Below are 128,895 nucleotides of genomic sequence, written 5' to 3' on the forward strand. Positions count from 1 at the left end.
CAACTTTGAACTTGCACAGCACAGTGTCATTTTTTACCACGCCATACTGCACATGGACACTTTAAGGAAAATCACACTAGTAAAGTATTTTATTTTGTAGTTAATATCTGTCAATATCTGCCATATGCATCCATCCCCTTCTAGAATTCATGTATATACATGTATTTTTCTATACTTTATACTTTTTTATTTATTTACTTAATTTTTTATCCTTATATTCTATTTCTTATTTTCATGTTTAAATGTTGGACAGGCATATAAAGCATTTCACTGCTTGTTGTACTCTGTATGTATGTGTATGTGACAAATAAAATTTGAATTGAATTGAATTATTTTGGCTGCTCTCATTAGGGGTCGCCACAGTGGATCATCCGTCCCCATACCCCCCTGTCCTCTACGTCTGCCTCTTTCAAATCAACTGCCTGCATGTCTTCCCTCACCACATCCATAAACCTCCTCTTTGGTCTTCCTCTTTTCCTTCTCCCTGGACAGTCTCTGTCTGTCACTGATTGGACTTATCATTTGTATATTTAGATTTGACATATACAAGTTGGATCAGATGATTAAACTGAACAACAATTTAGAGGAAATTTAAAAATCCACTTTGATCATCCATCCAAAACAATGCACCAGTGACCATAATATTCTCTTTGCTAGAGTACAACATTTTGTTGGACTTACAGGAAAAGCTCTTTCCTGGTTTAGGTCTTATTTGCCTAAATAATATCAGTTTGTTGATGTGATTTTTCTACACTTGCTAAGGTAACATTTTGTGTAACATTTTGCAAGGACCTGTCTTATGCCCACTGCTGTTTTCTTTATATATGCTACAGTTGCTCTGGGTTATGCTAATGATATACCATTGAGCTACCATCATTATGCTGATGATACATAGATGTATGTTTCAACAAAGCCAGATGAGAGACGATAGATTCATGTTGACGAATGTGTGAAGGACATTAGACAGCAGATGCTTGTTAATTTCCTTTTGCTAAACTGGGATGGAAATTCTTTTCCTAGGAACATATGCAGTGGTAAATGTTTAGTCTTAGACTTTCTGTCTTATCATGTTCAATAGCATAATACCGTGGTGTGATTATTTACTATTCTTTCCTTTGACATTCATGTAGATAGTATTGCTAGGACAGCTTTTTTTAATTTCAGAAATATTGCAAAAATAAGAAATATGCCATTACATATTGCTGAAAAATCTAGTTAATTCTTTTGTTACATCTAGATTGGATTACTGAAATGCCTTTCTGTTTCAATGCTTTACTAAGTGCATAAATAAGTTCCAGTTGTGAATGCAGCAGCAAGAGCCCTTAACATAATAAGAAAATGTGTCCATATCACGCCTGTCTTATACACTTTACAAAATCCATAAAATCTTACATTGATTATAAGTATTACTTCTGCAAAAAAAAAAAAACCCTGACTGGTCTTGCACCGTGATACCTGACCAAACTACTGGTCGATTATGAGCCGCCTCGCCTACTTCAATTAAAAGGTGCAAGCTGTTTGTTGATAGTGAAAACTACAGCAGGGGCATGGCTTTCTCAAGGAGCAATTATAGAGGGATCCTGTTTAAATGGCTGTGTTATAGCCAATATATGCATGCCAGTATGAGTGATTTAATTTAAGGATAACATGCAGTTATCCCATAGATATGTCATTATGGCCTGTGTTGAATGCTGATTGGCCACCATTGCCCACTCACAGTGAGTATTTAAACAAAGACAGAAAACACTATTATGGCCTACAAATAAAAAGAAAGCTCTAAAAAATGATCATTTAAAATGTTACCATTGGAGACTTGACTCAAGTTTTAAATTATATAATGTGCGCACACCCATTCTCTGACTCTGACACTTAAGGACTGGTATATATATATTTTTTTTTGTCATTTATGTTAACCCTATGGAATTATTAGACTTTTCTTAATCTCTTTTCTCACAGAACTGTAATTGTAAATGCTTTAGATACAAATCACAGTAAGTCAAGTCAAGTCAAGTTTATTTCTATAGCGCTTTTCACAATGGACATTGTCTCAAAGCAGCTTTACAGAATTTAACATTTAAGGTAAGCGATGTGTATTTAGCTCTCATGAGCAGCCTGGGGTGACTGTGGCAAAGAAAAACTCCCTTAGATGTTATAAGGAAGAAACCTTGAGAGGAACGAGACTCAAAAGGGGAACCCATCCTCATTTGGGTGACATCAAGAGTGTGACTATAAATCTTTAAAACAATACAAAACACCGGAGAGTGAGAACTAACATGAGCACCGGTATGTAAGATTGTGATTAATGTCCTTTCTACAGTCTTTTACATTCATTTGAGGTTAAGGAACCAGGAGCAAATGAGCAACTCATAGAATAGCTCAACATTTGAGATCATTATAGATCCAACACCAGCTTCTCCATGCCAGAGCCTTTAAACATTTAAAGAGGTCCAATGTTTAAACTCTACATGAAGTGAAATCCAAATTGCGCTGGTACGTCTCTAGATGTTTTGGGATGTTTGCGGGGTTGGCATCTACTTCTTTGAAGGTCCATAATCTTCATGAGGTGTGACTTGACTGGAGCTGGAACAACCTCAGGATGCCTTAGGATGGGAGAAAGAGAAGCAGTGGAGAGAAATCAGTGTAGCTGCTGTTCATAATATTAATAAGCACAAGTTGATAATGTGCATTTGATCAGTAGTGTTTACTCTTGGAATAGGTAATGAGTAAAACTAAATTGTTACAGTGAAAGGGCAATGCATTGACAGGAGATTTACCCACTCTATAATTTTCCCTATCCATCAGATAAGGAAGTTGTTCTGACACTGTATGTGACCAAAAAATGTTTCCTCACAGTTAATCTCACTTCCAGCTGACCACAGGACTCTCTCAGTCACTGTCTCACTGTACAAATCTCATCAAAGGTTACAAGGACTATAATTAAAATTAAAGCGGCATATGACACATAAAAGGTTAGAAAGCAAAGTTTAATGTTAAAGGCCAATGGTAAGAAATTACAGAATTGGCATGTGACAATTAAAAAACACAAGTGGATTTTAAAAGCCTGAGAAGTTTGGGCAAAAGATAAAACTAATACAATTATTTATACTGCAGCATTGTGTGACAATCTCACGTTACTACCAGACTTGAATTAAAATCCCCACCAGACACCAAAGCCTACAAAAATGGCCTACCTGGGCTCCAATTACACTAACACTTACACTCACTCACACACACATTAAATGCGCACACATATGTGTGTGTTTGGTAGCAGGGTTTGTGTTATGTTTGAGGTAAGTGGAAACTCTCTGTTCCTCTGTCGTTCTCACCTTGACATGTAGATTCATCCCAGCATAATGTACTATGTATCAACAGTTTTATCATTATTTACCATTACTTGTGACCATAACATGCTAGTTCATGCTAGTCATTCATCTGCTTCAGTCCTGTTCTTCATAGCTTTGCTCCAAAATACACTAACACTCAAAGTCTGTTTTAAAAAACTGTGAACCATTTCAGTGTTGTGAACTTTATCGAAAATATTTTTTAAAGCTAATTTTAAAATTTTTTAATATTTTTGCTGCAAATGAAATCATATGAAAGATCCGACAATTGGACATTTATTTTTCATATTTTGTTAAGATTATTTATACCTAACAACCTGAAATAATAGTGTTTTAACATGAATTTTCTGTGTTAATATAAAAAAAATCTATTTTAATACCCGAGGTACATGCACACTACTTAAAGGAACTTCATTTAGGAGAACAAAATGAAGTAATACATTCTCTGTTACTCTTATTCCTTGATGTGATTTATTATTTTTTTTGCCTAAACTGTTTTTATTTCTCTAGTATGTTTAAAAGAGCTCTGCCTGTTTTGGACCATAAATTTGAATGACTGTTTAGGATTTGTCTACCTTGGTATTTATTAAATCTCTCTTAACCTGTATTTGTATCTGTCTTTTCTTAACATTCTTAACATTGCAGAGAAAAATATACAACACAAGAGATTAATAGACCATAGACTATAAAAGATTACTTTAATGGACAGATATCAGGCACACAAATATGTTAATTATGTTAACAAAAATATAGCACAGCTGAATAGACTGAGCTGAATAGACTGAGCTGAATAGACTGAGGACAAATTTAAACATTATATTTGTTATTCCCTCGTATTTGTTAAAAAGATGAAAAAATATATATCTATAGCATTTATATTTCTTGCATCTGATCTTGGATCATCATCTAGAACAGAGTTAGAATAGAACCCAAATAACTACATATTAAGTGGGCCAAGTTTTAGAAGCATAGAATTTCCTTTAAAAGGCTTTCACATAGATAAACTGTACAGTTTATTATTGAATTTTTTTTTTCTGTCAGTGGGAGGCACGAAAAGGACAAGCTAACAGCACAATCATGAATCAACTGCCTGAAATGGATAAAACATTTAAAATAGTTTAGGATTACATCTGGCTTTTAGAGGCAACCAGAAAATTTTACATGATTTACATGATTGGTGAGGGGCTAAAGACATATTAATATTTCTGCAATTAAGCCTTTAAGAAGTAAGTGAGCACAGGGTGAGGAACATGTAAACTTAATCAGCAGCAACAAGTCTGCAGTCCACACCTCAAGAATACCTAAGAAATTATCTAAAATGGGAACAAAATGGGATAACACTAAGGGACATAACTCACATTAATGCCCTGCAAGAAAGACAATATGCAAGCATTGTCACAAACAGGGACATTATGAAAGAATGTGTACAACAAAGTAGATGAGGTAGGAATGCAATAGAGAAATTTACAGCAACCATCAGTAATAACAGTAAATCTACCTTATGGGTCATTCATGTTGTAGAAGGATTACACATGGGATCGCTAGCTCGACCAACAGTCACTGCTCTATAGCTGGTCGCCTGACTTGATGTCATCTTGGTCTCAAACATGATCAAGAGTGAAATAGAAATTTCCGAAACTCTTTAGAGGCTTTGGAAACATTAAGGGTCAGTACACCATTGTATTGAAGCCAAGAGCAAAAGCCCATGCACATTTCAAATTCAAAGTGTCAGGGTCTACTGGGCTCTCAGCGTTCCCTTCCGGTTTCTTGGCGCACACTTTCAGGTTTGTGGTGTACACTTCCAGGTTGGCGGCCATCTTGCTGTTTTTCCCGCCACCAATTATTTAAGGACTCCTTGAACATTTACTGAGGGATAGATTATTTTACCGGCTCTCTAAATCCTTGAGATTATTCTTGCCACCCTGCCGTTTCTGTCCTGTTTTTTGGTTTGGACTTTAGACTTGTTTTTGGTTTGTGTTTTTGATCTTCCCTACATTGCTTAGTTTGCCTGTGTTCTTACCCTGGACTGTTTATTGAACTGTTTTCATACTTTTCCCTGTTTGCTACCTTTTATTAAAAACTGTTAAACTCTTTTTTGCGTCCTGCATCTGGGTCCTTCCAGTCACTTCTCTGACACAAAGTCTTTCTAAGATTGAAGCGAAAGCAGGCTTCTGACAGATTTAGCTTTTAAAATAATCTTTGTTAGTCACCACCTTCATAACTACATTTGAGGGTCAAAGCCAATGTTTTGTATTGATTTTGCACTAAAGTACTTAAAAAAATTTTGGCCAAGGTTGTTTGTGGGACTAGAAAGCATCCTTTGTCAGATAGACAATATGCTCATTAGAAAGACTAAAAAATTTGAACATTATAAGAGGCTGCAAAAGGTACTCTTATGACTTCAGGAGGCTAGGTTTATACTTAATGATAAATGTAAGTTTTCCTAAGGGAAATCAAGTTCCTAGGACAAACCACTTACTCAGGGTGAGTGCTGACCCAAACAAGGAGTCAGATCCATGGAAGAACACTGTAATATCTACCACACTTAGCAGAGAAAACACACCCACTTACAGACTGAAAAGACTGAAAAGTGGCATTAACTGATATTACCTTACTAAGTTAGAAGGAAGGGAAAACAGAGAAGGACCCAAGCTTTGACAAGAGTCTTGTGAAACACTAAAGTGTACCATGGAGCAGACCTGGATTCCTTGTTCCTTTGTGACTGATATGACTTCCTGTGTGCAGGGAGACGCTGTCATTCTAAAACAGGTTTTGAAAATGTTACTACTACAACATACAAATACAAAGTGGCAAAGTTGGACTGGTGTCCTCATACTTTTTCCCATGTAGTGTATGTATGTACGTATGTATGTATGTACGTACGTATGTATGTATGTTCTGTATGTATGTATGTATGTATGTATGTATGTATGTATGTATGTATGTATGTATGATTTTGTTGTATGTAGTGGATGAGTGGTGACAAATGAAAACCTCTTTGTGCCCTGGGTGTCTTTATGAGGTAAGACAGGCTTGCCACCTGTAGACAACAGTACCTCATTCTCAAGTATCTTTGACCCATATATGTGCTCTCCTGGTGTTTGTCATGCTTTGTGTCTTCTATTGTAATTTTGTTGCTGTTGTTGTCTGTATGTCCACTTTATCTCTTTCAGACTTTCCAAATCCTCACACCTATGACTGAGTTGTGATTAGATAAGAGGATCAAGTGTAATTGTCCTTCCCATTAGGAGCTCAGCAGGGCTGAGTATTAAGTATTTTAGTAGTGGGAGTATGTATACCAGCTATTATGTATGTAGATGCAGATAACTCCACCCTTGTTTTACCAGAGTTCTTTGTCCAATGTTTATGCATTAAACTTGCTAGTTAAATGGCTGCATTCAGAGCCTTAAGTCTCTTAAGAATTATTGCACAGCAATCTTGTTTATTCAATCCAATTCTTATCATTTTTTTGTGTGTAGCACTTTGAACAATGGACATGGTCCCAAAGCAGCTTTACACAGATAATGTGGTATGCAATAATGAATAAAATTGTTCTTAATAAGTTTAAGTTTGTCCCTAATGAGCAAGCTGGTGGCAACAAGCCGGTGGCCATCTTAATCTGGGTGGCACCGAAGGTCCATTTATTACAGTTAAACAATGTTGAGGTGTGCAATGATGTTGAGCAAATGCAGACTTAAATGAGTTCTGTCCTTTTAAGAAAGTACTCCTAATATCAACTTATGTGTATAAACAACACCTGTAGCAGAATCAACCTCTTCCATTCAAACCTCTCCACCACCATTGGCAAGAGCAAAGAGCTGTCAAAGGACATCAGGGACAAGATTGTAGACCTTCACAGGGCTGGAATGAGCCACAAGGCCATCAGATTGTTGCCTTGGCCATATGTTTTTGGTCATTGTCATGTTGGAGGCCCATCCACAACCCATCTTCAATGGTCTTGGCGGTTCCTGAAGGTTTTCATTCAAGATTCTACAGTGCATGGCCCCGTTCATGTGGTGAAGTCTTCCTATACCCTTAGCAGAGAAACAGCCCCAAAGCAGAACATTTCCTCGTCCATGTTTGACAGTGGGGATGGTGTTCTTGGGGTCATATTCAACATTTCTAAAAAGTAACAGGGATCAACAACGAACCAAATCTAACATTTAACATAATGTAACAAAACTGTAACTTTGCAACATTAAACATGCTCACATTTTCAAGGTAACATAGATGTCATTGACATATTTAAAAAGGATATTTTTAGCAAAGTGTAATGAACGTTATGGCAACCAATGCAATAATTTGCTTAAATATGATGCATGTACTAGGAAATGAATAAAGGAACACATGGCTTGGTGATACCACTATCGAGCCGGAGGTCAGCTGGTGGAAGTCATCGGTATTTACAACTTTGCTGGTGCCGGCCCCCCAGCAGGTGGAATGGGTGGAATCTGGGTTGAGGCACTCTGTAACTGACGTCAAAAATGGAAAAATTACAATCACGAACAGTAAGATTCAGTAGCCATCACAGACAGTGGGAGTTTTTTATAGTGATAGAACAATCTTCAATCGAATGATATTGTCTGTTGATATGGTCTTGTCTTCACCGAACCAGCAGGAAGTGCTGGTTGTTGCTCTGTTCTTCTTGCATCATTCTTGTCACTGGAAAGGCCATTTTTACCATTTGTTCAGCCATCTTGGTTATAAAACTCAGGGAAACAGAAAGAATTGCCCCCCTCCCTTTTTCACACATAAAAGTTATCAGGGTATCTGGAGTTTCCTCTGAAAACACTGGACATCAACAATAAATAAACACTGAATGGAATAAAAGCTTATTATCAAGGCATCACTTAAGTTTTTACTTAAGAGATTGGTTCAACATAGTTGATACATACACATTGAATAATCTAATGACTAAATAATTGTTGGTTTGGCTCAGCGGTTTCTATAGACATGCAAGCTTATACCTTTCCTCTTATCTAAGATTGTCAGCAGTCACTTTAAAACATGTCTAATGGGACAAAACTTTAGCTAGATCAATATTAAATTGTAGTTTAAATCTCCAACATAAGATTACGGATTATGGTTAAAATTAAATCCTGATAGGCCTAAATGTAACAATTCTACCCAAATCAAGTCTTATGAGACAATTTTAAACTACTTTGGTATATATGTTTTACAGTGCATTAACATCTACAACATCACAATGCCTGCAATAGTCTTAATGAATACACAACAGTAGCCACTTTAGCTACATTAGCCTAAATGCACTCAAGTGTTATTATAGCATATGTTTTCAAAAGAACAACTGAAGGAACTGTAATTTTAACAGTATAGGCTTAATTTCAAAGTTGCTTTACAGGATGAGATATCTGTGTACTGGAATTACTACTGTAAAACTGTATCATCTTAGTAATAATGTCATACAGATAAATGTGTCACATGCATTGCTACAGCAAAGTGGGTGAGGGGATCACACATCTTAATGAAGGCAGATTTGAAACTGACATCATTCTGAGTCATATCAGCATTGTCACTGAAAGTTTTAAAGGCCTCAAATCTCTCAGAAAATGACACTGGGTGCTCCCCTGAATGTCAGCGATTTTATCCCAGTTAACTGACATCAGCCCTAACACTTCAAGCAATGCCTGTTTTCTCTCTAATTTATTTGCAGTTCTGTCCCTTACTTTCAAAATTAAGGCTCCAGACAAGGTGTGAGGCAAACACAGTCATCAAAATGCTTGTGTCACAAACAGTACATTTGTAAATGCCGGCATATCATTCCAGGTTTTTCAAAAAACCTAATGGATCCTGTTTTACAGGATGCAATTTAGCAATATTTGTAATCATTGGGCTAAACCCTCGCTCCTCCCCTGCTTTATTAGCTCTCACAGTCATAGTGACGTGAATTGGTGAAATGGGAAATCTAACTGTATAGTCAGAGCATTCACTATTGAGTCACTGAGACTCTCTCTCCAAACCCACAACAGTGTCTTTCTGCAAATCTAATGTTCCTGGAACTCGGTTATACAATACAACATCTACCAACCTTTTACTGGGATTTACCTCAGTTGTACCATTCTTTATCAGAAACTGACAGGCAGTCTTAGATTCCTCCAAATCGTTAAACAATGTTTCAACAGATGATTTGAGCATTTTGTCCTTTTCTTCTTTCCATAGTGTTTCACTGACTTGGTAATTTTTTTATAAACGTCTCCGATACTGACTCTAGAATAAAGCTGCTTATTTTCAGCCTCTAGCTCATGTAGCCTCCTCCTAGTTATTTTATTGGAGGCAAAAACTTCCTTAAGTGATTTAAAATTTTTCCTTGTTTGTTCCTAGGAATTTTGTGATAACTTTCAAACTTAAAAACAGCCCATTTATACGGCTTATCACCAACCTTCTCTATTCCGTCAAACATTCCTTGTGAGCCGTGGTTAGCGATGTACTAAATAATCAGCTCTTCCATTTCCAAAATACTAAGTTACAATTGCACACTATGTAGTTACTTTCAGATATCCGTTAGTCTATTTATTCACTGTATCAGTACTCTTATTTCAAAATTAATAAACCTCCGCAATATTACACACAAACGTTTTTAAATGTAACAGTCACAATACTTCAGACAAAACCACACTACTTCTGGTTACTGCATTATATCCTAAACAAGAGTACTTAACCACAGTACTTTGGGCTTAAATCATGAGTTTAAAACAGTGTCACAGTCCAAAACCATACTTCTTTGGGTTTTAAACTGTTTAAACTTTACAGAGTTGTGCTCTTTACATTATACCCAGTTTCATTTACTTTAGAAACTTTTTAATAATCCCACAAGAAGTTTCAGTTACTTTAGAAACTTAAACACTTTGCTTCAGGTACTTTAGAAATAATACAATTCCAATACAACCCTGCCGCCATACTACATTTATTAAATGTACAAAATAGGCTTAAGGATTTAGGTTTAGGGTATTGTTCAAATGATAATCATGGTATTGGACACCTTTCGGTTAGAGATCCTTGGTTGGAGATCCTTGATCCTTTGTTAGTCCTTGATGGCTTGCTGCCTCTCCCAGACTGATTAAATTAAGACTATGATTAAGATTGATCCAACTGAAAATCTACATCAAACTACATAACTACTTTTGTGAAATTTAAGCTGTTTTGCAAATGAGCTCATTTTCATATACCGTGGGGTGGAATCTGTATAAAATCAGTCTGTAAATTCTTACAGTACCCCATGGATACTCTCATATGTGGTACATTCTACTCGATTGGGGGCTGCCTGTGCCTCGTCAGGGATCCAAACCACTCCCCCCTGCCACCTCCATCAATTGGAAATGTCTGGGTTCCCTGCAGCGACAACAGCCCATCCCAAGCATCCCTCCCATAACTGTGATGTCAGGATCATCCACCTTTGGAAAAAATAACACAGACATTGGAAGAATCGAAGGAGGTGGGGGAAGAGCCAGCTAATGGGCAATCATTTTTAGGGGGGATTGGCCCCCTTTTCTGAGGGATGGGGATGGGAGAGGATTTGGCAAGGAACAAGGGGGAAAGCATGAAAGAGGGCTTGGATATGCCACCATAAAAGAAGAATGCCCAAGAATAAGCCAGGGACAAAAGGTGAAACACAAGGAAAAGAAAAAAGCTATAGTAGTAGCAGGAGTCCTCAGATCCTGAAAGTTTCTATGCAAGTATGATCACAATTGCTGTTCTACAACATGTTATAGAATCTGGAAATGGAGATAAAGTGAACATTTGATACTGGCCTTTAGACAATTTAAATGGGTCATGGTCAGGTTTTTTTTATTATTAATTTTTTTTACGATCTTGATAACTACCAGCTTGAATGATTTAGGTACAACCCATGGCAAGGGAAAAATATTATTTGTAGAACAGGCTTTATTGCTCCGGGAAAACTCTTTTTAAAGAAACAAATATGAGAACACAAGTTGATGGTTTTAATTCTGAAATAAGTGTGGGGAGCTGGCTGGTTTAGAGTGGAATAAAAAAGAGACAGGTGTTCACAATCAACAACAAAACTGTCTTTATTTTGCTGCAATCACGTTTTTGTGAATTACTTTCAGTTTTTAGTGTTTGAAGCCCATAAACACAAACACAGTCAGCTTAACGATACAAAAATCAGATTTATGGTCATATATGAACATATATATAAAATTATTGTTAACCCCCTGTCTTTTAGTCAATAGCATTGTCTCTAAACCATACAACATAGCAGGTCTCATCACAGTCCTATAAACTTTCCCTTTCACTCTTGCAGATACTCTTATATCACAAATCACTCCTGCCACTCTTCTCCACCCACTTTACCCTGCCTGCACTCTTTTCTTTACTTCTCCACCTCTTCTTTCTGCAAATGAAACCATACTGTTTTGTCCTCTTGTACTCCCGCCTACTTTTCTTATCGCTCTGCTGATCCCAATCCTGTTTCACCAACCTCTTTCTCCTTACGCTTTGCTGCACTTCCTCATTCCACCACCACATCTCTTTGTCTTCCTTTCTATTTCCAGATGTAACACTAAGTGCCTTTCGTCTCCCTTATCACTTCTGCAGTAGTTGCCGAATCATCCAGCACCTCCTCACCACCACTGAGTCCCTGTCTGACCTCTTCCCTAAATCTCACACTACAGTCTTCCTCCTTCAGTTTCTACCATCCAATGCTTTTTTCAGTCCTCACTCTCCTCCTCTTCTACTAGCTACACTGTCCCCTGTCAACACCTTACAGTCTCCAATTTCTTTCAGGTTGCAACTCCTGCATAAAATATATTCCACCTGTGAGCACCTTCCTCCACTCTTTTATGTCACCCTATGCTCCTCCTTTTTCTTAAATTATTTACCACTGACATCACAATTCTTTTAGCAAAATCTACCACCATCTGCCCTTCCAAATTCCTCTTCTTAATGCCACACCTACCAATCACCTCCATTACCTTCACCAACATGGCCATTAAAGTCTGCCCCAATCACTAATTTTTCTTTCCTATGTACACTCTCCACCACTTCATCTAACTCACCCCAGAATTTTTCCTTCTCCTTCATCTCATAACCCACTTGTTGAGCATAAGCACTGATGACATTCATCATCACCCCTTCAGCTTCCAGCTTCATGTTAATCAGAAACTCTTTACCTCCACTACACTCTTACTGTACTCTTCCTTCAGAATCACCCCTACACCATTTCTTTTTCCATCCACACCATGGTAGAACAGTTAAAACCCACCTCCAATGTTCCTGGCTTTACTCCCTTTCCACTTGTTCTACTGAACATACATGTATACTTTTCTCTGCTCCATCATATCAGCTAACTCTCTCCCTTTACTAGTCATATTACCAACATTCACCCACCCTAACCTTCACTATCCTACACTCCTCCTTTCCCTGCTGTCTCTGTAGACTTCTTCCCCCCTCTCCCTCTCCTCCTTTGTCCAGCAGTAGCCCAATTAGTCATCCCATGAGCACATTCTACATTAACATATATGTGACACTGTTGTTTCACATGGTAACTAATTCCATAACTCAACATCAGGTATCTCGTGTGATTCTCACCACTTGTTTCCTCCAGCTCCAAACTCCATCAACAAACTAGTGCTCTGCCACAGCCCCACTGCATGACTCACTTATATTACAAAACAGTTATATTACAACCACAAAACTAGCTAAAAACAATGACATAATAATTATGGCAAAGTAAAGTGTGTGTCTAACTATGTAATTCTAATCAGCAGAAATGCAACGACAGAAATAAGTGGGGTTTTTTGTTTGTTTTTCATTATTATTATTATTATTATTATTATTATTAATATTATTATTATTATTATTTGAAAAAGTGCATCAATATTCTGATCTTTCTGTCTATGACTTAGGTAGGTAAAAAATTTATTCAAATTCTTGCATATTCTAGTCAATTTTTAAGGACACCAAAGACACTTACTCTGAGCCAGATTATCTCACCAGCTCTTCCTGGCAGTATTATTATTGCCAGCCCACCTGCTCTGGTTCCTGTTCCTGACCCTGACCCTGTTCCTGACCCTGGTCCCTTTTTCTGTCCTGTTACTGGTTTGGATTTATTTTTTGGTTAGTTGTTTTGCCCTGTTAGCCTTTTGTTTTACTGATCTGTTCCCAAACCGAGGACTGGTTTGTCAAGATAGATCTAAGGGATGCCTATTTCCACATAGCCGTCTTTCCTCCTCACAGGAGGGTCCGGAGGTCTGCTTTCAGGGCAAAGTTTACCAATATCGGGTCCTCCCATTCGGCCTAGCACTCTCACCCCGCACTTTCACCAAGTGCATGAATTTAGGCTTTAGGGCATCTGCATTCTAAATTATATCGATGATTGGTTGGTATTAGCTTGATCAGCACATTAAGCGGTCCAGCATCGAAATGCCATTCTCACCCACATGAAGGAATTGGGGTTAAGAGTAAACGTAAAGAAGAGTGTGCTTTCTTCAGTACAGAGAACCACCTTCTTGGGCGTAGTGTGGGACTAGACTGTGTTGCGGGCACAATTGTCTCCTGCCCGGATCGAAGTCATCCTCACTGCAGTCAAGAGAGTAATAGCAGGCCAGTCACTTACTGTGAAGCAGTTCCAGAGGCTGCTCGGTCTCATGGCAGCACGTGTGAAGTGGCCACTTGGCCTCCCTCATTTGAGACCCCTCCAGTGGTGGCTCGGAGACAGAGGGTTCTCCCAAAAGGGCAATCCGTTCCGTACTATCAAGGTCTCACAGGGAGCCCTTTGAGTCATAGAAGTAAGACGCTGCATCAACGGACCATGCTCCCTGCATCCCTGCAGTGCTTACATTCTCCTTTTTCAGAAGCTGATGTCGCTGCCTTCACGCTCCCATTTTGTAGCTTCCTGGTTTGTGCGACGTCGCCCGCCAATGATGTCACAACTGCCTATTGGCTGGATTTTACACATGATTCAATATGTGAACAATGCGAGGCGTTCCCAAAGAGTTGGGACGCAGCGCTCATTCCCTCAACTAGTAACCTAGTTACATTTGCTAGCTTTTGGAAAAAGGACTGTTTTGGATTTATATTTTGGTTCTTATTGCATTGCTGTGTCTGCTGGCTCTTGGATTTAGGACCAGGAGGTTTTTTTTTCCTTTTATGTTTAATTTATTATTTATTATTATTTTCATCATGTTGCATCCTGCATTTGGGTCCTTCCAGTAAACCATCACTGACAGAATAATCTGGCCTTGTGTTCTGTTTCTGACAAAAATTATTTTAAAATATGTTACTTTAGATAATTATTTATTTGTTGTTTTTTCCAAAACCCCACAAGTTCAAGGAGAGATACCTGCACACACCCCAAAACCCTACTATACAGTCCACCTCCTAATGTGTGTGTGTGTGTGTGTGTGTGTGTGTGTGTGTGTGTCTATACACTTTGTGAATGCAAAGGTGTACAGAAAAAGATGGAATAAAAAAAAAGAAATAAAGAAACAAAAAAATGTAAATTAATCTGAATTTTGAAAAGGTTCATATAAAATAGATATGTTTGGTTTTCATTCAAATTTCATTTCACATTTTGTTTAACTGCAATGGGACACTAGAGGGCCTCAGACATTTATGTACACATAAATGCCTTAATCTACTGGTCTGAACACTTGCGTGTGTGTGTGTGTGTGTGTGTGTGTGTGTGTGTGTGTGTGTGTGTGTGTGTGTGTGTGTGTGTGTGTTTATATTAACACAGAGCAGTCATGTTAACACACTATTATTTCAACTTGTTAGGTAAAAGTAATCTTAACAAAATATGAAAAATAAATCCTTTAATATGTTGTATATTTCGTTTGTGGCAAAAATTGTATTTCAAATTTTTAAATTAGCTTTAAAATATTATATATATATATATATATATATATACACACACACACTGGCGATAAAAATTAGAGAACAATTTATAAACAATTGAACAATTCTGAAATAATGTCATCTTCACTGCTCAACAGTTGAAGGAGTTTTTGTCCTGTCTATACCATGCTACCAGAACACCTTTTCCACAAATTAACTAAGGCATTTCCAAAAAAAACATTATTTTGCAGAAAACACACTGATCAAAATTAGAGAACAACAATGACTGTAGCATGGAAAAAGATTACAACAAAATTTTCTGAAGGTTACAACAGTCAGCAATTAGTAGGAAGTGTACAGGCTTCTGCTCTGAATGACTTCAGCACATCTGCGGCCACAGGACAGCACTAGTCTCTCACACTGCTCTGGTGTGATTTTGGTCCACTCTTATTCCAGTCTCCTCCACAGTTCGGTGACTGTAGTGGGTTTCTTGGCCATAACTTTGTCGCCAAGGATTTTCCAGAGGTTCTCTATTGGGTTGAGATCAGGACTCTGGGCAGGCCATGCCATTATTTCAATGTTTTCAGTTTCAAAGGAACTGCTTTACCCGTTTTGCTGTGTGACATGGAGCGTTGTCCTGCATGAACACTGCGGGCTGATTGGGTGATGAATGCAGGGAAGGAACCATATGTTGTTGAAGAAGGTTCTGATAAACATTTGCATTCACTCTACCAGGTAGCTGTATAAGAGGCCCAACTCCTGCTGCAGAAAACATGCCCCAAACCATGACACTTCCTCCTCCACTTTTCACTGACTTCTTTACACACTTTGGGTTCAGTCTTTCTCCAGTTTGTTGCCGAACATAATGTTTCCCATCGGACCCAAATAAATTAAACTTGCTTTCATCACTGAAGTATACTTTGGACCAGTTCTCCTCTGTCCACACAACATGCTCTTTAGCAAAGCTTAGTTTAGCCTTTTGATTCTTTCTGCTAATTAGAGGTTTGGTCACTGCAGAGTGGGTTTTCAGTCCAAATGCTCCTAAACGTCGAGACACTGTATGACGAGACAGATCCTTACCCTGTTCAGCACTGAACTGGTGGAAACGATTGCCCATTGAGATCATCCGCAGTATCCTGTCCTCTCTTGTATTTGTCTTCTGTGGACGACCAGCCTTCTTGGCGGACTTGAATGAGTTTGTGATGTTGTAAAGATTCAATATTCTTGAAATCACAGGCTGATAGGGTCATCCCTTTGGCCTTCATCTGGACAACCTGCTGCCAGAGGCTTTCAGTCACTTCAGAACGACCCACCATCGTGCAGATTCAGTGAAACTGGAATTTAGGCTGCCAGTTAAATAGGGGTTGACAGATAATCAAGGAAATTAGCACCAGGTACCAGATTAACACCAATAACTGGGAGGTTTTTGAAAGTGTTCTCTAATTTTGATCAGTGTGTTTTCTGGAAAATATTGGTTTTTTTTGGAAATGCCTTAGTTAATTTGTGGAAAAGGTGTTCTGGTAGCATGGTATATATATATATATATATATATATATATATATATATATATATATATATATATATATATATATATATATATATATATATATATAATAACACTGAAATGGTTCAGAATTATTTATTAAGTCTATAAAACATACTTTAAGGGTTAGTGTATTCTAAAGCCAAACTAATGGGACTGAAGCAGATGAATGACTAGCATGAACTCACATGTTATGGTCACATGTGACGTAAGTAATGATAAAAAATCAGACTGGAAGTTAATCAGTATGACTGCTGATACCAGTCTGCATTCTGGATATATCATAGTCTTTTATATTCCATGTTGTGCCAGACCCACCAAGTGTGAAAATATATTTAAGGCTGAAACAGAGATACGAAGTTAATAAACACATTTCTAATATCCCCATTCACATACAATGGGCAGTTTTAAGGCGTACAATAACTCCAACACATGCTTAGTGAATAAAAGTTGTTGAGCATGGCACTGGTTTAATACACGGCCACCTCTGATAAGAAAAGGAGCCTTGCTGGTCAAAACACCCACCTGCACAAAGCTGTTTAATATATTAAGCAGCCATAAGAAACTATTCAAAAGAAAAAACTGTCTACAAACTGTGGTACAATGTCAAAACAATGTTCCCGAACATAAAATGTAAAAGAAAATCTGAGAAGGGTGTGCAAGGGTCAAGGTTGAAAAATCAGTGTTGGATGTTTATGATTGTTGGGTGGAACTCAGGTAGAAATTCATCAAAACCAGCCAAGATGAGCCAAAGTGGAAAACTGTTCTGTGATCAGATAAATAAAAGTTTTTAATTCTTTTTTGGAAACCATGGCTACTGCATCCTCCAGATTAAAGAGCAGAGGGACCATACCCCTTATTATCGGTGCTCAGTTCAAAAGCCTGTATCACTGATGGTGTGTGGGAGCATTAGAGTATATGGAATAAGCAGCTTGTACTTCTGGAAAAGCACCATCAATACTGAAAGGTAGTGTCCATACTGTCTTTTTCACAGAGGTCCTTGCATATTTCATCAAGACAGTGCTAACCTACATACTACTATACTATACTACCTGCATACATCTATTACAACAGCATGCAGGCCTTCCTGCAGTCCAGACCTTTCACAATTTGCAAACATTTCATGCATTGTAAAAAAAAAAAAAAAAAAAAATGGACAAAGAAGACCCAGCACTGTTGAGCAGATAGAATTCTGTAACAGACACAAATGGGTCAACATTCCTAGTATATAAATTGACAAATTTAGTATAACTAAAGAATAGATTTTATTGTTAATGAATAAAAAGTAATTGGAAATGGCAGGTATTACATTTAAATATCCAGTAATCAGGATGCCAAACATGAATTAAAAAAAAAAAAAAAAAGATATAATGCATCATAATGCAGTGAAAGGCAACTCATTGGTTCTATTCAGCTATGATGTCATCACAGAACATTATAAGGGTGCACTGCTAATAGCCTAGCAGCCACATTCAACAGAGCACAACCTACCAGCGGGACCTACCAGAGTTGTGAGAGGGAGTGGAAAAGATCGAGCAGGACTAAAAAAGCATCTGAATGAGTTAAAGAGAGCGTACATAGAAAAAAATTCATGTAGGGAGAAATCCAAGGAGTTATCAAAATATACTTTTTTTCATGGAAGGAGATAGACTTGGACATTGTTCTCATGAAGGTTTGTAAATGATCAACTTACAGTTTAGCCTTAATTATACACATTTTTGTTAGATTTTTGTAATGTATTTCTCTCTCTCTCTCTCTCTCTCTCTCTCTCTCGCTCTCTTTCTCTCTCTCTCTCTTTCTCTCTCTCTCTCTTTCTTTACCTCTCACTTACTGTCTTAGATTATGGGAATCCAACAGCCCCCTGTCTCATTGAACTATTCTGAAACCCTGAACAATAAGACTACCTCCACTATTTATACAGAGCTACAAACGGTGCTGCTTGGATTAACTATGTCCCTACTGGTGCTGGCTATTGTCCTTGGCAACATGCTAGTGATCACAGCCATTGCACGGTTCCAGAGGCTCCAGAATGTCACTAACTGCTTTATCATGTCCTTAGCCTGTGCTGACTTGGTCATGGGACTGGTGGTGGTACCCTTTGGGGCTGCCTACATCATCCTCAATACGTGGCATTTCGGAAGGTTCTGGTGTGAGTTCTGGACAGCCACTGATGTGCTTTGTGTAACAGCTAGCATTGAGACTCTTTGTGTCATTGCCCTGGATCGCTACATTGCCATCACCTCTCCATTCCGGTACCATTCCATGCTGACCAAATGCAAAGCTTGTATTGTGGTTCTGGTTGTGTGGATCATTGGTGGCCTGATCTCCTATTTGCCCATACATTTGAAGTGGTGGATTTCCGGCACTAAAGAAGCCATTCAATGCATGAATAACACCCTTTGTTGTGAGTTTCACACCAACCAAAGCTATGCGATTATCTCTTCTATCATCTCATTCTACATCCCTTTGGTGATCATGGTGTTTGTCTACAGTCGTGTCTTTCAAGAGGCTCGGAAACAGCTGAAAAAAATAGTCAAGAGTGAAGGCCGTTTCCATCAAAGTGAAGCTAAGCAAGAATTCAATGACACAGGAGTCGGGAGAGAAACTAGGGCCTTCAGAAAGTCTAGGTTGTGCCTGAAGGAGCACAAAGCTCTTAAAACCCTTGGCATTATTATGGGCATTTTTACACTGTGTTGGCTTCCTTTTTTTGTCCTTAATGTGGTGGTGAGTGTTCTGGAAGTGGACAACATCAATGTACCATTTAGAATATTAAACTGGATTGGGTATGCAAACTCAGCCTTTAACCCACTAATCTACTGCAGGAGTCCAGAGTTCCGATATGCCTTTAGGCAGATCCTGTGCATGAAGAGTTCTCATTATCCCAACCTGCGACCATCCAGTGGGTACAAATATAGTGGACAGAGCTGGCAGAGTGAGCACCAAGGAAGGAGTAAGTGTAGCTCAGAGAACAGTGACCCAGTTGGAGGAGAGAAAGAGGATAGATAGATAGATAGATAGATAGATAGATAGATAGATAGATAGATAGATAGATAGATAGATAGATAGATATTTGAAAGTTTTTTTTCTACTACTGTCTACCTCGCTGTGCATCTCACTTGAAATGTGAAATGTGAAGAAATGTGAAAAACAAGGCTAATTCATAACTAATACTAATAATTATAATTTGTTTAGCAGGACATTTACAAATGATTTTCTTATAAATTTTTCTGATGTTATTTAGTCACGGGGTAATTGCAATTACACAGTCCCTTTTTATTTCAGATAAACACATAACACTTCGACAGTTCACTTTTTCTTTATGTCATTTTTAAATTAACATTTATTTCAAAAGGGACCATGTACAATGTTAACAAAAATCCTTCCATTTCATTGTACCCAATGGTTTATAGCTATACAGTTGCTCCAGCACCCACAAAAAGTTCATATTACATTTAAACCTAAATAACAGGTTGTCTAATAATTTATAACCTTCAACAATTAATTATGCAAAAGCAGTGTCAATTCCTGTATAGATGATCTGATCTATAAGTGAATGTTTTCAAATTAAAGCCAACTTTAACCTCATAGTAAGATCTAAAACAAAACAACAAAACTGTCACTGTTTAATTAGTTGGACAGTACTGTATGTATTGTTCCTAGTTAGTACTACATGAAACAGATATGACAGCTGAGGCACTGATAATGGTGATAATGGATATTTAATGCATGCCTGACAGGGCATGTTCAACTGAGAAAAGAGAGAGAGAGAGAGAGAGAGAGAGAGAGAGAGAGAGAGAGAGGGTGAGTGTGTGTGTGTGTGTGTGTGTGTGTGTGTGTGTGTGTGTGTGTGTGTGTGTGTGTGTGAAAGCGAGAGAGTAAGTGAGTATTTTGAGCCATTTAAAACTTTATTTTTTGAACTCACTGTGCACATTTTTATATCTCTGAATGCAAAGTCAGTACAGTAGGTGGTGTTAAAACTGTGAATTTCTGTTCTTTTTAAATATATTGTGTACTGTATTATGGCTTGTTTGTGGTCTCAGGCTGTTTTTTTATTTACATTTTTTGGGATAATGATTCATATTTGAATATTAAGCCTTATGTTATGCATTTCTAAAAAGTGCCAAAATGATTTGCAATCAATTTTTTAATGGAATGTATTATACATACGGAGCATAATACGCACATGAACATTTTTAATTTCCCATGACTGTTGTGACTGCACTGTACAACTGAGATGTAATACACAGTGTGATAAATAATAAATGAGAAAACGTTCTTATAAAGTTAAGCTGGTGGTATACTTCAGATGAAAAACATTCTGAAGCAAAACATCTTTTGAATGGTAAAGACATGGTGGTTTAATTTCATATATTGTTGTTTGTGCAGGATTTCTCCTAACTCCTAACCACCATGCCTTTTTTTCTAAGATTGCCCCTGGACTAGTTTTGGTTTAAATATCACATGCTTGCACAAAGTAGTAGTTTGATTCCTGGAACTGCTGATTGTGAGTAGGATTATGTTTATACTTTAGCAGAGCTAACACATTTAAGGGAAACTTATAAATGCTAATTTCTTAATTGTCTTATTTCTTGTCACTTTGAATGAGTTGTTCTTCTTTTGCTTTCATTACACAATTTAATTACCAGAATGTCTGAACTATCGATCAAGGTTTCCTAAATGACTATTATGTGTTTATTTCTGTTGTAAAGAATAATTTTGTTTTGTCATTATTTAAGAACATTGTTTGAAGATCAAGAACTTGCTGTGCTCATTAGTTACATGGACACATAGTCACTGATATTGATATCTTAATTATTCTCCTTTTTTTCTATTGACACTAGGAATTAGTCTTAACTCTGTAATGTTATAAAGTTATAAAACACTGAATATCTTGAAAATGTTTAAATGTCTGCCTGAATGCTAAAATACAGAGATATTTACAATTATAACCAGTGACAGAGTTAGCTCTAAACTCTTGCTCAACACAATTTCAAGATTGGTTGGCAGATCTGTTGGCATTCATATGGATTGTGTATGGTTGTCTTATGTTTATTTCTTTTGACACTGTTTCATTAAGCTAATGATGTTCTAAGATATTTTATTAGATAAAAGTGTTATGAAATTTGCAGTCAGTAATAAATTATATTTAATGTATTCAATGTAGTTATTTTGTGGATGGAAAAGCTGTTTAGTTTGCAAATCAATTGCAAAGAATGTACTGCTTGTTACAGCACTAAAACCAAAATGAAGCTTTTGGAACCTAATCATTGAGGGGTATTTCTTAGTTCCCCCTAAAACCTTCTTCAAATATAAATAAAATATAAAAATGTAATTCTCTAGATTAAAGTAATTTTTGTGCAATAGTCTATTGCTGCTGATAAGTTATTCACTAGTATAGCCTTATATTATTAGTTGCCAAAAAAGACAGGTTCAACAAGAGAATTTACATCATCAAGAATTTACTCAATATAATCATTTGTTATCTGGATAAATAAAAAAGTATATATTTAGTAATTGACTAAAACAGCTTAAGTTGTATGGGACATAAATGACACAATATATAGAAAGAAAAACAGTAAAAAAAAAACAACAATACAAAAAAAATTACTAAGAACTAGTAGTAAAAAAGTTGTATCAGAAGTAAGACAATTCAACATACATTCCAGTGCCTGTTCAAAAATTCTCTTGGCATTTGCTGACTTTTTTGTAGCAGACAATTATTGGAGACTTCATTATTCATTAAACAAAGCATGGCAGCCCACAAGAGCATTTGTGGCTATTTACATTTACATTTGCAGCACTTAGCAGATGCCCTTATCCAGAGTGACATACAAAGTGCTTTGAGTCTCAAGCAATGAATAAATCTACACTGGTACGCAAGATTACAAACTTAATATAAATATAACTCTTGTATTCTACAAAGCAAACTTGGAAAGTGCTAATTTAAATGTTTCAAGAAGAGGTAGGTCTTCAATCGTCGCTTGAAGATAGCCGGGACTCCACTCTATGGACATCTTGGGGAAGTTCATTTCACCACCTCTGGGCCAGAACAGAGAAGAGCCTTAAAGTATACTTACCTCTCATTTTGAGAGAAGGTGGTACCAGTCGAGCAGTGCTGGAGGATCTCAGACAGCATGGTGCAGTGCGAGATGTGATGAGGTCTCTGATTTATAAACTCCAGAGTAGTCAGAATATAAAAGGAACCACTCATTAATACTTGATTTGACTTGATAAATTTGGTATATATACTGACAATCACCAAATCTTAATTTATCATTGCATTTTAATTTAAATGCACCTATTCACTTCCACCTCCTACCACATTAAGCATACAACACAAAAGCATGTGAACACTATTGTATTCAGTTTTGTTTATAATCTTCCATATCTAATTAACATTTTTCCCAGCTAAAATTCACATTCAAATTTAATGTCAAATCGATCCCCACAAAACTTTATCAAAGAGACAATTTTTACCGATGACACCGATGTTGGCATTTTACAGTGAAATAATATGAAAAATTGGTACCCTGGGGAAAATGGCATCAAACTAACTAGTATGTATTCCAAATTTCATAGAAGGAAGGTCTTCCACCCTAGAGGAAAACAATCCAAATAATCCTAGAGTCACACTAGCAAAGTTGACTAGGAATAATACACAATTTACAAAACACAAAAAAAATGTGTAGTGTACTAAAAAGTACTGGGACACCTGACTTTTCCAGCAACATGTGGTACTTACCCAAACTCCTACCACAAAGATGGAGGCACACAATTGTATTGATGTTTTTGGATGCAGTAGCATTAAAATTTACTTTTACTTGAATTAGCAGACCCAAACCTTTGTTTAGCATAGTAATGACTCATGCATGCCTCATTAAGATATGGTTTACATATTTTGGAGTTGAAGATTTTGATTGACCTGCTATAAAGATCTGGCCTCAACCATACTGAACACCTTTGGGATAAACTGGAATGCTGACTGCACCCCAGGCACTTTTCACTCTACATATTTACATGATTTAAATAACGCCTTTGTTGCTGAATGAGCACATATCTCCACAACCACACACCAAAATCTAGTGAAACATACACTTATTGTTATAGCTTTTTTATGTTTAACGAGTGCATATCATATATGAAGATAATTTATGTATACAATATTACAGTAATGTGCAAAATGTAAAGAAATGCTATAAAGCTAATGTCTTTAAACATAATAACATTCTCTAGATTACAAAAGCAATAAACAACAGTAATTTGTGTCATTGGTAACTGTAAATGTATTTGGAGAACCTGCCACAGTTGTGAACACACTTGACACACATTCATTTGTTGATTTAGATAATCCATAACAACATGCATATTATTTTGGATGCTAATTTACAACCATTTAAGTTTGTTAAAAAAGTTATTAATTTTATTAATTAATTTGTTTTGAATTATAATTTTTTTTTTTAATTTTGCAGTAAGAACAGAAGAATGATTAAAAATATTTGTTTAAATATAACTCACTATTTGTATATATAGTATATATTGTATTTAAATGACATATCTGAATACAATTTTACTTATTTTCTCATTTAAATACTTTCTAACTTACTTACTTATTTATTTACTTACTTACATAACATCAAGTTGTGTATTAGATTTGATCTATTTTCCAAAACAAATATTAGAACAAACAAATGCTTAAATAGTGCTGGTTTAAGTTGTCAATGGCTTACTATGTAGCTCTAAGCTCTAAGGAATACTTGATGACAGTGCAGCATTTGTTTTGACTTAAATAAACAAGTCTTTCTCTCAGGTATTATCCGAATAATATGAGTTTCACAAGGCTGTGGTTTTTCTTTTGCAACTCTGACTATTTTTTTTTTTTTTTTTTTATACAATATATTCTAACTCTGAATACAATTATTTATTTGATGTTTTAGCATAATTTCATGCCTGTGTTTTCTTCTGGCGCTCTCTGTCATAGTAGGACCTGTCACAGTCTCTGTTTGTATTCTGACCACTTCAGGGTAAGCACATGTCTAATAATCTCTTGTTTTTGTGGAGCTGACCTGCCCAGGATGTAGTTGTAGCTAAATATAAATGAATGAATGAATGAACGATCAACAAAGGAGTGCATGAACAAAACATTTAAATTAAAGAATAAATGAATAAATAAATTAATGAATGAAGCTGTGGTAGAAGACCTGGGTCTATCGGACTATCATTAAATACAATATGATATAATCTCTAACACGTCAATTCATGGATTGTTACATTTAAAATGAAGAATAGTGTAAAGTGGACTATTAACAAAAGCAGTTTAGATGCTTTAGAAGAGCATCTAGAAATGATAGAAATTATAGAACCCTAGGACAGTCTGGCTTATGCCTTTTATAAATTCCAAGCTATAAACTGTAGCCAGACATCAGGCTCTGAATTCTTAAAGCAAACAAAAGTTTTAAAACAAGGAACACAAAATACCTTTAAGCTTGAGGTAGATACTTAAAAGCCCTTTTCAGCTGTTTTTATTCTGTGGTTTATTTGGTCATATGATAATAATCAAGTAACACCCACTTAATAAGTAAATGGGTGTATGTTTGTGTGCATGTGTGTAACCAATCCATTTACCTGTGTTCAGTTCTAAGTCATTAAGTAAACACAGCTCAGCCATAGCTCCCACTCTAATTCTCTCATGGCTCCCACCCTAATGGTTTAAATAAGGAGCTCCTTATTTCTTCTTACTGCTGCATATAGATGAGCTGAGAAGGAATAAGGTGCTCAAATTGCACACAAAAATACTTATATCTAAGACCTTATTTAAACTTCAGTCAAATTATCATGGCACTTCCTACAGTTAACAAAATACTTTAAATTGCTGTGTTAACTCTATAAGCACTAGATGTGCAATGTCCATCATAATAAATTAACTATAAATTATTTTTACCACATAATAAAAAAAAATTGAATACTCTTGATGTCAAAGCTCTAGCATACTCGACTGCACAATAAGAAAATAATATATGCATATATTTAAATATGTTTACATTTATGGTACATTAGTTTTACATCTTGCCAATACTTTATCTCTGGTAATGTCAATAATGTTTTTTATTTTTCAAAATAAAATTTTGCTCTAAATTAGAGCTGCAACCCATCCACTAGGGAAAAGATAGGGACATACCAGGCACCACACTGTCTGCTAGCAGGCCTAAGCCCACAGGGACTATCTAATGCCAAAATAGTAAAAACTGTTCCCCCGCCCTAAGGTTAAAACAGCAGGGCATTAGAGCTAGCTTGTGTTCAGACTGAAAATCCCCCAAAAATTATATATTTAAAATCCTCTTTGAACAACTCACTGTGTTCTTTTCCCATGTTAGTTACAAATGTCTCCTGTTTTTTGTGTTAGAAAAACAGTATGTTGTTTGCTCTACACAAGTTATGCATCCACTTTTTTCAACAATTTCAGTAATTATTTTGTCAGAATTACTGTGGATGTGTAGCTTATCTCAAAGGCACTGAACATGTGCATGCAGTCTATTAATAAGAAACATTGCATTTAAAAGATTTTCACAAAGTAGCACAAGAACATGCTTTGGAAAGAATTTGGAGGAGACGACATAGTAACCAAATAATTCTTAATTAAGCAAGCTTCTTGATGAACACGCCAATCAAAGTGAACACTGCAAAAATCAAAAATCAAAATACATAGTTGCAATAAATATTTCTTCGGGAAGGAATCTTAAAGGAGTGCAAATAGTGTTGACATTAGCGTAATTTTAAATTTTGCCTTTGGAACATTCTATGTGCCATGTGATTTTTACAACATTTTACAACATAATTTTCAAACATTTGAGGCAGAGCAGTTATCATTTTCATTGATTTCAGGAGCCATGCAGCATTCAAGAGAAATCAGTAAAGCCCCCTAGCTGCATCTGCTGGTATAATAATGAATGATGTGCAATAACTTTGGCCATTTTTTGTTTGAGGTTTTCAGATTAGTAACATAATATTAAATTATTCACATATTTTTTGTTGCTGTATCAGTGATAGAAAACGTCTCTAGGTTACGTATGTAACCCTAGTTCCCTGAGGAAATGAGATGCTGCGTCAAAACACTATGGGGAACACCTACGCGTTGCTCATGCTCTGAATCACGTGTGAAATTTGGCCAACAGCAAGTCGTGATGTTACCTGGCGGGGCGACGTTGCGAACCAGGAAGCTACAAAATACGCAAGCAGTGGTGCGACGCAGGGATGCAGGAAATGTGTTGCATGTCGACGCAGGGTCTTGTTCCTTCAGGGAACTAAGGTTACATAAGTTACCTAGAGACATTACCCTTCGGGAAACTTGAGCTGCATCACAACGCTTTGGGAACGAGTATCCAATCATGCCATACTGACCAGTCCCTGCTTAGCCTCTGAGCACAACCAGAATGCAGTACATAGGAGCCGGGAGTGGCTCTAGTGTCAAGGTCATAAAATCTGACAAAGGTCAGCGGGGTGGACCAGCCTGCAGCGTTGCAGATGTCCTGTAGTGGTACTCCAGTGAACCAGGCCGTAGAGGCCACCATAATCTGGGTAGGGTGAGCCTTGACTCCGAACAGAGTGGGAAGACCTGAGGACTCATAAGATGAGGAAATGGCATCCACTATCCACCTGCTGAGAGTCTGCTTATTGGCAGGAAAACCTTTCCTATGAGGGCCATAGCAGAAAAACAGCTGCTCCGACTTTCTCCAGGGATTCGTCATGTGGATATACGTGTCCAGTGCTCGCACACAGCTGATATTCCTTCTTCTGGTTCGGGGCTTGAAAAGGAGGAGGGCAGACTGCCTGATGCTCTGATCAAGCTAATATCAACCAGTCATCGATATAGTTCAGAATGCAGATGCCCTGAAGCTTTAGCGGGGCTGGAGCTGCATTCATACAGTTTGTGAAGGTGCGGGGTATCCGATATTGGTAAGCTTCGCCCGGAAAGCAAACCTCAGGAACCAGTCCGAGCTGCCAGGAAATCTCTTAGGGGGAACCAGCCGCTCGAGGCTGGTCTCTGACCCTTCCAGTGCGGCTGGAGCAATGCCCAGCAGCCGTTAGAGCCTCCTGAGAGGCGGCGGGTCTCCTCCATCCGCAGTGATCTTTCGAGCAGAGGTGGAGGGAGACTGCGCTCTGAAGTACATCTTGTGGCAGGACTAACACTGACTCAGGACTTTTTTTCACTTCTGATCATCTTCAATGTACCCTACAATATCATATATCTGCTATAAATGGACATTCTGTGCAACCCAGATGAGGATGGGTTCCCTCTTGAGTCTGGTTCCTTTCAAGGTTTCTTCCTTATGACATCTCAGTGAGTTTTTACCTTGCCACAGTCGCCACCGGCTTGCTCATCAGGGACAAATTCACTTATAAAGAACATATTCACTTTTACTCACCACATTTTCTGTGTAAAGCTGCTTTGAGACATGTTCATTGTTAAACGCGGTATACAAATAAAAATGAATTGAATGTTTGGGCTTCGTGATGCCCGGCCGTGCCCGCCAGGCAGCCCCATTAGATCGGCGAAGAAGTTGGTGCTGGAACGCCGCCGATTGCTTTGTCGACTCCTGAAACTTGTGGACGACCGCACTGACCGCGTCGCCAACCAGGCCTGAAGTAGATATTCACCAGGAAAGCCCTGTCCCTGTCAGGAATCTTCAACAGGGTGAGCCACAGATGCCTTAACTCCTTAATATCGTCAGCCCGAGAGCTGAAACCCTCGTCCATCTCCCGCAGTAGGTCGGCCTGGTATGCCTGCAACAAACTCATTGTGTGGAGTCTTGCCTACTAACGGCGATGTGGCTCTCAACAGCTTAGTAAGCAATTCCAGGGCCTTAAGCTATGTAGCACCTGGGGAAAGATACCCGGCTAGTGTCTTTTCAACCCTGGGCATCGTCCCATAGCTGCACTACTTAAACCCTACTACATACACGTACAGCGAGGTTCGCGGGGAGAAGGCACAGGCCACATTTGGTGTCTCACAGGACCTGGACACCTCGGTGTGCAGGTCAGGGAAAAATGGCTGTGATGCAGGGCTGTGATGCAGGGCGCAGGAAACGCTCATCCAACTTACTGGGAGTGTGTTGCTTCCGCTTCTCATCTGGCCAAGCTATTTCTAGTTTGGACACGGCCCGCGTTACTACCCCCAGGAGTGCCTCGTACAGCACAGGCTGTGAGGAGTCCGTGTGCTTGCTAGCTTCTAAAGGAGTGACACACATGCAGACGTTTTGTTTTCTTTGAGCCATTGCTTGCACAGATTCACACACAAAGTGCTTACCTGAACAAACAGAAACTAGAGTCACTCCAATTATTGCACATTTTGTGGCTTCTGGTTCACGACGTTGCCCTGCTGGTGATGTCACAACTTTCTGTTGGCCAGATTTCACACATGATTTAGAGCGAAAGCAACACGGAGGCGTTCCGAAAGCATTGTGACGCAGCTCGAGTTCCCGAAGGGGAACATAAAATCTTGCATTGTTAAAAACTCCTACCAACAAGGTTTTTACAAGGCATTGAAATACAACTGAATGAATAGAAGTCATTGTTATATGTAAATTACATACTGTGATTTACTTACTAATTAAGGTCTACATATACAAACATACCTGCTGTAGATTATGATGGGCCATTCAATCACATCAAATGTTATTTTTTAATAATATATTATTTATATTTGTGAAAGGAGCATTTTTGGTTTGTTAGATAATTAGGTTTTTCTCCATTATATATTGGGCACATTATCCATTATAAATCTTCAAAAGAACAGCTTGGTATGTAAATGTTTGTAGATGTAAATGTAGTATGATTTACAAGTATGATAGTACAAGATAATATTGGTTTTATCTGTTTATCTGTTTTTACATTCATGTTTCTTGAATGTAGACTTTTGACAGTGATGCACCTTACTTCTGGGGTCTTCTTGTCTTGTGAAGGAGTTTTTCTTCAACAAGTAAATAAATACTGTAATGCAAACTCTGCCAGGCCTTTTGGTGTTGCTAAACTCACCCTTACATTTCTTCTTTTTAAGAATGTTCCAAATGTTGATTTGTTCACTCCTTATGTTTCTGCTAACTCTCAAATGAGTCTGTTTTAATTTTTCAACCTAATGATGGCTTAATTCAAATTCTCTACACCTCTTTATTCTGCATAATGAGAATCCAGATAAACAGCTACCAAATGTAAATTCAACACCTTAAGACATGTCCCTGTCTTATTCTGATTTTATGTAATAATAAACAAACAAATCAATAAATAAAATTAATCATTAATGATTACATATTTTGTTATTCAGATGACAGATTAAAATTTTTAAAAAGGACAAGGGAAAACCAGGGAAACAAGGAGCTGTTTGTCATTACATTTATTAGCATTTTAAGAGTGGCTAAACTAGTTGGTGGATGCTCAGCATCACTTTCCAGTGTACATGGCTCACTGCACAGAAAACCAATACATCTCTAACAAGTTGGCTGTTTTTCTTCTCTCCTTTAAAATACAGACTTAAACCATTAAGTCTAGTTTTCTCTTAAGTTTATTCATTCATTCTTAAAAGACTTCACCACATAAAAGCATTATTTCATGTGGAAACTATAGCACATAATTATAATGAATAAACAAGTAAACAAGCAAACAAATATATAAATTCTCACTCTATTCTCGAACCGTTTACTACTTTAGCTTAGCTTACTCGAAGAAAGTTAATGTTTAGGAACAGATTTTCAAATAAACTGTTACAGTCTTAATTTCAAAGAAACACGTTGGAAAAATGTTAAACAGTTTAAAAAGTAATTATTTTTTTTACATTTACAGGACTTGTCTTGGCTTCTCTAACAGAAATGTATAATCAATACTGCTCTCTGGTGGCAGTTCCTGGAAGTAAACTACTTTAGTGGGCTACACATTAGGGTTGGTAAGATTAACCGAGTCGCATTGGTGCACCAGCATAAAAGTTACCGATGTGATGCATCGATTTACAATTGTGCATCTGATACAAGTTGGCATTTAAATCAGGATGCATTTGTAAAACGATTTGTTTATATATTATTATTAGTAGATGTATTTTTACTATACTTTTACTATTTAGAAACTGACCAATAATATGTGACAAAGATTTTATATGTCGATATGTAGATTTTTTCTTAGTAAATTGATTCTCGAGGACGTTCTCTCAGCACTACTGCTGTTTCGTGAATACAACGCATTACAAAACAAGAGATTCACAAAAAAAATAGATTAACACGGCAGATGTAGAGATGCATCTTCCGGGGGACAGAACAGGAAAAGAAGAACTGATTGTATTTAATTTTATTTTTAATTTTTTTTTTGCACTACAAAGGCCTGTTTGTGAAAGGGCCATGCATTAGATGGCAGAAGTAAATATATGATTTGCTGTTTGTCTGAACCAACGAAAATAAAAGCAATCTACTGTATCTGTGCCATATTTAATTGCTTTACACAATATTTGTACCATTACATCGTATTGCATTGAATCGCATTCTGTTGAATCAAATTGAAATCGGATCGCACTGCATCGTACTGGAGTGAATCTTTTGCATCACATTGCAAGCTGCACCATATGTATCTTTAATGTATCATATCAATGGCTATGCATCGATATCTAGGGTTATGCACCCTAATGCACCCTCATACCATCAGGGATGCAAGCTTTTGGACTGACTGCTGATAACAAGCTAGATTGTCCCTCTCTTCTTTAGTCTGGAGGACACAGTATCCATGGTTTCCCAAAAGAACTTATAATTTCGGTTCATCTGACTACAAAAAAGTTTTCCACTCTCACTTCATTTTAAAGAAAATGGTTCAGAGAATATGGCATGATCTTTCAGGATAATTATTCTTTAAGGCAAAGTAATGGCAAAAGATAAAAATAGGAGAGACAAAATCTACCCAAATACTAGTGAGAAAACATCAGTTAATTAGTTATTTATATATCAAAATCTTACTTTTAATTATTAATGCAATTAAAATGAATGAAGTAAGGTGGTAACTACAGCTAACTAAATTCTATAAGTTTGGGATGTTGCTGTTCACTCAGCTCTAATACAATGTCTTTTAACTAAACGTTTAACTTTTGACAAAAATCACCCCACTTTCCCCTTGTTGAAGTCAGGTTGTGTTGGCAGCGTACTATAGATTATTGTCTTGCTGTATGATTCCTCATGGTTCCTCCCAGTTACACTGGATACTTTTCTTTGTAAACTGGCAAAATGATTCTGTAGACTGTTTTTCTAGTTTTTTCTATGTAGAACATTTCAGATAGTTTATGGGCTATGCACAATGCTTATTCAAATGATAATTCTTTTCCTTTTTTCTCAGCTTCAGAATGGCATGTTGGTTTGTCCATTAACTAATAACAAATGTAGTCTTCACAAGCGAAACCCAGGTCTTAAACCAGCAATAGATATTCAGATTTTTTTTTCCTGCTAGTTAACTGCTGTCCTGCCTGCTTTGTGGTTGATTGGGATATATTGCCATGACACATTTTCGAATACAATGATTTAAAGCATACATACGTACATACATACATACATACATACATACATACATACATACATACATACATAAATATGGTAGTATGGCCTTAAAGATGGGAGCTTTCAAGTACTGTGAAAATATAGAGACATATCGTAGGCCAAATTTGTTATTTAAATACTGTACAAGAAAATGAAGAAAAAGATTTTTATGTTTTTTTCAATTGAGGCAGAAAATATGGAGGTGTAGAAGTAGCCCAACACAGCACTCTCCTAAATCTGCAATTGGCCATGATATTACTATTTATTTCAACAAAGAAGGAACACTTTTATCAATTTTGGTGTGGCATCAATCATATGTTGTACAATAATAGAAAGCAAAAAACTTTGAATTAAAGATTGACTAGACTTTAATCAGTCATCTTCAAGTGAGTTTTATAGTAGAAAAAAAACATATTTCTTTAAAGATTTTGATTTCAATAGTAGTAAGTATACATACAAAAATGAATAAAATATTTACATATATTATAATACAAGTTACCTTGATAAAAGTCAAAAGCATTATGAACATATCCACAATATTTGGAGAGAAGTAAAGTATATTAACAAGATGTATATAGATGAATAAAATTTTTTAAATAACAAAGTGCCTTGGGGTGAGAGTGGGATGATCAAAATTCTGTACATAGTAAGCCAGAATCTGTGTGACTGGTATGAAGTCTTTGATTTGTGTGCCTTATTTCAGAATTTGTAGGTTGTCCAAGCCCACTGTTAGTCCCATCTGGGTTACAGATGTCCATATCCTCTCCACACATGCAATCAGCTGGAACAGCCTCTGCTTCCTTTATAGAAGTTATTGAATGGCTTTTGTCCCTCACATAGGATCCTACAAGAGTATTGCTTCTACTTCTGAAGTTCTTCGGCTCTTCATTTGAACAACTGATAGGTTCAGCGTTAGCATACTCTGCAGCACCATGGTTCATATAGTCATCCTTTGCATCAACGGAGTCTGTGGGCCCTGCCAGTTCCATCTTTAAGTTCCGTGCGCTGTCCATATAAGTCTGACTCAGCTTCACATCAGGTAAGTAGTTAGCATGGATCTCTGCCAGTTTCATGTAAATTATGTACCTGGAATGAATGCTCCCTCCATCTTCCAGAGCTGCTGCCAGGGCTAAATGGAAATATCCCATGGCATCATAAGCATCCTATGGCATAAAAAAGTGATTTGTAATATGCAAGGTAAAGTAAAACCATTTTAAATAAATATGAAAGATTACATTTAAATTTACATCTGTCTGTCTGTGTGTGTGTGTGTGTGTGTGTATACAATGTATTTAGAAAGTATCCAGACCCCCTTAAATTTATTCAATTTTGCTATGTTGCACCCTGATACTACAGTTGTTCGATTTTTCTCATTAATCTACACTTAGTACACATAATGACAAAGTGAAAACTTAATTCTAGAATTATTTTTAATTAAAAAACTTGAATATCACAAGTACAAAAATATTTATATGGTTTACTCAGTACTTAGTTGAAAATTCTTTTTTTATTTTCCCCCAACAATTACAGCCTCGTATCTTTTTGGTTAAGGTGCAACAAACTTTGCACACCTGTATTGGGGGATATTTTTGCCATTTTTCATGATAAATTCTCTTAAACTGTTCAGGTTGGATGGAGACTGTTGGTGGACAACCACTTTTAGGTTTCTCCAGAGATGTTCAATAGGTTTCAAATCAGCGCTCTGGCTGAGCCACTCTAGGACATTCACAGAGTTGTCCTCAAGTCACTCCTTTGTTGTTTTGCCTGTGTGTATGTGTGTAGGGTTGTGCTCATGTATGAAGGTAAACCTTCAACCCAGACTGAGTCTGTGGAACAGGTTTTAATTGAGGATATCTCTGTACTTTGCTCCATTCAGCTTTCTACCAACCCTGATCAATTCCCTGCTTCAGAAAAACACCCCCACAGCATGATGCTGTCACAATCATGCTTCACTTTTGCGATGGTTTTGGGCAGGTGATGAGCAGTGCCTGAAGAGTATCAGAACCAATGAGTCTTGTTTCATACAGTCCAGAAGTCCATCAGGTGCCTGTTTGGAAACTCAAAGCGGGCTTGCATGTGTTTCTGTGTAGGCTTCCATGTAGGTACATTGCCTTAATGCTCAGTGTTGGAGGGCTTCAGTGATGGTTGTCATTCTGGAACTTTGTCCAAATCTCAACACAGGATCTCTGGAGCTCAGTCAGAGTGACCATCAGGTCCTTGGTTGCATCTCCTACTAAGGTACTTCTTTTCCGATTGCTCAGTTTGGCTGGGTGACCAGCTCTTAGAAGAGTCCTGCATGTGAGAATTATGGAAGCCACTGTGCTCTTAGGGGAATTTTCAGTGCAGCAGCCATTTTTTGTAGCCTTCCCCAGATCTGTGCTTTGAAACAATACTGTCTTTGACATCTGCAGACAGTTTCTTTGTTCTCATGGTTTGGTGTTTGCTTTAATATGCATTCTCCGCTGTGAAGCCCTTTATAGAGAGGTGTGTGCCTGAGCTAAAGTGTTGCTGCAAAGGGTTTTTTTCCTACTTCAGTCTCCTTATGCTAGTCATACATCATGTGTTTAAGCTCAAATTCTATGATATGTAGTTTATGTATATGTATATATATATATATATATATATATATATATATATATATATATATATATATATATATATATATATATATATATATGTGTGTGTGTGTGTGTGAGGAAAATAAGTATTTGAACACCCTGCTATTTTGCAAGTTCTCCCACTTAGAAATCATGCAGGGGTCTGAAATTGTCATCGTAGGTTCATGTCCATTGTGAGAGACATAATCTAAAAAAAAATATCCAGAAATCTCAATATATGATTTTTAAACTATTTATTTGTATGATACAGCTGCAAATAAGTATTTGAACACCTGTCTATCAGCTAGAATTCTGACCCTCAAAGACCTGTTAGTCTGCCTTTAAAATGTCCACCTCCACTACATTAATTATCCTTAATTAGATGCACCTGTTTGAGGTCTTTAGCTGCATAAAGACACCTGTCCACCCCATACAATCAGTAAGGATCCAACTACTAACATGGCCAAGACCAAAGAGCTGTCCAAAGACACTAGAGACAAAATTGTACACCTCCACAAGGCTGGAAAGGGCTATGGGGAAATTGCCAAGCAGCTTGGAGAAAAAAGGTCCACTGTTGGAGCAATCATTAGAAAATGGAAGAAGCTAAACATGACTGTCAATCTCCCTCGGACTGGGGCTCCATGCAAGATCTCACCTCGTGGGGTCTCAATGATCCTAAGGAAGGTGAGAAATCAGCCCAGAACTACACGGGAGGAGCTGGTCAATGACCTGAAAAGAGCTGGGACCACCGTTTCCAAGGTTACTGTTGGTAAAACACTAAGACGTCATGGTTTGAAATCATGCATGGCACGGAAGGTTCCCCTGCTTAAACCAGCACATGTCCAGGCACGTCTTACGTTTGCCAATGACCATTTGGATGATCCAGAGGAGTCATGGAAGAAAGTCATGTGGTCAGATGAGACCAAAATAGAACTTTTTGGTCATAATTCCACTAAACGTGTTTGGAGGAAGAAGAATGATGAGTACCATCCCAAGAACACCATCCCTACTGTGAAGCATGGGGGTGGTAGCATCATGCTTTGGCGATGTTTTTCTGCACATGGGACAGGGTGACTGCACTAAATTAAGGAGAGGATGACCGGGGCCATGTATTGCGAGATTTTGGGGAACAACCTCCTTCCCTCAGTTAGAGCATTGAAGATGGGTCGAGGCTGGGTCTTCCAACATGACAATGACCCAAAGCACACAGCCAGGATAACCAAGGAGTGGCTCTGTAAGAAGCATATCAAGGTTCTGGCGTGGCCTAGCCAGTCTCCAGACCTAAACCCAATAGAGAATCTTTGGAGAGAGCTCAAAGTCCGTGTTTCTCAGCGACAGGCCAGAAACCTGACTGATCTAGAGAGGATCTGTGTGGAGGAGTGGGCCAAAATCCCTCCTACAGTGTGTGCAAACCTGGTGAAAAACTACAGGAAACATTTTGACCTCTGTAATTGCAAACAAAGGCTACTGTACCAAATATTAACATTGACTTTCTCAGGTGTTAAAATACTTATTTGCAGCTGTATCATACAAATAAATAGTTAAAAAAATCATACATTGTGATTTCTGGATATTTTTTTTTAGATTATGTCTCTCACAGTGGTCCTGCACCTACGATGACAATTTCAGACCCCTCCATGATTTCTAAGTGGGAGAACTTGCAAAATAGCAGGGTGTTCAAATACTTATTTTCCTCACTGTATATATATATATATATATATATATATATATATATATATATATATATATATATATATATATATATATATATTTACACTGATAATAATAAAGGCATCTCAACATGAGTGAATATCAAACCTTTATCTTGTGGAGGGTTAGATCAGCTAGTCTGCAGTAAACTTTAACATAGTAGCGAGCCTCTTCTGCATGCTCCAGTGCAGTGGGAGAGAGGGAAAGTGCCTTCAAATAGTAATTCTCTGCCAGCTCATACTGCTTCAGAGTGAAGTAGATTGAGGCCAGGCGATGGTAGGACACCTTCTCATTCAGGCGAACACCTCAAGAAGCAAACAAGAGTAACATGATAGTTTACAATCATGTTAAATGCTGTTTAAAAATCATGTCTGCTATGTACGGAAGTGCATTGCATTTACAAAGAGGAAAAAAAAACACAGAAAGGATCTCATAATTATGACTTATTATCTCATAATTATGAGATCATGATCTCATAATAATGACTTACTATTGCATAATTATGACTTAATATCTCATAATGATCTCATAGATAAGGGGCATTAAATATTATTATTATTATATTTTAACATTGACTACTAATATATGTTACACATTCTGACTGAAAAAGTTGGCATTCAGAAAGTGTAACATATATTGGAGGTCAATGTTAAAATATAAAATAATAATAATAATAATAATAATAATAATAATAATAATAATAATAATTGACAACTTAGAGCCAGACACTCGCACAGTAGTATACTCATGCAAAAAACCAACTCACAAAAGGAAAATTAGCTTTATTACCAGTTGAAGTGCTAATTTGCACTGAAAGTGTAGCGTACTGCAGGGCTTCCTGGTGCTGACCTTCCTTCAGCAACAATTCGGAGAGCTTACACAAAAGCCTGAACTCTGAATGCACATTGTTAAGATATCTTGCAAATGGCAGACCCCCATCCTGCACACAAAGTACACGTTTCACAAACAAACAAAAAAATCTAGTTAAAAACTATGAACTCTATACTAAAAAATTTGCTAATGCTAGAATATATTGAACACATTATTACACATGCTGTGATGATGCTGAAGTGCATACTCTAAAAAATGAAATAGCAGCAAGTCGGTTTCTGTGTCCTTTGAAGAAGACATCTCCGGCCTCTTCATAGATGTTCATAGCAAAGCATGGATCATTAATCCTTAGAGCTGTCTTTACAGCTGCCTGCAGAAGATGGATTATACAGACTGTTATTATAACAGATTCTCCATTATGTTTGATATTATAATACAAACCTTTTACAATGTATTGCAAGAACTCATTTAAATAGCACTCATGCTAGTGTCATAGAAATACCACTACCTATTAACTTATATCTTACTACCTTTCTCTCACCTGAAGATACATGTCTGCCAATTCATCCTCCCCAATCAAGTAGTAGATACGGCCCACTTGCAGCCAGGTCTCAGACTCCTCCTGTTTCTTTCCTAAGTCTATGGAAATCCTTAGACTTTGCTTTGTGTAGTCCAGAGACTTCAGTGAGGACCTAAAATTATTTTTACAAAAACTTTTTTTTAATCAGTAAAATCATTTCCATCAGTGAGATACATTCAGCTTGATTGTTTTAATTTGAAGCACCTGTAAAGAGAAGTAGTAACATTAGTAGTATATTAGGAGAAGTATACAAAACACAAACAGAACTTTCACTATGTTACACACTTTCACTATGTTACGCTCTCGCCAACGCGAAGCACCGGCGAAGGTCGCGGGGCTCGCAGGCCGACCTAGCAGAAGGCATGGAGATGGATGAGTTCTCTCCAGCCTCTCCTGCTGGGCCGAGCTCCCGTTCTCTGGGGAACGCACTCGCTTCGGCAGTTCCTTCTTCCGGCGCACGTAACGCAGAACTCTGTATTTCTTCCTCTGAGAAGGGAGAATTTTCAGATGCTAGCGAGCCCATAGACTCCTCACAGCCTGGGCTGTTCGAGGAGCTCTGGGAGGTAGTGATGAGGGCCGTCGCTAAGCTAGAGATAGCTTGGCCCGATGAGAAGTGGAAGCAACGCATTCCCAGAAAGCTGGATGAGTGTTTCCTGCATCCTGCGGCACAGCCTCCACCATTCTTTACCGTTCTTTCCCTACCTACACACTGAGGTGTCTAGGTCCTAGGAGACCCCATATGCATTTGCTCTACACAAATATAGTAGGGTTTATAGAGTGCGCATATGGGGAGATGCCCAGGGTAGTAGGTAGGGCTTACGCGGCGACAGGGCCACCAAGGTATGACGCAGGCCGTAGTTCGGTCCATGTCAGCTCTAGAAATGACAGAAAGGTTTCTGTTGCTCACCCTTTAAGCAGAGATCCCGACAGGGACAAGGCTTTCCTTCTAAACACCCCAGTGGCTTCCCCTGGCCTGTTCAGGTGAAGCTGTAGGTAAGGGCGATCACCGACAGGTTCAGAAGACTACGGCGACATTTCAGTGGTACTTCCCCACCGCTCTCATGGGCTGCTTGGCGGCCGGGCAGCGCAAAGCACAAAAGCAGACGCTCAAGGCCCAAATCGAAGGAGTCAGCCAACCTAAGGGTGGTCCTCTCCTTGAACAAATTTGCAGTGGTGAAGCGGCCCTGACAACCAGAGTGCCTTACATCAAAAAGGGCGGTGTACACCTTGCACGGTGCCTGTACCTCCTCGTCACCACCAGGAGGCCAGACTGTTAGCCCTGCCACAGGTCATGCTTTGGGGCACAACCTCCCTCCAGCAGGTGTCTCCCTCCATCTCTGCCCGAGAGAACGCTGCAGATGGAGGAGACCCGCCGCCTTTTAGGAGGCCTCAACGGCTGCAAGGCACCGCTCCAGCTGCTCTGAGACTGTCAGAGGCCAGCCTCGAGAAGCTGGTTGCCCCAAAAGATTTCCTGGCAGATTTGGGAAAATCTGCCAGACATATCTCAGTGGGTCCTGCATATAATAGAGAGGGGTTACTCGATTCAATTCAGGTCCCCCCGGTTCAACAGGATGTGCTCTGGTCCTGGAGAAAGAAGTACGCACCCTCCTGAGGAAAGGGGCCATCGATTTGGTTCCTTCCTTGGTCAGAGAGTCAGGCTAATATAGCCAGTACTTTCTTGTTCCAAAGAAGGACGATGGATTGCGGCCGATCCTAGATCTACGCTCCTTCGACTGCTCACTTCATGAGGCTCAAGTTCAGGATGCTCACCCTCAAAGAGGTCGTGTCTCAGATAAAGTCCAAGGACTGGTTTGTCATGATAGATCTAAGGAACACCTATTTCCACATAGCCATCCTTACTGCTGATGGGAGGTTCCTGAGGTTTGCTTTCGGGGATGAAGCTTCTCTCACCCCGCACCTTTACAAAGTGCATGAATGCGGCCAGGAGTGGCTCTAATGTCGAGGTCATAAAACCTGACAAAGGTCAAAGGGGTGGACCAGCCCGCAGTGTTGCATATGTCCTGCAAGGAAACTCCCGCGGACCAGGCCGTAGAGGCCACCATACTCCAGGTGGAATGAGCCTTGACTCTGGAAGGAGTGGGAAGACCAGAGGACTCATAAGATGGGGTAATGGCATCCACTATCCATCTGCTGAGAGTCTGCTTATTGGCAGGAAAACCTTTCCTGTTCAAGCCATAGCAGACATACAGCCACTCCGACTTTCTTCGCGGACTCGTCCTGTGGAGATATGTATCCAGTACTCGCACTGGACACAGTGGACTTTGCTTCTCCTGGTCTGGGCTTGGAAAGGAGGAGGGCAGAATGCCTGCAGTACAACAGGTCATGAGGGAGATGTAGGCACCCTAGGCACATACCCAGGTTTAGGGTAAAGAAAGGCACTGGCCATGCCAGGGGTAAACTCCAGGAGAGATGGGGCCACAGACAGAGCCTGTAGGTCCCTGACCCTCTTAAGGGAGAATATCGTTAAAAGAAAGGCGGTCCTACAGACAGGTACTTATGGGCCACCTTGGCCAAGGGCTCTAAGGGGGCTCAGATAGAGCCGCCAACACAACGGCCAAATCGAGTTTGTAGACGAGATAGTGACAAATAGATGAGTCCGTGGAGAAAGTCAGAGCGGCTGTTTGTCTGCTATGGCCTGAATAGGAAAGGTTTTCCTGCCAATAAGCAGACTCTCAGCAAATGGATAGATTACCCCATCTTATGAGTCCTCTAGTCTTCCCACTCCTTTCGGAGTAAGTCTCATGGAGTTTCCCTGCGGGACATATGCAACGTTGCAGGCTGGTCCCCCCCTTCGTCCTTTGTCAGGTTTTACGACCTCAACATCAGAGCCACTCCTGGCTCCTCTGTCCCGCATGCTGGTGGTGCTCAGACACACAATGCAGGGACTGGTCAGTATGGTGTGATTGGACACTCGTTCCCAAAGCATTTCGACGTTTGAATTCATGAAAGGGAACATCTCTAGGTTATGTATGTAACCCTAGTTCCCTGAGTGAACAAGACACTGCGTGAACAGGCCATACTCCCTGCATCCCTGATTACCATCTCTTTTTCAGAAGCTAATGTCTCTACCATCGTTTAGCCATTTTGTAGCTTCCTGCTTTGTGTGACGTCACCTGCCGATGATGTCACGACTTGCCTATTGGCCGGATTTTACACGTGATTCAGAGTGTGGACAACGCGAGGCGTTCCCAAAGGGTTTTGATGCAGCGTCTTGTTCCCTCAGGGAACTAGGGTTACATACGTAACCTAGAGACGTTTGTCATTTCACTTGTTAGTGGGTGGGGTATATTAGGCCGCAAGTGAACATTTGCCATCAAAGTTGATGTATTAGAAGCAGGAAAAATGTAGAAGCATATGGATTTGATTAAGTTTGACATAAGCCAAATTGTGATGGCTAGATGAATGGGTCAGAGCATCTCCAAAGCTGAAGCTTTTGTGGGATGTTCTGTAGTGGTCAGCATCTATTAAAAGTGGTCCAAGGAAGGAACAGTGATGAACTGGCAACAGGGTAATGGGTGGCCAAGGCTCATTGATGCAAGTTGAGAGCGAAAGCTGGCCCGTGTTGACTAGCTTCTGTAGCTTCAATAGCTGAAGAGGTTAATGCTGTTAATACTGAACAGGTCAGGGGAACCAACACAATATTAGGCAGGTGGTCATAATGTTATTCCTGATTGGTGACCATAAATGCTTAGTTGGCATATTATATTTATATATATATATATATATATATATATATGTATATATATATACACATTCAAAGAGTTTTCTTTATTTTCATGACTATGAAAATTGTAGAGTCACACTGAAGGCATCAAGGGCTATTTGACCAAGAAGGAGAGTGATGGGGTGCTGCGCCAGATGACCTGGCCTCCACAGTCACCGGACCTGAACCCAATCGAGATGGTTTTGGGGTGAGCTGGACCGCAGAGTGAAGGCAAAAGGGCCAACAAGTGGCAAGCATCTCTCGGGGAACTCCTTCAAGACTGTTGGAAGACCATTTCAGGTGACTTTCTCTTGAAGCTCATCAAGAGAATGCCAAGAGTGTGCAAAGCAGTAATCAAAGCAAAAGGTGGCTACTTTGAAGAACCTAGAATATGACATTTTTCAGTTGTTTAACACTTTTTTGTTATGTATATAATTCCATATATAATTCCACATGTGTTAATTCATAGTTTTTGATGCCTTCAGTGTGAATCTACAATTTTCATAGTCATGAAAATAAAGAAAACTCTTTGAATGAGAAGGTGTGTCCAAACTTTTGGTCTGTACTGTATATATACATACACAAACACACACACACACACACACACACACTGGAGATTAAAATTAGAGAACAATTTATGAACAATTCTGAAATAATGTCATCTTCACTGCTCAACAGTTGAAGGAGTTTTTGCCCTGTCTATACCATGCTACCAGAACACCTTTTCCACAAAATAACTAAGGCATTTCCAAAAAAACCATCATTTTGCAGAAAACACACAAAATTTTCTAAAGGTTACAACAGTCAGCAATTAGTAGGAAGTGTACAGGCCTCTGCTATGAATGACTTCAGCACATCTGCGGCCACAGGACAGCACTAGTCTCTCACACCTCTCTGGTGTGATTTTGGTCCACTCTTTTTCCAGTCTCCTCCACAGTTCGGTGACTGTAGTGGGTTTCTTGGCCATAACTTTGTCGCCAAGGATTTTCCAGAGGTTCTCTATTGGGTTGAGATCAGGACTCTGGGCAGGCCATGTCATTATTTCAATGTTTTCAGTTTCAAGGAACTGCTTTACCCGTCTTGCTGTGTGACATGGAGCGTTGTCCTGCATAAACACTGCAGGCTGATTGGGTGATGAATGCAGGGAAGGAACCATATGTTGTTGAAGAAGGTTCTGATAAACATTTGCATTTACTCTGCCATGTAGCTGAGGCCCAACTCCTGCTGCAGAAAACATGCCCCAAACCATGACACATCCTCCTCCACTTTTCACTGACTCCTTTACAAACTTTGGTTTCAGTCTTTCTCCAGTTTGTCGCCGAACATAATGTTTCCCGTCGGACCCAAATAAATTAAACTTGCTTTCATCACTGAAGTGAACTTTGGACCAGTTCTCCTCTGTCCACACAACATGCTCCTCAGCAAAGCTTAGTCTAGCCTTTCGATTCTTTCTGCTAATGAGAGGTTTAGTCACTGCAGAGTGGGCTTTCAGTCCAAATGCTCTTAAACGTCGAGACACTGTATGACGAGACAGATACTTACCCTGTACAGTGCTGAACTGGTGAGCAATTCCAGCTGCAGTGTGGAAATGATTGCCCATTGAGATCCTCTGCAGTATCCTGTCCTCTATTGCATTTGTATGGATGACCAGCTTTCTTGGCGGACTTGAATGAGTTTGTGATGTTGTAAAGATTCAATACTCTTTAAATCACAGATTTGGCTGACCAACTTGTCTTGCTATGGCTGATAGGGTCAACCCTTTGGCCTTCATCTGGACAACCTGCTGCCAGAGGCTTTCAGTCACTTCAGAACGGCCCACCATCTTGCAGAGTCTTTGAAGCTGGAAGTCAGGCTGCCAGTTAAATAGGGGTTGACAGATAATCAAGAAAATTAGCACCAGGTGCCAGATTAACACCAATAACTGGGAGGTATCTGAAAGTGTTCTCTAATTTTGATCAGTGTTTTTTTTTTTAAATGCCTTAGTTATTTTGTGTAAAAGGTGTTCTGGTAGTATGGTATAGACAGGACAAAAACTCCTTTAACTGTTGAGCAGTAAAGATGACATTATTTCAGAATTCTTTAATTGTTTATAAATTGTTCTCTAATTTTGATATTCAGTGTATATATATATATATATATATATATATATATATATATATATATATATATATATATATATACAGTGGAACCCCGTTGTACGAGCAACCTACTGTACGAGCAAACGGAGATACGAGCAACCTCGCTCGCAAAATTTTACCCTGTTTCACGAGCAAATTTCGAAGGAACGAGCAAACTCACGCTGCCGGTTCCCCGTTTTCGGCGGAGGGTCGCATCAGTCGCTTAGTTGATGACGTATCACTCGGTCGCTCTCGTTGTTCAGTGCAGCAAAAACGTAACTGTGGCAGCGGGGGCGTGGCCGAGCGGCGGTTTGTGAATGGAGGGCGGGTCCGGGAGCAAATAGGCAGGGGATTGCTTTACCTGAAGTTAATGTGACCTAATGATTGTTCTTTCTTTTCAAGTGATCGGAGTGTACATTTAAGGAGGAGAGCGTGTGTGTGTGTGTGTGTGTGTGTGTGTGTGTGTGTGTGTGTGTGTGTGTGTGCGTGGGTGTGCCAGAGACGTGCTGCGTGGGGCACTAAGCAGACCGACACAAGAAAAACAAATAAAAGGATGTAAAGCCTTTGCACCTGACCTGTTGTGGCGTTCCTTATTCCCGTATTCATACGCTCTCCCACAGTAACTTTTTTTAGTTTGATATTTTTATTTCACTAGAAATCTTGAAAAATGTCTCCCAAGAAAATCCGTGATGGTGCTGTGAAAATGAAAATAGAATTACCATGGAAACCGAGGAGCTTATGAGCGTTTTGTGCGTCTCATACTCGCAATCAACCACAATCACACGAGTAAGTGTTAAATTATGTTTATATTATGGTCATTTGCTGTGTATTTGTTTTTAAAAATAGACTACAAATACTTTTTAAGTGCAGAAATAAGCGATCGGATGAGATCTCGGAACGGATTAAATCACTTTTACATTCATTCCTATGGGGAAAATCAGTTCGAACATACGAGCAAATGGACACACGAGCAATTTTCAAGAACGAATTATGCTCATACAACGGGGTTCCACTGTGTATATATATATATATATATATATATATATATATATATATATATATATATTACATACACACAGTGGAACCCGGTTATGTCGATGTCCTAGGGGGTTGGCGAAAAGCATCGAGATAACCGATGATCGAGATAAACGAAAATCAATATGGCGGCAATATATTAACGTGCTTGAAATTTCTTTATATACATGATGTGCGTTATTAAATGAGAATGTGCATGCATGTATTTTTGGAGGGTTTTTTTTACACAACAGCGTTGCCGCGATTTGTTTGATGAAGGCATGCTATAAAAATACATACAGTACGTTTGTTAACTGTCAGGAATCCACCTGCCACGCCCCCTTCGGCGCCCCCTTCAGCGTGGCAGGGCTTTCTCGGCCGCTTTCTTTGAAGCTCCCGGCTTCAATCGCGCACATATGGTGCTCGTTTAGCATCATCACCATCTCCTATTTAAACTTCCACACTCTCACCGTTCGTTATTGTTGGTATATGTTGGTTCACGGCGGTCTTTGTTATCGCGCATGCGTATCCCGGTACGTACCTTCCCACCGGCACTCTCTCAACGGCTGCTCTTTTCTTCCCAAATCGCATCGCGGATTCCCCCGATCCTGCCGTTGTTCATTCTATGCTTTTGCTGCTCATCCCACGTTCTCCCGTGTGCTGTTCAGCGCCGCGCTTCTACTTTTGCCTCCCGTTCATCGCATAACATTTAACAACAAAAGGCATATGTGCACTAACTAACAGCAGAGATAGACCAGTATACAATATAACACCTGTAGCATCTGTAAGGCTTGATTTTTCAGCCACTTTCGCGAGTTCTTCTGCGGCTGCACAGTGCCGATCGAGATAACCGACGTTAAATGGCAAATTTTTCACCCCCCTTGTGCTCGAGATATCAGGGTTCGGCGACATAAAAAAATTGACATAATCGATAAAAAATGCTTAGACAAAGTGAGAATTTGGCGGTTCCACTTCAAAAACGTCGACTTAATAGGGTTGTCGAGTTAACCGAGGTCGAGATAAGTGGGTTCCACTGTGTGTATATATATATATATATATATATATATATATATATATATATATATATATATATATATGTGTGTGTGTGTGTGTGTATTTATATCGAGCAAAACATCAGTAGCAAAATAATGCATTATATGAGTCAAAGCCTTCTGTCTTACTTTTCAGTGTTAAGTGATAAGTAGAGATTACTGAGAATCTCCAGGTACTCTCCTTCCAGACGTTTATCCTTCAGTTCCCTGGCGAGCCCCACACAGTGTTCATAGTAAATTATACATTGCCCATATAACATTAAGTCGGCATAAAGGCGACTGAGCACCTTTGATACAACCATCTGACCTGTAATAAAAAACATGAAAGTAATAAAGTTTTATTTAATGAAATACATAATTAATTTTTATGTAGTTTGGAGAAAAATATAAAATGATAATTAAGAACTTCTATAAATGCAAAATATTTCTTTACTCACTGTGCAAGTTCTTGGCACTAATGGCAATCAGAAGACCCATTTCATAGGACAGCCTAACCTTTTGACATTCTCCCCTATCTTTGTAGCTTCTACCTAGCCACAGCAGAGTCTGAACATGCTCTTCATCTGAGGGGCTCTCAGAGAGAAACTGGAAAAGGTACAGAGATCTGAGCAAAAAACTCTCTGCCAGTCCTGGAGCCCCAACTGATAAGGCTAGGCACCCTAGGTTAGCCAGAGCCAGAGCTTCATTATGCTTGTTCCCATTATCCTGTGAAATCTTGAGAGCACAGTGAAAGTACTTTGCTGCTTCTGTTATCTTCCCCTGTTTGCGAAGACATAGTGCAAGTAGATTGTGGACCACTCCATGCTGTGCTGACCTGGCTGTACTATTCAGAGAGTTAAGGAGAGGTTGCAAAGTAGATTGGGCTCTGTCTGGTTCCTCTGTAATCACTAAGAGCCAGGCCAGCAGCACTGATGCCTCAAAGCACTCCTCCTCATTAATGCATCTTCCTGCCTGCACTGCTTGTTGTGCACAGAGAACTGCTTTTTCCAAAGATCCATACTGCTGGTAGACACTGGCCAAACATAGACAAAGGTCTCTCTGGGTCTTCAGGTGTTCTTCACAGTTGGCTATTGACAGTGCCTGCTGAAGGTAAACCACCATCTGAGCTGGAAGCAAAGCAGAGCCATCCTTCCAACAAGGATTCAGTCTGACTGAGTTTTTTAGGAAAAGTTCAATCTTTTGAAAAGCAGTATCCAAAGAATGACCTTGACCTGAATCTAGACTGAGAGAGGCTAACGCAAGATACGGCAGATACTTTTTGTGGTAGAGCCTGCACAGTATCCAATTGAGATCAACTGGCCTTATAGGCCGTCCTTCTTCTGCTGAGAGCGTTAGAGTGAGGAACTGAAGTCTTTCCACAAAAGGCAAGGCCTCCTCAATCCTTTTGTTTTGCAAAAATAGACAGAGGATTAGATAGCAAGCCCGTGCCTCGAGGTGCATATCATTGTCAACAATAGCTTTGCGTAGAATGGGTTTGAGCAGTTCAAACTCGTCAAGAGAGCAGAAGTTATGCATTGGTAGGCACAGTATAAGGGCACTCGCTTTCTCTAATGTATGAATCAGTTTGTCTGTCATCTTTTGCTTCAGGTACACAGCTGTAAGATTGGTATACAGGGCAATCAATAGAGGTATGTCATTAAAGCCAGCTACAGGGACATTTAGTGCCTCTTCAAAGTAGACTCGAGCCTGTGAGAACTTAAGTTTTTTGGCACACAACCTGCCCAACAGGAAGCAGGCTCTCCGATGGGCCCACACCATCCTTCCTTTCTTTGCTCCTTCCCGCAAGCTCTCTAGATGCAGAAGCACCTCATCCACTGGAAGACCACCAAAAACTGTCTCCAAGAAGGAGTAGGACAGGTCATAAAGTGCATGAAAAGAGTCCTGGAAGTGGTCCAGGTTGAGGAGGGTTAAGATGGGATCAACAATCTCAGCTTCTTCATTGTCCCACATGCCTTCATCCATAAAGGGGGGATCTTCCTGATACTTGTCCATTTCTTTGAAAGTGTCCTCCAGGCTGAAGGAGAATGGCTCATTTTCCCTGTCTAGGCAACTTTGAGAAGCATAAAAGGAAGGTTGAGGAGAAGAGTGATAGGATGGTGTATGACTGTGTTCCATTATAATGCTCTTCCTGGCATCTTCTGCGTTTTTCTGTTCTGAGGGATAATGCAAACATAGTTCATATTTTAAAATGATAGAAAATATTCAGATGTACACGTAGTATGTATTCATAATTTAAGTAAAACATATTACCTTGCTTTGGTTGGTTTTTGATATAGGTGAAATCAGAGTCATCAAGTCTGTCTGTAAACAAGTAAAATTCAAGTTCCATTAAAATGAAAACCATGTCTACCTAAACAATATTAATTATATTACAGACAAATGGTATTTATGTTTTCTACCTAATCTGTAAACAGTGCTGATGTCAGTGAAGAAGAGTTTGTCCAATAAACCAGTGTGGCACTGTTCAACGCAGGGGTTAAACTGGGAGAGGGCCACTGTCTCCTCCTCAGTCAGAAAGACCAATTGTCCACTGCTATAAGGACCGAACAAAGGCAGCATTATCAGCCACATGATTCCCATTCTGACTGTTTCATCACCTCATCGCATAACTACACTCCCCCTTCCAAAAGCCAGCAATACAAACAAAAATCTGAAAAATATAATAATTGTATTTTTTGTGCTTTGATGAGTGAATTTTAGGGAGGATTGACAATTAGAAATAATATAAAATGCACACATTGCCCACTTTATTGTTAACAACTGTACATTCATGCAGCTATCTAATCAGCCAATCAATCAGCCATTTGGCACCAACAACCATGCTGTGATTAGTTAGAAAAAAATCACACTATTTGCCCCCTTCTGATGCTTGATGTGAACATTTTTCTGATGCTCTTGACCTGTATCTGTTTGACTTATGCATTGTGATGCTGCCCTAATTGGCAGATTAGATAAATGCATGAATGTGTAAGTGTACAGCTGGCCCTGCCCTAACAACGTGTATGTTGATTGTATGTTTAAATGTATTATATTTTACAGTCTTACAGTGATTTGACATTTTCAGGTCTCACATGAGCAATGTCAACAAATCCTATTTGTCCACCCGAGGTGTGTCTCCCAATGAATGTATTCAGTGATCTAATAAGCAAGCCTTCAACCTCTATCAGATCTCCTTGACTGAAGTGCAGTTCATCTTCAGCCATTGAGTAATGGTCTACTACTGCTACGTAGGTTCCTGTTACTGGGGAGAGACATAAAAAAAGCACATTTAAAAGTCTTTGTGTGTTCACAGAAAAAAAAAAAAGAAATATGACAATTTTAGTAGTAGATCTAAAACACACTTACCTATAGGTTGGTCACATTGGGCTTTAGTGGATGAAAACCCTCCTGCATTGCCATGGTACTTCCTAAGAAACCACCTTTAAAACACAATAGGTTTATTCTGATGGACCAATATGAAAACTGTAAACTAAATAATAAATAAAACCTAATTCAGAATTTGAAATATATAAATGTCTCTAGAGGTTTGTGGTTCATTACTGATTTAATGTAACTATACCATGTCTAAGATGAGATTGTCAATGTCACTCACTGATAAAAAGGGTAGGGCAGAGGCTGCATTGCTTTAACAGGCACTAGGCCATGCTGACCAGTAGACAGCAGTGTTCCCTCCCACATGGACTGCTGTCCAATATCCTTCACAATAACAAGGTCATTCTTCTTGTAGATAAGTTTGTCTTCATCCTCTATATACTGCTCACTGTTAACCAGAGCTTTAGCAAAGAATGAACCTACAAGCAAGCACAATACAACTAGCACAATACAACTCCACAGATTCCATCATACTTTAGACTCTTGTCTATAACCTATCTATATGTTTTTTACTTTCACTATCATTTTTTTATCATTATATTAGCTATTAGTCATGCTGACTACTTAAAATCACAGGTAAATTAAACAAACTATTATTTACATCTATTCTTATTTGTTTAATTTTTTTGTTTATCATGATGAGTAGTATTTTTATTAGCATACTATTATCTTTCTAAAACAATTGCCTTAGAAAATAAAGCAAGCACCTATTAGTACAAATTATATAAATGATTAGGGTAAATAATTTACATGTATACATGATCACACTCTTCAGCAAAAAAATTACTTAGTTTTAAACCTGTGTAACACCCTGTGTTTCTAATTCTCTTACAATTCTACTTTAAGTTAAACAGTGCTTTTATCATGAGAAATGGATCAATTGCTTAAACATAGTTCAAGGATTTCAGGAGACACAACAGTTATGTTTGCTCACAATTACATACAGCAGAGCAACATGTTGTGACTACCAACAGGACAAAGAGATTGCATCTCTGCCAGAAAACCTTCATCCGTCCTTTATTGTGATTGTTTTGAGCGATAAATACATTTGCATTCATTGGTTTTGAAAAATCTTTAAATAAAATATTTCAATATACCTGTAGTACAATAGTGCAGTATTGATCAGTCACTTACCTTCTTGAAGTAGGAGACCCAGATAAAGGGTGGCAAGGTGTTCCTCATCTACCGTCACACAAATCTCTACATCACTTAGCAACAGAGGGTCCAGCCACAAAGACTGGTCACACAAGAAGTTTTCCAAGCATCTTGCCACATATCCTGAGGCACAAACACACATATATTGCAAATTGTGCTAGATTCCACTGTGTGTGGGTAGCATTTAAGCATATTATGGGGCATCTTTGTGTAGTTGTTATGGCTGACCTAGAGCCAGGTATGTAGAAAACTTCCAGATTTCCTCCACAGTCTTAAATGTAATAACAAAGTAGTCTTTTTCAGCATGCACTGAAACCAAGCGTGCAGAGAGATCCTGGAAATAGAGGACCAAGAATCATTGGGAATGATTAAGTAACGTGAATAGGGTAAACACATTAATTTGACTATATTTAACATAAATACTTTAAAAAGCTTACTTTAAAAAGCTGAATTACATCTTGGCTGTTGCTCTCTACAACCCTTAGTCTAGTGCGCAGTGCTTCCTGAAGCACGCTGTCTGGTTCCAAATTGGAGCGCCTTCTCCCACTGAACAGCAGTATCACATCTGAATAAAATTAAAGTAAATAAAGCAGATTTTTAGAATTCAAAAGCCTACTGTTAATTAACATAGGTGGTCAAAACAGGTAAAGCATTTCAAGGAACACAAATATAACATTAAATTATGGAACTGTACATTTCCTATATACTGTATAATTTTTTTTTGCACTGACAGCAGAGTTGTCTTTGTGGGTGAAAAATTCTAGTATGCTAGCCTACATCTAGCAGGATATGATTAGGCTGAGTGCAGATATTAGGGTTGTCTGAAAGAGCATTAGCTCTGACAGTTTGCTGAATCAGGCCTGCCATTACTGTCCATTATCGAAGCTTTTTCACTCTGTTCTATATGGCAGTGGAAATCTTGATGCAAATACCTGAAGAGAAGTGATCTCCTACAGCCAAGGAGACAGTGCTGAGAGCTTCCTTCCTCTTCCAGTAACTCTCACCAGTAATGCTCTCACCCTCCACCTCTGCCTCTGTTTCCACTTCCTCATCTCCTGTGCAAAACAAAGTACAAGAAAGAAAAATACTTCATGTTTTTTGCACTGATTAACATCTTGACAGGAACTGTAACATGATTTGGCAATCACGATAACTTGATGCTGTTGAATAAAGGAATAGTTCCAACATTATCCAACTAATCAACAACAATGTGTCTTTACACACTTTGGTACATTTTAAAATTAGCTTAAAATATTAATTAAACAGGTTTATATTTAAACAAAACCTAACCTTGTTTTTCTTACCAGAGGCCATGACATCATTTCCTGGAAAGAGCTCATTGGTTCTTGTTAGAACATATGGGGGCTCTTCCCATAATGTATTGAGCTCAGGAGTTGATATATCTATGGAAAGTGCAGTGGAGGCTTTTGTCAGAGGTTAAAGCAGATTAAATGTGTGAAAACTGAAGGGACCATTTAGAAACAAACAAAAATTAATCCAAATAATTTCATAAGCTATCTCGCAGCAACATAGCATCTTGACACTTTCAACGGGTTGATGCACTTTAGACATTACTGGGAAGATGCATGCATGCTCTTGTCAATCAAATTTAGATCTCATCATAATCAGTGCAATCTTAACCTGCACTGCAAATCTGTGAAATTCTGGGTTTTGAAAATAACTCAATGACTCGGTTGTACAACATGGAATATATTATTCGGATTACTGATCATGCAGGAGTAAATAGCAAACATGTTATTATTATATTAATGACACTAACAAGATTAATATTAGCGTTAATCACAAAGCAGAATCACAATAAAATCTTAAGAGATACAATACACATACAGTCTAAGCAGAGTTGTGTATTACCTTCATGGGTTGATCTATTACCCATGTTTCATGGAAAAGTACTGACAGCTGCCTGTGTAAGTTCCATTTCATAGCAAAATTTTATAGGACCAACCTGAAAGCAAGAAGCACTTTCTCAGACACGGAGCTGGACAGCAGCAGCATGCCATGATGTGCACAACAAACTCGCGTACTCCTCTCACTGATAAATGGCTTCCATTCAAAGAAAAATCCACTTACACTGGACTGTGTAAGTCCGATCTTTTTTAGAATCTTATTTTAAAAAGACTTCTATTCTGTGTATTCTTGTTTTCCTGTGCTTAATCTTACTCTACTTATATCCATCAAGCATTTAGTTTACTCTGTAAATTGAGCTCTGCATTTGTTTCATTCTCTTTCTCTTTCTCTCTTTCTCTCTTTCTCTCTCTCTCTCTCTCTCTCTCTCTCTCTCTCTCTCTCTCTCTCTCCTTAGCTGGTCTGCAAATGTAATATACAAAGAGTGTGTTGCTGCTGGTATGCTGGTGTGGGTTGGTCAGTGGCTCTTTATGCCAGAGGGGGCTTTGTAAATTAAGTATTCTGGCCCTGAATGTCCTACAAACATGAACAACAAAAGGCCACTGACAGGCAATGTCTGTATACATATAACCCTGCAGGCATGACAGATTTTTTTTTATTGTATTTCTCCTTGTTTCTAAGTTTCTTTTTTTGTGTTTTTCCTGCAGGGTTATATGGTATACAGTTTTGCAAATTTTGCATCGGCCATGCCAGGAATTCTGGCTGCCAAAAGATCCATATTATTTTCACCCAATTTCCTTTTTAAACTTCCAGCAGGAAGGGTGAGAAGAAGAAGCTCGTTTGCATCACCTAGTGGCTTTAGTACCCCACATTGAAATTGGAGGTTTTATTGTCCAATGTAAGAGCATCTGCACAACACAGATGTTATTTTAGAATCCTAAGCAATATCCATATACACAAAAATCATCTGGAGCTTCAATATTCTGTTTATGCCATTTAAAAAATCTGGAGTTCCCGGTAATCTTTTCCTCAGTCATTTGCTCAAATGAACTTCTAAATAAACAATGCTGCCTATGAACAATCCATCTCTATTTATGAAAAAGCTAATTATGATGGCTCCTAATCAAATTTATGTTGTGACTGGCTAGCTGTAATCATATGACAGGCATATTGCATATGATGACTTTACATAAGATTAAAACTGCATCAAACATATTATGTATAATAATGTTTTACTGTCACCAACTAATAATACACAAGTAAATTATAAGTTGTTAGTTGTTAGTCATTTTAATGTCATGGTTATGCTTTATTTTTTTGAGTATAAAATTCCTTAAAGGTTTGTCATAAGTCATATGTCCATTTGTTAGAGTGGGGGTGTGTGTCAATGTCCATGAATAGAAAAGGAAAAGCCTGTAACTTGAGTATCGGGCATGGACACTAAGTTTAGAATATCTCACATGCTGGCTGCAAAGACCAGCAAACAAGCTATGAGAGGCAGTAACAGAGTGACAGAAAATGCATGTCAGAAAGTATACAAAATATTATATTAAAATAAAAGAAGTAAGTTAAAAAAGGAAAAACATGGCATTTAAAACAAAAAAAAGTAAATGCAGCATAACCTCAACACTATTATGTTTAACCAAACAAAAGTACAAAAATGTAGATAGAAAAGAACATTCACATACACCAGCCCCAATGATCATCCTGCAATCCTATTGATAAGTCGACCTTGTCACTCTGTACCTCTGTCCTTCTGGTTCCTGCCAGCATGTTCGTCCTTCATAGCAGTTCGAGTTTTTAGCACAGGGAGTAAGGGTTCTCCCCTCAGTCACACAATTGTAAAATTGAAATTCTCATGGTTCTCTAAAAATCCCGCTGTAGCACAGTTGGTATGTGTCCTTGCTGCATGTATCAGAATAGAAGACAGACACTACATGGAGGAAGTATATAAACTCCACCTCTCAATCCTTTCTCTCTCTCTCTCTCTTTCTCTCTCTCTCTCTCTCTCTCTCTCTCTCTCTCTCTCTCTCTCTCTCTCTCTCTCTCCTTCTGTCTCTCTCTTGTTTCTGTCTGTTTCACTCGCCTTCTGCCTCTGTCATTATCTTACTTAGCAACTCTGAGGTGTGTGTGTGTGTGTGTGTGTGTGTGTGTGTGTGTGTATGTGTGGGTGGGTGGGTGGGTGGCTGAGTGTGTATTTGAACTCTTTCGGAGTTCTCAGGAAGTGAAAGTCGAAGACAACAAACCTAATGACCACATTTTAGAACAATTACAACAGATTTTTAAGAATAGAATAAAATCTTTTCCTCGTTCCCTCATTATAACCTCTACTATTCAACAATTCAATGCCTGTAAATAAGGAATGTGAGAGGAAATGGCACAGCTTTTCTACAGCTTTTAGTAAAGTAATCCGTCTGGTTTGACTTGTTCTTTGTGCATAATAACCAAATAACCTTTTGGACTTAGTCATACTTCTTCTTCTAGTACTCACATTCAACTCACATTCCTTATCTCCCTACTCCTTACTTAGATAGCATTTCAAATTTGCTTTTAAGTCACTTTGTACTTTTTAAAATTATTTTAATTATTTATTAATTCTTTTTTCCATAATCTCCTTTTCGAAAGGAGAGTGAGTTTCCTTCTCATGCTCCTTGGACTATACAGGTTTTGCAAACTGACCTCTGGCTGCAAAATACCTGTGCTTTATGACTCTATATCTTTGTGGGGTAGATAATATGTTCTGACTCTGCTTTATTCATTTCCTGTAGTTCCCTGCTGGTTAAAAGTAAACCACAGAACAGGTTATATATTTTGTGGTTTCTTGGTAAGCCAATAGAAATGTCCCCTTTAGCAGAGAGGACCAAATCATGTGACAGGTCACTTGGCCCCAGAAATCATGCTCTATTATAAATTAAAAAACACAACTGGATAAGTCAGTATTCCAAATTAATCATCATACTTCTCATCAAGAAAATTATTCAGATTTAAGCCTTCAAACTTTTTTTGTGTCTTATTGGTTTTATGTAGCTACTGAAACCATGTTTCACAAAAGCATGCATGGTGTCTCTAATGTTGAAAGGTACTGATCGGGAGAGGACAATAAAAAACAAGAATTTGAGCAGCTCTTCAAATTTATAAAAGAATAAAACAAAACTTACCAGGGAAGCGGCTAAGAGACATACATTAAATGATGCAAATATCTGACAAACACTGATTATTGTTTGCATGCGACAACAATCTTATAATTATTCGCATGTCTGGGCTCTGGGTCTGGCTCTACACAGATATCCTAGACTATGTGACAAAATGTGTCTGATACAGCCAATTACAAAAGTTGTAGAAAAGGAACCGGCAAGAATGAGCTACATTAGCAACATTTCAGGAAAAGGACAGTTGATTGTCCATAGTTACCCCAAGGTTGTGAGCAGTAGCTGAAGGGGATAGCAGAGAGTTATGAAGAGTTTTTGTGAGATCCTGACCAGGAGATGAATCACCTGGGATGACCAGCAGTTTGGTTTTGCTGGGGTTGTGTTTTAGTTAATGAGCACTCATTTACGAAGATACATCCGCCAAGCAGGTGGGATCTGAGCGGAAACTGTGGTATCTGAGGGAGGAAAGGAGAAGATAAGTTAAGTGTCATCAGCATAGCAGTGGTAAGAAAACCCATGTGAGGAAATTACTTCACCAAGAGTGGTGAGTGAGAGGGTATAGAGGGAGAAAAGGAGGGGACCAAGTACTGAGCCTTGTGGGACAAAAGTGAAGAGTCTGCCTGGGGCCTGGACCCCCACCATGTTACCTGGTATGAGCAAACTTCCAGGTAGGAAGGAAACCATCCACGGATACAGAGGCGTTCCAGGCCATGCTGAGAGACTCTTAGCCCAAAAGACTGAGTGGTGTAATATAATCAAAGGTGATTCAACAAAGTTTAAGTTTAGAGGTGTTCACATTTAATACAGGTTATTGTAACAATATTGTAAAATGTATTACTAAAATGTTTAGTTGATGTACACTTTTCAAATTTTATACATTTTAAGGATGACAAATGTTTTAACAGAGTGTCTTTTTAAACATCCTTAGTCATGAAAAATATTAGTGTGATAGTGTTAGTGTGCATAAGACTTTGGCACAGTATTGTGCAGTTTTCCATATACGTACATAACTCTTTATATTACAACTAAACTATCCAGGCATGGCTAAACAGTAGCATGATCCTTTAGGAATGGAAAACTGCAAAGCTGCAAAAGAATTCTCACTATAAATAAAGTTCAATAACAGGCCAGTTTAGGAGTTTGCCTCAGAGCTGGAAATGAGAAGGGAGTTCAGGATTGTACAGTACCATCCCATTGCTTATGTGTTCTAACACCCGGAAGACAAGTTTCCTGTTGTTGATCATGTGCCCTGCAAAAACACTTAGCCTACTCTGTCTTTCCAATAAAAACAGACATTGTACATGCTGGATACATCTTTTTTTAAACCATTAAATAAAACTAAATCTAAGTTAATTTTTTTTAAATCAGTTTGCTGATGAACTACATCTGTTCATATTATGGAATGTTATGGGTGAACCAGCAAATAGGGCAACACCCAAGGATCATGTGTTTGGGTTGTAAAGACTAGCCTGTCAAGTTTGATTCCACAAAACAGGTTCTATAGTTCTATAATTGCTGAAATGGATAATGCTGGCTGTGATAGAAAGGTGTAAAAACTCCATTGCAGTTTGCAATGGGCCAACATAACTGCAGACTAGTCAGATTGCTAATGCTGGTACCTGTCCACTGCCAACAGCACATACAATGTGCATATGAGCATCAGATCTGGGCCATCATGTTTTCTTTCACATCATATCACATGGTTGGCTAGTGATATAACATTATGTATAACATTAAAACCAAAACAGAAACTGAATTCATAATTTTGTCTTGAGTACAGCTGAGGTAGAAAAAGTTTTATGGGTTGTTGACTTGAAAAAGCAGATACATAAGTACAACTCGGGGTTAAGTATAGCCTATGCATAGTCTGTCAAACACTAACTTTTGGCCCTGTAAAAATATAAAAGTGGAGATGGAGTATGCATAGTCAGGCAGTGAATAAAGCAGTGTGAAAGAGTGGCAGCAGCTCCCATATCCCTCCATTGTCCTGTTTCCTCTCTTCCTGACATCCTTTGTTTTCTTCAAGATTGGACAGCCTCAGAACAGAGCCACAGAAATATACACTACAATATACTATATATACTACAAGCTATAATATAGCTGCAATGTGTGACAAAAGGTTGCTGAGCTTTACAAAATGCAAAAGCGTCGAAAATGCCTATTTACACCATTTAGGCAATAAGAGGTTAAAGTGTAGAGGAAATGTTATGAATCATCCTGTAACAGGGGCATGAGCTAATTTTGCTTAAATGCACTTTGAAGAGGATGGGTCAAGTAGCCAAAAAATATAATAGTAAGAAGATTGCTATGATAAAAAAAAAAATCCTCTATTCTTGTAAAAAAAAAAAAATAAAAAAAAAATAAAAAAAAAAAATAAATAAATCATCTTAAACCAGTGTTTGTCAGACACTGTTGGAACTTTAAATGGCTCTATGGTCAGATAAAACCAAAATAAATCTTTTTGACAATAAACACCAGAGGTGTGTTTGGTGCACACACAGAGATAACCTTAACCATATAGCCAAAGTACCTAATTTCCACAGTTAAATATGGTGGTGGTTTTGTGGCTGATTTTCTGCTACAGGACCTGTAAATTTTGTTATGATCCATGGCATCATGCACTCACACAACAAATGTTAACAATTGTTTAAAATATTTTAAATGAACACCTGACTGCCTCTGCCAGAAAACTTAAAATGGTCCATGGTTGGATCTTACAGAAGAACAATTACCCAAAGCATACAGGCTCTGTCATGGCCATCCCAGTACCCTGACCCCTAAAAAATACCTGTGGGCTGAACTGAAGAGGAGATTCCACCAGCATAGATGTCAATATTTGAAGGATCTGGATAAACTCTAAATGGAGGAATAATTTCAGAACCATTAACATTAACAGAGCATTACCACCTTTAACATCTTCAGCAATTTGAGCTACAGTAGCATACAGTAACATGCATCAATTAGCCTTGGCCGCCCATGACCCCATCACCGGTTCACAACTGTTCCTTTCTTGGAACACTTTTGATAGCTACTTTTGATAGATTTATATAAGTGCTGTTACCTTGGCAAACAGAGGCAGCACTAAGTATCGACTAAAATGATGGTCATAATTTTTGCACGCATAATTGTAACAAAGATATTTATATATATATTTGGGTTGAATAGTCAGAACAGCCGCTTCCTGTTTAAGATATCACAATAGACGGAATAAACAGCAGAATAAATACTAGGTTATACCGTGCAAACCATAAATTTAAATGTGATAAAACACTGCCCTCCCGAGTATATACTGGGCATAACAGAGTTTGTAGCAGTGGTTATTTGAATTCTTCTAAGTTATTCGAACCAGAATGATTAGTTCAGAATCATTCATTGATTCGTGACTTTTGTAATTGTAATTTTCCGTAAATTACATGAGTGCAGGATGGTTTGGGGAGAGTGATCATAAATGAAGATGCCAGGAAGAAGCAGTTTTCAGTGTTACAGTATTAATTTTAAAAACTATGTCATAGGCAATTAAGGCTTGTCTTTAGTTTTCAGCTTTGTCTTTTCACTTTTGCACTTTTTTCCACTTTCAAATGCTCGTTCGTAATGTACCAAGACTTGAAAAACAGTGGCCAATAATTATTTTTATGCCATTCAAATGTTTATCAGCTGCAGCTTTTGAAATGTTTTTTTTAATGTTTTCAAATTATTATTACTATTTAATAATATTAACAATAAATAAATAAATAAATAAATAAATAAATAAATAAATAAACATAACAGCTAGAATTACCAAGCATTTTTATTGTAGCTCCCTTTTCAAAGCAAAAACAAGTCAATATCAATGACATTCATATAGGCTTGTTTAAAGGATGTGCTTGGGTTTCAGAAACATTTTACTTATCAAGAGCAACTTAACATCTAATACTGTGCTTGTTACAGCAGAAAGCATATGTTTTAAGCGTGCAGACATGCCAAAAGTTAGCCTTTAGCTTTTGCCCATTTGGCCATTCAACTGCTTGAAAGTCATTAAGGTAAGTAATTAGTAAGTAATAGGTAAATATTGTTGGTAATTAATAAGCTTAGATTATCTTATCTTTGCAGGCCATAAGAACCCTGAGACAGGGAAAGTGAACAGGAGCAGCAGATATTTTGAAGCTAAAGTGGAGTAGTAGGGGAGGATGGGTGCAGCTGTTTATATGGTGGTAATGTGTGATTAATTATATTTAGTAAAGACAGCTGGAGAACCAGTGACAAACTGGTTAAATAATTAATTCAATTTATAAGCTGATTCTGTACTCGGGTGCAGATTGAACACCCAGCAGTAACACTCACTGCTTCATTCAATCTATGCAGAAAGGGTTATTTACACACAAGCAACAGTGTTGTGTAGGAATTTTCTAGAATGATAGTAAGATATGCAAAACCATGGCTTGTACTGTAGCACTATAAACATGCAGAATCTGGCTCATACTAATCTATTAACAAGACTCAATACTTATTGTGTCACAGTTTTGTTTTTGGGAATCCAAAGTGAAAAGGGCAGGTGTGTTGATAGTTGTGTATGTGTGTGAGTGAAGTTCACTGTACTGTACTGAACTGTACTGAGTTTAACTGAGCCCATGGAGCTGACAATTTTTGGATAAATCCAAAATTAGCAGTCTATGTATATAGAGTATTTCACAAAAGTGAGTACACCCCTCACATTTCCAGCAACCATTTTAATATATCTTCTCAGGGGACAATAATATAGAAATGAAATGTATTTTATAGTCACTGTGCAGCAGTTATATACCAGTATAGATTTACTGTCCTCTAAAAATAACTCAACATACAACAATTATGGTCAAAATAACTGGCAACAAAAGTGAGTCCACCCTAAGTGATAATAGCTGTACATGGTTTAACCATGCAAAGCCACATCTATTTTCATCATGTTCATGTTATTGTCTGTTTGACAGGACCATACAAATTTGTGTATCTTGTATTAGAGCAGTTAAAATTTAGAACTTTAAGTACAATTCTCTCATACTGACCACTGGATGTTCAACATGGCTAAGAATTGTCTGAGGATTTAAGAATTGGAATTTTTGCTCTCCACAGAGATGGTCTGTGCTATAAGAAAATTGGTAACAATTAAATTCAATAAATTGTTATTTGTATAGCGCTTTTAACAATGAACATTGTCTCAAAGCACCTTTACACAGATAATGTGGTGATAAAGAATAAATAGGATGTTCTTTATGTGTAAGTTTGTCCCTTATAAACAAGCCAGTCTTGACTGTGGCAAGGAAAAACTCCCCAATATGGTATAAGAAAGAAACCTTGAGAGAAACCAGACTCAAAAAGGAACCCATCCTCATCTTGGTGGCACAGAATGTCCATTTATTACAGATACAGTGATGGTGATCAGATGCAAACTGTTGTAGTGAGTCTTTGTAGCAGACTGTTGACATTAACAACAGTACAAATCCAAATCTAAATCCTCAAAGCTAATGTTCCTACTCCATAATTTCTTAGATCCCCAGTTGCACAGTGTGGCCTCCAATCGAAGAGAACACCATCCAGAGGCAGGCCGGGATGAAGTGGGCATATCTGAGGAGAGGGGCAGGAACAGTGGTCACTGGAACCTCAGGAGCATGATTAACTTGACCGAGAGAGAGGGAAAGATAGAGAGATAGAAGAGGGGTGACAGGGAGAGAAGGATATGGATTATTATCTTGTATAAAAGTTGCAGTTGGGGACTCTGGCAACCTCGCTATGGCGACATAACTAAAAGGGAGAACCAGACGGTAACACAGACATGAGGGATCTCTGGGATGAGAGACAGCCCACCACACCACCGTCAACAAACCAGAGTGAATGTTTGAGAGTGAGGGGACGACAGAATACAAATATCCCAGTTCACAAAACACTCTATATCAGGGGTGGCCAACCAGTCAAGAGACCAAGAGCCACATTTTTTACTGTGTTACCGCAAAGAGCCACATCATACACATGGGCACACAAGAACATCACCCATTCCTTCCTCTCACACACACACAAACCTCTGCTCAGCCAGATTTATTGTAAATGTCACACACCAACATGATAATGACAGAAATTGACTCCTACAGTACTAAAACCACAGGCCAGTCATTTTCAACAATGAACATTGTGTGCACTGTCTCACACACACAAACTCTCAGTTCAACCAAGTCCACAAACAAAAATATAATCATTTACAATACCTTTTTTCTTTTACTATGCATGTTGCTTAGTGGGACTTCTGCCATTCCAGGTCAGAGTGCAACTGTGATTCAATAGCCATGTTAATGTCCCATATTCTGTGTTCAACAGTGTGGTGGGACAGTTGCACGTCTGATACCATGCGGTTTAGTTTGTTAGCTTTCGTCATTTTCAGAAGATTTCAACAATGTCAATTAGGCATTTTTTAATGAACTCCCCTTCATTGTATAGCTTTTTAGCTTGTGTAATGTTCCAAAGCAGTTAAAACTGTATCTGCTTTTCTGCCTGACTTTTCAAAGTGACCAACTTGTGCTTGTGAAGTTCAGTCCCTTTTGGAAATTCCTGCCATTTTGAGAGCGAACGTGACACAAATTGTTTACTTAAAATTTAAGTAAACAATTTGCATATCGAAGTTTGTGTTTGTGTGTTTTTTTAATGTGCGTTTTCGCTTCGCTTGAGTTCATTACGGTATTTTCGTCAAATGCGCATGTGCCGCAAAGTACCGCAAAGTTTCCTAGTAGGGCAAGATCATTTAAGTCTTTAAAATACCGTATTAATCTCAAGCGAAGCGGACACGCACAATAAAAAAAAACACAAACACAAATTTCGATATAAACGTTAGAGCCACATGAAACCAGGCAAAGAGTCACATTGCGGCTCGAGAGCCGCAGGTTGGCCACCCCTGCTCTATATCCATGACCCCTCAAGATCTGCTTCTTTACCTAAGAAAATCTACTGATAAAAGGCTCAACTAAATAAATGTTTTCAGCCTCAACTTGAACACTGAGACTGTTTCTGAGTCCTGAACACTGATTGGAAGACCGTTTCATAACTGTGGGGCTTTATCAGAGAAAGATCTGCCCCCTGCTGTAGTCTTCGTTATTTGAGGTACCAACAAAAAGAAAGATCATATTGGTAGAGAGGTTCACTCAGATACTGTGGCACGAGACCGTTAAGTGCTTTATACGTCAGTAGTAGTATTTTATAATCAATGCAAGATTCAAATGGGAGCCAGTGTATACTAATTAAAACAGCTGTGATGTGGTCATATTTTCTAGCTTTAGTAAGGATGATTGCTGCTGCATTCTGAAGTAACTGAAGCTTATTTATGCACTTACTTGAACACCCAGACAGTAAATCATTACAGTAGTCTAATCTAGATGAAACAATAGCATTAACTAATTTTTCTGCATCCTGTAACGACATCATATTTATAATTTTAGCAATATTTCTAAGGTGAAAGAAGGTGATCCTGGTAATATTATTTACATGAGCCTCAAAGGAAAGACTAGGGTCAATAATCACACCAAGGTCATTCACTCCTGTACACACTGAGACAGAAACACCATCCAGAGATACTACTTAATCGGAAAGTTTACTTCTAGCTGCGTGTGGTCCTAAAAAATGTACTTTCGTCTTAACTGAGTGAAGCAGAAGAAATTTATCAAGCATCTACTGTCTGATGTCCTTTACACACTCCTTAACATTGTTAAGCTGATCTCTCTCATCTGGCTTTTCTGAAATATACAGCTGTGTATCATCAGCATAGCAATGGAAGCGAATACCATGTTTATGTATAATTTCACCCAGAGGCAGCATATATAAAGAGAAAAGCAGTGGGCCTAAGACAGATCCTTGCGGAACACCAAACGTTACCTCAGAGAGTGTGGAAAACTCACATTACATTACATCAACAAACTGATAGCGATAGCGATTTACCACTTTAACTAGTGCTGTCTCTGTGCTATGATGAGGCCTAAATCCTGACTGATACATTTAAAAAATGTTATTCCTAAGTAGATGTGAGCATAACTGAACGGAAAAGCAGAAAGTTAGGTAACACCCTGAAACTGAGTTACAGTGGCCAGGGTCATACAGAGGTTTCCCAAGAAGGTTTCCACTGAGAAAAGGCCTTGTAAGGGTTGATCAAAGAGGTTGAGTCTTCCATGCTGTAAGTCAGGTGCAGAAGCTGGCTTCAAAAAACAGAAACAAAGAAAAATGTGTCTTGCCTACAGTCAAATATGGTGGTGTTAGCATAATGGTCTAGGGGTGTATGATTGCTGCTTGTAATGGGGAGCTGCGGATCATTGAAGGAAACATGGATTCCAACATGTTCTGTGACATTCTGAATCAGAACATGATGCCCTTCTTTCAGAAACAGTTTTCCAAAATAAAAACAACCCAAAACACACTGCCAAGATGACAACTGCCTTGTGGCCAAGTATGTCTCCAGACCTGAACCCTATTGAGCGCCTGTGGGGCATCCTCAAGAGGAATGTGGTGAAGTGCCATGTGTCTAACATCTGGCAGCTTCATGATGTCATTATGGAGTAGTGGAAGAGGATCCCAGCAACAACGTGTGCAGCTCTGGTGAATTCCATGCCCAGGAGGATTAAGGAAGTGCTAGATAACAATGGTGCTCACACAAAATATTGACATTTTGGACATAGTTTTGACATGTTAACTTAGGGTGTACTCACTTTTGTTGACAGTTATTTTGACAATAATGGCTATATGTTGAGTTATTTTTAGAGGACAGTAAATCTGTACTACTATACAAGCTGTACATTGGCTACTCTAAATATGTCTAAGTTTCATTTCTATATTATTCTCCCTTGAGAAGATATACTAAAGTGGTTGCCAAAATGTGAAGGTGTACTTACTTTTGTGAGTTACTGTTTACACACTGTGTGTGTGTGTGTGTGTGTGTGTGTGTGTGTGTGTGTGTGTGTGTGTGTGTAGTATATGTATACGTCTCACTTAATCCAGTGTATCATTAAACATGCTACTTTGACAATTAGACTTTTACATAACTTAGACTAGGTGTTGGTTTGCATCGTATCAGTCACTTTATGGAGCAAAATTGTGTATGACGCCACATATTAGCTTAAGACTGTTTTTTTTTTCTTTTTTTTTCTTGCTTGGTAGAGTTTATAGATTAAGCATAGGTATATCCAGCGATCTCGATTAATCCCAATCTGACAATAACATCATATGAGCATGCATGTACATATACACACATTACATACAGTTGTCTTGAAATGCATTAATGTATTTATTCGGGCATTGCAGGAGGGGGCGCTGGATATCTAAACGATGCTTGGGAGTGGTGAGCAAAAAAAAAAGAAAAAAAAAAAACACCCAACCCTTCTTTACATTGGTCTGCTCTTTCTGCACCATACACAGTCCGTGAATTCTGCACACACACACTGCCGTGGAAATACGCTGCACGCTCGCACGCCACAGCTCCGAGGTGCTGTGTGACGTCACCCGGGCCGAGATGAAGGCGAGCACTCCCAGCAGCATCTCCGACCAATGCGCTCCGTGCGAGGACTTTACTACGGCATGCGACCAGTGTGAATAACAGCATCATCCATTATTGGCGTGGAACGCAACCGGGTGTCATTGTATCTTAATTGTAGCCCTTTTGTTGCCTTTAAGTTCCAACTCAAGGCTGTCACTGGGAGAAGTGGCGAGCTGAGATCGCTTTAGTCAGCGCGGGGACAGCCCGGTGTTTCCGTTTCTTAAGGATTTGATGTCAGTTCACGGAGGCAATATCGATTGTCTTTTTTTAACCCTTAATCGAGGTTAATCCTATTTCGGGTGCTTTTGTCGAACTTCGACAGCAATATTGCTGAAACACTGCCTCGAATTTGTTGGATGTGAATTCTCTGTGCACAATGAGTGGTGAGTAGACGCCGGGTTCGTTCTGCAGTGTGATGGTTTACTGCAGTGTGATGAACTTTCTCTAAATTGAAACAAATACAGTTTATAAGCAGAGCCGAAAAAAAACCCTAATAATTATATGGGAAAAAAATAAGCACAGGCCATTAGTTGCTGTGGTTCACTCGATGACTTTTCCTCTCCGGTTTCATTCCCAGCATGTAATAGAACCCATACTTTTTCAGTTTAGTCTTTCTATTTTAGGGTCACGTGTGCTATATATGGGAGCCACCTATACTCAAAAAACTTCTGTAAAATTAATTATTGTCAGGTTAATAATCAGCTTACATCCTCTTATTGTTTAACTCAGTTTCACGAGTTAGTAATTATTGTGATACATTCAGCCAATATCAGTCGAGGTTTCCCTATTGAGTGTAATTTGTTTTATGTAAGATTTGTTTAAACAATATCACGTTATTTTTAAGGCTATTAAAATGTATATAGTGACTAATAATGTGGAAAAACCAAAGCATAAGCAGTTGAATGTTAAAGCACCAAGGAGTTGGTCATTTGAACATTTGAACCTGGATTTGCGACTTGTGAATTGTTATAATGACTTTTTCCTCATTAAAAAACTATGCTTCTTTTAGAGACATTCCAATTTAGTTGTCAGTTGCCTAAATGTAAGAACAAATTTGCCTTGAAATCCTGAAATTAGCTTTTTTTGTGTGTCTGCACTAAAGGAAGGTGTCGTCTCAAAAAAATGAATGACGCTGTTTTTAGCTTTCGCCTACATTGGCTGAAACTCGGTTTGCTTATGCACACATGTCACATGTCTGGCATTTCTATTATGAGCTGCTGAAGTCCATTCTTAGCTGATTAGGGCATTGCCTGACCTTTCACTTTCATAAGAGAATATGGTTTCTGGTTAAGCAGCAGCATATTTTAGCAAACCTGCCAAATTCAATCTGTTTAAGACATTTCACCTCTTAGCTAAAGTTGAGCCTGTCAGCAGCAAGCAGCTAAAAGAAAAGCCACTGTTCTCAGCATAAGATGGATAGCACAGGGGTGATATGTGAATCCTCTTGTTTGTGGCAAAAAGAGAAAAGAGAAATTCTAATAATTGAACAGCTTTGGTCCAGTGAACAGTAGACTGGTATATTGCTATTACTTTGAGGAACAAAAACTCGACTTATTAATTTCTGAGAACTGATCGTGATCACTGATTTTCTTACTAGCTAGTGTTATATAGAAAAACACAAATTAGTTTTTTAAAATGTACAGGACATGCAGACATCAAGGTTTCCACACTTAAAGCTAACAGCTTTTCTGTTTAACACTGATAATATAAAATTATTTTCTCTTTTTGACTGAGACATAATCGAAACATTAGGCAGTGCAGGTTAGTATTTATATTTTTTTCAGAGTTGCCTTAAAACCACAATTTCTTGGAGATACATTAAACTATGCTAAAATACTGCATAGTCTGTGCAAGGATTTATATATATATATATATATATATATATATATATATATATATATATATATATATATATATATATATATGCTGAGTGTCTGCTTGTTGGCAGGGACAGCCCTCCTCGCAGGGCCACAGCAAACGAACAGCACAGTTTTGTTCCTTCACAGACTCCTGGTCTGAGGCCTAAAAGGGAGGAGGAAAGAAATGCCTGGAGCATAACAGGTCGTGGGACGACCAAGGGTACCATGGGAACATACCCCGATTTGGGGTAGAGGAAGGCACTGGCCATGCCTGGAGTAAATTCCAGGAATGGGGGAGGGCCTGAAGATCCCATAATCTCTTGAGAGAGGAGATGGCCAAGAGGAACACAGTCTTGTGAGGAACCTTAAAGGTACCATGGTGTCATGTCTTACGCGCAATTCGCTAACCACTTCACAGAGGTTTTCTGCACTGCCACTGGGGCCCTCACCACAACAGATGTTTAGTCTGCGCCAAGGGTCTTCTCAGCTGATGGATTACAGCCTCCGCTTCCGCACCCTAGCAGCCACCAGCAGTTGGAACGAAACCTGCTCTCCTCAGGGCATACCGCCAAGGGTTAAACCCGGACATTAGGTTGGCCATGGCCATCTATGTCGACGCACTTGGATTAGAGGCTTTCATTCAGCGGTGCATCCACATTTCCCAGCAGCTGGTGGCTTGTCGGTCTCCAGAGACAGAACCTGCTCCTTCCCCCTCCATCTCTTCCATTTCGGAGCCCGAACCCATGCAGGTCAGATCCCATCAGCTGTTGAAGAGAGAGAGAGAGAGAGCGTCGCCTCGTGGCCGGAGCATGCCTGCATTGTGGTGATCATGGCCACTTCATTTCCCAGTGTCCAGCCAGACCCCCACGCCCTGCGGTGAGTACGGTCGACTTCACCTCTGAAATCTCCCATCTCTTTAAACTCCCAGTCACACTGGTAACCCCCACACTCTCCATTCTGGTCTCTGCCCTTGTTAATTCCGGCTCCGCGGGCAACTTCATCTCCTAGGATTGCCTAGACCAGCTCCAGCCGGGAGGAAGGGACGCAAGAGCTGGCCATCCAAACCATCCAAGGGAGACCCTTAGAGCGTGGCTGGGTGAAGTACTGTGCCCCGGTAGTCATCTTCCACGTTGGCCTGTTCCATCGCAAAGAGATCCGGTTTCTCGTTCTGGAGAATTCTACAGCAAGCATCATAAACACTCACCCAAGTGCTCAACAAACCCCTGTGACATCCTCGAGTGGAGCCCCCGGTGCAGAGAGCAGTGTGTGCATCACCTACCCCGTGCCCGGAAGGAAGGACATTCGTCCACGGGCCATGCCATCAGTCCCTGCTAAATTCGATTCATGAAGCCCCAGGTTCCAGCCACCCGGGGAGAAGACAAACTCTCCTCCTAACCGAAGCACCCAAGCATGCTACTGGTGGCCATTTCAAAGGACATTTACCCGATGTAAAGTTAGTCCCCCTGCCTATCCTGCAACGGCCGTGGTCACACCTGGGGATTGACTTTATTAACGATCTGCCCCGTTCGGACGGTAACACCAGTGTCTTAATAACCGTGGACCGCTACTCTATGGCCTGCAAGCTGGTCCCCCTCCGTGGCCTGCCCACAGCTCTAGAGACTGCCGAGGCATTGTTCCATCACGTCTTTTGGAACTTCGGCCTTCCCGAGGAAATCGTTTCCGACCGGGGACCCCAGTTCACATCCCATGAGTCACAGTCAATCTGTCCTTGGGATATCACCCTCAGACCAATGGACAGATGTAACGCAAAATACAGGAGCTCGGACGCTGCCTCCGGTTGTACTGCAACCAGGACAAAAAGAGCTGGAACCGTTTTCTCCCTTTTGCCGAGTACGCACAGAACTCCCTGTAGGACGCAACCGGCCTAAACTTTGTTCCAGTGCGTGCTGGGCTTCCAGCCACCTTTGTTTCCCTGGACGGACGAGCCCTCCAACGTTCCCATGGTGGACTACTGGTTCCGGGAAAGCGTGCGTGTGTGCACACTCTTATTCATTATTAATAAATCAGCACTGCACTTGCCAGAATAATTTTGAAAGGTAGACTGTATACAGTCAACCCCCGATAGTTCACAGTTCGGAGCTCGTGGGTTCTCATTTTGAACCTATCTAACAGCAAGTTGCAGACAGAATGTTCAGGAACGTTAGGAATTACATTTTAAACACTGTTTTCACTAACAAATTTTATAACAATTTTTAAAATACATTATTGTATCACAGTGACATAATGTCTAGATGAATTCACTAAGGTACCATAGGAAACCTGGTGGTAGAAACTATGTGGTGACCTGCACAGTACCCTGACCACATCCTCGCTGACCGTCTATGGGCTGAAGGGGAGTGCAGATTGAACCCCAGACGCTTCAGCTGACACCTCATAAAGACCTCATTATAAATGACAATAATACCTTCACACATTACTTTACATAAGACCTAGTGCCTGTTCTAGTTTACACATGCTCTAAATTAATGTTATTTTAGCCAATTAGGGAAAATGGATATAATATTGTAACTTGAATGTGCATTAAGATTAGTACTTTTAACCCTAATATTCTTATGATAAATGCTAAATCCTTTCTAGTGTTTTTGGAATATGTTTTTTCTATGAGAGAATTATATATCTGAACAAAAATGTTCTGTAGTTATACGTTTATTGTTCAACTTCCAGCCTTGTGCTTCCATTATATAGGTGAAACCAAACTGAAGTACTTGCTTCATCCTACTTTTATAATGTCCTTATGCTGCAGGGTCATTACTCATACAGGTGAATATATTTGGTTTTGAGATCAAAAGCTGAATATAAGGTGCTAGATCAGAGCCATAAGTTTCACATGTGAAAAATGCTAAGCTACTTAAAGAGCAGAGAGCTGTCAAGGTAAGTAAAGCGAGCCCTTTTTAGGTTAAAAAATAAGGGAATACATCAGAGACATTGCATAAGCATTGGACATATACCACAATTTGGAAAATCCTGAAAAATAAAGAAACCATAGTTATACTAACAGTTAGACGGCAAACAGGAAGACCAGTGAAACAACAGCAGTTGATGGCAGAACCATTATGAGAGCTCAAGAAAAACCTCAACAAGGCATGGCTAAGGGTATAACAAACCACTGTTAAATGAAGGTTTTTCAGAGCAGAAATATAGAGGCCATACCACAAAATGCAAGCCAGTCATTGAAAACAAGATTTGAATTTATAATTGTATAAAGTGTGGAATGTAGAAATACAGAAATGAGCCACAAATGTTCTGAAAGTAAGATAAACCTACCAAAGGACCTGCTAATGATCCAAAAATACAGGCTCATCAGTTAAGCATAAATGAGGTATAATTTTCATCTATAAAAGCATAAACAATATTACAAAGAATTTCTTGTACTTTAACTTGATCATGTAGCAAGAACTACCAACAGAACAAAGGACTTCAATGTGGGCCAAGTCAAGGGTTAGTGTGTGGGCCATGGTCTGGTCAAGTCAGTCATCAACGCTTTACCCAGTTGAGCTCCTTGTGAAAATAATTTGTAATTTGGAAAAACATTAAAAAGATTTTTTTACAGTTGGGTATGTCACTGGGTTGCAGGATTTTTTTTAGTTATTGCGGGTTGGAGGCAATAAAAATGTTTATTTTCATTTACTTTAAGATTACTTTAAATATTTAGATCTGTTTCTATACTTTGGCTCACTTAAAATTGGGTGGTCTGCCACCAAAATGCAATGTTCAGATATATTTTAACTCATCTAGATGTATGTGTGTGTGTGTGTGTGTGTGTGTGTGTGTGTGTGTGTATGTATGTATGTATGTATGTGTGTATGTATGTATATATATATATATATATATATATATATATATATATATATATATATATATATATATATATATATATATATATATATATATATATATATATATATATATATATACAGTATATATACAGTGAGGAAAATAAGTATTTGAACACCCTGCTATTTTAAAGTTTTCCAAATTAGAAATCATGGAGGGGTCTGAAATTGTCATCGTAGGTGCATGTCTACTGTGAGAGACATAATCCCAAAAAAACATCCAGAAATCTCAATATATGATTTTTAAACTATTTATTTGTATGATACAGCTGCAAATAAGTATTTGAACACCTGTCTATCAGCTAGAATTCTGACCCTCAAAGACCTGTTAGTCTGCCTTTAAAATGTCCACCTCCACTACATTTATTATCCTAAATTAGATGCACTTGTTTGAGGTCGTTAGCTGCATAAAGACACCTGTCCACCCCATACAATCAGTAGGAATCCAACTACTAACATGGCCAAGACCAAAGAGCTGTCCAAAGACACTAGATACAAAATTGTACACCTCCACAAGGCTGGAAAGGGCTACGGGGAAATTGCCAAGCAGCTTGGTGAAAAAAGGTCCACTGTTGGAGCAATCATTAGAAAATGGAAGAAGCTAAACATGACTGTCAATCTCCCTCGGACTGGGGCTCCATGCAAGATCTCACCGTGGGGTCTCAATGATCCTTAGGAAGGTGAGAAATCAGCCCAGAACTACACGGGAGGAGCTGGTCAATGACCTGAAAAGAGCTGGGACCACCGTTTCCAAAGTTACTGTTGGTAATACACTAAGACGTCATGGTTTGAAATCATGCATGGCACGGAAGGTTCCCCTGCTTAAACCAGCACATGTCCAGGCACGTCTTAAGTTTGCCAATGACCATTTGGATGATCCAGAGGAGTCATGGGAGAAAGTCATGTGGTCAGATGAGACCAAAATAGAACTTTTGGGTCATAATTCCACTAAACGTGTTTGGAGGAAGAAGAATGATGAGTACCATCCCAAGAACACCATCCCTACTGTGAAGCATGGGGGTGGTAGCATCATGCTTTGGGGGTGTTTTTCTGCACATGGGACAGGGTGACTGCACTGTATTAAGGAAAGGATGACCGGGGCCATGTATTGCGAGATCTTGGGGAACAACCTCCTTCCCTCAGTTAGAGCATTGAAGATGGGTCGAGGCTGGGTCTTCCAAAATGACAATGACCCGAATCACACAGCCAGGATAACCAAGGAGTGGCTCTGTAAGAAGCATATCAAGGTTCTGGTGTGGCCTAGCCAGTCTCCAGACCTAAACCCAATAGAGAATCTTTGGAGGGAGCTCAAACTCCGTGTTTCTCAGAGACAGGCCAGAAACCTGACTGATCTAGAGAAGATCTGTGTGGAGAAGTGGGACAAAATCCCTCCTGCTGTGTGTGCAAACCTGGTGAAAAACTACAGAAAACGTTTGACCTCTGTAATTGCAAACAAAGGCTACTGTACCAAATATTAACATTGACTTTCTCAGGTGTTCAAATACTTATTTGCAGCTGTATCATACAAAAAAATCATACATTGTGATTTCTGGATTTTTTTTTTTTTAGATTATGTCTCTCACAGTGGACATGCATCTACGATGACAATTTCAGACCCCTCCATAATTTCTAAGTGGGAGAACTTGCAATATAGCAGGGTGTTCAAATACTTATTTTCCTCACTGTATATATATATTCTAATTCTAATCAACACATTGTCTACTCTACATCTTTTAATCGAAAAACCTTCAGAGGGGACTGAATTTAACATAAATTATAAAAAGATTTTTAAATTTTCTAAATCATGTTTAGACTACAATGCCCAGAAGTCTATACTTTCTCAGGATTATTATGCAATAGGAAATGAGTATAGGAATTTGACTAGTACAGTATATGACTAATTGTACAAAATTATAATACATCACATTAGCTGTTGGGCAGCAAATAATATATTCATTTTAATCATTCTAGAACATATGCAAAAATAGTGAGAGGTATGTATATCAAATGTCTTCAAAATTAGGATAGCAAACATCTATGTATATTGCCAGTTTTTTGTTTAAAACTTTGTAATTTGCAAATTATTTAGAAGACACTGTAATGTGCATAGTTCTTTGATGAGACTGTGTTATGCACACACACTTAACTCTGCCTTGTTTACCAATCGCCCTCTTATAACTGGCTCTGTGTCTCTTCCACTCTCACACAATCCTCTGTGACTGTAATCTTCTTGGAGTCTTCTTAGTACAGAAATAGCCACAGTCGTTAAACCCAGTGGTTATCACCTTACACTTTGGGTCAGTAGTCAGTGGCCCTTTGCTAAATATTGCTCTTCATTGCTAAGGTTTTAAGCAAGCTGATCTGAAGTTTCATCATTTATAATTTCTTGAGTTCATGCTGAGGCTGCACATCTGAAAGAAGTGATCATAACTTGTCATACATTTCTTTCTATAGTATATATTTGTGATTCAAATTAACATTTTTATTGCATTTAGAATCTGCTTTTGTAATGGATAGCATTGGCAATACGACATCCCATTATTTAAACATACACATTAGATTAGATTAGTTTAGATTAGATCAGATTGAACTTTATTGTCATTGTGCAAGGTACATGTACAGAGCCAATGAAATGCAGTTAGCATCTAATCAGAAGTGCATAAGTGACCTATTTATAATAAACAACAGTAAGACAAATAGGGTATGAGGTCCATATATACAGGGATGAGGGTGATTAATGTACCTTCTGTACATTAATCACCCTCATCCCTGTATATATGTAAATATGTATATATGTATTCAAGTTATATATATATATATATATATATATATATATATGCAAGTATTGCAATAGTTTATACATTTTTATTATAATAATTTAGTAATTATTATTGCTGTTGCTTTGTGTGAGAAAGTAGGGGAGAGCTGGGAGAAGTGTTTTAAGCATAAGTAAAGTGTAAATTTTATTTAGCACATATTAATCATTGTGAAATGTTAATACTATTTGCAAACATGCAAGATAAGGTTTCAAACAATATAATATAGTAGAGCATGTTGGGTGGAGCAATACATTTTTGTGTCAAATCCATGTGATAGTAAGAATTACACACCCACATCGTCAGAGGTATTGCACTTAGCTTTAGTACTGTCACACTCTGGAAACATACCCAATAATGTAGGGTACATGATGGTGTATCATGTTCTCTGGGGCTGTCTCTAACATGATTTATTTTACTGTAGGATTTTAAGACCACTGTTTACACATAAACAGTGAAAAAGTGTTAATTAAGTCATTATTGACAGCAGAATAGAAATCTGATGTTATTATATATGTTATATGCCATCTTTAAAATAATTAACATAAACAGTAAAATTCTTTTGATAGGTTCCCCAGGTTCGATCCCCGGTCAGGGAACCAACCCCAGCCACTCTTAGTGCTGGTCCCAAGCCTGGATAAATGGAAAGGGTTGCGTTAGGAAGGACATCCAGTGTAAAAACATGTGCCAAATCAAACATGCGGATGGTCCGCTGTGGCGACCCCTAATGGGAGAAGCCGAAAAGAAAGTTTTTTAGTGAAATTCTTTTGATAAAAAATGTTGGAAATGATTGGCAGTGCAATCCCTAAAATGCAATTGGATATTGGTCTGATCACTTTGATTATAAGTGTGGCATTAGTACTTTTACTGTATCTCTTTTATGTTACAGAAAATGTATATAACATTTAGAGATAGAGAATGGCTCATTCCCGCTTCTGTTAATGCATGCAGTGTTTGTATGTATTTGACAAAAACATTGTCACAGTTGGGCCACATACAGAATGCAGAAAACAATGTGGGAAGGAATCCAGGTCCAGAGCCTGCCAGATAAATATTGCTAGTGTGGGCAGGAGTCTCTGTGGGAGCATAACCACATTAATGGGTCATTGTTCAGTGGCTTTTAACAGAGTCAGTGGAATGTAGTGTTTTTCAATAGGTGGAAAATGATCATAGCACATGTTTTGTTTTAGTAATGTCCTTTAGAGGTGTCTTGAGGACTGTGTGGTTCTTTATTTGATCACAGTGAATGTTATTTACCTAAAGTTGAACAGAAACATGCTGTATCAGTTTAGCATTTAGTGTGCTTCTGAAATTAGCACTTATTCCATGTTTGATTTGTATTCACATACAGCGGCTTATCAACAACTTTAATAAAAAATGTATGTACTTTTTTAACATAGTGAGTTCACAATAATTTATTCACCTGTTGGCAAAAGGTTCATGTTCATGTGTTGCATTTTAATAGAGTAGATGAAAAATAATCAGAAAGAAAGAGAGAGATTAGAGTTTTAACCTCAGGCTTAAAATCCCACATGCCATGTACAACCCAAGGTCTCAAAGACACATATGGATTTTTTTTTTAGTACCTGTGTTTCTTTAACCTTAACTACTGCTAGAAGTTACTAAGTGTGGCATCTCTTTTGTTCCCAACAGTACCTCATCAGCAAAGCTGTTATGGCAGCGAGTGCAGCCCTGGACCAATTCGCTGCATTCGCTGCAGAGAGGTGTGTAAAGGGGAGGTTGTGCGAGTGCAGAGCATCCACTTCCATGTCAAATGTTTCACCTGCCAAGGTAAGGAGTTGCTTTGCTATGCTAAGTGATGCAAAGAACTGATTTATTAAAACTGGTTTAGTTTAATACATGCAACTGCTGTCCTATTAACCTTTAACATGGTTTATCACCACATTATCTGTGTAAAGCTACTTTGAGACAATGTTCATTGTTAAGCACTATACAAATAAAAATTAATCGAATTGAATTAATAGTAATACATGGTGAAATTATTACTAAAAAATAATAATATGGAAGAAGTCATTTTCAACACAAATAAAATATAAATATCTATTTAAGAATACTCAAGGGTCCAGCTGATGGAAGGTTTGCTTTTAAACAGGATGTAAGGGAACATAACACAGCAACTAAAAACTAAAACAAACAAGTTTCATCTATTTTTTTTTTTTTTTACAGTGTTTGTTTATTTGTTTAATTTTAATAAAACTTAAAGGGCAAGTTTTGTTAGCTACAGGTATAACAGGTTATAATGTACTTGAACAGTATTCATTTTGCTATTACTGTCAATATGTTTAATCACTAGCTGTCTGTATTGGTATAAGAAAATACTATGCTTTAAATTGATCTGTTTACCTTTAGTGAGTGGAGGTTTAAATGCCCATTTATTCCTTGGCTGTGCTCTTGGGACTTCCTTAGTGTTTGTTTGTGTCTGTCTCCCAGGCTCTGAACCAGAGACCTGTTGAATGATGAGATCATCTGCTTTTGCATATTCCATGAATCATCATAGTGGTAGTTTTAGCCACTGCTTTATTTATTTATTTATTTATTTATTTATTTATTTATTTATTTATTTGTAAATATTGAAAACTGAATAATATGACCTGCAAATTACAGCACACTGACATTTTTGCAGTCTTTAAATTATCTAAAATAATTTCCAGTATAACTTATAGTTCATCTTAAATTTGATTAGGTAATAAACTGTCAAATTATAGTTGGGAGATTATAGATACTTTTATTGCATCTTTGTTAGATGTTTTGTATAGCTGGCATATAATCCAGTGTCGGTCTCCAAACTGCTTTTTCCACGCTGACATTGCATTTGAATGGTTGCTGTGGTAACTGTGTGAAGGGGCACCCTGGTTGTCAATTATTCTCAACAACATCAAACCAATAGGAACAACCAATAGGAACGTTCTATATCGAAACTTAGAAAAGAAGTGCAGAGATAGAGAGGAGGTTCATTGAGCAAAAGCAACAAAGGGGTGGAGGTTATATCACCTGTTTTTTTTTTTTTTTTTTTCATGAGATGTTGCCTTGGTTAATTTTACTCAGCAGTATTGTTCATCCTGTAGTTCTCTCCTACATTCTGTCCACCATTCCATTAACACTTAATACATAAAAAAAAATGTTTTCATAAACTGTATTTAATGAAACATATTTAATCTTTCTTGTATCAGATCCCAATCATTTACTAGTGAAACATATGACCATTTTCGAGCAGCGTTCACACAAACATTTACACTCTCATTCACACTTAGGGGCAATTTAGCAAATCCACCTATCTGTATGTTTTGGTAAAGAGGAAGGCTGAATGAATACATGGATGAAACTCCAAATAGACAGTAGGGCCTTTGGTGCTGTACATAAGCAATATTACACAAATGCATGACCTGGGCTTATATTATTGCAGTATTTATTACCATATTACATTTATTAATTGAATGTTGTATAGATCAGGATCAAGATGTACTAATGCTATTATTTATTTTCTAGGTGTTTGTTGCAATGTAATAAAATGTTGATGTGAAAATAAAGTGGATCTTCCACAGTTTTTTTAGAGCAGGGAGGGTGGCCTTGGGTGGATGCATGTCCCCTACACAATAGACTTTCAACAGGCAGATCTCTATGGACAGATTGTTCATGTCTCCCACTTTCAGTCATTCTTTGGTTATTCATTCATTTTGATGTGACTGATATTTCTTAATGTTGGTTGTCTTGTTCAGACTGAGCTTTTTTAACTAAGTGTGTGGGAGTCAACAGAACACACGAGAGTACATGAGCATAGCAAGTTTGTTTTTGTTGTTACTCATAGTAGACTTTGGTTAAGTGAGATCAGGTCCACAATGTCTGAGTACATTATTTTTTATTTGCATACAGACTAATTTCCAAAGAATAATAGGATTTTATGTATTACTGTTTCCAAAGACAAGCTAATAACATAATATATATAGATGAAGAAAGTGAGTCGACAATAATATAGCAAAAGGGCAGAAACTATATAGAAACTATATATATATATATATATATATATATATATATATATATATATATATATATATATATATATATATATATATATAAAAACTTTATGATGTTTGAGGTCAGAGGCTCCAACTGGTGAAAGCTGAAAGGAAGCCAACAGTAATTTAAATAACCGCTTACAACTCGGGTAAATACAACCAAACCATATACATAACATATCAAACATTGTGGTGGATGCACTTCAACAGCAGAAAACCATTGGCTTACTTTTTAGTCAGGCAATTTTAGGCAGAAGATACCTCAGTAATCTAGGCAATTGATGTTTTGAAAAATGCTCTATCTTCCAATGTCTGTGAGGTTTTCTTGTAACAAACACGAGGACATATAAGGCAGTTAGTATAGTGTCTGGGCAAAAAACCTGGACCACCACCTGGAATTAACTAAGCAAAACTGTGTAATACTGCAGTGGTTAATACATTTCAGCAGCAACAACTTATTTACCCTTAACTGATCCAGTGCGAAACCTCTCATTTCTTCAACAACCATGTCAGAAAACATATTCTTTACAGGCTTTAATTTCCTAGAAAGCATAAAAATTGGACTCTGGAGCAGTGTGAAAAAAAGTCATGTGGCCTGATTAATCCAGATTTATCCTGTTCCAGAGTGATTCAAACATCAGAGTAAGAAGAGACACAAATGAAGTACCCATCATGCCTTTGTGAATATCATACAAGCCTGTCTGAAAAGTGTTATGATCTGGGGTTGCTTCATTTAGACGAGTCTAGTTTCACTAATGTTATGTGCCCACAACTATAAGTTCAGCTGACTACCTGAATAGACTGAATGACCAGGTTTTTCCATCAATGTATTTATATTCTCTTCTGATGGCACAGGCATATTCCAAGATGACAATGTCAGGGTTCATAGGGCTCAAATTGTGAAAAAGAGCATGACACAACAGGGAGCACAAGACCATTTTCACACATGGATTGGCCACCACAGAGTTCAGCCCTTAACAGCATTGAGAATCCTTAGGACGTGCTGGAGAAGACTTTATACAGTGGACTGGCTCTTCCATCATCAACATAAAATCTTCCATAAGCTTATCAGAACCATGTCATCATGGTGAATGTGTGCTATTATCAAAACAAAAGGCAGTCCAATTAAATATTAGAGTGTGTGAGTTTTTATTTTTATTTAATTTTTTATTTACAGGCAGTGCATGTATATTGAAAAAAGTACATGTTAAAGGTGTGTGATAACAAGTTGTTTAGTCAAATTGGTGATCAGGTGCAGACATGGAGACCATGCCACAAGTTAATGTTTTATATACCTGTACTGTATATATAATTGATAACATCTTTTTACTTCCTTTATCATGGAACTGTTTTTAAAGTTTTATGCAATGTATCATGTATTTTCAGTACTTGTACAGGCTTGTACAGTGGGCACAATTAACCTCACTCATATAGGGCTTTATTGTGGCCAAACATCTGTTTAGTTAAAATTTATTTCTCATTGCATTGTGAAATGTTATAACTTTCACTGCATAGCCAGGTGTTCCACTGAGTGTTCAATGATGTATCTTCACAAATATTTTTTAAGATCTTTCTTAGATTTGCTCTTATATGTTTTATGCTTGATGTCAATAGATTGCTACACACTGCTAATTCACACCTTTATTTACACCAGGCACAAAGCAGCTAGTCAAAATTTTAGGAACGTTTAAATAATAATAGCAAGAATTCAAGCAGAATTTTAATTCATTTTTGTGCACCTTGTTGCATCTATTTTGTATTCTTCAGCATTAGAAGAATCCTGTGAGTTCATATTTATTTCTTATTTATTTTTTCATGAAAAGACAGTGATTATAAAAGTTTCACAAGCATGGCTGAATAAACCTACTCACTAGTTTAACCCCCCTCCATTTTCCCCCAACAATATAGTTATGCAGTGGTACAGTAATTAAGTAATGCTGTTGCCTTATATGTCCTGTCCTACACTGCATTTTGCATGTTCTCACAATGTCAGAATGGTTTTCACCAGGTTCTGATGTTTCATTTGTGTAATTCTACAAACTAGGAACGTAATAGGCCCAACATTATTCAGCTGTCCTACACTTTTGTGCTTTTATTCTGGAATTTTCAGCAGGAAGCATTTGTGCGTAACTAAGTTTGACAAATTGTGATGTTTAATTCATTAAAATGGAATAATATGTTTGTCAAGCAGTTGATTTTCCTGTTGGACTGACTGCAATATGAGTAGGCATTATCTTTAGGGCAGAGAGTATGAGCACATGAATATATGAGGGAATGCAAATAGGATTTCGAGATGTTAAAAAATTATGTTTTCATTAGACTTCTGCTCTTTCTGTTCTTTTCTTCCTTATCTCTCTAATCCACCATTTATTCCCCTAATTATCTATGCTTCTTTATTCTTTACATTAAAAGCACTGTATTAAAAGCAATTACCCTTCCATGAATTAGAATTTTAATCAGATGGGTATTAATCACTGTGATTTGCTTCTTATTTAAAACCATTAAGGTAGTTAGAAGTGTAAAAGACTTTTAAACGTGTGGTTACAGTAGTAATGTATTAGCCCACTGTTGTATTTGGAATCAAAAATGAAAAGAGGGATATAAAAAAGTAGCTTTATAAACTAATTTAAGGAAAAATTGACTAAAAACACTGAGTGGAAAATGCTGCATTAACATTCTCTTTCTGTGTCCTATCCAGACCCTGTATTTTATCATTTATCACTAACCTCTCTTTAAACCACCAGCAAGCAGATTGATTTTCTTGGCGTACTTTTACGATTTTCCATCTGCACTTTACCATGATATATGATTTGGTACAAAGTGGTTGGACTTTTCTGTCTTCTTCTAGTTAATAAACAGTTGTTCAAAGGCAAGCATAAACTGTAACATTTTCATATGTGCCACATTACAAAGAATTTTTTGGCTTCATACAACTTTAATTTCACTCTGCACATAGTCTGTATTTTATCAGTCTAGAAATGAGAGCCGGTAGTTTGTGTGGTTAGACTGAAGCTTTAACTGGGTTTATATGGAGCCATAGTGGTGGGGTGATTGTGTTTCTGTTGGTAAAAACTATTCTGACATGCTGTTCTAATGACATGTATCGGCATTTACTTTCTCGTTTCCATGCCTTGAAGGTTTTTCAGTGGCTTAATAATAAATGTGTATTTTTTAGTATGTATTTATGTGTCAGAAAATGTTTGCTCTACATACAATATATTTATACACACATACACATGTATGGACTATATACACATATAGTACATACAGTCAGGTCGATAAATATTTTGACAGGGACACAAGTTAAGTCTTGTGCACCACTAATTTGAAACAGCGGGTTTACAATGAGCCATTAAAATTGGAGTGTCGACTTTCAAATTTAATTCAAAGGGTTTTTTTCATAGCTCAATTGTAATTGGACAAACTAACAAAATTTAAAGGATTATAAGGATTATTTTATACTCTCTCTCTCTCTCTCTCTCTCTCTCTCTCTCTCTCTCTCTCTCTCTCTCTCTCTCTCTCTCTTTCTCTGTCTATCCCTCTTTCTCTCTTAATTTGATTCACTGTTTCTCAGTTTTACAGCTATTATACATCTTTACCTTTCTCATTATCTCATACACTTTTTACACAATGTGGAACTATCTGCATGTGCACAATATAGGACTAGCTTCAAACTGTGGATAGCCTCCATTTATCTGCTTCAACCTTGGTAAGAGCATTTTTATGCTTTACACTAGGTTACAGATTTAAAACAACATTTTTAGATGTTATTGTGTTTAGATTGCCTGAAAATGTAAGGTGTTAGGTTAGGTTTCTATTTTTAATTCATAAAAAAACACACTAAAAAAGAAGAAGATACAGTAATAATCATATAAAAATACAATCAAAAATAATTAAAGCTTCATAATGATATAAAAGTAAAAAAAAATCATTAAAATGTCATATGTGATTCATTTAGATTATAAGCAGGATGAAAAAACAAGAAAAACTATTTAGCAAAATTAAACATATGTGGCATTCACACATGGTACTATTGGTGACTTCTCTGTAGCCTAGGCCTTCTCTTATTCTGTTCTTAACTAGTCAAGTAGCTATCTGTAGCCCTAGATATGTTTTTTCATTTCTTAGCGTTGATTGAGTTAGCGAGGAATGGATGAATCCAGCAGATAGTTTGCTCTTTATGTGTGTGTGTGTGTGTGTGTGTGTGTGTGTTTGTGTGTGCGTGAATAAAAAGCTATATGTTTGTAAAATTAGCACTTGAGCATTATAAACCTAGGACAATGAATGCAACTTATAGATAAGATTTATCTCCTACAATAGACTGCACAAACTTGAAGAATCTTAATTAGCTAGTATTGAGGAGGTTCTGCTTATATATATTCTATTTATATCATTTTGACCTTTGCGTGAGCATTTGGCCCTTTTTTCAGGATTGTTCTATTTTGAAAACAGACAGTAATGTTGTTCATGTAGCATGAGGACAGGAACGTCTCTTGGTGAAATATGCAGAATGCTTTCTTTTTCTCCGACTTGTCTGGCACTGTGGTGGAGGGGGGATATGAACAGGATGGGAGCTTCCAGTAGCTATGGCAACATGTTCTTGTCCAATCATTAAGGCCATGCAGTGGTTGCTGGGGAGAAATTCTCCCATAGTTGAGGGACTTTGCTGCATGATAGCATCAATGTGGTAGACACAGAATTCCCTTTGCGTATGCTGTTTTGTGAGGTATTGAGACGCATCAGTCTTAACTGCTCATTTTACAGTGTCTATGAAAAAGAAAAATGTCAGCTATTTCAATAATGTCTATGGTGATGTATGCCATTTAATCTAATCAATACTGAGGAGTTCCCTTTCTTAAATAGTCTTCAGTCTCATATCTGCTTTTTGAAATTGAATAGAACTTGAGGTCTTGTTTGTTGAAACAAAATGAACAAAGCAGTTAGTCAGCATCTCTTAGTGATTCAGGTCAGGTTAACTAGTTATTTAAGATTTGTTGAGACAAATGAGGGCTAGATAAAGCATTTTATTTAAAAAAAAAAAAAAAAAAAGGCATAATTATGTATTTTAATGAAATATGGATTACTTGCTTGCACCAAAATCTTCTTTCAAAGCATGGTTTAGGAGGCATGCTGGTACTTTGCTGCATCATGGCTAGCATTTATTGAGGGAAATAAACATGATTACAATATACAATATATGTGCAAAATGGCTTTCCATATTTAACATAATAATGTTTCTAATAATTACAGGATAATGGTTAAGGTAAAAACAAAAAAATTGTTGGAACTTGAGGTTCCAACAATTAAATATAACTTATTTGGCTGAAAACGAAAAGAAAGAAGAACATTTGAATGTAAATTTAAAAATCCCTTTTTCTTTTCGTTTTTCAGCCTAATAAGTAATATTTACATGTTGAGCAGTGGATCTGAAATAGTGGGATCTGACTTTTGTTGCCATCACCTTCTCTGAAGTTTTATTGTCTTTGTTGGCCATCTGTTGTGTTAGTGGATGACCATGAAAAAACACAGAGATAGTATTTGCTCAGTTAGTTTGTCATTTTCTCCTCTATATTGCAGTGTTTTTGGCTCAGTCAACACATAATTACAGATTATGAGTAACGCATTACCACTAGTCTGGTGTGACTGGTCTAGGTAGGCATTGTAGGCATTGCTATGAGATGTGGTCCTTTGGACTAAAGAACTTGCTGCTGTGCTTGTTATATATGGTGGGGTTTCCTTTAAAAAGTTTTAATGCCCATGTACAAGGCTAGCAGGCCAAATGCTGAGGATATGACTACCAGCATATTGGTTATATACTGGTAGTGGAAAGGGCACTTTATCACATTTGCTACACCAATTCATTTTATGCTCTGAAAGTACTTGGATAGTAGGAATAGCAGTAACTAGGGTTAGGGTTATGAAAATATTTTCATATTCACAGACAGAGACTTAAGAATAGTCACAGTACAATCGTGGTAGAGCAATGACATTATCATATTGAACAACTCTGGCCATATATCTCTGGTATCACAATTGTGCACAAGGGAGGGACTGATCAGCTGTACCATTATTGCAACTTGGGCATTTCTTGTTACAATAAAAATAATGTGTTGTGTTTGGTTGATGCAGTTTGGTTAGGATGGTTTTAACTAAAACAAGCAGTTTATAGGAATGTTTATTCTTAAGTGAAAATATATCAAAATAAACAAATAATTTATAGCTGCCATGACACATAAAATAGTTTTTTCACAAGAAAAAAATATTTTGTAATATCTAAAATATTTATGCTACATTATGTTTGCAGTTTTCTGCAACATGCAGACTGACAGACCATAGTAGAGTCATGAATTTCACAGTTCATTTAATATATAAGAATTTCCAGTGCTATTATACTAAATATTAGCACACTTTTCTAATAATATTTGTGGACCTTCAATAACTGTTAAAAAATAAGCTATTAATAAACCAATCTTCAAAAACCAATATTTGGTAACAAGGGTTAAATTCTTGTACTTTATAATACGACATACTAAATATGAAGCTCGAAATAAATAGAATAGAGAGGTATAGATGGATGGATGGATGGATGGATGGATGGATGGATGGATGGATGGATGGATGGATGGATGGATGGATGGATAGATAGATAGATAGATAGATAGATAGATAGATAGATAGATAGATAGATAGATAGATAGATAGATAGATAGATAGTTAGGAATGAGAATAATGGAAAGGTGGGATAGTTGGTACCATGAAAATCAAAGAAAGGAATTTATTTTAGGGACCCCAGTGCTGTGCTGCAGATGCAAAGAGAGAGAGAGAGAGAGAGAGAGAGAGAGAGAGAGAGAGAGAGAGAGAGAGAGAGAGAGAGAGAGAGAGAGTACAGTATTTATTAAAATGAAGACCAAGCAGAAAAAAAACTCATGCCACAACAAGTAATTGGTGTGGATTGCACGGCATGCCTTGCAATTTGACTACTATTTTTAAGTAATAACTGCTGGATACACAACAAATTGTGCACTTAAACTGTAACCATTTTACTTGTGGTTGACTGTAAAGTCTTTAACATTTAGAAGGTTGGAGAAAGAGAGAGTGAAGGCAGACGACTGCAAGATTTTGGCATCCAGACATAGAAATTGGTGGGTGTGGCAGCCGAAGTTGCCACATGTTTTTAAATTAATTATTTCAGTGCTTGCTAAAAATAACAAGATGAAATGATGCCATTACGGGGCGTAGTTTTGAACTTTTGTTGCTCCTGTTATTTTTACCCAAGGTCAGACTAAGTTGCGACATTTGTTATATTGAGTTTATTATCAGCACAGAGGAAAAGACCTATGCCAAATTATAATCACACATTTACCAGCAAAATATGATTCATACCACACTACTGCTAGAAAATCTGCAGTAGCCATCACCTTTTAAAAGATTTAGCTGTCTTGCTTAATTGTTCTGATGAGCACTTTACAGATATGTTATTCATTACATAAAGTCACAGAGAGTAGGTTCTGGTGTAATTATCAGTCTGTACATATAATCCAAATGACATAGGCCTATACAAATGGCTAGTTTTTATATGGGCCCCTGTTGTCTCTTGGGAACTTCTAGAAAGGTCAGGATTCAAAATTATTAAATTCAGTTCAATTTAATTTTATTTATATTGTCCCAAAGGAAAAAAAATGATAAATGCATAATTTATACATTTATAAAAAATATACATTTCTCTATGTTTATCACTAAGTTTATCACTAATGAGTAATCCAGTGGTGATGGTGGCAAGGAAAAACTCCCTGATATGGAATGAGGAACAAACTTTGAGAGGAACCAGACTCAAAAGGGAACCCATCCTCGTCTGGATAGCACCAGATATCCATTTATTATAGTTCAATTATTGTTGAGTTTATAAACTGTTCACTGATGGAGATTCGAGTGTAAAACTGTTCATGGTGATTGGTCATCCATTATAGAGAACTGTATAAATTAATTACAGTCCAATACCATCTTAATGGTTCTTCAGTTTAACCCTCCGCATTAATGGATCTTTAATCTGTTTATGTGGAACAATCCTCAGCTGCAGTAAGTGGTTTCCAATCTAAAAGAAATCCATCCAGAGGTAGGGCATCAGGATGAATCAGTTAGGTTTGAAAAAAAAAAGCGACAGGATCACTTGTACCTCATGAGAATGTTTGACTTGACAGAAAAACAGAGAGAGGGAGAGAGAGAGAGAGAGAGAGAGAGAGAGAGAGAGAGAGAGAGAGAGAGAGAGGAGGGGCAACAGAAAGAGAATAAACATGTATTATTTTTATCCTTATTGCTGAATAATAGCTAAGGATAATGTGCAGTATGATTAGAGTGCAAGTAGAGACTCTGGCTATGACAGCATAACTAAAAGGGAGAACCAGAAGTTAACACAGACATGAGGAATCTCTTGGATATAAGACGGCTGGCCACACCCCGTCAACAAAACTAAGTGTGAGAGTGGAGGGATGACAGCATTCAAACATCCCAATTTACCAAAACACTCTATAAACATGATCCCTCTAGGTCTGCTTTATAAGAGCAACTCTAAGAGAAACTTATTTATAAAAGTCTTCACTAAACTAATATATTTTCCATTTTGACTTGAACAATCAGTCCCAAACACTAATGAGAAGGCTGTCCCATAACTGTGCAGCTTTGGAAGAGAACGCCTACTACAGCCTGCTACAGGGTTCACTATTCGAGCTACCAACTAATAGTAATCAACCAAATGTTTGCTTGGTATTGTGGCATGAGACCGTTTGGTACTATTTTTGTTGTTATTTGATTGTTATTTAAGTTTGCTTAACAACTTACACATAATGCTGAAGGTAAAAAGTTGGGTTCATAAAAGTGTGCAATTAAACTACACTCACTGTCCACATCTGTATACCCGTATACATCGATGCACTTGTATCATCAGCCAAACATGTGGCAGCAGTGCAATGTAAAAAAAATTATGCAAGAACAGGTAACTGTCACATCAAACAGAATGAAGTGTAAATGTCGTTATAAGAATACCTGGTTTGAGTCATACAGGAAATGCTGATCTCCTGGTATTTTTACACATATCAGTCTCTACTTAAAAAAAATAAAAAAAAGGAATAAATTGTAAAATGTCAAATTTACATACAATTCTGTAGGTGGAAACACTTGTTAAGAGAGCACAGAAGAAAAAAAGCAAGATTTTCAAGTTGCCAGTAGGATATAAAAAATCAAATAGTAATTCTTTACAACCCCAGTAAACACAAAACCATTAAACTAGTGGGCTAGCAGTAAAAAAAAAAAATGAGATCCACTCCTCTTGGCCAAGAACAGGAATCGGGGCCTATCCTGGGTGCTGACTCAACCAAACTGGACAGTTATAAATTAGCAAAAATATATCTTTTATTTTTCTCATTATCAACCAAGCTATTCAAGTGATTCTGTGCACATGATATCTATAGATTTCTATTTTTTGGTTTAAACAAGTGGAACCTGATATGAGCTTCTGTTTTAGCTTATCCACCTCAAGGATCAGTGTTGTGCATTTTGATATGCTTCTATCCAATATATTATACCTGATATCTGATATCACCACTGTTTTTAAAGATTGCTTATCTGAGTTACAATAGACTTCCTTTTAGCCAAACCAGTCTGATAATTATACTCTGATCTCTTTCCTGAACAAAATGTTTCAGCCTGCAGACCCTCTTCTCAAAGGAGGTTTTACTGTTTTTTGTTTTTTTTACACAATTCTGTGTAAACTTTAGAGAATGTAGTGTGGGAATTAAGAGAAACTGAGGTAATCAGTTTCTGCAAAAGTCAAACTATCCCTAAGCTACATCCATGCCACAGACTTATTACCCCACATACTCATGCTTGATGTGAACATTAACTGAAGCTAAGCATCACTCAGATCGGCAAGCATAGTGATAATTTACACCTGGTCTTGGAGGGTTTGACAAAATAACATGCAGGACCACCTCTAATTATGCTATTTAAATCAAATTATGAGGACTAGTAGGATTAAATATGAGGATTTGCCAATTTATCAATCATTTTTGTGCCTTCTTGGCAATTTACAATAGGTTTTGTAAATAACATTCAGATGCAGAATGACATTATATCGCTAAAATAACATATTCTATAGTAAACTTTCTTTCTTTCAGCTTCTCCCGTTAGGGGTCGCCACAGCGGATCCTCCGCACGTTTGATTTGGCACATGTTTTACGCTGGATGCCCTTCCTAACGCAACCCTCCCCAATTTATCCGGGCTTGGGACCGGCACTGAGAGTGGCTGGGGTTGGTTCCCTGACCGGGAATCGAACCCGGGTCGCAGCGGTGGGAGCGCTGCATCTTAACCACTAGACCACCAGGGGACCAACATATTCTATAGTAAACGTGCTAAAAAATTTTCAAAGACATTTCTGATATTTAGCTGGAAGGAACTGCTGTTGAGATTTGGTTTAAGGGTTTGTCTTTGATATATTCTCTTTAAAGATTTAAATGCCTTGTTCACCAGAATGTTTAATGCTTATGTGCCAATAAACCATTTGATGTGCTTTTCTGTTGCTTTGTGGTCTGTTAAATGTGGCTAAAATGGAATTTGTATTACAAGGAGTGGTAATGAGGAGTAGAACTGCCTTACAAAATGCTTATTTTTCCTACATACAATCAGGTTATATGGTCTGAATAAGGCAAAAATTTGAATAAGGCAAAAATTTGTTTGTTTGTTTGTTTTTTATTTAAAGTGTATAAAAATCAATAGGGAAGTCTCAGTGGGCTAGATGCTTGTGAATCCAGACTAGTTGGCATCTGTCACATAATTCTCTGAGCTAGAGAAGACAAGCAAAAGTTATGGAGACATAAAAACAATGACACAATTGGCTAGACACTTGGAGAAGTGATGAGTAGCACTGCCATGAACATGAACAGTACAAGTGTGAATCTCTGACAATCTTATGATTTGGAGACTTTGCAGTGAATTATACATTAATGAACTCACAATATTTAAAACATACCGAATATTACTTTGATAAAGATGACAGAATCTAGAAGATGTAAAATTTATATTCATACTCATAATATTTTTAACTGATTGCTCTCTGCTTTTTTTATCTGCTTTTTGTTTTATAAATCTTTCACTTTTAACTGAAGCATTGCATCTGTACAACTCTGTACAACTCTATACAACTATACTGAATTCATGTAGTCACTTTTTTGAGATGGGAACTTCCACTTTGGGTAACCAAAATGTTAAAATATCCCTATTAAAATTGATTTGCTAAATAATCCTTTTCTGTGGCTAGGGATGAATAACAAACTGCATATTTCTGATTACCAGAGCACTTATAGCACTAGAATGTGTAAAGGGTTGATTGGTGTATAGTTGTTTATTAGTGATGTTTTTTCTCTGTCCTCTATCAGTCACAGAAACGCTAGCCTATCACTGGTGTTTGTGAGCTCATGCATGCAGGAGCAGGTGGATATTGCATTTCTCTGAGTGTCACACTGCTATGTGATGCCATATGAGAAGCAGTGTGAGTGGATGTGGTTGACTGGCCTTTACACTTCGCCCTCACAGATTGGTAAAAAAAAAAAAAGAATAATTAAGCCAAGTCATAGAGGGTCCCGTGAAACCTGAGCAGAAGAAAGAGAGGAAATGCGCTATTGAGGCAAATGATTAATGTAGGGCAAAGGGTATCTATTGGCTCTGTGCACAAGTTGGGGGAGGGAGAAAAGCGGTAGAGCAGTAGATTGTGAAGGGTGTAAAGGTTATGAAGGAATGAAACATACAGAAATATTTTTGATTAAATAATGCTAGCAGCATCAGTCAGCTTTTAGTTTGTCCAGCTGGATGTTCAGGTCTCTAATGGTATTTAATGAATTTAAAGAAATAACTAAAATGGACTATGAAGACCATTTTGTATTTGTATAATCCTGAAATTGCAGAGATAAATAGAAGCTTATCTGTGCAAGTCTGTATAGATGTGCTATTTCAAACATGCACTTTCTTCCCGGCAGTGTGTGGCTGTAACTTGGCCCGTTCCGGCTTTTTCCAGAAGAAGGGTGAGTACATATGTACAGCAGACTACCAACGTCTGTATGGCACGAAGTGTGACAGCTGTGGGGACTTCATCACAGGAGAAGTGGTATCAGCCCTGGGCCACACATATCACCCAAAGTGCTTTGTTTGCAATGTCTGCAGGTGAGTCTTTCAGGTTCCTACCAAAGTAACTACTTCGCTTTATGTTTTATTAAAGCCACAAAAAAAAATTTTTTATTTATTCAGTTATATGTTGTGTGACCATGACTTTAAGTTGAAATAGTAAATATGTCATATGCTCATTCCAGTCTGAACACTTAATCAGACATTAATGAGTGACTATTACACCTGTACCTCATTAACAAGGTATTTAACAATGTCACCACTTTTGTTTGACTTTGCCTTGCTGGGCCATACAATTTCATTCAATTACCTGTACTTGTATCAAACTGCTTAATATTCAGATAACAAATCTAGTTAAGAAATATTTTAGAAAATATATTACAGAATATATATTGCAGAAAGATCTATTTCTTTCTTTTCTGTTCATGAGGAGAAAAAAGTGCTTGTATTATGTAAAAAGACTTTTTATTAATACTATATCAATTAAAACGATTTGGAAATGCTACCATTTCCTTAATATCATTCAATAACATTGTAGGTCACAGACATAAATGTAGCATTTATATGCGCAGTATAGAGTAGAATTGCTGTCATAAATAATGTTCTAAGTAATTATTAGACAGTTATGCTGTTGGTAATGATTAATTAATTAAAATAATCAATAAATATTTATCACATTTATTAGATTTTCCAGGCAGAGTATGAGAAGAAAAACATGAATCTTTATGGCCTTTAATCTTCATTGCACTATGAAAGGTTATGTCCATATGCTGCTGTGTTTCTCAGACGTAGAAAAATTATTATAATTTTTTTTTTTATAAATATGTTAGGTCCATACTACTGTACATCCTTCAACACCCCCCCCCCCTTTCACTTTTTCTGCTTCTCTGTGTTGTGTGAACAAAACACAGAGAAGCTTTTCGAACCAACCCCTTTGTTTGCAATACAGTCAGATACAGTCAGATTATATCTTATAAATTGACTTATAAAGAACATATTCACTTTTAATCACCACATTATCTGTGTAAAGCTGCTTTGAGACAATGTTCATTGTTAAAAAAGCTTACAAATAAAAATTAATTGAATTGAATTGAATTGAATTGAATTGAATTGAATTGAATTGAATTGAGATTCCCAGAAAATGAATGAGCAGCAAACTCACAAATGCCTTCTTTGGCTGACTTATTACCTGCCTGCCAAACATCTATGTACCATTACTTAAATTGGATTATATCATTAAGAATAACTTCCTCAAGATGATGGAAACCCTATAAACCTGTATCTATTTATTTTTGATTGTATTAGATATTTATTAGGCTTTGAAAGTATGATTCAGTGCTAAGCAGATGATGCTACGTTAACTACCTAACCACAAGACAGTTATTAGAAATCTTGAGTACTCTATTAGCTTAGAGTCAGACAGTGACAACAATATTTCACTCTGCCATTAAAAAAATTCTTATTACTTCCACAAAAAATGGTCGAATTTGCTTTTAAATTTGCCCAAAGAAAGGCACAGTTCTAATTAACAACAGTATAAGCTGTTATGCTTTTCTAATGGAAAGTGCACCATTGTTGTTCAGAATTGCTACCTACCTACAGTATGAAGCTGCTTCCTGAATGGAACAAGTGAAGGAGGGTTATGAGGATTTTTTTTATGCTTTCTCAGAAATCCTGGAAACTTGATTGTTTTCTTCCTTCTTTGTAGTTCCTGTTATACAGCCCAGTTTTGGAGGAAATTACACTAAATCACTTACTTCCCCCTTGCATTATTGTCCCTTCAGCACCAAGGAACAAATTAGCATTTGCTGAATGTACATGCAGAGAAAAATCTATTTGCCAAGTAAGACTAAAATTGCTTCACAGAATCCCACTGCCAGTGGCCACAAAATAGCTCAGCGGGTTGTTTCTAGTGGGAGTAACCTGCAAATCTCTTATCAGGCAGGCCATAACAGTAACAGGCAGGAAAACAGCTCGCTATATCATGAAGAAAAAAGCTGCTGTTCACAAGCTGTAGTTTTATAATGATCCAGTATTTCAAGTTATGCGTTCTACGAGAATGGATGCAACAATTTATTTGCTTATACTCTATATTTGTTTAATTTAACAAACATTGTATCTATATTATTTACATATTTACATTCATATTCATTGGGAAAAAATGCTGCATGGATAATTGTTTATAACATGTTAACACATAAGAAACTTGAAATTGTGTGGCTGGACAGAAATTATAAATGTTTAATTATTTAAAAACAATGAATATTTAACATGAATGAAAAAGCTGATAGTGTAGCATTTATCTAAGAAGAAAATGACACAGCAGGTAATTACTGTATAAGGTCACCCAAAATGTTTTCCAAATGTGACCATTCAGGACCTCGGAGGGATTCCTCTGGGGGGCATTGTACGCCTCAGCACACGGCACTCGCCTTTTATCTGTGCCCTCAGGAGATCGGCTTATTAACTATGCCACCTCCGTAATTTCAGGGCACAGCGGTCTTCAGCGAGTGCTTCTCTCAGTTTCCGCCTGGAAACGTAGCGGAATTGGGGGGCTCATAGAACAGTTATAACCTGCTCTAGGCATACCAGAGGTCAGTCTTGAGAGACTGATTCCCTTAAGAGAATATCTGGCAGCCTGGAGCAGCGATGAGATGTCGTTTTCGCCCACATAAAGGAATTGGGGTCAATACTGCCAAGAAAAGTGTACTTTCTCCGGTACAGAGGACAACCTATGTAGACAAGGTGTGGGATTTGACCACTATGCGGGAAGGGTTGTCTCTGGAAGAGTTGAGTCTATCCTCACAGCCGTCAAGAGAGTGTGAGAAGGCCAGTCACTCACTGTAAAGCAGTTTTAAAGGCTGCGGGGTCTGATGGCATCCATGTCCAATGGGATACTGCTTAGCCTCCTGCACATGAGACCCCTTCAGTGGTAGCTCAGGACTAGAGGGTTCTCTTGGAGGGGAAACCCACTTCATGCAATCAAGGTCACGTGGTGCCCTTTGGGAGAATAAGCCTTAGAAATGTAGAGGGAACCCAGGTTTATGTCACAGGGCCTGTGTTGAGGGCTCCTTGTCATCACATAATGTTAAAAATGGATGCCTCCCTCACTGTTTGGGGGGTGGTCATGAGTGCCCGCTCTGCCCAAGGTCTATGGAAAGGTCATCTCTTGTGGACTGCCTGGAGATGCTGGCTGTGCTTCTAGTGTTGAAGCATTTCCTTTAATAGGCCATAATGTGCTGATCCTTACAGACAACACCTGTGGTCTCTTACATCAAACATCAGGGGGGTCTATGCTCTCGTCTCCTTTGCAAGCTGGCATGACAAATTCTTCTGTGGGCCCAAGGGAAGCTGCACTCACTGATGGCAGTATACATCCCAGGGTGCTTAAACCAGGGAGCCAGGGAGCCTTTCAAGGCAAGGGCCGAGGCCAAGGGAATGGAGACTACCCCTCGTTGCACTGCTCGTGGGAGTTCTGGGAAGAGTTTGCCAGGATGGAATCCATCTCCTTCTGGTATCATGGGACAGCCATGGTTTGCTGACCTGGTAAACCTTTTCGAATACCCTCCCCACGAGATTCCTCCCAGGTGGTGTTATGTTTCAGGCAAGGGGGCACTTTACTTTACCCCCGCCTGGAGCCATGGAGGCTGTGTCCCCTGAGGGGACCACCACTCAGCTGAGGTGGTGGAGACTATTCTCCAATCCAGAGCTCCCTCCATGAGAAGGTCATATGCCATGAAATGGCACCTGTTCACTATATGGTGCAAAGGCCACCAGTTAGATCCAGTTAACTGCAGTAAATGGTTGTCCCAGTGCTGGAATTCGTTCAGAAACAGTATGCCAAAGGGTTGCCTCCTTCTACCCTACAGGTTTCCGTGTCCACAATTGCGGTTAATCATGCTCTGCTTGCTGCTCAGTCGCTACGAAAGAACCCGCTAGCGACACGTTTCCTCCACGTTACCCGGAGGCTGAGACCTCAGGTGCAACCTAGAGTGCCTTTGTGAGACCTGGCTATAGTTTTGGAGGCCCTGCCTCCTTTTGAGCCCATTACCAGTGGTGTCCTTCTGATAGTCAAGACTGTCTTTCCACTGGCCATCTCGTCTCTAAAGAGATTTGGGACCCTAACGACTTTTTGTGACCCTCTCCTGTCTGGAGTTCACCTCAGGCATGGCCAGTGCCTTTCTCTACCCCAGGTCGGGGTATGTCCCAAGGTGCCCTCGGCTGCCCCACGACCAGTCGTGCAGGCATTCTATCCTCCTCCTTTTCAGGCCCTCGACTAGGAGAAGCTTAATTGGGTGTTAAACTGTCTCCCTGAGGATAAGCAGACCCTCAGCAGGTGGATTGTGGATGCTATCTCCTCCTCTTATAAGTCCTCTGGTCTCTCCGCTCCTTTCGGGTTCGAGTTCACTCAACCCGGAGCGTGGCAGCCTATAAGGCCTGTTCCTCTGTAGTGTTTTGCCAGGACATTTGCAACGCTGTGTGCTTGTTTACCACTCTGACTTTTGTCATGTCCTACAGCCTTGATGCCTCTCCTGGCTCCTCTGTCCTTCGGCCTAGCTGTGCCTATCCACACTAAGCAATGATTGGTCAGTCTAACAGTATTGTACTCACGTTCCCAAAGCGTTGTTGACACAGCTCGAGTTCCTGAAGGGGAACATCTCTAGGTTACATATGTAACCATGGTTCCCCGAGGGAATGAGATGCTGTGTCTCAGCCCCACACTCCCTGCATCCTTGCGAGCGCTTCCTTCCATTTCCAAAGCTAGCTCTGTCTCCACTGCATGTGCTTTAATAGCTTCCTGGTCATGACGTCACCCCACTGGTGAAGTTGCGCTTTTCTGTTGGATTAATTACACATGTGGTTCAGAGCGTGGTCACGCAGAGGCGTTCCCAAAGTGTTGTTGACACTGCGTCTCGTTCCCTCTGGGAACCAGGGTTACATGTGTAACCTAGAGACGTTATTAAAGCCTCATCAATTACACACCAGCAGGATAGCTGAGGTGTTTGATAGCATATTCCAGTACATAATGCAACTGTCAGAATGTTATTTTTCTGCTAGTTAAATTTGATACTGCAATGTTTTTATGCTGCTGTTTTTAGCCAGCAGCAAAAAAAAAACTTGGTTAAGTTGCCAAACATTCAGCACTGCTCATGTCTTTCATTATGCCACTGGGTTTCACTGTGTATGACTATTTTTAGGCTGTAAATACTGTAAATGTGAAATAGTTAATATGTTCATGTCACTGATTTGAGTATTTGTATGGCTCAGGGAGAGTACGGTTTCATCTGTTTGAAGTGAAATGTCATCTGATCCCCAGTGCTCCTCTTTTAGAAGCTCCTTTTTGGCCTCTAAGATGCTATTTAACCTCTGTATGGTTCAGAGAACTGCCATTCACACAAAATGTAAAAATCGGTTGTTAAATGGTTTTCTTTCTTATTACAGCTGGTACTGAATCCAAAAATACAAATGGATATTGATACAAAATACCAAACCTCAGAGGTTGTTATCTGTTATTAACACTTAACTATTATGTATAACATGCTTTTTAGCATTTTTTTTTACATTAGAAAATGTGTAGATTATGTTAATTATGTAACATTTTTCTTAGGCAAGTATTTTCATGTTGTTTCCATTGTAGAAAACCCTTTCCAATTGGAGACAGAGTAACATTCAGTGGAAAGAAGTGTGTGTGTCAGCAGTGCTCCCACAAACTTGTTGCTTCAAATGAGCCGATTAAGATTCATGGACCCAGTCGTAAGTCTCTCTCGAAACAATATAATGTTTTATAAATTAAATGTCCTCAGGAATCTCTATGCAGTTTATTATTTATTCTTGTGGCGTACCAAAAACACATACGCACGCGTGCACACACACACACACACACACACACACACACACATACACACACACTGCTGAACTCTAAATGTAATATTAGCATTTCACTGCATGTGTAATATGTGTGTTGCTGTTTAAGAGAAAAAATCTATCTAAAAGTCTATAAACTTTAACATATAGCTTTTTAACAGTGTAAATAAACATATTAATATTTAATTATCATGGTTCTTATTTATTCTTAATAGTAGTTTCAGTATACAGCTTATGCATTTCTCTGTGGGGAGAGTGGAGCAGGTGTTTGGTCTAAGGACTGTTTTTGTGTGCATGTGTGAGTGTGTGTGTATGTGTGTGCGTGTGTGTGTGTGTGTGTGTGTGTGTGTGTGTGAGTGAGAGAGAGAGAGAGAGAGAGAGAGAGAGAGAGAGAGAGAGAGAAAATTGCTTACCAAGTTCAAAGGGGGTAGGGTAAGACTTTATCTCTGTTCTGTTAGAGCAGGCTGGAGTGGTTGCATATCTCAGTTTGCTTTGTTCTTGTTTTTTATTTCAATGCCACCAAGAACTTAAGAGCAGTAAATGTAGATAGACTGCAGACGATAGCAGGAGATAGGATATTAGACAGATTTAAGGCTGTGGTATGAACCTGACTGACATTTGGGTGTCTGTAGAAGAGAGTGAAGTGGATTACTACATCCAAAAATAGCTGCTAATGTCCAAATGAAAACAAACCATCAGCTGACTTGTCAGCACATAAGCCCCTGCCTACAATTATGCCTCATACACCCCCACAGCCACTTCTTACTGCTACTAGTCTTTGTGTGTGTGTGTGTGTGTGTGTGTGTGTGTGTGTGTGTGTGTGTGTGTGTGTGTGTGTGTGTGTATGTGTGGGTACCACAAGCATTATGTCTCTCATCATTCATGATTAAAACCATATTTTACAGATTTATGCCATGAATGACTGGAGAGTTTAAATTTCTCTATCTCTCACTCTCACTCTATCTCCATCTCTCTCTCACTCTCTCTCTCTCTCTCTCTCTCTCTCTCTCTCTCTCTCTCGCTCTCTCTTTCTCTCTTTCTAGACTGTGCAGGCTGTAAGGAGGAGATCAAGCAAGGCCAGTCTCTCCTGGCATTGGAGAAACAGTGGCATGTCAGCTGCTTTAAGTGCCAGACCTGTGGAAATGTTCTCACTGGAGAGTACATAAGCAAGTGAGTACACATTATCCCTCCTATTCTGTTTCCTCAAATCCCTCACTTATGCAAACCTACAATATTTTTGATATACAGTAATTATATTTGAAGCCAAACCTGATTTATCTATGATTTTATAGCACCATTGCTAATGCTAATGTTTCATTTCAAAATGTTTTTTAATATCTCAGTCTAGGGTTTTTGGGTTTGTCATTAAAGGTTTTACATAAGCAGCCCTTGAGATATTATGCTGTTTATTAAGTTGTCATACCTCTATAAATATTGCATGAGAGCTAAAGGAATAGTTTTGACTATAAGGAGTTTTAATGTTGTATTTCTGGTTGTTTAATTATTTTGTAAATTGTTTTTGGCTGTTTGGTTCAGAGATGGGATCCCATACTGTGAATCAGATTACCATGCCCAGTTTGGGATAAAGTGTGAGACCTGCAATCGATACATCAGTGGACGTGTACTAGAGGTGGGTGTGATGGCCAGACTAACATTTAAACCCTAGGTCATATAAAGATGTATTTGGGCTAAATTCAATGTGAGCCAATAGTTTCTGCTTTGTTAGCTATACATTTTAAATGCTCTACAGACAATCACCACAAATTTTCTTGCTGGTTCAGGTTCTAAATTTAATAGATGACACTGGTCATGTAGACATATACAATTCACATTCTGACAATGTTGAGTAATTAATTTGCTATGATCTATGGTTGCTCTATCTCTCTCTTTCTCTCTCTGTCTCAACTCCTCTCTCTTCTCTCTCAACACAGTGTGTTTGCCGGATGTGTGCACATCAACCCTGTGAATGCTGCACTATTTTTTATGATCACTGATTAGGTCTGCTGCCAAAGAAGCCCTGATTATTGAAGATCACAGGTTTTTAGAATATTAAATCAGCAGGATCAAATTAACAGCCCACACAGCCCTTTCTAGTTTTGTTCCTTGAACTACTTCAGGCAGATGTGTTCAAATGCTAGATGTGTTTTTCATGCACCTGTTTAGGTCTGTTTAATAATTTAATACCTTTTGGTGATAATTTGGTCAATAAACTCTGAAACAATGATTGAAAGAGTTTTGATAAAGGTTTTTGCACCCAGTTGGCTAAATAGCATTGGGAGTGTAGATTGTTTACAGGAAAGACAGTAGTTCAGAAAATAAATAACATAGTTTTAGATATTCTTTAAAGGTAGGTCAGCTAGTTATATAAATCACAATAAACATGCTGTTATTAATACTGATCAAAAATAATGTAAAAATACCCAAAAAAAATTGAGACTTGGAAAATCATTCAGCCTCCATTTTTCCAGGAAGAGTTTCCAATAGATTTTGTAATATTGGTTAGGGATTTGTCGATTAGTAAACTCGATGATAGTAAACTCCACTGATGTTGTGAAATTATACCAGGTTATACAGAGTACATCCTCAAAATCCTTAAGAGTAAAGTCGTTTTTGCCTGAATTTATTTATTTATTTATTTTTTTCAGTTTATATTTTGAAAGGTTTAATTCTTCTTTTCCCATACGTGAATGGTGTTGGGGACAGTTCATGTGCAAGTTGTTTAATTGATCAATTATTGATTAAAGGCTAGTTTATTAAAGTACTTTTCATTTTACAACCATTTGTTTTTAAAACATAAAAAACATTTTTTAAACAATATGTACAGTAGTTCCTCTGTTTGTTCAAAAACAGAGAAAATTTTCAAACTGATCCAGACTTGGCCTAAGGCAGTACATGGCTATAAAAAGATCAAACACTAAATATGAAGAGATGAATGTGTTAGTCCAGAGAGACAGTGTGATAAGAGTTGCTTTTTCGAAGCACAGCTCTCCAGCACACTCTAAACAGGCAGTTATTGGCATTACCATAAACAGAGAACACCGAAAAAGGACTCAGGGGAGAGGAGTTCAGAAAGGAGAACACAGAGAGATGGTTAATGAGGCAGTGAGAGACAGAGAGATAAAGAGGAGGAAGGAGTATATTGAATGTGTGAACACAGTGAGAAAGCGGTGAGGGAGAAAACCACTGCACAAAAAGAGAATGATTTGGTGCCACTATGTGCTTCGCAGACCTTATTTTAAAGCAACAGGGTGTAAGATTTTTGAATTTCTATGGGAGAAAAATGCTTTTGCAAGCTATTTGCAGAAGAACAAAGCCTGCTTTGTGTCAGCATGTATTTTAGCTACCATCATCCAGTTAGGCCTTACTGTGATTGCCCGATAAAGCAGCACTGTGCATTGAAACAAAACAAAACAAAAATTTATCACATGGTATTTACCGACAGCTGTTTGTTCTCCTGTTTGTCAAAAATGTTTTGTATTAAACAAATACTGTTAGCCAGCTAGATTCCAACCCTCAATAGTGGTTAAAAGGATATATCTCAGGTGATTGGAGGGCTTGAATCACTTTTGTTCAATATGACTGAATTTAAAATACAAGCTTATACGGTTATCTGCTAACTATCTATAAAACGTTCTTTAGAAATAAAAAAAGATATGTAGGAAATGTATTTGAGTATGATAAATATTTGGGACTACTTACCGTATTTTTCGTAATATAAGCCGCTACTTTTTTCCCATGTTTTGAACCCCGCGGCTTAAACAACGAAGCGGCTTATTTATTTATTTTTTAGACCAATGAAATTTCTGAACGGAAACGAAAAAACGCACCTCACCTGTGTTCTGGTCTGCACGCCATCAGGAGAAAAAACTTTTTTTTAAACGTACGACGATGCCATCAGGTAAACTCCCGAGAGAAATAGTTGTGAAAGGAAGGAGGAAGACAGTGAACAATGACTTTCTTGGTAGGCTACTGTTTAGATACAAGCCGTTGGAACACGTTGAGTCTGGGTCATGGGATAGCGCGCTAACTCCAGTTGCAACAGAAATCATATAAGCATAGACAGGTTTCCAAAACTCGTGCTTTTTTATTTTTCTTGGCAACATCGTTACGGGTTAGTCAAAGAAACTTAGAAACGAGCATCAGAAAATAATAAGGACATAATCCTCGGTCTTGCACACATGCAGTAATAGCGGAAAAATGCGGCGGCAGCCTATTCCCAATATACCGCTACGCTCCTAAAGGAAGCGCAACGTATTACACCCGTTACACTGTGTAACAGACACTGTCTTTCATTAAAGCCTGTGTAAAGTTCATTAGTTTCAGTGTAGACATTAAACTGCGACTTATTTATGTTTAAAATAAAAATGTTTGTCAAATTCAGTGGGTGCGGCTTATATATGGGTGCACTTTATAGTCCGGAAATTACGGTATTTACACTTAAGAAGTAGCTGACCTTAACCTTAACTATTTTGTTACAACCAGCAATATTTATTTTTTACATGACCAAAGGACTAAGACTTGATCTTGGACCCTTAGTTCCAGTAAGGGAAATTCTAGTGCTTTCTGGACAATTGTGAGCTTCCAATTTGAGGAAGGTGTGTCGTTTACATTAATGGCATTTGGCAGACAACCTTATCCAGAGCAATTTACAATGATCCAATTAATACAACTGAGAAGTGTATGGCCAAGGCCTCAAGGGCTCTGTAGGCAGGATACATACACTTTCTTTTAATAGCCCAATGTCTTAACTGCTGAGGTTCCAGTTCCCTGCATGATAAGATGTCCACATATTTTGGCTACATAATGTAAAGGAGTTGATATTTAAATAAAACAAATGTGATGCTATTACATCTTTAAAGATAATAAGGAGAAACCTTTAAACAAATATTTTCTTATAGAAAGACTGACAAAAAAAACAAAGCCAACTGTGATAAAAGAGAAATAGGAAACACTATAGACGATATAAAAAAGAGGTCGCCAAAAAAAACGTGAGATAATTTGTGGTGTGAGACACATTTGCAATCTGATGTCAACATTATGAGGTATCTGATGAAGTACAAACAGATGAGCAGTGATATGATTTTGCAGCACATACAGTATGTACAGTTTCAGGCTGATTATGCTTAAGAGTGTCACATTTAAGCACTTCTGCTCCTTTTTCACCTTGAAGCACATCTTGTACATTTTTCCATATCAGTAATTTGTGTATAAGCACATGCACACTTGTACTCTATGTGACACTATCGTAAGTGGCTCCTGTAAGTGCTTAGTGTTCTAGTGGGTGTTCTGTTGGGTTATTTATAGCTAGTAGGACAAAGACTGATGGAAAGACATGACATTTAAAAAAAAAAAAAAGGACTTAAAGTGTCTATGGATAGGATTAGATTCTTCAAGTTTCTTGAATTGTACTGGATGGATTAACTGCATACTTTCAAAGGATACTGTCTCATTTCCTTATTTAATATTTGTTAAAAGCACTGGTGTTGGGATGGGTTGATTTCTATGCTCATCAAACCATTAAGTGTGTCCTCGTGCCCTGTGGATGAGGCAGATCATTCCCTTAAAAATATAAATTTCTTCTTCTTTATGGTTGATTGTCAGACAAACATTATATTGATTCACAGTGATGCTTTCAATCAAACATTTCCCAAGTAATAACATTCTAGTATTTTTCATATTATAGGCTAAGTTGGCTAGACAGAAGCCCTTTGTCATAAAATTAACAGCCACACAGGTATCAGTATCAGTATCATGTTATGGAACTAATTGTCTTCAACTTGGATTGATGTTCTAGTCAAGAAAGACTCACTGATCAGTCAACAGACAAAAAAAAATGGAATGTCCTAACTCCCAGATCTAAATCTTATCAAAAACATGTGGAAGAGTGCTGCACACAGGAGTTCATTTCATAATCTCATTTATAGATCTGGAGAATTTCTGCAAAAAAAAAGTAAAATCAGGATATACTAAGCAGGTACTTAAGAGTGTTATATAACAAAAAGTACTTGTATCCTGGTTTCAAATCTTTTTTTCTTTAAAATATTACTATAAAATTTTTTCATCTACATTTTGTTGGTTGCCATATCATATTACATATGGAAAAAGATTAAATGTGATTTAACTATTGAATGTGATTGAAACGAGTATAATCCGTACAATGAGTATAATCGGTAAAGTGGGTATTATTCGTACAGTAAGTATAATCCTTAGGATTGGAACAAGGGACTAGAACCAGCGGGGAATGCTGGCGGTCAGGAATCCAGTTGGTCACTGTAGTCAACAGGTAGATCCTAAAGCGAGTGAGGTCGGTGCGTGGGCTTATAAAGGGGACCAGGTAATGCGGAACAGGTGTCAGCGATTAGCACCGGGAGTAGCTGAGAGAGAGCAGCGGAGGAGGGCGTGAGGATCCCTGACATTACTCCCCCTCCAGAGTCAGCTCTTGACACCCCAAACTTTTGTGGGCAGGCAGCGACATTACAACATTATTTTCCCGGCCAGTCAGTGGTACAACGTCCCCTGGCCCTGGAGCAGAGCGGCGCGCTCAGCGGAACTCTGGAGCAGATCGGCACCTTTGGCGGAACTCACAAACTGAGCGGCACCCCCCAGTGAGAAGAGATGGCTGGGCGATGGCCCCAGTGGAATTTGGAGGCTGGGCGGTGTACTTCGTGGGGCTTGGAGACTGGAGCTTGGGTTGGCGCTTCCTGATGTTGGTAATCCGGTCTGGGGTCTTCCCAGAACGGAGGGGATTGAAAAGAATAGCTAAACACATTCTGTAAAATCCAACATGTAAACATGAGGTTCATCAATATGGGAACCGCCATCAAAAGCATGACAGACAGACCCTGAAATATATTGAAAGAATTATGCTAAGAGCTATTGCATTTATCATCGCAATTACCATTATTACAGGTTTGACAATTTAAGGTGATGTGATGTGATGTTTCCCTTTCTCTTCCCTCTCTCCAGGCTGGAGGGAAGCATTATCACCCTACATGTGCTCGCTGTGCCCGATGTCAATTGATGTTTACGGAAGGAGAAGAGATGTACCTGACAGGTGAGGAAACTGCCAAATTCATTAAAAGATCAATTTACAATAGAGAATCTAAGAATCATATAAACATGTTATTAGAGGACATACATATATTGAGTACTGCATATAAAGGGCATAAGATGTTTCTTCTCTTATACTACTGTGAAAAAAGCGAATATGAAGGATGAAGATTTCCTCCTGGCCCCTACATAATTATCATACATGATTAATGATTCTTCCCTGTGAGAGAAACATGGTGGCTCAGAAAAAAACCTTTGAAATGGACTATAATTAAACCCTGTGACTACAAATAATTTGAATGTAGTGAAAATTCTCATGTTCTCATATGTATTTGTTTCTCCTTATTTGTTAACATAAACATTATTTACATAAGGTAAGGTAAGTAATTACACATGACAGACCTTTTGGAAGTCATGAATACCCTGAACAGGATGTGCTGCAGCAATAACACACAAATGGATTGCATTATTTTTGTATGGAGTCTGGAGTGCGTTATACTACAGCGTCTAATACCACTTGTACTACAGTGATTTGCCACAGATTACAATGTTTAATGTATTAATTTATTTTATTCATGTTCAAAACTTTGCACATTTACATTTTTGATACTTAAATTGAATGTTATTGTTCCTTATATTTTAGTTAAAATCTCTCTCTCGCTCTCTCTCTCTCTCTCTCTCTCTCTCTCTCTCTCTCTCTCTCTCTCTCTCTCTGTGATTTTCTTTTTATTAATTTTTATTAGTCTTAGATTATATGGTGCCTCTGCTGTACGACGCTTGTGTATGATCTTTAATAGTAAAACAATAACCTATTAGAATGAACACATTAATATTGTTTTCATCTTACATGCCAAACGTGTGTGATGTTATACCTAAAGTATATTAGGCTTAATTTTTTATTGTGTGTTTTTTTGTATATAGAGTATATGTGTAGCATGTTGGCTACATAAAAACACACACACACCCACACCCACACACACACACACACACATGTTATATACAGTTATATACAGGAGCAACATTAATGTATAACATCTTAGTCAACATGCTCTGAGATTTTTTAAAGTCAAATTAGCAAACCTACTTTCAGCATATTTAATATGCAATAAGAGAAAAAGTGGCATCTGCAAAAATGCAAGAATATAAATATACTAAAAATAATTATAAATTTGCTCGGAATATGCTGCATAATGCTGCATGAGTGATATAATAGCCATAAAACACTGATCAAGTATTAATAATGAATTAGAGAGCACAAATGCTTACATCTAACTAATGATTTAGCACTATACTAATCTTTATCCTAAATAGGATTGTGTAAAACAAGATGTTATCTGTCCCTCTCAGGTTCTGAGGTTTGGCATCCTGCATGTAAGCAGGCGGCTAGAGCAGAGAGGAAGCTCAGAGTGCGGCGCATGTCGGAGACATCCATTTCACCCCCAGGGTCCAGCATCAGTTCACCTAGCCGAGTCATATGTGTAAGAATATAATTGCTGTTTGACTCAGTGAGGGAAAGTAGACTAACTTTAGTCAAATAAAAAGGTTTGCATTTAACATGATATGCAAACAATAGTTAGTAATAACTTTTATTTATGGTGTATATTTGCATGATATCAAGTATATAAGTATAATTGTACAAAATACAATGTATGAAATACAAAATACGAAGCCAATTTGGTAACAATTGGTCAGTATAACCGTCACATATTTCCAAGACATGCAACCAATGACATTGCTCGCAAACAGCTGAAGAGATTTGTTTTCACTTAAATGTGTCTATTATTTTATAAATATATAAATAATTTTATAATAGCAACAACTGATATCAATATAAGGAATAGTGGATATACTACTTTTTTTGGTGGTGTATTTGTATAAGCAGTCATGAGCAGAACTGGGGATTAAAGAAATCATGAAATTACATGAAAATATTCGATTTGGCAGCACAAATTGTTAAAGATAATAAAACAGAATTAAAGTAAAATGTGCATATAGTTTCCACCTGTGTGATGGATAAGCATAAATTATGACATAATATTTATGCCAGATGTATTTCTGTCATATGTTCAAACCTTTTGGATTGTGCCATGCTGAACACAACCAAGGTTTGAGTTCGGTGTGTTTTCTTTGCTATGTGATGGGAAACAAAAACATTGGCTGCCTCATGAGGAGTGAAAGTTTATAGAACTTTCAGACTCACTACTAAAGTGAAGCACAATGTTGTTTTTAACATTAGCGTTTGTGTTCTCATTACATTTTGACGTTTTAGTGTTTGTATGTGCGTGTGTATGTCTGTCCTGTGCCCCTTTTCTTCAGGCCAGAGTGGAGAATGAGATCCTAGAGTACAAAGATCTGGCTGCATTGCCTAAGGTTAAGGCCATTTACGATCTGCAGAGGCCTGAATTCTTAACCTATGAGCCATATTACAGGTTCTACTCGGACGACAGGCTAGAGCGCCTCAGCTTCGGCGAGGTACTGCGCTAGTGGCACTTTAGCCCTGTGCTGTGTCTCTTTCCAGCATGCCACTCCTAGGTGTAGAGCAGCTAACCCAATCTAGTGTAGCTTAACAAAGCCTGGCCCAATGTTCCCAACATGCTTATGTCTGTGTCTTTTCTGTTTGTCTGTTCAGTGCATGCTGATTGCAGAATAGGCAAAGTTGACAAATGCATGTGTTATTTTCACACATACTGTATCTGAAGAAAACCAGTTCCCCATATTTGTCTGTTGAGATTTTTTTTTTTAAGTATGTGATCTTTTTCTGCATGCATATACAGTATATGGAACTTCTGTTATTGCCAATTTAAGATATTCTGGTTTTTATTTTTTATATATATATATATATATATATATATATATATATATATATATATATATATATATATATATATATATATATAGAATGGATAATGTATAATCCTATATGCTGTAATATAATACACAGTCTAAATAGTAAATAATGCTCAATACATGAAGTATATGCCATAATTTTAACATTAGTTTGTATTTTAAATGTTTTAATTAGTATTGGGTCTTGATATTGCCAATGTTTTCTGTGGCCAGGAGTCCAAGAGAGTAAAATTGGCCATGCTGTCAGGGCGGAAGGGGATTCGTATTTTTTCCCCAATTAATCACAATGACATTAGCCATGTCATGGGTGCCTGTGAGCTCATGCATACGGTAGCTGACAGACAGCACTTTCCACCAAGTCTGTTATGCCACCCCCTGATGTTGCATTGGCAGCATTTCGAAAAAAAAAAAAAAGATGTAGTCAGCTGGCTTCACGTGTCTCAGAGGTAGCATGTGGTTGTCTTTAGGCTCTGGTTGATAGTTGTCATGTGATGGGAAAACATAGGAAATTGGCCATGATTACTATTGAGAAAATAGTAAACAGAAGTAAAACATAATTACTGTTTTTAACAGTGTTTTCTATATATTATTATAACCTGCTGTTGTTGTAGAATTTGTGTCAGCACTTTCCAAAATAGTTTATTTTAGAATAAATCAGTGTTGTGAGTGTGGACACATTTGTCCTTGCCAACCATGCCTCTGCAGCAGAAGCATTTTGCTGTTTATTCGGTTCATTAAAGACAATCCCTCTCAATAGCCTTCACAAATAGGCTGGTGTGAAATGCTGCTTCCATCCACTGGAGATTTTTTGTTATTAAAGTTTCTGATGTAAGTGGGATATTGAGACTGTAGAAAACCTCTTTTTTACTTAATGATAAGTAGATTTAAGCACAAGTATTAATAAATCGGTATTTATATTCACAAAAACACGTAATTCACAAGTTAATATGTGAATTTATCTTACTGTTTGTATGTCTGTCTCATGGCCTCAACAGTCACTGGGCACACTTTCACCTTATTCTCAGGTAATAAGCCTCGTCTTGAAATATTTTGTTGGCCAGTTCACATTTACAGATTAAGCTCAAGTATACTCTGTATTGAAAGAGGTTAATCAGCACAACAATAATAAATTTTCTTTCGGGCAGGACATGTATGACAATGTAGATCTGAGGCAGAGGCGGTCCTCCAGTCCCGGCTATATTGATTCTCCTACCTACAGTCGGCAGAGCATGTCACCTCTGCTGCCTCGCTCTCCACAGCATTACTATCGATATGGTGAGTCACTGCAAAAAAGCTCTTGTGCATGTGCACATGTGTACTAGTGATGTACAGTGCAAAGAACAATTATAAAGGCTGCATCTGAAAAGAAATGTGCATGAACTGTGCATGTTTACAGACAGGATAAGCATGTTAATTATTACTTCTGGAATGAATAAAAACCTAAGAAATGTAACCAAATCAACAATAAGTGGATAATAAATGGATGGCTTTGAAACAAATGATTGACAATCCATTGCTTGTTGCCTTTTCTGTTTATTTTGGTTTCGCTTTGCTATATTTGGCTCAGTACACAGTTCCTACTGAAATGCCTACCATATAATCCCAGTCTAATTTTGTGAGCAGAGAAATTGCCGGCTCTGTGCCGTGATAGAGTGAATGAGAGGGTTGGGTGATATCTTTTCATTCATGCTTTGCCTCTGTCACTCTCATTGGCTGGGGGTTTGGCACAGGCACTGAAAGTGGCAGAAGCTCACCCTGTTACTCGCAGCTGGAGGCCAGGTCCAGCACACCCACTACGAATCAAGCACCGAAGCATTTCCATGTGCCAGGTATGCCACAAAGCCACACCATTGCTTTTAAAGCCCCTGGCAACACAGTTTAAATTATAGATCTGCTTTGTAATAAGCATTTCCTGTGGTAGATTTAAGATTTAATTTAAGATTTAATTATAATTAAAACGTGCTTTTACCAACGTTCTAGTACTAGAAAAGCATCTATGACAACAGGAAAAGGAATGATAACGGACAAAGTAAAGAAATTCAAAATACATTTCATTTGACACAAGTCTTGAGTCATAGCATACAGCATATATACAAGTGGTTTTGCTTTTTAAAAAATGTTGACAGTGGCTTTAACATCATTCTGCTTTTTAACTTTCTATTCATCATGCTGAGCCAGAATGCTTTTAGCATCCAGTGATGATGGCTCTTTTTTCAGCTCTATAGCTCATGTTTATAGTGTCCTCAACACACTTTCTAAAAACATAGAATGTGCAGAGGAAATACACATGATCTTAAATCCTGTTTCTTTTTCCTTTTCCTCATCGGTCTCTCCTTTGTTTCATCTCTCACTTCTCTTTTTCTTCTCAGCAACAGGAGAGCCTAACATCTACCGGAAGCCCCCCATCTATAAGAGACATGGTAGTGTTCTCGGCCTACCCTGTTCCTCAGTCTTGGCTTTTGGCCACTAGGAAATTTGTGCTGGATTAGGGTTAGATATTCTTTTAGTTTAACACCAGGGTGCAGATTAACAAAGGAGTAAAGCATTGCTGTAGATTTGTATGCTATTTTGAGAGTCTTCAGCAGAAATGGCCAGAGCACTATATAGTTTATGTTTTCATTATTAACCTACAATTAAGTTGAGTTGAATTGAGCACACTGACAAATGCAACCACCAAGAACTTAAAAGGTGCTATCAATTCTGATTGTTAACACAAGCCAAACAACACAAAAATAGAATTGCCATGTGGTTTGGTGGTTAGGTGAAAATTGCTTTCACTTTGTGTAGCTGGCCTTACTCTTGGTCGAGAAGCTTTGTGGGCCAGTTTTTGTGCAGTGCAGTTACAGTGGCATACTTCTTAAAATATAATGTAAGCTTTGTAAATATTTTTCCAATATAAAGGTCACGCCTTATTCTGTCTTTGTGGCATTTAATAAGGTCTTCGTTGAGCCAATTTTGTACAGATAGGTGACAAATTAAAAGTCCAAATGAAAGCTCTGTTATGCTGTGGGCTGCAGTTTTCTGCCAAAGTTTTGTCCAACTATTTTTTTTTTTTTTTTGGAGGGAATGGTCATTGCAAAGTAATACAAAGTTATTTTGTGAGATTACATTACAAAACATTCCTCTCATGCTGCACGTGATTTTTTCATTGGATATAATGGATATGAAAATTACTTAACCCATGTGCTATAGTTTACACATGAGGGCCAACCCTAATTGAACACCTATGGGTGATATTGACAGTGCAATAGACAACTATTATCAAAGCACTAACTGGGGAAAAAATCTTTTGTACGAATGTTCATTTCTCCACTATAGCTCCAGAGATTTGTAGAATCTGTGCCACTGAAGATGCTTTAATTAGTCACCTGTCTGTATTTTTGTGTGTGGAGTTTGTATAGTAGATTTTTCCAGTGTGAGCTTATGTAATTGTGCTTTGCCAGTACAGGCTTGTGACATTTTATTAACAACAGAGACCCGGTTTACACCTGGGCATTTCATGCATCTTGAGAACCAGGATTATATCCAGATTTAAATTTAGTAGGAAAAAAAAACCTTTTAGCAGCATGTGGGTTTATAAGGCCAATAACAATTACACAGAATCGTGCCATGTCAGAGACAATAAAGTTAGAAAACAAGAGTCCTATTAGAGTAAGGTTATTATACCCTATCATAGTTTTTTTTATTTTTATTTTCATGTAATTTGTCAATGTCTGTTTGGCATGAGGTTTAAAAAAAATGATCAACCGATGGAAAGTAGCACCATCCTACTCATCGCTTATTTAGTACTGTCAATAAGTACTGTAATTTAGTACTAAATAAGTACCTTTACATTAGCACATGCATGTAGTTATCTAATGATCCAATCATGTGGCAGCAACACAATTAATAAAGTGTAGATACAGGTTAAAAGCTTCTGTGATTTTGATTGTTGCCTGAATTATGGTACTAGAAGAGCTAAATCAGTGGTCCCCAACCTCCGGCCTGCGGACCGGCACTGGTCCATGGAGCAATTGGTACCACACAGAAAGAATACATAACTTACACTATTTCCGTTTTATTTATTATCTGATTCTAAACGATGTTTTATTTTGGAAAATTACTGGATTTTCTCCACCACATCTGTCTATATGACTCACTCTTGATGCATGTCATGATGCTTGCCTCGGTCACGTCTTACCTCCATCTGCTACCTTCTTAAAGGGGCTGCTCCAGCCACTAACACATAGTACATTACCGCAAAATTGGAACCCCAAGCTAGCAAAATGAACAAAGAAAAAAACACAGTGGATTAACGTTTATTATTATATTTAGAAAATGCCAGTTTTTATGCCGGGCGTATTGTTTTATTTTGTTGCATTTATCCGCCACACCTTAAAGGTCGGTCGGTGAAAATATTGTCCGACATTAAACCGGTCCATGAAAACATTGTCCGACATTAAACCAGTCCGTGGTGCAAAAAAGGTTGGGGACCACTGGGCTAAATTGAATATTTCTGAAATTGCTGATCACCTGAGATTTTTACACACAATAGTCCCAAGTGGTTCATCAAACAAAAAACATTTTGGAAATTTGGAAATGTTTTGTTGATATGAGAGGTCAGACGAAAGTGGCCAGATTGGTTCCAGCTGCCAAGTAGGTTATAGTTATTTTAAAATAATCACACTCTTAGAATGCACAAAACATTGATTATGAGTTGGATGGGCTACAACAAGAGAAGATAACATGCTTGTTATAATAACATAATAACACGCTTGTTAGTCAAGAAGGGAAATCTGAATTTCGATAGCTTGTTTCTGACAGGCACAGAAACTGATGTACTCTTCTACTGTTGCATACTGTGATGCTTTTTTTATAGCACTATTTAACAATAGTCATATTCTTAAATCAGCTTTACACAGATAAAGCAGTAATAAAAGAATGTATACGTTTTTTTCTGCATTTTCCGTTCACTACAGAAATAAATAGTGATTATTTGAGTTACTATAGACTCCCTAACCCTGTCAAAAGGCTGTTTCAGCTGAGAAACCAAGGAGATCTCCAACATTCAAGGAGATCAGCATTGTCTGAACCACTCTGATACCAACATTCATGGAAGGGTAATTTCCTGAATCGGATGTTGTGAACATTAACCAAAGGTTTTGACCCTGATTTTTGCACTGTGCTGCTGCTACATAATTTGGCTGATTAGATGACTGGATGAATGTGCAAGTGGACAGTGGCTATATGTTTTACTTTTTTAGGTTCATTTTAGATTTGTATAAATCTTTTGCAGAAAAGTGACATAGAGGCTAAAGTCACCAATATGGAGAACATTAGAAAACACGCAAATAAGACAAAAGTGTTTGGCATTAAGAAATCAGGCAGTGGCTATTAAACATATCTACTTAAGTCAAATTGTTAATATCAAGAACTTTTATATAAGAACTAATCAACCTGCCTGGAAGAGAATCGAAGTGTGTATTGTCCCCAGGTGCAGTGAAGAAGATAGTTTAATAGTTTCTTTAATTGAGCCATTAATGTAACCATCTCAACAGTTCTTGACCCTTGACTGGACCTGGTTCAATGGCAGATGAAAAAAAAATATATATTGTATTTTTTTTTAAAGAAAAGGTCATTCATTACGCATTGTTAATTAATTAGTGGCAAACAGTATTGATGGAAATGCACAGTACATAATTTCCATTTTCATTCAATATTAAAGCATTACAAAATAAAATACAGATTTCATGTTGTTGTTTTTTTATTGTTGAAATCTATTGTGTGGTCTTCTGTTACAATTTTCCTTTTATTATTTTTCATTGTTGTTATAAATCATAACTCACAAAAGACCTTCAACTGTCAAAAACAAAAACAGTATGAAATCTGAGAATATTTTATGTATTTGTAATACTGAACTTTAATATTAATCTGCATAATTCTGTTTTCTCATGTGAAAATAAAATCTATAGGTCCTGCAAGAAACCCAATAATCCATTAGGGGTTTTTTTTTTGCATATTTTCACTATTGGTCAGAATTTTATTAGCTTGAATAATGGACAGGCATTCGTTAACGTAATAGTGATATACACAACAAAATACATATGTAGACTGATATTTTAGAAAAGTATTAATGCTACTGAGCAGTGATATTACAACAGATTTATTCACATCACAAGCCTGTAATGAATTCCTCAAACAGAATTGTTTGTTTCCCATATGGAGGACAGATGACAGAAACAGATGGATGTAGCAGTAAGATCTTTTCCCATTAGCATATTTACACTATGCTAAATTCATATTAGAGCTCATACTGTTTTACTTCTGTTTCTATCTTCCTCATGTGGGCATGAAAGTTAACATTTACAGACTGTTTTTCATAGGTTGCAAATAATTCCCTTTTTCTGTTTTTTTTTTTCTGTTTTTTTTTTTTTTAATTTCTTATCACATTAATAAATATTCCCTCCACACTTCTGATGTACTTTCCTCAACCATTTACCCTGTAAGTACAATTCACTCGTCAGCATCATTTGTCCATACCCGTCTGTACTTGTCTTTCATTATTTTGTTATTCCTGTCCATCCTCCTACCTTCTGTCTTTCTAATTTTGTATATCTTTTATTTGGCTGCTTTATTCTAATCACAGTAAATGACTTTTGATCAGTCTTGGAGAAATGATTCAAAAGCAATTACATTTTTTTAGTTGAATAAACTTTGAGATATTTTGTCAGAGCAGCTTAGCCTCAACAATGGTCATTTAGTCTTTAAGAGTGCTGAGTCATTTAAGCTTTTGGAGCTTTTTTTTTTTGCCATTTTTCATTTAGGAGTGAATAATGTCCTTTTCTACTCCCGTAGAAAACGTTTTTTTAACGGAAGTAGACCATGGTGTGCTTTTTCTCGTCCATTTGTCTTTGTGTAATTTTAATTGTAAGGCTCAGCAATTCAGTTGTATTCATTCAATAGAAATAGATGTATCCTGATAAATATTAGCTTTTCTGACCTCCCTCTGTACAGACAATCGGGATATAGCCACAAAGAGCAAGACCAGTGAAGATATCCTTCAGTCAACCAGGTTCTCAACAGCCTACTCACCTGAGCACTACCAGCACACCCAATCTGATTACTTCCAGAGCCCTGTGTCCCCTAAATGTAGGTATCTAATGATATACTTGAATAAATTTGTTGCTGTACTAAGCTGAAAATTATACCAGATATGTTTCAATGCCACTGATGTGTTACATAAGTACAAATAGCAACTTTTTGATCAATTAACACCTCACACATTGCATATCATATAAACATGCTTCATTTTTTTTTACCATCAGTTCCCTAATATTCACTGGCAATGAAACATAAGAAATGTAATTGGTTAATTTTTTAATTTATCTATGATACATTATACATGCTATCAGGCAGTGAAATGAGATATGTAAAAGGCAATGAAATGAGAAATGAAATAAATTGTTTTTCTATATATGTCTTTTTATGTTTTTTTATGTCTAGTTTCCCCTGAACTATAAAACAATATAAAACTGCAGGTTACAGAATTATAATGTTATGATTGTAAATAAAGCTTCTTTGTCAGCAGTCTCCAAAATTTAGAGGATGCGGAAATTCAAGTTGTAGTGATAAGCAGTGGCTGTTTTTCAAGCAGAAGCACAAACTGCTTTAATGAGTCATGTAAGAGCAAATCCTCTTGAGCTGCTTGCATTTTTCATCCATTCATTTAACATCTAGATTCTCTCACTCGCACAGCTTTACGTATTCCACGAAGAAGATTCTCATCAGGAGGAGAGGAAGATGGGTGGAATTATGGTCTTCAAAGAGTATGAAACTATTTCTCCCTCCTTCTCTCACTGTTTTGTTCCATCTTTATTTCAACAGTTAAAAAACAAACGCTCTCACCTTTTCAGATCCAGGGTGGGATTGGCAGGATGATCCTGAAGGAAGAGATGAAAGCCCGCTCTGGTTCATATGACAACGACCCCTGGGGCAGTACACGGAACTCCCGCACTGGGAGCAAGGAGACTCTGCATAACACCAGCTACAACACCATCATCAATGGCTGTAAGAACATTAACTGCTTATGTTGTGTAATACAGAACTCTAGATAATTATATAGTTCTGAGGATATTCTGCCAAGAGTTCTTGGTTACCAAGAATTGTTTAAACAATCACATATCAGATACCAGGTATTATCAGTCATTCTGTTTGCTGATATCCTTACATTTCTAAACACAAGAAGTGCTCATGAGAAATAATATATCATTATATAAATAAATGCACCACTTTGTATTTCACAAGTGTTTTTCTTTACAGCATTGGAGTTAATTTCCGTTGTTGCGGAAAAAGCCCATTTCTCCCTGAAGGTCTTAAATCACAAACACACTCAGGGGAGAGCTAACAGGAAAAAAATGCATGCAGGCCAGGTTGTAGATTACTCAGTATGTTGATCAGCTGTGTATAGTCGCAGACAGTCACAGGCAAATTACAGTTCATGGTGTTAGTTGATGAAATTGCACTGAGGTGCCTTGTTAAGCAGTGATGCCCTGGCACACTTTACTGCAGTTTCTTTGAGAGCAGAGTAAAAATTCAGACACCAAACCCATCAAAATAGTAATGTTAGGCTGTTTTCCTTTCTCTCGCTGCCACTTTTTTCTTTCTTTGTCTCCCTCTCCTTGCACACTCTCTGTCCCTCCTTTGTGTCGCTTTCTGTTGCTTTCTCCTCGCATGCGTATGTGACCTGCTCTCCTCATTTCTATTTCTGTGTGCCTCTTGGGAAAGTGCACAAAACAGCTGAATTTTTCCCTGCACACTTTTCATCTCTCTCTCTCTCTCTCTCTCTCTCTCTCTCTCTCTCTCTCTCTCTCTCTCTCTCTCTCTCTCTCTCTCATTTCTCCTCACTCACTCCTGATCTTTGTTACTTTTGCTTTTGCAACTGTGGTCACTTAATATATTTTTCTGCATCTAAGGTGAGATGCAGGTTAAGATCTTTTGTTAGAACACTTCCAGGAAATTAGACGGAGTGAATGTCAAAAAAGAAAACAAAGAAAAATTATAAGAATCTTGTTCAAGTCAGAAGGTGTCGGATGAGTTGTTAGCTCCTCTTAATATTTAATACATGCAATGTATGGACTATTAGTATTATAGATAATCTTGAGGTCAAAGCCAGGTCGGTTTAATTAATAAATAAGATCAGGTGACTTTTGATTTTTCTTTGTTACTGTACTTATAAACCATTTATTCTTAACTTATAATCACCTACATCATGTCTTCTAATGAAAATGAATTTCTCAATTTGATATAGGGCAAGCATACTATACTGTGTTCTATTACTTCGTGAAGTATTGGTAAAGTATGTGTTCTAGTAGTGAGACAATATAGACTATAGAGATAATATTAATAGAGTGGTTGTGATCTCTACAAAATAGTAGTCTGGTCTGTACGGAATAGCTTAAACAAAAAAAACAGTGCCGTGCTTAAGTTAAAAACACACACACAAAAAAAAATGCATTCCATGACTGGAACAGCTTTGTCTGTGTCATTACGATATGTCCTGCATGAATATCATTTCATAAAGATCAAGACTCCATGGTGAGGTGTCACAATTCTGTGTTCTTTTTCAGCTCCGCAGACACTCTATCCAGCTGAAAATGGTGAGAATTTAGTACAATGCTTCTTTTCTTCATATTTATTTGATAACAATAAGCATGATTCGATTAAAATAACCGGGAGGTGGTGGGGATTTAGTAGGAGAGTATTAGAACAAAAGCAGGTCATGTGTGATTTCTCGATCTAGGTGTTCATAGTTCATCTGGGGATTAAGCAATACAGGGCACAGTTTTGGGAATATAGGAGTTGTAATCTTAATTGAAGGGTTTGGTGGAAGGGCTGCAAGAGATGTAACATTAGCGTTTTTGAACAACTCCCCCTACTGTCCACTTTCATTTAGAGAAAAACTTGCTGGCATTTTGATTTCATGCTATTCAGTGCCTGCTCTTTGGATCTTTTTTTTTTTAGAGTATATATCAAAATCGGCCTCATTACCAGGGTATGGCAGAAATGGACTGCACAGGGTAATATGTAACAAGTGGATGAATACAAATGCATATCATATTGCTTTGTAAATAGAGTATTTTAAACATTGTGAATAATAATGTTTGTTTTCCAGCAGCAAAATACAGACTACTTTCAGTATGACAGTGGCAATGAGGTCAACTGGGGAATCAGAGGTTAGTTAGAATTATAGTCATTTAAATGCAATGGCAGGTTATAATACTTTTTTGTGATGAACAGAATCTAACAGAGTATTTCCTGTCTCTTGCGTATTTTTGTTTTGCAGAATACAAGGTGAGTCCTGAGGCCATTCTAAAACAGACACAGTCTCTAAGCAAAAGTATATAGAGAGGTGAATTACAGTACTCCAGCATGATGAGCTCAAAGCAACAACAGTAGAACAGGAAAATCAGTTTGTCTTTGCATTAAATTATGTTGATGAATGGTTAATTCTGTGTGGTTACCCAGGGCTCATGGGGTAATTAAGAGCTGACCTCAGAACAAAAATGCCACCATGTAGTCTGAGAAAGACCCCTGTCTTTGTACCAGTTACTGTATTGTTGTGGTGAAATGAAATTTTTTAGACAAAAGAGGCTTAACATCCAAGAAAATCCAATTTGTCTTTCCTCATTCCTGAGAATAATATTAAAAACTGGTAAAAATAACTATTTGAAAGAAATGAAAGAAATGTAAATGAAAGAACATGCAAGTGGAAATATCTTAAATATAGTCACATGTATGTACTATCTCCTGTCTTGAGAATAAAATTAAACAAATATAAAAATTATTAATATGAACTCATTCCAAGCTTGAAATAGTCCTGTTTTATTGGCAGATATATTATTTGAGTACCTTTTCAATATAGAACTGTCTGTCTATGCATACAATTCCAACAGTATTGTCAAATTTGCCACCAAAAAACTGGCACTTAATTTGCAAGTGTGTGTAAAAACATATTTTCAATATCAAATACATATGTAAATGTTAGTTGCAGTGATGATAGCCATAGCTTGTATGAACAAAATGTAATATTATCCATGAGCTATAGTGCTTAGTGCTATGTTTATTTTTCACAAGTATATCTAATATATTAATTAATTTATAAAAATCTTTTATCATAAAATGTACAGGTACATAATGTGTGATTAATGCAACTCTCCGAACAGGTTTACCCATATGAGGCACTGATTGTGACCACCAGGGGGCGAAATAGGCTGCCAAAAGACGTGGATAGAGCGAGACTGGAAGTAAGTCATTGTGAAATTTTATTCTTTAAACACTTCAAGCAGGTTATCCAGTTCAAGACATTTGAAGGCCCTAGGCAAAATTTATATTGGAGGCCCCCCAAGCTTCCTTCCTGCCACCTTTTCAAAATAAATAAAGAACTTGAAACAAGTATAATCTATAACCTTTTTTGTTTATACAAAACCTGTAATGAGTACTTTTATATATTTGCTTGAATGTGCATATTAATTCAGCTTGATTAACCATGGCCACTTGTTTAATGTCATGAGCTAAGCTACACTGTAAAATAATAATTTGTTTTGATAATGTTTTTCTCATACTTTAAAATGCTAACTTTAGTTTAAGATTATACTTTTATTATACATTACTCACATAGATACACTGACTAAATCATCCAGAGCTTTTATTCATTTGTTCAGTAATTTATTTACAGTAACACAATGACCCACTTTTTGGGACAATGAACATATATGCCTACTCTGTACAGTAAAATGGAGGTGGGGGGTTTAAATGTCATTTTCATCAAGCTGGATATGGACATAATTTCCCCCTCCTACTGAAGCGATATAGACTATAGACTATAGATAAAGTAATATAAATCATATTACCTATACCCACTTAAGGTGGTAGCTCAGTGGTTAAGGTGCTGGGTTACTGATCAGAAGGTCGGAAGTTCAAGCCCTGGTACCGGCAAGCTGCCACTCTTGGGCCCTTAAGCAAGGCCCTTAACCCTCTGTACTCCAAGGGCACCGTTTTATGGCCGACCCTGCGCTCTGACCCCAGCTTCCGAACAAGCTGGAATATGACAAGAACGAATTTCAATGTGTTGTAATGTATATGTGACAAATAATGGCTAGTCTAAATATGCACTATATAACCAAATCAACAGTGGAAGTGAAAGAGACAAACTACTAAGCAGAAAGGAGAGTTAGCTTTTTCAATTGTATTTGTATGCTTACATTTTATTTATTCGGTAAATACAACACAAATTATTTGAAAACTAAAAAATAGTCAGTATGAAGTAGGCTATTATAATAATGTAAATATCACCTGAGTTTATAAGATATACTGTACAGTTGAGACACTTTTTGGATAAATAAACAATGCTCTAGCCTTCCTGTGATTTGCTGAACTTTTACTTTTTCTTTAGTATTTTTAAAGTCGTCATGGCACTCGATGTGTTTTGAACTTAGAATAAACCGTCTGCAAAACATAATAAATAATGATCAATGATGCACTGCATACAGAGACAAACCTGTGAATATTTGTCTTATGACATATGAATTCACACTCTTTTAATTCGATGTGTCTTTCAGAGGCACCTATCTCCTGAGGAATTCTACCAGGTTTTTGGCATGACCATGGCTGAGTTTGACCGACTGGCACTGTGGAAGAGGAATGAGATGAAGAAACAGGCTAGGCTGTTCTAAACATTCCTGCTTCCTACATGCAGAAAAAGAGACACCTGTCCAGAAGCAGCCGAAATGATGCTACCTTTTTCTGCCACACACTCCTCAAGTTCACTGAGCAACAGTAAAATCCAGTGCTGCTGAACATGTGCCAGGCACATATGTAGTATTAAATGGGCTATGATCACTGAGGAAGGAAGAAAACAAGGCAGGAAGCGAAAAAGACAGAGAGCAACAGTTCTAAAATAATAAGGAAAGCATGAAGTCATGTTAGATTCTTGTCCCATTTCTTAGTGACAAGAATAGAGATTGAAATGTAAAAAAAAATTAATTGGAGTTTTGCCTTATATTTTGTGTTAACTTATGCACCAGCAGAGTGACTAGAATGTAGACACTATATTAATAACATAATCTTTTTTGGTTCCTCGCTTGTATATTACACTTGAAAACTAATATCTTGTTTTACTTTATGGACCATTTTTTGTCTACAATGGAAATACACACCTAAATTACATTAAGGTAAATGGAAACAGGCAAAATTTGCCAATAAACACTAAAACCAAAGTCTCAGTACCATGTGTGATGTAACTAGAAACAAAAAGGAGGGCTTAAATACTACAGATGCTATAGATGATAAAGGTCCTGGGTTTAAACATATGAATGTAAATTGTTTTCAACAAATACAATTATTTAATAGACCCAGTCTAAAATGTGAAAACTTTTGTAATGTAGCAGTAGTTATGAGTGACGAGGTCATTTGCTTCTAGGCAAGCTTAAGGAATATTCACATGCACACACAGCATTAAAACACATCAGGAGTAAATTAACGGATTATGGTGCAATTTCTTGTTGTTGTTTTTTTTTTTATCTCTCCATCATTTAAATGTGTCTCTTTTTAAAATGGGGAATGTGATATTTTTTGAGCAGCAATCTGATTTGTAAAGTTTTGGTTTATGCCGTGTTTGTTACTACTCATTCCACAAGCAGGATTATCAACTTTGGACAATCAGAAGGGTCTCAAATAATGTTGTTTTACTGAAATGGATTTGCTACAAATTAAAAAGAAAATGTATTGCACTTAAGTGGGACCCAGTACTAAAGTCTGTAATACCACTTGATAATTGTAAGTATTGTGTAGATTATGTTACAACTCACCGGTTCAGTTGTCACTTTTTTTTTCTTCTTGGTTTATTTGTTTGTTTTGTTGTTGGTTTGTTTCTTTTGTTTTGAGGCCACTGGAATGTTCTAAAGTGTTATACCAACTTTACAGTAGTCAGTGGGAGAGTAAACATATTTTTTAATGCTTTCTTTTTTAAACAGTATAACTACCTATCATGTTAACTTTATTTATTTGTCAGCGGGTACAACTAGCTATGTAGCTCACGTCTATTTAAATAAAGCTGGTTTTCTGTTGTATTTTGAAATTGTTTGCCCTTATTAAGGAAGATTCACTTTCTGAGATTCAGAACTCTAATTAGGTAGATATGGAACTGTAGTTCCATCAACCACAGATAAGCAACAGGAGCATTGTGAAACGAATAATTACCAACTGATGCACAGTCCAACCAAGGTCATGTAGTGACATCTAACAGCTAGCAAAAAAATGTATAAAAAACAACTGTGCGCCTGCACTTATTTATAATAATTAAGAATAATTGCAGACTCACAGTGGTATTTATTGTAAACGTTCATATGTCACTATGCAGGTCAGTGGTTACAGTTAAGCTAATTGGATAAGCTAAGCTACTGGATGAACTAACTAGGCATATTGTTCATAAAACAATAGCTATACACACCATGGTCAGTCTACAGTCTGTACTAGACCAGGAACACTAGGCATGAGGCTGGAATATACTTTATGTGAGATGACAGAGTCCATTGCAGATTCACATTTTTAGCCAATGAGCCTGGCAACATGTTTTTTGACTGTGGAAGGAAACAAGAGAGCATGGATGAAACCCACAGGAAGCATAGAATGTGTAACTACACAAAGACAATAACTCAAGCTCAGGATCAAATCAGGGACCTTGGATCTGAAAGGCAGCAATGCTACCCACTGTTCTTCTATGCCAGTTATTTTCTGCATAACACCATTTTCTTCTATTTATGCATAGTGCAGACAGCCAGCAGATCTCGTTGTAGTGCCCAACAAGGTTGGAAATACTTGTAGAGGAATTTTGGGGAACTCCTTTATGCAGAATACTTTAAGCTCTTTTATATTATTAGGCTTATGCCTGGTGAATAACTTCTTCAATTCAGACCACATGTTTTTAGTTGAGTTCAAAGTCACTGACTGATATGATCATTGACTTTATGTTTCTTTAATCATTTCTTTGTTATTTTAGATACAAGTTTGGCACGTCTAGCTATTTTTGGCCAATGTTTGTGAATGAAATACCCTGCTAGTGAATAGAATTTATTCTATTCCCATGAACTACTTATATATTAAAATGGGTAATCCTTTTTCTTTTCATATACAGTCCTTGTTTTTCAACAAACATGTTGACAGTGCACATGACTAAAGTTTGATTTTGGACCACAACACAATGCTTCTTTTGAAATGCTCCCAGGAAGGGCCTTATTTTAAATGCTTTCACAAATTATAATTAAACACTTAACTAATGCTGTCATAAGCAAGAGAAAACCAGACAGAAGGCCCTGTTACAGGAAATGACTAGCTGGTGTAATGCTACTTTAAAAGTTTTCACTGAAGGGTGAATATTAAAGCTTCTTCTGTGTGGAAATTATAAATTAACAGCTTTTACTTAAACTGAAATGATATTCCTATTTTTTTATCCTTTACTTTGCAATGGTAATAGTTAAGTATTATTGGTATTGTCTGTTAATAAATATATGTAATGTAGTATAAATAAACATTTAGAGTATAAATATAAGTAATATAACTACAGCATTTGTAAAGTCCATTTCCATAATGAAGAGTCTGTTTGGAAACAGTGCAGGTTTATGTATAGGCTAGAATGTAATTTCATGGTATTCAAGACAGTTCTCTCATTTCTTAACCCCAACACAGACATTTATTACATCAACTTAAATTACACGTTCATACATTCTTCAAAATGCCAGAATTGAAATAAAAGTTTATAATACAGTTTTTCAAATAAATAAATAAATAAACAAATAAATAAAAGGTCTTTGCAGGGGTCTTTGCCGATTTCACCATGTGCTTGAATGGCCCAACCTCCTCTGAGATCATCACATCAATTTTTATAGCATACACAGAAAAACAGTTGGTCTGTGAATCAGACGCTGTCCAAATAGCATCGCATTGCATAATCAGCACATATCAATAAATAATCTGTTGAGTCACTGGCATTAAATGTATAAAAACTATTTAGTAGTTACTGGTATATAGAAATGTAAAATATAATTTATTACTAATTAGGCAACGCTAGATGTTTTTCCATTCATATTTGTTTTCTTGACTGCTAGATTCTCAGTGGTGAGTAGCACAGACAAAGATGACCTTGCTCAAATCTCACCATCTGTTCTGGATGGCAGATCTGTTCCAACAACAAAGTAAAATATGCAGTAAGAGCCAAAGTCTTAAAAGCCATCTTGGGCCACAAGTAGGTCACCTTCTTGCTAAAATCCTATATATTTTGGGCAAAATCAATGGCATGTTGCAAGGGCAGAACTGGCCCCAGAGAACAGTGTTGAAAGTGTTGGCTCAACTTATAATTTGTAACTCTAGGGTCTAACCCTTAGGAGGGGCTTAGCCCCACAGTGTATTATGTGCAGAGAGGATGAATGAACGCAGTTACTTTTGTAAGTTCTGCAAGTAATGTTTGTGTACATTTGTGTAGCAAATATTGTAGCATTCCTTAATCAGTGACTGTTCATGAGCTTATTTTTTGTTTTCTTTCTGTGTGTATTTTTTGGCACCTTTATCCTGCTCCTTCTCTTATTTCATCTTCTTCCTCATTTGCTATGCTCTTTGTTTAGACTATCATCTAAAAGCATACATTTTGACATACATTTTACAAGTTTTCAGATTAAAAGGAAAAAGTACAAATAAAATGAATAACTTGGATGGAAGGGGTTTTCTCTTTCATGACTTCCTTTTTAGAACGAGCATCCCCTGAAAAGGGGAAAGAAAGATGACTAGCAAGTGAGCTATCAACCCCTTGCATATTCTAAGATTCTGGATCACTAAATGGATAATTAAATTCAGGACAAATAAGGCCACGGGGGTTGTGGCAAGTTAGAGTCAGGACTTTCTTCCATCAAACCATATAAATGTTTTGCTTGCTGTTGAAATGATGCTGAACTGTTTGTTGGTGCTAAGCAGATAACAACAAAGCGTCAATCAAAACAAGTTCAAAACAGAGCATGTGCTCAACCCTGATTAGTGGCTTGCTGCCAGCATGACAATTTTTTTTATAAATTTTTTATTTCACATTTTATTTTTGCAACATCTAGTGTAGTAAAACCTGGTATTTCACTTTAAATTGTAGTACAGTTAAAGCTACTTATACCAAATGAAAATACTCCAGTAAAGTACAAATATTCGAAAAGGCACAGTAACAAATTACATTGACTTTGTTACTGTCCACCAATGTGTGTGTGTGTGTGTGTGTGCGATATAGCATGGTGTAAGGAAAACTTGTCTAGTGACCATCAGGTGTCTATACACCATGCTCATTATAATGGTCAGAAGCACTGAACAGTGGCTAGTTTTTTTTTTATTCTATGTAATCCCTAAACACTGTTGTATTGAGAATTTCAGGAAGTTTTACATATCTGAAATACTAAAAACAGGTCCCTTTGACAACAATCCAAAATGTGACCAAAGATCACATTTCCCCCATTCTGATGTTCTTCGCTTACCTTAATGTATTAGAATGACTGCAAGCCTTGTGCTGCTGTTACATGATTGGCAAGACTTGATAACTGCATGAGTGTACAGGTGAATACATAAGGCTCTGTCTTTTTTAACTATGTGAAAAAAGTCAGATAAATGACAGTACAATGTAGTAGATATTCTTAAAAAAGCATGTTGAAAATATAAATTTCAGGCTTTCTTTTTTTTTTTTTTTTAACAAAAGAAAAGAAAAGAAAGGTGCATTGAATAAGAATACAGTTGAAACCAGATATTTACATACACTTCAGAAAAAAAACAAAAACTTTTATTTCTTTACTGTCATACATTAAAGCAGAGTAAACTTTTTCTGTTTTAAATCAATAAATATTAACATATTTTTTTGCGTTTATTAAATGTCAGAATTGAGCGAGGGAGAATTTTTATGTATTTTTACTATCACTTTCATCAAAGTCAGAAGTACAGTATTGTTCAAAATAATAGCAGTACAATGTGACTAACCAGAATATTCCAGGTTTTTAGTATATTTTTTATTGCTACGTGGCAAACAAGTTACCAGTAGGTGCAGTCGATTCTCAGAAAACAAACAAGACCCAGCATTCATGATATGCACGCTCGTAAGGCTGTGCAATTGGGCAATTAGTTGAAAGGGGTGTGATCAAAAAAATAGCAGTGTGGCATTCATTTTGTGAAAAAACAGGTGTGAATCAGGTGGCCCCTATTTAAGGATGAAGCCAGCACTTGTTGAACATGCATTTGAAAGACAGAGGAAAATGGGTCGTTCAAGACATTGTTCAGAAGAACAGCGTACTTTGATTAAAAATTTGATTGGAGAGGAGAAAACCCTATAAAGAGGTGCAAAAATGTATAGGCTGTTCAGCTAAAATGATCTCCAATGCCTTAAAATGGAGAGCAAAACCAGAGAGACGTGGAAGAAAACGGAAGACAACCATCAAAATGGATCGAAGAATAACCAGAATGGCAAAGGCTCAGCCAATGATCAGCTCCAGGATGATCAAAGACAGTCTGGAGTTACCTGTAAGTACTGTGACAGTTAGAAGACGTCTGTGTGAAGCTAATCTATTTTCAAGAATCCCCGCAAAGTCCCTCTGTAAAAAAAAAGGCATGTGCAGAAGAGGTTACAATCTGCCAAAGAACACATCAACTGGCCTAAAGAGAAATGGAGGAACATTTTGTGGACTGATGAGAGTAAAATTGTTCTTTTTGGGTCTAAGGGCCACAGACAGTTTGTGAGACGACCCCCAAACTCTGAATTCAAGCCACAGTACACAGTGAAGACAGTGAAGCATGGTGATGCAAGCATTATGGTATGGGCATGTTTCTCCTACTATGGTGTTGGGCCTATTTATCGCATACCAGGGATCATGGATCAGTTTGCATATGTCAAAATACTTGAAGAGGTCATGTTGCCTTATGCTGAAGAGGACATGCCCTTGAAATGGTTGTTTCAACAAGACAATGACCCCAAACACACTAGTAAACGAGCAAAGTCTTGGTTCCAAACCAACTAAATTAATGTTATGGAGTGGCCAGCCCAATCTCCGGACCTTAATCCAATCGAGAACTTGTGGGGTGATATCAAAAATGCTGTTTCTGAAGCAAAACCAAGAAATGTAAATGAATTGTGGAATGTTGTTAAAGAATCATGGAGTGGAATAACAGCTGAGAGGTGCCACAAGTTGGTTGACTCCATGCCACACAGATGTGAAGCAGTTTTAAAAAACTGTGGTCATACAACTAAATATTAGTTTAGTGATTCACAGGATTGCTAAATCCTAGAAACAAAAATGTTTGTACAAAATAGTTTTGAGTTTGTACAGTCAACGGCATACACTGCTATTTTTTGATCACACCCCTTTCAACTAATTGCCCAATTGCACAGCCTTAAGAGCGTACATATCATGAATGCTGGGTCTTGTTTGTTTGTTTTCTGAGAATCTACTTCACCAACTGGTAACTTGTTTGCCACATAGCAATAAAAAATATACTAAAAACCTGGATTATTCTGGTTAGTCACATTGTACTGCTATTATTTTGAACAATACTGTATACATACACTTCCTTAGTATTTGGTGGAATTGCCTCGAAACTGTTTCACTTGGGCCAAACGTTTTGGGTATCCTTCCACAAGCTTTCTACAATAGTTTGCTGGAGTTTTGTAGGCCTTCTTGCTCGCACTCGCCTTATCAGTGCCGCCCACAAATTTTCTATGGGATTGAGATCAGGGCTTTGTGATGGCCACTCCAATACCTTGACTTTGTTGTCCTTAAGCCACTTTGTAACTAATTTGGAGGTATGCTTGGGGTCATTGTCCATTTGGAAGACCCATTTGCACCCAAGCTTTAACTTCCTGGCTGATGTCTTCAGATGTTGCTTTTCTCATGATGCCATCTATTTTGTAAAGTGCACCAGTCCCTCCTGCAGCAAAGCAGCCCCACAACATTATACTACCACCCCCATACTTGACAGTTGGGATGGTGTTCTGAGGCTTTAAAGCTTCGCCCTTTTTCCTCTAAATATACCATTTATCATTATGGCCAAACAGTTACATTTTTGTTTCATCAGACCACAGGACATGTCTCCAGAAATTAAGATTTTTTCCCTCATGTGCAGTTGCAAACTGTAGTCTGACTTTTTTATGGTGGTTTTGAAGTAATGGCTTTCTCCTCCTAGAGTAACCTTTCAGCTCATGGCGGTACAGTATTCGTTTTACTGTGGATAATGACACTGTCTTACCAGATTCAGCCAGCATCTTCACAAGATCTTTTGCTGTTGTCCTGGGGTTGATTTGCACATTTCGCAACAAAAAACGTTCCTCTCTGGGACTCAGTGTCCGTCTCCTTCCTGAGCGGTATGATGATTGTACATTCCCATGTTTTTTATACTTGCGTATTATTGTCTGAACGGATGAACGTGGGACCTTCAGGCATCTAGAAATTGCACCTAAGGATGAGCCATACTTGTGGAGGTCAACAATTTTTTTTCTGATGTCTTGGTGGATTTCTCTTAATTTTCCCATTATGTCAAAGAAAGAGGCGCTGTGTTTGAGGTGTGCCTTTATATGCATCCACAGGGGTGCCACCAATTAACTCAGATGGAATCAATTAACCTATCAGAGGCTTCTTAAGCTCAGAATGGAATCATCTGGAGTTTTTTTGTTTAAAGGCACGATAAACTTAGTGTATGCATACTTCTGACTTTGATGAAAGTGATAATAAAAATACATAAAAATTTTCCCTTGCTCGATTCTGACATTTAACAAATGCAAAAAATATGTTAATATTTATTGATTTAAAACAGAAAAAGTTTACTCTGATTTAATGTATGACAGTAAAGAAATAAAAGTTTTTGTGTTTTTTCTGAAGTGTATGTGAATATCTGATTTCAACTGTATACTGTTTGGTTAAAAATTGCTTTTCTTAATATATTAAGAAAAGCAATATATATATATATATATATATATATATATATATATATATATATATATATATATATATATATATTGCTTTTCTTAATATATAAAGAAATACTCTATAAGTAAATATAATAAGGAATACTCCATATTACTATTGATAAAAGTTATTATTGATATAATTTAAGTTTAGGACTCATATGTAATATAAGTGAAAATGGATAAATACTCGCATTTTCTAATAGAAACTCGCAGCTTCTATTAAGGGCTCTTTGGCGGTTAAACCGGGCGTCGTCTGCACTAGGACCCAGGCGCCACGGGGAAGCTTAGCGCATCTTTATTGGGAATATTACTGTAGTGGTTTTGCTGTCACAGGGGCCGTGCGCGCGGAGGAAAATGCTCACGCTGGTAAAGTGCATGAGTTGTGGATGACGCCCCACACATGGAGGGAAACAAGGAGAAATGTGAGTAGCTTGTAGCTATCCTATTTAACCTGTCAGGAAGAGCGTGATTTGTGGCTGTATTTTTCAAAATCGTTCGAACAGGTGGCTTGGAATCTCAGGAAAAGTCTTAGAACAGAAAGTCCAGATTCCTGAATGTGTTGCTGGTGTGTCAACAAACACTTATGGATTGCTGCTTTTCAGGAGAACCTTAAAGTTTAGCATCAGTTTACTATTAGTCGAAAATGTTTATCCTCTTGTATCTAATATTACTAATCTCACTATAACTAACCATAACCATAATTAACCCAGCCTGTGTGTTCAGCCACTGCATTTTGGGGTGTGCAACTAACTAGGACCCTTAGGTGTGGGGGCGCTCAGGAGACATTTTATCGCCAGGTTCTTCTTCAAGTTCAAATACAAATCAAATACAACTGCAAAATGTAAACATTTGTTGGATGGGTGGGTGAGTGCGTACATGGTTTTTAAATGGACTAAGTTTTCTGTTTTCCCCAAGCCTGTGGTTGGGATCCCATATTACATTTTCTAATGCTTGAAGCCTGTATTTAGAAAGTGGGCATTCTAACAAGACCCCTAATGAGAAGTGTTTGTATATTTGAAGTGCTTTTAAAGTAATTTGTTTTAGTAGCTGCTTGTTTAGCTAAGTGCTCAGTGTTGTTTTGTTTCTGGACTTCCAGTAGCAGATAAGAGGTGAAGTGTTTTCCTCTGCAAAAGACCCCCTGAAGACAATGCAGTGGTTCCTAAGGCATTGCTGCATAAAGCAACTCACACAGCAACTAAAACTGAAATTGGGAAAGGATGATTTTTCACCTGATTAAAAATAGACATTAGAGAGGCAAAAGTTATATCCTATTTTGCTGTATATCCCCACATGTCAAATCTAGAAGAGGAACATTCAACATGTGCTTCTAAGAACATGGAGCTTTTCACTACAATTTTTAACATCATAGGACTGGACTACACTCTCTCATAAAGACAAACAGTAATTTTTAATGTCATTTCTTGGTTTATGTCAATAAACGTAACCAATCCCTCAGTCATCTTGTCCTTTTCTATGTGCTAAGGCTAGTGTGCACCCTTTCTCACTGGAGCTGTAGGTGAAGGGCCATTCCTTCACTACACTCGAGTACAATGCAAACTTTCTTTCTCTTTTTCAGAATATTTGAAATTTAGCCTGGCTAATTCATTTTCTTTTATAGAGTGCATCTGTTTTCAAACCCGAGAGAGAGAGAGAGAGAGAGAGAGAAAGAGAGAAAGAGAGAAAGAGAAAGGTCTCTAGGGGAGTATGTATGTTGTTACAGCCTCTATTTTTAAACAATATGGCTGCCCAATTGATTATTTTCATTGGTATATTTTCATTTCCTCTTTTTCTTGTTTTTAAATAGCCTGTCAGGTTGATTTACTTTTACTCGTTTTTTTTATATATATATTTATTTTAATTTTTTTCTTTGTTTTACTTAATTTAGCTATCACTTAAATTTGTTGTGAATCGCTAAACAGTGAGTAGCAAATAACCAAGTGGGATAGATAACAGCATGTGCAGTTCATAATATTTTTGATGAGTTTATATGGTAGGCGTAAAGGGGAACAGCTCTCCCTATGGAGCTATTTCATACGTGGGATTGTCTTTTTATTCGATCTGAATCATATTTATTGTTTCCTTGGTCTTTCCCTTTCCGCATATGGAAATGCTTATAAGTGTTAAGAACAAAGATCTCCTGTCTTGTAAATTTTCTAATGACACATGAATCAAATGTGAAGACTACTACTTCATTCTTCAATCCACTATCTTATGTCGAACCATGAAATGATTTAATATGCAGTGTTTTATCAAATGTAGCATTTAAAGAAAGTGCTTTCTGTCTTGAACTGTCTGCAAGACTGGGCACGATTGTTGCAAGAATGTCAGGGGTGAAGGTAAGCACAGAGCACTCAGTTTTCTCAGGCTTTTGGCATTTACACACTGAAGTACAAGAACTGTTATATTGGAACTGCCTTGCTTTACCTTGGGTGCTATACTGTCACTTTCGTTTAGCTTATGACAG

The 128,895-nt window shown here is 37.7% G+C and overlaps 3 protein-coding genes, 1 long non-coding RNA gene and 1 other non-coding gene across 19 annotated transcripts; 3 read left to right on the top strand and 2 right to left on the bottom strand.

Moving 5' to 3' along the window:
- Positions 1-18,193: 18,193 nt before the first annotated feature.
- On the top strand, positions 18,194-20,467 carry adrb2a (adrenoceptor beta 2, surface a). Its single transcript, XM_046849898.1, has 2 exons — positions 18,194-18,370; positions 18,538-20,467. Exons 1-2 carry the CDS (start codon positions 18,365-18,367, stop codon positions 19,702-19,704), a joined length of 1,173 nt encoding a protein of 390 aa, XP_046705854.1. The 5' UTR covers positions 18,194-18,364; the 3' UTR covers positions 19,705-20,467.
- An 11,934-nt stretch (positions 20,468-32,401) lies between these two features.
- On the bottom strand, positions 32,402-54,280 carry sh3tc2 (SH3 domain and tetratricopeptide repeats 2). Of its 8 annotated transcripts, none has more exons than XM_046849474.1 (19): positions 54,014-54,276; positions 52,274-52,367; positions 51,706-51,804; positions 51,334-51,456; positions 50,839-50,966; positions 50,630-50,735; positions 50,381-50,524; positions 49,467-49,665; positions 49,220-49,293; positions 48,920-49,115; positions 48,274-48,407; positions 48,125-48,175; positions 46,312-48,027; positions 46,004-46,181; positions 37,929-38,079; positions 37,635-37,757; positions 37,346-37,496; positions 36,665-36,861; positions 32,402-33,412 (listed from the first exon to the last, which is right to left on the bottom strand). In XM_046849474.1, exons 2-19 carry the CDS (start codon positions 52,296-52,298, stop codon positions 32,879-32,881), a joined length of 4,329 nt encoding a protein of 1,442 aa, XP_046705430.1. In that variant the 5' UTR covers positions 52,299-52,367; positions 54,014-54,276; the 3' UTR covers positions 32,402-32,878. The 8 variants fall into 8 exon arrangements, 7 of the variants coding, with proteins under 7 accessions (XP_046705430.1, XP_046705431.1, XP_046705429.1 ...); XM_046849475.1 differs by having other exon boundaries at positions 53,956-54,078; XM_046849473.1 differs by lacking the exon at positions 52,274-52,367.
- Positions 54,281-64,684: 10,404 nt separating this feature from the next.
- ablim3 (actin binding LIM protein family, member 3) lies at positions 64,685-119,540 on the top strand. 8 transcript variants are annotated; one of them, XM_046849211.1, is made up of 22 exons: positions 64,686-65,316; positions 75,116-75,253; positions 89,521-89,704; positions 95,304-95,419; positions 96,574-96,700; positions 97,067-97,160; positions 102,497-102,584; positions 103,928-104,058; positions 104,897-105,052; positions 106,423-106,452; positions 106,573-106,702; positions 107,158-107,256; positions 107,797-107,847; positions 112,421-112,555; positions 113,162-113,232; positions 113,320-113,473; positions 115,033-115,062; positions 115,427-115,482; positions 115,578-115,638; positions 115,749-115,756; positions 116,629-116,709; positions 118,024-119,540. In XM_046849211.1, exons 1-22 carry the CDS (start codon positions 65,310-65,312, stop codon positions 118,135-118,137), a joined length of 2,061 nt encoding a protein of 686 aa, XP_046705167.1. In that variant the 5' UTR covers positions 64,686-65,309; the 3' UTR covers positions 118,138-119,540. The 8 variants fall into 8 exon arrangements, with proteins under 8 accessions (XP_046705170.1, XP_046705172.1, XP_046705175.1 ...); XM_046849212.1 differs by having other exon boundaries at positions 115,581-115,638; XM_046849213.1 differs by having other exon boundaries at positions 112,436-112,555.
- On the bottom strand, positions 87,804-87,876 carry trnag-ccc. The gene has a single exon. It is a non-coding gene; the product is annotated as a tRNA-Gly (tRNA).
- Positions 119,541-126,695: 7,155 nt separating the features above from the next.
- Positions 126,696-127,886, top strand: LOC124386534. The gene is made up of 2 exons (XR_006925940.1): positions 126,696-126,853; positions 127,528-127,886. It is a non-coding gene; the product is annotated as an uncharacterized LOC124386534 (long non-coding RNA).
- The last annotated feature ends 1,009 nt before the right edge of the window (positions 127,887-128,895 follow it).

This window comes from Silurus meridionalis, chromosome 5 (genome assembly GCF_014805685.1).
Source record: "Silurus meridionalis isolate SWU-2019-XX chromosome 5, ASM1480568v1, whole genome shotgun sequence".
Classification (NCBI taxonomy): Eukaryota; Metazoa; Chordata; class Actinopteri; order Siluriformes; family Siluridae; genus Silurus; species Silurus meridionalis.

Excerpts from the sequence above, each read along its gene's own strand:
- ablim3 (XM_046849211.1), top strand. Across the intron at positions 96,701-97,066 it reads ACTGGAGAGTACATAAGCAA|AGATGGGATCCCATACTGTG; the intron begins GTGAGTACACAT and ends TGTTTGGTTCAG. Across the intron at positions 106,703-107,157 it reads ACAGCATTACTATCGATATG|GCACTGAAAGTGGCAGAAGC; the intron begins GTGAGTCACTGC and ends GGTTTGGCACAG.
- sh3tc2 (XM_046849471.1), bottom strand. The coding sequence starts at position 54,040 with ATGCTGGCAGGAACCAGAAGGACAGAGGTACAGAGTGACAAGGTCGAC. Across the intron at positions 51,457-51,705 it reads AAATGATGTCATGGCCTCTG|GAGATGAGGAAGTGGAAACA; the intron begins GTAAGAAAAACA and ends TGTTTTGCACAG. Across the intron at positions 49,666-50,380 it reads GGGTCTCCTACTTCAAGAAG|GTTCATTCTTTGCTAAAGCT; the intron begins GTAAGTGACTGA and ends GCTTGCTTGTAG.